This window comes from Glandiceps talaboti, assembly GCF_964340395.1.
Source record: "Glandiceps talaboti chromosome 2 unlocalized genomic scaffold, keGlaTala1.1 keGlaTala1_2_unloc_1, whole genome shotgun sequence".
In the NCBI taxonomy this organism is placed as follows: Eukaryota; Metazoa; Hemichordata; class Enteropneusta; family Spengelidae; genus Glandiceps; species Glandiceps talaboti.
In genome coordinates this window covers 15,872-151,625 of record NW_027554289.1, presented here as the reverse complement: position 1 = coordinate 151,625, position 135,754 = coordinate 15,872, and the positions used below count along the sequence as shown (strand labels likewise).

The 135,754-nt window shown below is 35.1% G+C and overlaps 7 protein-coding genes across 7 annotated transcripts in view; 4 read left to right on the top strand and 3 right to left on the bottom strand.

The window, feature by feature from the left end:
• Positions 1 to 5,419: 5,419 nt before the first annotated feature.
• Positions 5,420 to 6,562, bottom strand: LOC144453260 (putative G-protein coupled receptor 75). Its single transcript, XM_078144532.1, has one exon. It carries the CDS (start codon positions 6,560 to 6,562, stop codon positions 5,420 to 5,422), a length of 1,143 nt encoding a protein of 380 aa, XP_078000658.1.
• A 3,231-nt stretch (positions 6,563 to 9,793) lies between these two features.
• On the bottom strand, positions 9,794 to 18,373 carry LOC144453259 (acyl-coenzyme A thioesterase 1-like). Its single transcript, XM_078144531.1, has 9 exons — positions 18,353 to 18,373; positions 16,599 to 16,863; positions 15,763 to 16,020; positions 14,847 to 15,016; positions 14,122 to 14,238; positions 12,581 to 12,669; positions 11,638 to 11,725; positions 10,819 to 11,020; positions 9,794 to 9,958 (listed from the first exon to the last, which is right to left on the bottom strand). The coding sequence occupies exons 1-9, from the start codon at positions 18,371 to 18,373 to the stop codon at positions 9,840 to 9,842; spliced, it is 1,329 nt and encodes a 442-aa protein (XP_078000657.1). The 3' UTR covers positions 9,794 to 9,839.
• A 489-nt stretch (positions 18,374 to 18,862) lies between these two features.
• On the top strand, positions 18,863 to 24,089 carry LOC144453258 (U6 snRNA (guanine-N(2))-methyltransferase THUMPD2-like). The gene is made up of 8 exons (XM_078144530.1): positions 18,863 to 19,008; positions 19,288 to 19,420; positions 19,835 to 20,247; positions 20,857 to 20,934; positions 21,547 to 21,759; positions 21,936 to 22,050; positions 22,901 to 23,021; positions 23,467 to 24,089. Exons 1-8 carry the CDS (start codon positions 18,877 to 18,879, stop codon positions 23,753 to 23,755), a joined length of 1,494 nt encoding a protein of 497 aa, XP_078000656.1. The 5' UTR covers positions 18,863 to 18,876; the 3' UTR covers positions 23,756 to 24,089.
• A 33,670-nt stretch (positions 24,090 to 57,759) lies between these two features.
• On the bottom strand, positions 57,760 to 65,609 carry LOC144453253 (ribosome biogenesis protein NOP53-like). The gene is made up of 13 exons (XM_078144526.1): positions 65,482 to 65,609; positions 64,388 to 64,455; positions 64,050 to 64,134; positions 63,064 to 63,251; positions 62,470 to 62,558; positions 61,996 to 62,091; positions 61,309 to 61,413; positions 60,485 to 60,649; positions 59,915 to 60,087; positions 59,385 to 59,451; positions 59,130 to 59,206; positions 58,377 to 58,440; positions 57,760 to 57,853 (listed from the first exon to the last, which is right to left on the bottom strand). Exons 1-12 carry the CDS (start codon positions 65,607 to 65,609, stop codon positions 58,380 to 58,382), a joined length of 1,302 nt encoding a protein of 433 aa, XP_078000652.1. The 3' UTR covers positions 57,760 to 57,853; positions 58,377 to 58,379.
• A 626-nt stretch (positions 65,610 to 66,235) lies between these two features.
• LOC144453254 (putative tubulin polyglutamylase ttll-15) lies at positions 66,236 to 93,027 on the top strand. The gene is made up of 14 exons (XM_078144527.1): positions 66,236 to 66,327; positions 69,152 to 69,257; positions 73,070 to 73,370; positions 83,877 to 84,032; positions 85,468 to 85,587; positions 86,076 to 86,151; positions 87,006 to 87,244; positions 87,475 to 87,553; positions 88,386 to 88,494; positions 89,033 to 89,099; positions 89,823 to 89,950; positions 90,541 to 90,637; positions 91,304 to 91,420; positions 92,894 to 93,027. The coding sequence occupies exons 3-14, from the start codon at positions 73,122 to 73,124 to the stop codon at positions 93,011 to 93,013; spliced, it is 1,557 nt and encodes a 518-aa protein (XP_078000653.1). The 5' UTR covers positions 66,236 to 66,327; positions 69,152 to 69,257; positions 73,070 to 73,121; the 3' UTR covers positions 93,014 to 93,027.
• A 3,947-nt stretch (positions 93,028 to 96,974) lies between these two features.
• LOC144453250 (uncharacterized) lies at positions 96,975 to 118,101 on the top strand. Its single transcript, XM_078144523.1, has 18 exons — positions 96,975 to 97,370; positions 103,741 to 103,821; positions 104,253 to 104,374; positions 106,091 to 106,199; positions 107,587 to 107,712; positions 109,363 to 109,422; positions 109,950 to 110,042; positions 110,188 to 110,269; positions 111,945 to 112,039; positions 112,253 to 112,366; positions 113,157 to 113,213; positions 114,226 to 114,342; positions 114,788 to 114,961; positions 115,346 to 115,421; positions 115,725 to 115,834; positions 116,115 to 116,255; positions 116,866 to 117,054; positions 117,757 to 118,101. The coding sequence occupies exons 1-18, from the start codon at positions 97,263 to 97,265 to the stop codon at positions 117,817 to 117,819; spliced, it is 1,917 nt and encodes a 638-aa protein (XP_078000649.1). The 5' UTR covers positions 96,975 to 97,262; the 3' UTR covers positions 117,820 to 118,101.
• Positions 118,102 to 124,587: 6,486 nt separating this feature from the next.
• The window catches only part of LOC144453245 (exocyst complex component 5-like), a 25,368-nt gene continuing 14,201 nt past the window's right edge, over positions 124,588 to 135,754 (top strand). The window contains exons 1-15 of the mRNA XM_078144516.1: positions 124,588 to 124,711; positions 125,607 to 125,849; positions 126,484 to 126,681; positions 127,022 to 127,086; positions 127,754 to 127,782; positions 128,021 to 128,130; positions 128,406 to 128,450; positions 128,595 to 128,648; positions 129,418 to 129,507; positions 129,985 to 130,061; positions 130,824 to 131,030; positions 131,497 to 131,650; positions 132,529 to 132,637; positions 134,301 to 134,424; positions 134,986 to 135,072. Coding sequence (XP_078000642.1) covers positions 124,691 to 124,711; positions 125,607 to 125,849; positions 126,484 to 126,681; positions 127,022 to 127,086; positions 127,754 to 127,782; positions 128,021 to 128,130; positions 128,406 to 128,450; positions 128,595 to 128,648; positions 129,418 to 129,507; positions 129,985 to 130,061; positions 130,824 to 131,030; positions 131,497 to 131,650; positions 132,529 to 132,637; positions 134,301 to 134,424; positions 134,986 to 135,072 — 1,613 coding nt within the window. The 5' untranslated portion in view covers positions 124,588 to 124,690. The remainder of the gene's footprint in view (positions 124,712 to 125,606; positions 125,850 to 126,483; positions 126,682 to 127,021; positions 127,087 to 127,753; positions 127,783 to 128,020; positions 128,131 to 128,405; positions 128,451 to 128,594; positions 128,649 to 129,417; positions 129,508 to 129,984; positions 130,062 to 130,823; positions 131,031 to 131,496; positions 131,651 to 132,528; positions 132,638 to 134,300; positions 134,425 to 134,985; positions 135,073 to 135,754) is intronic.

Sequence of the window (135,754 nt, the reverse complement as noted above, 5' to 3'; positions counted from 1 at the left end):
GGATTTGTTGTACTTTCATCAGTACCTAGAATACTCAATAATATAATTTCAAAGCCTTACACCCAGCACGCAACACCTCACCATGCACCTAAGTAGCTGTAACACCCAGCATGCAACACTACACCTAAGTCTGAGTATCTGTTGCACCCAGCATGCAACACTGCACCTCAACTCTGAATGTATGCACACCCAGCATGCAACACTGCACTTCAATCTGAATCCGTTGCATGCACCCAGCATGCAACACTGCACCTCAGTCTGAATATCTGTTGCCAACTGCATGCAACACTACACCTCAATCTGAATATCTGTTGCACCCAGCATGCAACACAATACCTTATACCTGAATCTGTCACCCAGCATGCAACACCATACCTCATACCTGAATATCAATACATCATATCAGAGAAGGTACAACTGATTTGACCCTTCATTAACCGAGTAAAAATTGTTCTCTTCCCTACTTTCTGACATAGATGCATGCGTTTGCAATTTTACTATATTATTAGAGAGACAATGCATGGGTTCAAAACATTACAAGTGTTACTTAAGGCTGCAGATCAGGCAAAATAAGTTTTGCTTGTTGTGAACAACTTAGAATTTCACATCACAACCTATATTTTGAGATTTCTATGTTTGAAGGTATAATGAGATGTAAATATAGAATCTTGTTGTTCATTTCTTTTGTCAATGTCTGGTATATGAAATTGGCATGCTGCAACAGTAAACTAACTGAAATATGATGAATCAGGACTATGCTGATAGTGTGTAAGTATTCAAGTCACAGCTGATTTGACAGGCATTGAATGACACTGCAGTAGCATGTTATTATTAAGCAATATCGCCGAGTGTATTTTTGTATAATTTGATATTGTTATCAAGATGTGTTCACATAGAGCAATATAGTTTGAAATAGTGCAAAAGTTACGCAATCATGATGTGACAGTGTTATCATCTGTACTAGAAACAGGTGATTGTTACAGTTGAATTTGCATGCTTTAGAAACTAAGAGATGATAGACTTTGATTTAGCTGCCAAATGTGACAAAATTTGTCAACTATTCATATAATATTATAATAGTTATTGAATTTTGTAATCAGAGAATAGTATAATATTTATGGATGTTCTTGCATGCTATGGTATTCTACAATTAAAATGATGTCATGGCCCTCTGAAGTTTTCATTGTTAGAAAAAGTTGTCATCAGCTGATGTGCTGAACTCTACTATTATTGCTAAAGTTATGACGATAAATTGTATTGGTGTCACATGGTAAAGTACATGGTGAAGGGGAGCAGGGTGAGGGGAGAGGGAGCAGTGATTGAGGTATGAAATACAGGTACTAATTGAGTACAGGGGGAGCAATGACTGAGGTATGAAATACAGGCACAATGTACATGTAAGAGTGCGTAAGGCAGGTTTCTTCATTCTTCTGTTGTCTGACTCTGAATAGTTGAGAAATATGCGGAACATAGTACTATGAGTGACATTCGTATTCACTGCTACCCAAAATCTCACCCTTGCCCCTCCCTCATACTGATAGCAGACACTCAGCGTCACTTGGTCACTATGTATTTGAAAGAGCAAAATGTGAGACAAGTCAATGTGTATTTTGTATAATAATGTGTTACTCTGTATAACTGGTAGAGTTGAATGCCTATGTATGAACTGTAATGGACTAACTTTATTGGTGTTTAGTTGCATATGTATATAGTATACATAGATTAAAAATGATGATATATGAATTTATAGACATCTATTATTTTGAAATTTAGTGTGAATTTAATATTTGAATCCTTCCTGGAACTTCTAAATGTATGTATTTTGTAAGACCTTATTATGTTTAGCTGACTTTAAACCTGTAAATGTTGTGGTGATTTTTGTAAGTATTTAATGTATCTATGCAATATATTGTGGTATACAGCGAGACAACCTGTGCAATATTTACTCTAGTTTGGTTCGTTCTGACTTTCAGTGGATGATTTCAAATACACACGTACTAATTGATGCATGTCATCTATATAATGTATTTCAGGCATACAAGTCATTCCATAGTGTACTTTTTGAATGTAACAGTGCATGGTTTTTTTTTAAATGCCTGTCCATCTTTTTGTCATGGTCATTGTTATCATCATCATCATCATCATCGTCATCATCATCATCGTCATCATCACCACCACCACCACCACCACCACCATCCTCATAATCATCACTGCCACCACCATCTACAGCAGCACCACCTGTGACCACCACCATCATAATCATCATCAGCACCACCACTACCACCATCATAATCATCAGCACCACCACTACCACCATCAGCACCACCACTACCACCATCATAATCATCACCACCACCACCACCACCATCATCAGCACCACCACCACCACCATCATAATCATCATCAGCACCACCACTATCATAATCATCAGCACCACCACCATCATAATCATCAGCACCACCACCACCATCATCATTATAATCATCAGCACCACCACCACCACCACCATCATAATCATCAGCACCACCACCACCATCATCATCAGCACCACCACCACCACTACCACCATCATAATCACCACCACCACCACCATAATCATCAGCACCACCACCACTATCATCATCATCATAATCATCAGCACCACCACTATCATAATCATCAGCACCACCACCACCATCATAATCATCATCATCAGCACCACCACTATCATAATCATCAGCGCCACCACCACCACCATCATTATAATCATCAGCACCACCACCATCATAATCATCAGCACCACCACCACCATCATAATCATCAGCACCACCACCATCATCATAATCATCAGCACCACCACCACCACCATCATTATAATCATCAGCACCACCACCACCATCATAATCACCAGCACCAGCACCACCATCATCATCAGCACCACCACCACTATCATCATAATCATCAGCACCACCACTATCATCATAATCATCACCACCACCACCACCATCATCATAATCATCAGCACCACCACCATCATAATCATCAGCACCACCACCACTACCACCATCATAATCATCAGCACCACCACCACTACCACCATCATAATCATCAGCACCACCACCACCATAATCATCAGCACCACCACCATCATAATCATCAGCACCACCACCATAATCATCAGCACCACCACCATCATAATCATCAGCACCACCACCATCATAATCATCAGCACCGCCACCATCATAATCATCAGCACCACCACCACTACCACCATCATAATCATCAGCACCACCACCACTACCACCATCATAATCATCAGCATCACCACCACCATAATCATCAGCACCACCACCACCACCATAATCATCAGCACCACCACTATCATCATAATCATCAGCACCACCACCACCATCATCATCGGTGCCACCACTATCATCATAATCATCAGCACCACCACCATCATCCTCATGATCATCAGCACCACCATCATCATAATCATCACCACCACCACCACCATCAACATAATCATCAGCACCACCACTATCATCATAATCATCACCACCACCACCAACACCACCATCAACATCATCAACATCATCATCATCATCATCATCATCATCATCATCATCATCATCATCATCATCATCATCATCATAATCTACATCATCATCTTCTAAGACATTGGTCAGCCTTGTCGTATTAAAGGTCTGTCGCCCTCACACCCCAGTAGGAAAATGTAGCGATGAAATTCCAGATAATCCAGACATGTAACATTTCAATATTTTAAGGAATACACCTTATGTAGATATCCGAGATTGTCGCTATATATTCCCACTACAAACAGCCATGGTTTCCATTAATACACAAAGGTTGATGTGCAATACTACAACAAAGTGAAAATAGATTTGTAAACCTTTTTATTTAGATGTCAAACTTTTACCAGTACTGTCATTAAACTAGTCATTTACCCCATATCAGTGTATAGCAATGAAGTATATATAGTTTTAGTTTAGAATCAATCTAAAGGGACAAATGATCAAAATATCCTTTCCTGTGGTGGAAATAAATCTCAACCATTGATAGAAGCTTCCTTCATCACAGAATATCAAACATAAAAAACTTTCAGTTTGATCCTAGAGCTTGGAGTGAAGATGATCAGTTTCCAGGTCTAGATGTTAATAGGAGATGCTTTATGTATGAGATAGCATGCAGTGATGTTAAAATGTAGATGGTAATATGGAGTCCTGTCAGACAGCTAGCTAGTAGATGGTAATATGGAGTCCTGTCAGACAGCTAGCTAGTAGATGGTAGGGGCACTGATTGCCAAATCAAATTGTGTATTTGTGTGTGAGAGTTATGTACATGTATGTATGAATGTCAATAAAAACAAATCAAAATGTACATTGGCTGTCTCCCCGTTCTCTTTTACTATTAAAGTTGCACTAGCTGCAACTGGAATGGTTTTTTTTTGAAAATTGTTAAAAAAACTTACTCATAATATATGTGAACAGTATCACATCTGTTGATACAAATATTTTTATAGCTGTGTACACGGTAAATCAAATCAAATTGATTTGGGGTCCTTACCAACAAATCAGCGCCCTCAATGGTGATCATGATTTCAACCTGTGTCTGTACTGCTCATGTATGATATCAACCACTGGTTAACATGTAGAGTGTCTAGTTATTGATAATTTAACAGTTTTCAGTGAATATATTGTGGGTATGACTACACTACATACAGATAATATTGACCATTAACAGATACAATGACAATGTCTTTTTATAATAATCGACCAATTTTTAGGCAATATATATCTTTGGTTATTTCATGAAAAAAATATCTCAGTTGCAGCTAAAGCAGGTTTGAAGTATATATGACAACAAATTGTTCTAGTATGTATGTATGTATGTATGTGTGTGTGTGTGTGTGTGTATGTATGTATGTATGTATGTATGTATGTATGTACATTGTATGTATGTATGTATGTATGTATGTATGTATGTATGTATATGTATGTATGCATATATGTATGCATGTTCTAAAGTTCGACCACATTTTAAAGATGTTTGTAGCAAAAAAATCAGAAATCAGAGTTTTAAAAAACCACACATCTAAATACACTTTTGTAACATATTGCATATGCCTTTTGATGATTGATAGATATACATTCTATAATAAGCAGAAATTGATGAAACCAGTTCAAAGTAGATCAAGATTTTTAAACTCAAGACACGGTCTATTAAACATACGATGTATCATTCAATTTTAATATCAGTGCATAGTATGACGACACACACATTCAATATTTTTACACATCGTCATAATCCACCAGGCCTCTTTAGCGACTTTTACAACATTGTCCAAGCCGTACAGAAAAAAACAAACGTGTTCTGGCTTGAGCCACGGGTATGGTCGCTGGGGGCGTACTCCTGGTTCCTATGGCTGGGATCTTGGCGTTGTTTTTAGCATAACTGATTCTGAATCAGTTTCGAAATGACACGTTTTATACGCTGTCTCGCCCGAAGGATTTTCGCAAATAGCATGTACTTTTGTTCGAAATGTCCTCTTCCTTGACTTTTCACACCCAAGGAAGACACAAAATTGATATCTAAATTGTGAAAGTCGTTGTTTTATAACAGTATTTTTGTTAGCATAAAGTATGGGATTCAATGCCGAGTTGACATAGATTAAAGTCAGACTCGCTATTTTGATTTGAAGTAGAATCTCCGATTGCTGGGTTGAAAACTTTTCAACGATTTGACAAATGAAAATCGGTACCCAACAACAGAACAGGACGACAGTCAGGAGAAGACACATTTTCATTGCATTTGAGTCTCTTTCAAGAGCGACTTGAGTGACGGGAATACTTTTTATTTCGTAATCAACTTTCTCGGTGTCTGTAATCTTCTCATCAGTCGTTCGTACCTGTTTGCTTACTGTATACCCTATCCAAGTGTAGGACATGAACACGATTATAAAACAGACCACAAAGACGGGTCCGATGTATCTCAAAATTAGATCATCGCCAAACGACACGGTCCTGTTCATGATAACGGCACAGCTGTTGTAACTTTGTTTCCATAAAGATAAAACACGTACCGTGGTAACACTGGCTAAAACCAAACCAACACACCATATGAACGAAATAATTAGTATTGACGATATCTTTGTAGCTTTCCTCTTCGGCTGCCAGATTATCATTGTTAGTCTGTGCAACGCAATCACAGACACAGTTGTCATAGATACTACCCCTCCAAGCACAGCAAGGAACGTGAGAGTTGGGCAGAAATCGTGAGGACAACTTGGCTCCGAATGAATTGAATACAACGACATCGGAACGACGACTACACAAACGAAGGCGTCACTTAAAACCAATGTAAATATCAAGTAATCAAAAATTTTGCAAAATCGTTGGGAGTACACACTCGTTACAATCACTGCTACATTGACAATCCCTCCGATTACAGTTACCAGAAATTGTATGATGGAACACAACGCTAAAGTCTCGAAATATATAGATCGTAAGTCCGAGGGTTGAGTCTGGGACGACGGCTCTGGAGCTGGAGATACGTCATCCATCATTGGTACTGGTTAGTCGGTCCATGGAGATACATCTACCTCTACTATCATGGTTGATCAAAGGAATAAAATAAAAGTTTTACTCCGAAAATTCTTCCTACACCAGTTGTACACCACGCACAGCCATTTCTAGAATTTAAGCTCTTTTACTTCACATTTAGGACTATATTCTGTTATCTTCAAGTCAAGACATGTACACATCAGTGAGTTTCAATAGTATTAGGAGGTCGGAGATCACGGAAAAGAATAGGACTGCTCCCCTTTGTTACAGTTAGAACTTATCACTAAATGTCTTTTGTCAGCCTAATCATTTTGTCTCTAGGCCATATGTTCTTCAAGACTTGAGGGAAGACTTCGAGGGATTTCATTGGTACATCTATTGCGTCATATCTGTTGTTCCCATAAGGATACCCTCTCAGAATACAGTTGCCATGTTATCGAGTTCTCACAATCCCATTTGAACGCGTGAGTACCTGTACTATTAAAGCTCTCTTGGGTACGGATCAACATATCAGACATCGAAAAGTAGCTAAAAGCTAGACTAGCTGGTTCAAATTATCTTTAATTGTGACCACATATCTGCAATGCTAATGGAAATGTGTGCTTTTATCAAACGGACAAACAAGCTAATTACATGTAATTTTACTGGCATGTGTTTAAGTCCCTGAATGCTTATATGGCCGTTTTATACTCGTCTACTGCAGAAGATGTATACGGATGAAGAAAAAGATATAAAAAAATCACCCGAACCGTACCAAAACAAAATTAAGCATACTCAGATCAACAGGTGGTTGTTGAAGCAGCAGTCTGTACATAATGAGACATATATCTTGAACTTTTTGGTGGTTCTTGGCTGCCGCTGATACGTACAGTCTATAGTAGGAAAAACACAGTTAATGTCAAATCCGATTGATCAATAATCAATATGTCAATCGTCGGTGTGGGTGTCTCCGAATCAGAGTCCCCAATGCTGAACTTCATTTTTTTATAAAGTGGCCGACAGTCGTACCATGATTACGTACTATCTCTGACTAGACTGGCTGGACCATGGAACACGACATGAATGAGATTGTTTGATTTGTAGCATGACAATACTGTCTTATTTGACCGTATCGCTATCACAAACAGAATTAAGAAGAACTAATACATCGTTGTTTATATGTAGATTTGTGGGCTTACTGACAATATGCATTCAAATGAATTCCTCAAATAAAAGGAATAAAAACGTAACCATGGTGGTACCATCGTCACAATTAAAAAACCGACTGTGCGGACCGAGCGCTCATGTCGAATCACAGGCAAGGAAAGAAATCTTGTCTGTGGTCGAGTGCAGGTCATTAACAATTTAAGTAATTAGAGGGGGGGCGGGGGAATTAGTCATATTTTACGCACAGTCCAGGCCTGATTTCCCCCGCCCTCCCCCTTGTAATTACTGAAAGTTCCCTACTGCTATTTATTATCACAATAAGTCAGAAAATAGCTTCCAAGGTTTAAATTGTAAATTTTAGTTTATAACGTTTTAAATGAAAATCGACAGAGTATACTTACTGCAACTAAAGGTACTAGTCAATATTTGATACCAATTCTTATACAGCACTAGTTCAAAAATTAACTATCTATTGGGGAATGTAGAGATCTGGAGAAATCTATCTGGTAATGGCACTCAACTTGGAACTCCAATCATTAGCCTAAATCTATTGCTTTCTTTATAAGTAAAATGGTTACATGTAATTCATAGAAGCGAAATGATCAGAAGTAAACAATTGAAATAACACAACAGGAAAACATAATTCAACTGATTAATTTCCTAGAATGGGGAATGACATCATGTACGCCCGATGTCACGGGGAAGTTATCCATGTTTTAATTCCTATCTGTTTGAATAATCACCTTTCCATAGCTAGATCAGTATAACCTTGTCTAGTATAGACAACGGTGTATCATACAAACTACTAGTAATTCTAAGTCATTCTCTATGCGTGCAAATGTGACATTCTCTTCAGACATTCTTTTGTATATCTCAGACCACTATAGTGATCTGAGGGTCTAGTATATGTAGCTAAAACTGAGACCACTAAAAGAAGGCTGAAAGGGGTAACAGTTAAGAGAGTTATAACATCGGTTGTTCCACTTTGAAATTGTTTAAATTTAATTTAAAAAACGCGTATACATCATAGGGTTTTGTAAAAGATTCACAGCCTAAATAAAAGAATACAAGTAATAAATGATTCCAGTGAATTCTAACAAAGTTGTGTAGTGGTGACAGTTTCATTTCTGAATCAACAGACGGTCATTGAAATATAAACAACATTGAAAATGTTTCACATACTACTTTAAGCACCACCACCACCACCACAGTGATTTGTTTTACTTTAGAAAGCATATGTATGTGAGAATATGTGTTATCACTTATTGCCTGGCTTATTCAGCCACTAGAGGGCATCATATTAGCCCCCTCATACTCTTATGAAACAACTATTTCCTCAGCTTTCAGCCTTGGGAAATAGTTGCTGCATAATAGCCCCTGGGGTAAGAGACATCCACTAGTGTCCTCTTAGCCAGGCAATGTGTATAATATAATATATCTATGATAAAAACATGTTCTCAGAGTATAGTATTTTATATCCATAAATCAATTTAAAATGTAAGTTTTACATACATTGCAGAGGAGGTAGGCTGTAAGATACGCCATGCCATTCCGCCCTCACCAGCCTCCCCTCACTGGGATGGGGGTTTGACTGATGTGTGAGGGCGCCCCATCATGGCGTATCTTACAGACAACAGAGGAGGTTAACATAGAAAGTACACAACCATACAAATGTCATCTGTAGGTTTAATGATATCATAATTACACAACAGGATATCAAAATCAAAACTAGATAATATTGCATCATAGATGAAGTCAGATTTGAAGTGACATTTGTCATAGATGCCGGCAATTGTTTAACATACACCCCAATTTATACAAACCCTTCTGCATTGGGATAGTGAATTTATACTATCACATTAGTGTACAAATATTTGGTCAAAGTGATGTGCCTTAAACTATATATATATATATATTCCAATATTTCCCTTTGTCTAATAAATCATTAGGGAGAAGTACAGACACAATTTTTCATTTTTTTTTTTTTTTTTTTAAATCATATTACATCTTGACCTGTTTGGAGTTGAGTAAACAATTAAAATTTAACAAAACCTGTACATTTTTTTTAAATTTTGCATTTTTTTTCTTCACAATTTGTAATTCTTGCTTGCATCTCTGAGTTTCAAATTATCAGAGTTTACTGTTCTCAGTTTGTAAATGTCGATGAAACCACTGTAATATCTCTTTCCAGCATTCTTGTTGAGCATAGGCATGTGGTTTGGTTTTCCCTCCCCATGCTAAAGTCATACCTGTAATGAAGCAGGAAATACAATGATATATTGACCTTGCATGCAAAGAAAGATTTGACTGCAACTAAAATCACCTAACCTCTGACAGATATTAACCTGTAGTATCCAAGATAAGTATTAAACTGTAGTGCATACCGTAAACAGTAGTACCCTAAACAGGTGCTAAGTTGTAGTACCCCAGACAGGTACTACAGGTAAGTTGTTATACCTCTGACAGATATAACCTGTAATATCCACAACAGGTACTAAACTGTAGTGTATATCCTAGATAGTAGTACCCCAAACAGGCACTAATCGAGCTAAGGTACTCCAGACAGGTACTAAACTGTATGTACCCCACACGATGGGACAGTAGTACCCTAGACAGGTACTAAGTTGTAGTACCCCAGGCAGGTACTAATCTGTAGTACCCCAGATAGGTACTACCCAGACAGGTACTAATCTGTAGGACCCCAGGCAGGTACTAATTTGTAGTACCCCAGATAGGTACTACCCAGACAGGTATTAAGTGCTGTAGGACCCCAGGCAGGTACTAATTTGTAGTACCCCAGATAGGTACTACCCAGACAGGTACTAAGTGCTGTAGGACCCCAGGCAGGTATTAAGCTGTAGTACCCCAGATAGGTACTACCCAGACAGGTACTAAGTGTTGTAGGACCCCAGGCAGGCACTAATCTGTAGGACCCCAGGCAGGTACTAATTTGTAGTACCCCAGATAGGTACTACCCAGACAGGTACTAAGTGCTGTAGGACCCCAGGCAGGTACTAATCTGTAGTACCCCAGATAGGTACTACCCAGACAGGTACTAAGTGTTTTTAAGTTTTTAAAAATTAGAAAGTGACAATGAAACCAAACTTACCTATACTGTGATACGATGATTTACAAAACGGTGTGTATGCTGGTTCAATCAAGTGACCAACACCTGGGTAACTGAGTAACTTGTAATTAGTTTTGTTGTAAGATTTAAGTCTTTTCACAGTTTCTTGGGCATAAAATGAACTCTTCCAATTCAAGTCATCTTCACCAACCATCAGTAGCAATTGCGCTTTCATATTTTTAAACTGAAAATGATCATATGAAAGCGATAGTTTGCAGTGCAAATATTTTTTTTTCATGAGCATAGTATGTGCTTCAGAAACAAAAACCTTAAACTTTAGCTGAAAGTTACTTTGTCCAAGAAAAGTAAACTCATTCATTAAAAATCATTAAAAACAATCAAGAGCCGCTCTACAAATTTGTGAAATAGACGTCAAAATGATATCAAATTTAAGTCATTCTAGAATCCAATATGGCTGCTGAATACGCTAACTCTAAGGGGATATGTAAAAGATAGTCAGTTTGAACATTTAAATTTTCTTTTATCATTTCAAAAGGACCAGAAACAATCTTTTATATGGCAATATTTGGAGAGACTTTAATTAAGAACTATGATTTTCTTGTCCACAAGGCACATTCTACCTTAACTTCACAAACATCATTAAAAAAATATCTGACACCTCAAAAGTAACAGTTAGACAACTTTGCTGGTACAAGAACAATCCTGATTAAAACATATCACATTCATCAGTATTTTCATGAAAAAAGGGGTGAGTAACAATTTGTATGTATAGAAGCAAAGGGGTCATGAAAGTCATAAACAAAAAAAATACACAAGGCTCTTCAGTGACATTAAACTTACGTCAAAGACAGATTTCTCATTTGGTTCATCTATTGCTTCCAACAATATGTACATGTCGTCTTTAAAAATAATTTTCTCTGGTGAAAGGCTAGTGAAACAAAAATGATTTCAGACATGAAGTTACCAACAGACATCAATCACTAAGAGTGAAATAAACCATATTCCGGTTACTGAAGTTCCAACCATTTCTACGGTAAGCACCACAAGAGGATGCACCAGATTTGCCAAAGTGAGGGCTTAAATTTGTGTCATATATATCATATGGCCACTGGTTGCATGAAGCAGTGAATGAAATATGTGTGAAAGAACTCTGAAAACAGTGTCCAGAAGAGTATTATAGGCCTGGAGTGGTTAAGGCATGCTTTGATTACTGGCAGTCACTAATAAAATAGTGTTATTGGAACAACATATAGAATGAGTCTACTGTCTTTAGGCAACTATACTCTACTAATCTGGCCCTCACTTCCTGCCATCAAACAACTTGTGAACAGCACTCCTAGTGGCCAAACCGTGAAATCTTTTATCTTTCCTATAACCAGAATATGGCGTATTATCCAACACAAACTGGAATACATTGTCTATGAAATATGACAAAATGTCATGATATATAGATGTCACAAAATATAAGATGTTGTTTAAAAGATAAATAGTGCTCAGCATGTGTAGTGGTCAACTTAATTCCTGACAGTTATACATGTAATAAGTTGGTAATACCGCCACCTACAGGTCAGATGTAACTATAGAATAATTAGTTATTCAGATAATGGTCAGCGATCAAGACAGATCAGCAGCTCAACAATTAAAAAGTTTAACTGCTTGTGTATAACAACAGTAACTTTGTAATTTAGTTGCCATGTGGTTTAATATGAAAACATTTCCTAGGTTGTTGTTTTTTTGCATCATTATTAGCAAAACAAGTATGCAAACTAATAGGAGTGCTCACTTTGTACAAGGAAGTGTTTCTCCCCTGAACTTCAGTGCACCACCACCTGAATGCATATGACTGCCATTAATACTTGCCACTGCCTTCACCTAAACATTGGAAATAGGAAACATTACAAGTTTTAATGTGGATATTGGTTTTATAAGGAGATATATATAAATGTATATAAGCTATAGGTTTTTGTTAATCTATAATCACGAATTCCAGAACATTGTTATCAATTCTCTTTACAAATTTGAAAGTAGGGTTAATATTACATATGTACAAGGAGATTTACATGCACTTGTGCACGTGCATACTAGTGGTATTTTCACTGCAATACAATACCAAAAACATTACTACATACATAACATGCAAATCATATGCAAATGAGGATGTGGTCATTCGCTACACACAAAATCGCGTGACCGCGCTGTGTGATTTTTAAGGAAAGTTTCCGTTTCCAATAAACATATGTAATAATAACAGAACCCCATGCTGTATGAGTGCCAGTCTGGGGACTCAAGGGGGGCATGACATTCACAAGCCATTAACGGTCCAAGTGCAACAAACCCGCGGGCTTGCCTGACGAAAACGGGTGTCATAAAAGTTGTTTGCATCTCTAAAGCTGTTTGTAGTGTTACTTATAATAGCCTAATAAATTGATAACAACTGATATAAGACGGAGATAAGGTTTGCCTCAATTGACCCACTCCTTAGAAATGATCTTACGCTGTGAACTACACTGTTTACTTGTGTTATGTAAGAGCCCATCATCACATGTGTAAATATTGGTACTCTTTGATAACAAGTGGACTTGCTTCTTTAATGGCTTGTCCCAGTAATGGGGGGGGGGGGGGTATTTGCACTTCTGCTTGGAGTGTTTTATGCTGCACTTTCACTCACTGTGCTCATGAAAGTATGTGCTGAGAACACTGCAAGTATTCATGCAAATCCACCGAATACATCACACTTGCACTCACTTGTCATGGGGTTCTGTCATAGTATTGCACACTGCAATGAGTAAAAAGCCTATATGAGATATTGTTTTCTATTTGATGAAATAATTAGGAAAGTTTAAAGAAATGGAATAGGCAAAAAAAAGAACTGTTTCTGGTCAGCTTTTTTTTGTGTTTGTCCAGCCCATGCAGTCTGCAGATCCGAGGGGAAATAGAAAAATAACCCAAACCCACCCATCCCCCACTTCAGTGAAGACAACTGCAGAGACAAGAGACTGAACAGGAACAAGCAAATGCTATCTGTCCCACATACACACTTCCTCTAAAGAACTGAATAAAAAGAACAGTAACTGCCATAAATAGTAGATTGAGTGACTAGTTTGTTGAGAATAAAAATGTTTGTTTTTTAAAATTTTTAAAATCACGTCATTACCGGTTTAGACAAACTATCCTGACCAGAAACAATTCTTTCTTTTTTGCCATATATGCATGCCCCTTTATATATAAGGAGGTAAAAGTTAATTGTGATTGGTGTGTAAGATTAAATAGAAGTTTCAGCAAGTGAGTCTATTTTATACTGAATAATAGGACAAGTTCGATTACCTGATCTGGAAAATAAACTGCCATTGCAAGTGCCATTTCTGCTCCAAATGATATTCCTATAATACCTACACCTCCTGGCTTTATATAATCTTGTTTTTGGAACCAGTTCAGTGACTCCTTAGGTAATAGAAGAAATTGGTCAATTGATGGATATTAGGTCTGAAAAGTGGATTTATGGCAAAAAATGTTTAACTCAAAAACTACTGGGTGGTTTGGTTTGCAACATGGTGGGGATAGATATAGAAATCCCTGGAATGTTACTTGGGTAGGAAACATGATTTGGGTAAGAGAACTTAAAGGAAAGCAAAGGGGAGGCTGGCTTCATCTAAATGGCTAATCCTGTATCATGAATAGAATAGAATAGAATAGAATAGTAACTATTTAAACTAGAGTAATAATAGTTAACAAAGAAAAATAATACAATAAGGTATATACTAAAGTGTAGACTTTGGGTTAGATAAATGTAATGTATAATATCTTTTAACTGTGTATGTGAGTTCTCTAAAATAGAGTTATAATCATTGGTCTGGTTGGGTTAAAAAAAGTCATGTTGCACACTGCCCTTAGGCATGCTGGAAAACAAAACACTGTTAGGTCATATATATTCAGTTGTGTGCAAATCACTGCCCATTGACTGCATTGAAGATGGTGATTCTTGTGACCTTCATCACAATCAAGTGTTTAGATTCCATTATCAGATGGCAGGGAAATATCATTGACTTTACCTCAAAATAGTCCAGATCAAGATCATAGAAATTCTTTGGCAGATCATCATATCCAAAGAATGCTAATGCAATCACAGCATACCCATGATTTGCCAACATGGCCGCTCTCATTTCCATTAGCCCACCTCCAGAACCATATAAATCTATAATGCCTGGAAATGGACCAGTACCTGGAGACAAACAGGAATGAAAGACAAGGAACTCAGGGGGAGCTATTTTGAATGTTTATGCCAGAAGAAGCCAAAACATGACACTTGAACCACTTAAGTAACTTTTTTCTTTGCATTTGTTTGAATCCACTGTGTGTGTGTGTGTGTGTGTGTGTGTGTGTGTGTGTGTGTGTGTGTGTGTGTGTGTGTGTGTGTGTGTGAAATGAGTGTTTCATTTAATACATTTAATCAAAGTTAAGACGTTAAGAAGAGGCCTACCACTTTGTACAAATGTTGATGTACACTATATTTTTGATGTGTTAACACCCCAGTACTATGTATGATTCAATATTTTGATATTAAGTTTGAAATTAGATCCAAGCCATTGTCACTTTCTCAGTCTAAGTTCCTGACAACCATGTTCCGATTTTACACTATGTTATCTTCACACATTACTAAATTCCCTAAATAGTCAAGAAAACTGTATTAAATGAATATTAATGAGCAATGATGACAGCCTGTCAATTTGTGATGGATTACCACTGACATGCACTATTTGCACTTTGCCCAGCATGGGATCTAACCACATTTAACACCCAGAGTAACGACATTGATTAGATGTAATGTGGGAAGATAAGGTAGTGTAAAATTGGAACAAGGTCACCAGGAACTAGACTACTAGTATCACTCTCTTGACTTGGACTTCATTAAAGATGAAAGTCTACTCTCATTTTTACACACTAGTTTTCTTTGAAATATTAACTTACCTTTAGGTTTTAAGACAGTACCTCTGACTCTACCTTCTCTCACAGGTATCCTTTCCATGTGTTTATCCATGTAATGGCGTTCAATGACCGTGGTACTGATTGGTGATATGTCTTGAAACTCTGGTGTGTCAAGGTGACCAGGATAGACTGCGAATTCCACGATAGATGGTTTCGTCACATCTGCTTTTGTAAACCTCAAACCCGACCTTTGACCTGGTGACTGCAACATACTCCAGAATAAACCCATTGGCTCTATTCCTGTAATATTTGAATGACATAAATATGTCTTTGAATGCTAGTGTAATGTATATTACAAAGTTATACACCAACAAAACATTGTAACTACAAACTAGTCATATATCAGATGTACAAATCATTTTCATCATCAAATGTTTGATGTCTTGTCCTCCTCCTCCCGGCCCTCAAAACATGTGTACGAAATATCCAAGTATACTATTTTTTTTAGAAACTATTCGAACACTTTCACTCTAAACTAAGGCTCTTGACAAATATATTTACAGTTGATACACTTATCTCCCACTTTCTTGCAAATGTTGTCTCTATTTAAATGTTACTGTATCACTCAGCTTGTTTCAAAATATAGCCATAAAGTATATCGTTGTCTTACCAGTACCATTTTAGTCAAATAATTGGCTGTTCTATTTCATCTTTCTCCACCCCAGATAGGGAATATGTGTTCCTAATATAACCTCAAGTGACATAATTTCTCAACACAAAACCCAATTTCTTAACAAATGAAAATAAATAAAGTCACACACTATGTTACATGTATGATGTACAACTAGCTAAAACAGATTGACTTTGAGACGACTGACCTTGATAAGAACCACCAATACATGGTTGTGTTGTGACATCCACTTGTCCATCGATACTTGCAGTGTAGTGACCATGAGCTTCAAATTGCTCCTTTTTTTCATTCTTCACAAGTGATCGTATAGTTACTGGAGTTAATGGTGGTAGATCAGACACACAAACAGATACTCTTTGATCAGCAAGGGTAATTCTTGGATTGACTGTTATGGATGCAGTCATCTTACTTAGATTCCTACAAAATTGAAGAAGAAGGAAGAGATGTTTAAACTTTCAATAGAAAATTAAGTTTTTCACCATTCAGTTATGTTAAATATAGAGGAATACAGTAGTACACTATTCATTTTACATAATTTATGTACTAATGTACATGAAGTCCTTTTTACAGGTTTGGATCCTTTTAGCCCACTTTGTTACGTTTTTGTGTGCAATGTATGTATGTATGTATGTAACAGTATGTATGTATGTATGTGTGTGTGTGTGTGTGTGTGTGTGTGTGTGTGTGTGTGTGTGTGTGTGTGTGTGTGACTTTTTTGTACCATGTTCTGTACTTTCACTTTTTGGAGTTTCAACAGGAAACATATCCAATGGCAGATTTTCAAGTTCCATACGTTGTAAATTCACCTGGGGCTGGGGGTTGTTAAAACTTAGAACACTTAAGTTGTCTGGAGTTAGAAAGAAACCTTACCTGACAAAGTTATAAGCCTTGCCTGACAAAAAGTGTTCGCAAAAATGTGGCTATTTCAACGATCGGTCGTCTGCTGCATGTCCCGAGCGACCTTATCGTTTTGTCATGTACATGATGACCTCGCAATCATTGTGCTGTACATATAAAATGTATGCTACACGTTGACGTATTCTGAATATAAGACTATATGCTGTAGTTATTGTACACGTTAGAAACCCAAATATTCAGAGAGCTGTAATTTGAACTTTGTTGCTGTAGTCTATAGTTCACAACGCAAGGGATTCCCTATGACGTCACTGAAAGATGCGTATATCAAAAACAGGAACAGAATAAGCTTTTGCTATAAATCCGCAGTTCGAATCCCACCACTTTTTTTGTTGGAATTTGTATATAACACATTCACAATAATAGTGTTCAAGTATTAAACTCATTGTATTCGTGGCCGATCTTTTTAAATATATGTAACGTTTCTATATTTTGACTATACCACAGATAACAGCAATGATACGAATAGCTTGAATAACTATACTGTTATTTTTTTGTTTGTGATCTTTTTATCGACATAAAAACCTCAGAAACAAAATAATAACACTACAATTACTGCTACTACAGTATGAACAACAATGGTTTTTAAAACAATGACATCTTTTACAATTAGGTTATGACTGGAAAATACATGTAATAGCAGTCAAATAGATGTCCTAAGTTCACGTAAGTTCTACTGTATATATTTAGAAATCCATTCACTCACACTGGAACGCAGAGAAATTTCATCCACCCTATAAATAAATTGATAACGTGAACGTGAATGCATGCTTTATATATTTTTTTATTTAATAAGGCAACAAACTTGGAATTGAGAATTTGAAGCTTATATTTCAGACTTTGGTACATAGAAAGACAACCATGTCTAAAGGGTGGAATGTTATCATAAAACATAAAAAAAACTCCAAATATGACCATAGCCTAGAGCTATTGAAATATTACTATTCGACATAATTTCTTTGAATTTAGTCTCTACTGGTAGGATGTTAAAATTGGCTATATTATTTTTGCATTTCTAAAACTAACAATCTCTTCTGTAACTATCATATTGAGGAGGAAATGTTTTTCATCTACTACTATGAGTGATGCAACATTTACATAACTGGTAATTCACCGTATCTGCCTCTTTCGATTTCAAGTTTGTGATCATCTTAATCTAACTTTACTAATTCTCCAAGGTCAGGATTCTTCAGTTCTCGCAACTATGTCTCTGAGCTTATTTTGAATTCGATTTTTTAAAAAGTTTGTAAGTTCTAAGCTGCGCTTACTGTTGGAATTCAATTTTGTTATGATCATCATTTCGATTACCTTTCCACTTTGACATGAAGTTGGTTGTAGTTGATAATGGATGTCGTCTGTTTGTTTGTTTTTGTTTGTTTGTTTTTTTACGTTTTTTTCGTTGCATCACTAATTTGGAGTTTATTTATGTCATTGCTTACTCGTGCGGTCGAAGACTGGTTTTGATTATTTGTTAAAGATATGATGCTGAATCTATTGCTATTTCAACTGTACACTGTGACCTTTGACATGTAGGGATTCCTCAATGGTCAATGGCTATGTTGAGTACATGTGATCCATCTCAGGATATGAATCGACCAGTGACTTCGTATTTTGCCACAACTGGACGGGGGCTAGAGGAATTCCTCGCGAAAGAAATCAAAGAGAAGCTAAATGCCCAGCAAGTGAGTGTGCATTGCATTGTGTTCTCAATTTTAGATGATTATTAGGTCTGCGTAGTTCGTTTTATAACTTGAGGATCCAATCAGTCCTGCATGTACCGGTACGTACGTCTCAGACCACTATTAAAATGCTCTGAGGTACAGGTTAGTTCTACATGTTTTTGTCATTGTGGGATTTGAAGTTGTACACGGAATACTACGAGTCGGTAATCACTCAGTGTATTAGTACGTAAGTACTGCTCATGCACCGACCTGTATATCTTCCAACTCTTTTTTTGTCAGGTGAAACGTATGGATGGCAAAGTGTTTTTTTCATCTAACGCCGAAGTTCCACTACTGAAGTCACTGAAAACTGCAGAGAGGTTGATGGTGAATGTCGATTTCAGACCCAATATCAAGTTTCCCTATGCGAAAGGTAATACTTTGTATATTAATGTATAAAGAAAGTACACGACTACTGTAACACTTACATGACCCATGACTGATTCATGATAAAATTCTAACTTCAAGTTCATGGTTTATTTTATACGTGTGTACAAGTTACCAGTTAGTTGAACAAAGATTAGTTGTAATGTAAAACCATTAATAATTTCTCTCAATTAGCTATATTAAATCCATTACATTATTTGCATAACCTGGACACATTTACCAGTATTTAGTAGGCAGGTAACTTTATATGTAGTATGGTGCACAACTGTGCTATCCTGTGTGATAAGGCAGCCCTTGTTGTGAAAACACATGGTGATTCAATGTACGTGCATGTATCTAATGTGTATCAGGAAAACCCTGACATAGAAAAAAAATGTGAATTTTATTTTACTTTTTCCAGGAAAGTGCAGGAGGTTGATTAGAAACATTACTGAAGAAATAACAACATGGGAAAACAGTTTAGAAGTCTGGAAAGAGTTTCAAGAAAAGCAAGGCAATATTAAAAGTTGTGATACATCAGTGACTGAAATCCAAAGGAAGGAGAATGCATTGGAAGGGTATCAGAATGCTGAGGAAATGGACACAGTACCTGATAGTACACATACAGAGAAGAAGCTCAAATCTGATGATTCCTCAGAAAAAGAAGAAACTGACAAAATTATTGACAAGGAAGAAAATGAATCAAGTGACTGTAAAACCAATAAAGATAATCAAATAGAATCAAGAACTGAAACACATACTTATAGTAAACAAGTAGACTTCAGAATTTCTTGTAAATGTACGGGAAAAATAAAATACATTCATTCACCTCAAGTAAGTAAAATCTCTTGTATTTAAATACCATAATGTGTCTTTATGTAAAAGTAGTCTAGTTCCTGACGAGTGTGTTCTAATTTTACACATTGTACTGTGTGAAGATTAAATGTTGCGTAAAATAGGAACATGGTTGTCAGGAACTAGACTAGTATAAAAAATACACATTGTGACTTAATGTCATTATAACATATGAACCAGTGATGACTTGCATCAGTGACCATGCATACAATTGTTTTTGTTCTACAGTGCAATACCAAAAACATTGTTGCATATCTGTATTCAAAATGTTATTGTTCCATGATGATGTATATGAAATTATATGAAAGCAGAGTTACAGTTTTACAAAATTTGTTGTTTTGGATAAACATATGTAGTAATACTAATAACAGAACCCCATGCTGTGTGAGAACTAGTGTGGGAAATCTAGGGTATATTTGCACTTGTGCTTGCAGACAGTAGTGTTGTCTGATGAATGTTCGCTAATGGAAATACAACCACAGTGAACATCACAAGCACTCATACAAATACATCAAGTATGTCACACTAGCACTCACACATCATGGGGTATTATTACATCCCTTACCACCCTTCATGTATACTCTTCAGGAATTTGCTATCAATATGGGAACAGCTCTAGCAAAGAAACATGGATGGAGCATTGAACTCAGAAAACCAAAGCTTGATGTAAGTATGTGATGCATTTCAAAGACACACACTCACACACACACACACACACACACACACACACACATATGCATGCACACATATGCATGCATGCACGCACACACACATGCATGCACATGCACACACACACATACACACATACACACACACACACACACACACACACACACACACACACACACACACACACGTTTTACTTACAAAGTCTGAAATTTATGGTGAGAATTGTTCAGGTATATGTACAAGAATTAATCACTCGTCACATTCATCCAGAATGCTTAGTAGTATTTGCAATCATAATAATACAGACCTCATATTAATTTCTAATCAAAGAACATTTGCTTCCAGAATGTCATGTGATTTCAAAATTTAGTAATTAGATTTATCCCACAACTGTTGCCAATGCCTCATTTCCCAATTTACAGCCAGGCAGGATCATAAAGGATACAAAGGTAACAAAGGAATGGTTGAAATTTGAGTTCCTCAAGTCAGGATTTACCTGGCAGACTTAGACTGCAGGTTAAAACTTCCTAAGAAGAGTAGTTTCAGAATGTACACACCTATTAAAGTAACATGAATTAATACCATTTCATATTTTCATATTATTTGTAGATTTCTGTCCATGTGTGTGATGAGTACATGCTGATTGGTTTACCTGTGACCTTTGACCCCTTATCCAGAAGACAATACATCAAAAAGATTGGTATTAGATCAACCATAGCGTGGTGTATGTGTCATTTGGCTGATATTCAAAGTGGCCATGTTGTTCTTGATCCAATGTGTGGCACAGGAACGGTTCTTTTAGAGGCTGCAATGGCATGGAAGGTAGGCAAAGATATGTCTCCTGTAATAAAATTTCAGAAACGAAAAAAAGATTTGTTTTGAACAATGTCAAAGTTTGGGTTTGCCAAACCACCCATGAATATAACTCACAGAAAACTTATTACATCAGGTTATTATTACATGTAATAATTCTTTTTTTCTCTCTACCCCATCACCAGGGTATATTATGTATAGGAGGTGATAACAACATGAATCAGCTGACACTTGCCAAGTTAAATATTCAACATGCAAAGAGGGGTGGTACAGTAAACCTTGTCCATGCTGATGTGAAATGTACGTTTATTCTCTCTGAAATTTTCATGATAATTTTTCCAGTTAAAAAATGATGATTCATTATCTTGATTCATTACAACGGAAATCATAAACCCTGAAACAAAACGTTGTCTGGCTCAACAAAAATCTCATTAACATTGCTACATTCTATCGGCTGGCTAGACAAAAATCTTACCAACAGCATTTCGTCAATTGTCTGGCGTGACAAACATCTTACCGATATTGTTACACTTTCTTTGCGTGAGCTACCATTATCTTAGGAGATCAACGTCAAATTCATATGTCCCTGCCTGGTAAACCTAAGGTCTGGCGCGTTCTTTGATATTTTTGAGACAGTCACTATTGACTAAAATGTATCAATTGTAATTCAGTTCTTGTTGTGCCAGACGATAACATGTGAAAATATTAATTAGATTTTTGTTGAGCCAGACGAGAACATTTACAAAATCAAAGAGATATTTTATATCGCCAGACAAAAACTGTGGCAATGTTAGTGAGATTTTTGTCGAACCAGGCGACGTTTGGTTTCAGGGTTTGTGATTTCCATTGTATTAGTATTTTTTAGCTGTGTTCTTCACAATTCTCAAATGTCTACACAAACTGATCCACTGCATTAAAATGTCAGGACTAGAGCTTAGACAGTATTTTGTTCATTTAATAGATTTAATACAGTTTATAGAGTGAGATACTTCATGTCACTCCACCCTTACAAAGACAAAAGACTGATGTGTGAGGGCACCCTATCATGGCGTACCTTATATACAAAGATTACAGTCCAAGTGGATAATTTATACCTTACAAATATTGACAAAACTCAGTCCTACAAAATCTTTTGATGTATATCCTACAGGTTTACCAATGAAAGACAGCAGTGTTGACTGCATTGTTAGTGATATACCGTTTGGATTAAACCACAGTACTTTTGAAGATGTCAAAATATTGTATCCCATCATGCAAAGAGAGATGAACAGGTCAGTTTCTAATACACCCCTCCATTCACCCCACTGTCACATAGAGAGAAATGAACAGGCCAGTTTCTAACCCCCCCCCCCCACCCTCATCCACCCACTGTCACAGGGATTGATGAACAGTCTGTTTCTAACCCTCTCCCCCCCAGACATGGGCTCTATGCTGTCACCATGGGTTCCCATTTCAAAGATGTTGAAGTTACTTTGTAAAGCTACCCTGATCCACTGTCCTGCTGACTGTGCCTGATCTTTGACCCTGAAATCATGATACAATAACAATATATTGCTGATTTCCAAAGTTTGATCAATATTCACCATGCTGTTAGCCCAGAGACTTGCTGCTGTTAGACTATCTCAGGCCTACATTGGGCTTTATAATGAGACTATAACAAGTCTCTCGGCTACCACCCTGTTGCTTCATTCTAATGATATACGAGTTCTTTTACAGGGTTATAAAACCAGGTGGCAGGGCTGTTCTCCTGACCAGTGGAACTTTGGTGGACTTTTTGATTAAAGAAATGACAGGTCAAAAGTCTAATGTGAGGACATTTGGTGGTGATACTGAAAGCAGCCAAGCTGTGAAACCATCAGAATCCCCCAAAACACACCAAGATAGCAATACCGTATGCGATGGAACAAACTGGACAAAACTTGATGTTCACTATCTGAAAATTGCACTTGTACATGCATACATCTGTGTCTTTAAAAAGAGAGAAGGAGAAAATAAGAAGGAATAAAGATTATTGTAATGTACTGCGATAGTGCGCCATCACAAGGGCCTAATACTTTTGTTTTAGCAATCTTTGGTAAACCTTCCTGTGTACATGTATTGTCTTTTGATAGAAATCTTACATTGCTCTTTTTTACCATGGAAGATAATAGTCAGAAAACGTAACTGAAAGTGACAAAAATTGACGAAAAAATGGAGAAAAATAAAGTGTCCCGTTTCATGAAAATCACAGACAAGGAACATCTTTGTGTGAAAATAATTGTAGTACAGGTATTGGTTTTCAGGTGATGACGTCACAATACAAAGAGTAGAAACAATATAAATGAACGACATGGGAGCATGGATCTATGATCTCAATAACAGATCCATGATGGGAGCATTCAAAATTGTAACCATGTCTGTATGTACATGATTTGCAAATATCATTTGTTGAGGTCTATCAGGCCGGTTTATGGATGACATTGACGTAATGTGTCTCTGGACGTGATCAGGTAATCCAGCAATGTCGTTCTACGTGTTCATGTTACAGAATTGTTTCCTTGTCTGTAATCACACCATAGACAGTGTAGATGTAATGACATCGAATCTATGATTTGCCAGCGCTGATCTGGACTGTGGTGGCCCTTTTAACTTTCTTCAGAGTCACAGTAATGTAATACCGTGTAAACGAGGGTTACCCACTATAGTTTATAATTTACATGTAACAATTTGCGTTTAAAAGTCAATGATATTTTTATTGGATGTACCCTTTTACACTCTTGAGAAAAAACAACGACACTATTTCTGATAATAAACAGTGGCGATCCATTTTAATAGTACTTCGTTTCTACCTGTTCTTTCGTTTTTCATTTGCAGTGCTATTATTTAGTTTATTCTCGCCAGCCAGAACATATTCTTTCATAACGCGACGAAAAATAATCTTTGCGGTACATCTAGAAATGTTGTCGAGGTTTGTTGTTTTGTGGCGATGGTTTAGTTTGTGTGTCCGAATTCGAGATAAATGGACACCGCCTTAGTTAGCATGGATGTATTAGTGAGATCCTGGGTGATAGGAACCTTTGTCGGAAATTATGGTAACAAAGAAGTGATAATAATTTATGAAAACAAAATGATGAAACAAGCTATCAATTACGAAATTAATTCCTAAAACGGATAGTCAATTTACATATAGCAATTAGTCGGCATCTAATCAAAGAACAAAGAGATGCCGGTGATTAAATTGATTTTGATGTTGGTCGTCCAGCGTTTCTATAACAGAGAGATGTATACTTTCGTAATTTATGGGGGGGGGGGGGGTGTAGAACCATAGTTCTCGAAAGTGTTTGCTTGTTCCCGTCGACCCCCCAATACACGTCTTATAAGTGTATAGTAACAGTATAGTACGATTTAATCATATAAGTCGAAGCACTTGTGGTAGGATTGTATTTATAACGGTAATGCATTCATCTGTATTGTTGTTACGCTGCCATGGGGTACATGTACAAGTACAAATGTCAAACCAAAGTTGTTAGAACATAGACCTATCTTCTATGGCTAGAACCATAGACCATGGAAGTATAACTTCCATGCATATACCCTCCAGGTCTATGTTAGAACATGAATGTATTACATGTAGGATACATCCACTGTTACAACAAGCTTTTCAAGCAGTTGTTTATATCCCAGGTTCCATTCACAATCGATAATTTATCATGCCATTTCAAAACCGAAACACCTTTTTAAAAAATACGATGGCGTATCAACACGTTTCACACGAATACTGGTACATCCGTGATCCATGATTCCACTTTTGAAATATAGACACTGGAGATGCTGATCATTCTCCACTGTCGCATGGTTGAAAGAATGTGAAAACAAAGTTACATATGAACAGCGCAACTCTGGCGTGGGAAGGGAGAAAGGCAAAATCCGGCTAATATAATCTTGTTATGAGCACCAGACTAAATGCGATTGGCACCTTATAAAATCATGGTATAAAAGATTTCTACAGCAAAACATTAAGGAACGGGAAACTAGTGCAAATGTTCTCGACAAAACCTCAGGCAAGCAACAATTACGGGGACATTCTTTGATAAACCATTCATATAATATATATTGCCTGCATACCTTGCCAGTCATATAATGTCAAAGTAAGAAGAAAAAGGAAATACAATGCCCATTCACAGGTAGTTGAGGGGTAATGATTCATTTGAAATCTCACCAATTTGATGACCATGATGATGGGCTGTCATGACGTTATCGTCTGGTCGCGAATCTTCTACCTGCGAAAGCTTACCTATGTTTCTAATGACGCCAATAACGTCTGACCAGCTGGAATGCTCATCGTCACCGTCGACGTCATTCAGCTGATTATGGTGGGAAGATGCGAAACAGTTTTACACCTTTCTTTCTCCGTTTTTTCTCAATTTACAAAGGGAACGTTAATGAGTTTCATAACGAGAATGCGTCAAATGTCACATACCCTGGGCGATACTTTCATTATTATATCAATATTGTCTGACATCAACCGTTTCAAGGTTATCAATTTGTCATCATGAAGAGAAATTGATGCTATGAATGATATGTTGTATTGGTATATATCTCTTGACTTGTAACAACTGACACCCTCTTTTACTAGTGTCATTGTTTCTCAATCATATATCAATCATCTGATTGGATTGTATCCGATACAATCACTGTATCACTTATCTGAATCAGAATTCCAGTGATATGTTTATATTAGTGTAGTTTTATTAAACACAAAAGGGAGATAGCCTAATACTGTCAGATATGACTCAACTGGTTGCATGAAGGGGTTCGATATGTTTCTATCGAATAAGTCGATATGCGTACTATTATGGGACAATGATGAATATGGTCGATAATGTAAGGCACAGACCATAGTGGCCTGAGTGTATATATGGTGACCATCTAATCACGGTCATTCTTCCCCGCAGTCCAATGACAGCCAGCAACATGGGATGCTATTGTATTGGTTCGCGTAGAGTATTATTGGAATATTGCACACTCATTTTCGGTCTTACTTTCATATTTATCCATAGACTCTCCACCAAGTCTATAATTTATCATACAGTTTCGTGTAGAGTCTATGCTAAAATACTTCAAGTAGAAGTTAGCATGGAAACCATAGACTTGGGAATAGAGTTTCAACACCTTACAATGCCAAGTGAGATGTGCCACAGACGATGTATACAATCTGTACTTTTGAAAACATGATGAAGATCCAACGAACAGCGCCACTGTGGCGTGGGAAGGGAGCAAGGTATTTAGTCTGGCGTTCATAGCGAGCTTTAGCGGATTTAGGTGATTAACACCTGTAGGGATTAACTGTCGTATTCCTTCGTTTCTCTCGAGCGCTCTTCACATACCCCTCACCTCAGACCCCCAAACAACTGCGAAGACAACAGATACAAATAAAGCATAAGGATTGTTCCCGTATAGGACTATATATTAACAGTCTGAGAATACATTTGTAATGTAAGGGGCCGGTTGCAAAAATGTCTCATTTCATCCAAGGTCTTAATTTTGTTGTTTGCCGATGTATGTGATACTCCTTACGAGCGATGTAGTAATTTGTGTTCATATCACAGACAAGGACAGGTATATAACTTCCTTGACAACGTACATGTGGATACACATTAAAGCTTACGCATGATGAACCTGTCTACGAACAAAGAATGTGTTCTTTTTTGTCTTTGATCTTGTCAGAGGAGATGACCATCCACGACTGTGATGGCGGTTTCGGCCAGGATTGAAGAATGGTTGTACATGTGCATCGTCTGGGACATGTTACTAACCTCAGAGCACTGACACATATCGATGCTGGGAACAAGCCACCGGTGTTGGCGTCAGTTACATCTGGCCACCTGGAATGGTTATCGTCACTCCAGACCACTAAATCTGAGTCACCACCCAGTTTGGGAAGACGTAAAACGGTTTTACACCTTTTCTTTGTGGGATCGAGAAGTTCGAAAGTGAACGACCCACCATGAAAAGAATGTATCAAACTCTTCACAATGATATACAATGTACATGTAAACATGAATCGATCCCAATATGTACACAGATTGTTTTCCTTGTCTGCACGTGATATGTACAAGCATGGAAGTACAGTGTACAGAAATCTTGGCAGTTTTCGAAAAGTGTGTAAAAAGAGGCAAGTGCGTTTTACGAAAATATATTTACATCTCAGACCACTTTTCTATAGTGGTCTGAGTTTACACGTATCCCTTGTCCATCCTGATAGCAGTTTGCCACTAAGATGAAGCCCTCGGTCACAGTGTATCTGAACGTGGAGGTAGACTCCATGCTCTGCTGAGGCCACAGCAGAATCAAAATTGTATCTGCGCACCTCGCATTCATGAGATGAACGGAAATACCTGGGATTTAACGACATGAAAAGAGTAATATACTTATAGGTTGTAGTTGTTGATTGAACGACTGATGAGTAGATAACTAAATACACAATATAAAATCTAACAACCCATGCTTGGTTATCTGGTAAACGAAATACCATACATTTGATATACATGTTCGGAGTCCCCTTCCCCATTATTACGTGATACAGGAAATTATCTTTAGAGGTGGTGGTACCATTTTCGATTCTTGACGACTAAACTTGGTATTCGCAATCGTTGCAGATAGTTTCACCCAGAGTATTAGTGTTATGCACGTCATTTCGTTAATCTACGTTCTTTTCATGTATTTTCAAATTGGTTTTATCATGGATGTATAAGGGGATCTAATACATCCATGGTTTCATACATCTTATTTGTCGTACTGTGTTACAACTTAATATCAAACCTAAATATATGAATATGGTCTGCTTGTATTCCATTCAAGTCTAAAATATCACAATAAAAGAAACATGTACATATGTAAGCATAGGTTAACGTGGTGGTGTAACTTTAATGTGTACTAATAGTATATACAGAAGGAACTATTGGGACTAGTCTCGTTCATGTAGTGATATGTAGTCTTGCTTTCACATTTGTCATACCTATTATCATTTCGTGTTTGGGGATACCATCGAACAGCGCCACTATGGCGTGGGAAGGGAGAAAGGTATTTAGTCCGGTGTACATAACAAGATTTAACGGATTTTGGTGATTAACACCTATGACCGTGCTACCTGAGCGTGGTCTGTGTTGTTGTTTTGGGATCTAACCACGTGACGAATTCAGGGTTGACAAAATTTTATTATTATTTTGTTTTAAATGAGGGTGGATTTGTCATGTTGGTCACCACTACCACAGACAAGGAAGAAAAACATTCAGCCAAAAAACTGAACATTTATTTTTCTGCAAAAAGTTTTCTGTCAGACTCTGAAAGGTGCAACAACTTTTACCTGGCGACACAGTGTCTCTCAAGTGTTGACATCCATAGTGCTGTTGACACATATCCTCACTATACAACTTGAAGTCGGAAACTCTTTTGTTCAGAACTAATCGTTTGTAAATCAACATTACACTAATTAATTACTCTATCGTAGATACGGTATCAACATATCAAGCTGTTTTATAGAAGTGTTAATTTATGTATCCTTTTGTTTTCTGGAGGCATAAACCCCCTCGATTTTCGCTCGTCAAGTCATTCCAGAGAAGCCTTCGACTCCCGTAACATTGACAAACACGTTTCTCTGCGCACTACACTCAAACTTTGCTAACGTCAACGATGGAAGACCATATTACTACTACTTGCTTATTTGACCAGTCTGATGATTTCGATGTACAATCTATGTATGATTCTAGTGAGATGGATGAAGTAGAACAGTTCCTGTTTGGTAAGTTAATGTTTCATACAGGGGTATTCAGTCTATGCACGGAGGCATTAGGAAGGACGTCGACGTCCTTCCAGCGATAGATCCATGCATGGAGGTAGAAAGAAGTGTACATGTGGGCTCTATCTCCATAGTCTTTGATTTTACGTTTTCGTCACAATATTGAAATATTCATCTTCCGACTCACGGACTGACTTCTTCTGTTTCGTAATATGTTCCCGAGAGAACCATTATGTCGTTCTTTAGCTAATCCTGCTTGCAGACGGACTAAGTCGGAACTCAATTCTGACACTTTCCGTTCTACAGATGCAGGTGGAGACATCAGAATCGAGTCCTGACTAAATCTATCTGTAACAGTGCAAGCATGACTGGTCCAGTTGTTCTTTAGATCGATCTCGTTCCGCATGAATTTGATAAAGCGATCATGTTACTAGTAGAAAACGAGTATTCGTCATTTTATTACTCTTGAAAACCCTGGTTGTTTGAGGCACAGACCACGAGTTTGTGGTAACAACACCCATGGAAGTAAATACTTCCATGCAACAACTTTTGCACCGTTAGCAGTGGTCCAATAACATTTCTGGATTCCATGCAACCGCAAATCCATACTTGAAAACCCCCATGTATTAACACCCGCAAACAATACACATTCAATATCATATTAATGTTTCAAAGGACTTCTGTGATCGATCTTCTTTCTTCTTTTCAACGCATTTCATCAAATGTTCTGATGTTTTTCTTTCAATAGATATGCTAGAAGCCCAGCTTCCAAACGACGAAGTTGATAGCGACGCTGAGATGCTTAAACAGTTTTCCGTTCACGTGGGTTCGAGTCCGATGGATGAAGACCAGCAGGGAGAAGATGATGATGATGATGCAGGTGAAAGGGACCTCAGCGTATACAATCCAGACAGTTTTCCCATTGCCGGATCGTTCCATATTCGTTTTCCAATGCATTCGTTTCCAGACTTAGATGAAGAGGATCGACCAGACACGTCCAGGGGGAATGGCAACGAATCCATATATCCAAGTATTGAATTCAGACAGAGGATCGACGCCGGAGTGCTGGCTAACAGTAATGTAAATGTAAGTTCAATGACTTCCTATTCCTTATCGTTCCTCGTAAAGCTAAAATGGTTCTGAGATGGAGACGATACCCTGGGTTCAAGGCTTCTTCCTACACAACATTTTCTCCTTGTAGTTGGTATGCATAGTAGTTGCTTGGGATGTACGTGTCTATCATCGACTAGCTCTGGATGTATACACTGCGGGGTTTTGACACTGGGGGGGGGGGAAGACGTGTCGTAACCTACCATGGCACTAGTACGGCCAAAAAATGAAAATATGCTGTATGTTAAATGTACTACCGACTTTTCAATTGTTGCCAATGAATAATGTCTACGAGGGACAGTTTATGATAGTGTTCTTTTTACATGTTCTTTATATTAACAATTTTTTTTTGTTTTACTACAGGAATGGTTCTCAGCTGGTATCCTGGGCCGTAGACCAAACCAAGGTGTCGTTTTAGCCCGTAATCCACACATGCGTAACACTAAAATGTTTGGCGTCCGAAGGGGTTGCTGATTTCATCAAGTCCTTTCACCTGAATATTTCAGCATTCAAGCAATCGACTAACTCGAACAGTCACCAGCCACTTGTCAACATTTCAAAATTGAAAACAGAGAGAAGAAAGACAGTTTTTCGTTCAGATGAAACCGTTTCAGTAGTTTTAGAGGAAAAAAGTAGGAAGATTTTCTTAGTGTACATTGAAACTCTTGTGTTTAAAGAATCAGTAGATATTATATTTATTAGTAAGTTTATTGGCCATGGAGTGTCATGGTATGATTGGGGAGTTTCCTGTTACTGTCGTAGTGCTATCAATGTTACCTGTCGTCTACTTGCCATCTTCTTCCCTAGAGCGAGACATCATCTCTCTACATGCTTTTTGTAACATAACTGTATACTACTTTTACACATTGTATATAATTAAAATAAGGTTTTTTTTGTTAATGAGAACCGAGTTTTTCGATGCCTTTCTGTATGATTGTGTTAATTGAGAGAATACCCTGTCTTGTTTGGTGGATAATTGAGAGAAGCTCTTCATTGTCTACAGGCCATTCGATTATCAATACACGTACCTGTGCATATGAGCTTAGTCTCGCTGCCAGACTCGTGACTTTCGCCCCTTTAGTTTGTCCATGGTTTGTCCCAAGATTACTTTACCGAGTTCCCAAAGCATGCAGCTAAGATAAAACCAGTCCCGCCTCTATTCCCCATTTAATGTCAATACTTTAAACAATATGCCCAAATTTATGACTCTCCCATGTCAAAGAGGTCACCCTGCTAAATAGTTGAAATCTCAATAATTTATGGTTATGCTTAGTCTGTAAGGTACATCGTGACCTCACACATCGGCCAGGACGGTGAGGGCGGAACGTCACGACGTATCTTACAGTCTACATAATGCTGTATTTCAGAAGTACATTGTATATGTATGTTAGTCCATGGAAGTACATACTAGTATAAACCAACGGATACTTATATGTAGTGTTCGGACCACAGACACTTGTCTGTGGTTGGACATTGTATCTTGTCTGAGGACTAGCGAGGTGTGTCTCCCATTCACAATAATTCATGGCAAAATGTTAAAACAAACTTCAGTACAGATGAATCTTAGGTACTGAGGTAGGCCTGTTATTCTTCCTCCATGCTATGACGTTGCGACTGGTATGGCATGTAGACGTCAATCGTGGCGTAACTTCTATATCGTTAGAGGGCGCTATTCAGATGATGACCCAAAACCACACACAACTTGATATAAATATTCTCGAAATGACACAAGTTGAAGCAGAAGCACTGCATCAAGACTGTGATGGCGTTTTCGGCCAGGATTGAAGAATGGTTGTACATGTACATCTTCTGGGACATGTTACTAACCTCAGAGCACTGACACATATCGATGCTGGGAACAAGCTCCCGGTGTTGGCGCCAGTAACATCTGGCCACCTGGAATGGTTATCGTCACCCCAGACCACTAAATCTGAGTCACCACCCAGTTTGGGGAGACCACAGACAATTACTTGCCTGTGGGAAGACGTAAAACGGTTTTACACCTTTTCTTTATGGGATGGAGAAGGTCGAAAGTGAACGACCCACCATGAAAAGAATGTATCAAACTCTTCACAATGATATACAATGTACCTGTAAACACGAATCGATCCCAATATGTACACAGACAAGAAAACAACATTTCCTTGTCTGCACGTGATATGTGCAGTACAGTGTACAGAAATCTTGGCAGTTTTCGAAAAATATGTAAAAAGAGGCAATTACGTTTTACGAAAATATATGTACATCTCAGACCACTTTTCTATAGTGGTCTGAGTATACACGTATCCCTTGTCCATCCTGATAGCAGTTTGCCACTAAGATGAAGCCCTCGGTCCCAGTGTATCTTAACACGGAGGTAGAATGAATGAATGCCATTCTATCTCCATGCTCTGACGAGGTCACAGCAGAATCAAAATTGTATCTGCGCATTTATGAGATGAACGGAAATACCTGGGATTTAACGACATGAAAAGAGTAATATACTTGTAGGTTGTAGTCGTTAGTGGTCTGAGATTGAACGACTGATGAGTAGATATCTAAATAAACAATATAAAATCTAACAACCCATGCTTGGTTATCTGGTAAACGAAATACCATACATTTGATATAAATGTTTGGAGTCCCCTTCCCCATTATTACGTGATACAGGAAATTATCTTTAGAGGTGGACTCGGTACCATTTTCGATTCTTGACGACTAAACTTGGTATTCGCAATCGTTACAGATAGTTTCACCCACAGTATTAGTGTTATGCACGTCATTTCGTTAATCTACGTTCTTTTCATGTATTTTCAAATTGGGATCTAATACATCCATGGTTTCATACACCGTATTTGTCGTACTGTGTCATAACTTAATATCAAATCTAAATATATGAATACAGTCTGCTTGTATTCCATTCAAGTCTAAAATATCACAATAAAAGAAACATGTACATATGTAAGCATAGGTTAACGTGGGGGTGTAACTTTAATGTGTACTAATAGTATATGAAGGAATTATTGGGACTAGTCTCGTTCATGTAGTGATCTGTAGTCTTGCGTTCACATTTGTCATACATATTATCATTTCGTGTTGGGCATTCCATCGTCGAACAGCGCCACTATGGCGTGGGAAGGGAGCAAGGTATTTAGTCCGGTGTACATAACAAGATTTAACGGATTTTGGTGATTAACACCTATACCCGTGCTACCTGAGCGTGGTCTGTGTTGTTGTTTTGGGATCTAATCACGTGACGAATTCAGGGTTGACAAAATTTTAGTATTATTATGTTTTAAATGTGGTCCATACAAAGTGTCACTAAAAATAGACGTTGCATACCGTCCACAGCGTACCTTTCAGGCCAATGACGCTAATCTAGTTGCCTCCACAACCGGTAAGCTAGCTATGGTCACGAACACTCCCGATCTTGTGCAGTGGAAAATTGAAAATAATGATACTGCTTCACCTTGTCTTTGGTATATTTTGATGGTAAAACTTGAAATTGATATGTATATGTTAGGCATTCTATTTACTGATAGTGGATAAGGCGTTCGAAGGGCGGAGTAACCACTAATGCGAGAACCTGGGATTGAAAGCCGAGGCTTTATTAAAGGAACATTAGTCTATTGTTTAGTAAATGGATACAGGTGTGCAAACATATTAATCCCTTTACACTTTGCCAGTAGCTTATTATGATACCAAACAGGGCATTAATTTAATAGTGGATTTGCATAATCCCATATCTTTGGCCAATAGTGATCAAGTTCACTGTAGGTTCATGTGACTGCTTTTATCCAATGACGTGTAGAGGGCTGGAGTACAGATGAATGCCTTGCCTATTTGACTTTGAAAACAAGTCATCGAGAACGACATACTCCCGCTATAAAGATTGGGTTTTAAGGAACTGGCAGTTTATGTTGTCATTTTCTTGATATCACTACTCTGATCACGCAACAACACTTGTAAACCTAAATCAAACAGACTTAGATATGTTGTGTCTGCTCATTGGTCATGGAACATGCCTACTCATGTTGTGTCTCCTCGTTGAACATGAGACATCCCTACTATTCAAGATGACATGATGGAATAAACCATTCAACAATAAAGGATGGGTCGGGTATGGGGGGGGGGACCTCAAGCATGTCTGAGTTATGGCTTTGGACATGGAAAATTCGCAAACAAAATGGCTGCCAGGCAGCCATATTGGATCATATCACGATGAAAATGAATATGCACATGTATGTCATAGAACACTGTCCTAATACCAACTTTGAATGAGATCTGTTCAAGTACGTCAGAGTTATGGCTTTGGACATGGAAAATTCGCAAACAAAATGGCTGCTAGGCAGCCATATTGGATCATATCATTGATGTGCATATGTACGCCATAGCATGTTGCCCCTGTACCAAGTTTGAAACAAAATTGGTCCGGGCATCTCCAAGAAACGACTGCGGATGGACGGACGGACACACGGAACCCAATCCATAAGTCCCCGTCCCGGACTTCGTCCGAAGGGGACTAATGAGGGAATAGGTCAAAGTGTCATTAGAAAGCTCTCCATTGATAACAGGGATATAGAGTCTATCAACCACGTTTTCGATGTTACTTGGCAAAATGTGATTTTTCATTTTATGGCCAAATTACCTTGAAGGTCAAGGTCAGCGTCATTTGCCAGTTTGTGGACATTCATAGATAATATGGGTTTAGAAACTAATACATAATCTTTATATGTACTAAGCTTCCGATGCTACAAGGCAAAATGTTAATTTTTGTGACAAAAATGTTCGCCATTTGGATGTTTTTGGAAGAATCAAGAAATGAAGTGACGTGCATATGCACAGGATCGCTATTTTGTTGAAATTTTGTTGAAAAAGTGTGTATTATGATAGAGGTGGGCATGGACGGATGCACATACATGACCCTAGGGAGTAAGGTACTTAATTTAAACCCCGGAAACAATTTCCCATTTTACAGTATTTAGATTATTGAAATAAAGTGACATGCATTTGTCACCTACAGTGCACAAAATGTATGCCAGGACTGATAACAGATAGTTATTCCTATAGTCCTCTCCTGGCTCTATCTAGTGGGAATAAATATGAATGGAAACTGTGACAATAGTATAATAATGCTTTATTGAATTCTATAAAAATGTATCACCTTTCAAAAAATATAACAGTTGAAACATTTTCATGATATTAATAATTAACATACATGTATACTAGTATATAATGTACACATATAAACTCGGTATACGTAAAATGTCTATACTGGAATAAACAGTGCTCAATACATATGTATGTAGAGTTGTGTAAATAACGCAGTATCAAGCAACATTCACAAGAAGTTGTTTCATGCTGTTGCGATCATCACACTGATCACTGTGTGTGTGTGTTATAAAATTGGGTTGCCATGGAAACCAGGCAAAAATATTTACAAAAGGAAATACATTGTGAAATTACTAAAAGAAGTTTTATTTTACAAATAATTGTTTGTACAAAAAATGCTGTATTGTGCCACAATTTACCATTTAACACACAGCTTTTCCCTTATGAAAATAGAGTGTAAAGGCTCGCAATCAAAGTAAGGTATAACTGTTCTCAGAGCAAAGTAAATTGTAACTCTTCCCGCATCAAAATAAAGCATGACTTTTACCAATCAAAGTAAAGTATAAGTGTTCACCAATCAAAATAAAATGTAACTGTTCTCCAATCAAACTAAAGTAAAACTGGCCCCCTATCAAAGTAAAGTACAACTGTACCCCAATCAAATTACAGAGTAACTGTTCCTCAATCAAAGTAAAATGTAACTGTTCCAAAAGCAAAGTAAAGTGCAACTGTTCCCTGGTTAGTCTAGTTCCTATACAGAATCGTTACTATTTACATCTCCACTCACAGTATAGTCAAAGTTGTTACACTACAAGTCCTGAGATGCACGAGCTGCAATTTAATGTAATTTAAAATTCATACACACCCACCCAAACAGTCATTAACATCATACCTTTATTTTTAATGAATCACAAAATTCTAACCAATAACACAGCCCTCATAAAGATAGTGGTTATTGGGGCAGTTATGTAATGATATATTTGTCAGCTTTGGGTGCTACTTATATACTGTTCATCACTATATCAGCTGGGGTTCACTGATGGGATGAACAACCTATTGTGCTGATTGAGGGACTTTGACCAGATGTGGTTTCGTGTGAAACCAAGTTGGCATCCAGACTATTCCCTGTCAGAGTAGAGTGAGACTAGTCCCCTAGCAAAATAAAAGTAAAGCAACACCTCTAATCAAAATAAGGGTTAACCTTTCCTCAATCAAAGTAATGTGTAAAAGTTCCCCAATCAAAAGTGAAGTGCAACTGTTCCCCAATCAAAGTAAAGTGCAACTGTTCCCCAATCAAAGTAAAGTGCAACTATTCCCCAATCAACGTAAAGTGTAACTCTTCCTCAATCAAAGTAAAGTGTAACTGTTTACCAATCAAAGTAAAGTGTAACTGTTCCCCAATCAAAGAAAAGTGTAACTGTTCCCCAATCAAAGTAAAGTGCAACTGTTCCTCAATCAAAGTAAAGTGCAACTGTTCCTAAATCAAAGTAAAGTGTAACTGTTCCTCAATCAAAGTAAAGTGTAACTGTTTACCAATCAAAGTAAAGTGTAACTGTTCCCCAATCAAAGTAAAGTATAACTGTTCCTCAATCAAAGTAAATTGTATCTATTCCCAATGAAAGTAAAGTGTAACTGTTCCTCAATCAAAGTAAAGTGTAACTGTTCCTAAAGCAAAGTAAATTGTAAATGTTCCCCAATCAAAGTAAAGTGTAACTATTACCCAATCAAAGTAAATTGTAAATGTTCCCCAATCAAAGTAAAGTGTAACTGTTCTTCAATCAAAGAAAAGTGTAACTGTTCTTCAATCAAAGTAAAGTGTAACTGTTCTTCAATCAAAGAAAAGACAGTGTAAGTATTCCTCAACCAAAGTAAAGTGTAACTATTCCCCAAAGTGTATCTGTTCCCTAATCAAAGTAAAGTGTAACTGTTTCCCAATCAAAGTAAATTGTAACTGTTTCTCAATCAAAGTAAAGTGTAACTGTTTCCCAATCAAAGTAAAGTGTAACTGTTCCCCAATCAAAGTAAAGTGTATCTATTCCCAATCAAAGTAAAGTGTAACTGTTCCTCAATGAAAGTAAAGTATAACTGTTCCTCAATCAAAGTAAAGTGTAACTTTTCCCCAATCAAAGTAAAAGTGCAACTGTTCCTCAATCAAAGTAAAGTGTATTTATTCCAAAATAAAAGTAAATTGTAACTGCTCTTTAATTAAAATAAAGAATAACTGTTCCTCAACCAAAGTAAATTGCATATGTTCCCCAATCAAAGTAAAGTCTAACTGTTCTTCAATCAAAGTAATGTGTAACTGTTCCTAAATCAAAGTAAAGTGTACATGTTCCCCAACTAAACTAAAAGTGTAATTGTTCGCCAATCAAAGTAAAGTGTAACTGTTCCTTAATCAAAGTAAAGTGCAACTGTTCCTCAATCAAAGTAAAAGTATAACTGTTCCCCAATCAAAGTAAAGTGCAATTGTTCCCATTCAAAGTAAAGTGTAACTGTTCCTTAATCAAAGTAAAGTGTAGCTGTTCCTCAATCAAAGTAAAGTGTAACTGTCCTTCAATCAAAGTAAAGTGTAAATGTTCCTCAAAGAAAGTGTAAATGTTCCCAAACCAAAGTGTGACTGTTCCTCAATCAAAGTAAAGTATAACTGTTCCCTAATCAAAGTAAATTGTAAATGTTCCCCAATCAAAGTGTAAATGTTTCCCTATCAAAGTAAAGTGTAACTGTCCTTCAATCAAAGTAAAGTGTAAATGTTCCTCAAAGAAAGTGTAAATGTTCCCAAACCAAAGTGTGACTGTTCCTCAATCAAAGTCAAGTATAACTGTTCCCTAATCAAAGTAAATTGTAAATGTTCCCCAATCAAAGTAAAGTGTAAATGTTTCCCTACCAAAGTAAAGTGTATCTATTCCTCAATCAAAGTAAAGTGTAACTGTTCCTCAATCAAAGTAAAGTGTAACTGTTCCCCAATCAAAGTAAAGTGTAACTGTTCCCCAAAGTGTAACTTTTCCCATTCAAAGTAAATGTAACTGTTTCTCAATCAAAGTAAAGTGTAACTGTTCCTCAAAGTAAAGTGTAGCTGTTCCTCAATCAAAGTCAAGTGTAACTGTTCCCATTCAAAGTAAAGTGTAACTGTCCCTCAATCAAAGTAAATTGTATCTATTCCCAATGAAAGTAAAGTGTAACTGTTCCTCAATCAAAGTAAAGTGCATCTATTCCCAATGAAAATAAAGTGTAACTGTTCCTTAATCAAAGTAAAGTGCATCTATTCCCCAATCAAAGTAAAGTGTAACTGTTCCTTAATCAAAGTAAAGTGTAACTATTCCCCAATCAAAGTAAAGTGTAACTATTCCCCAATCAAAGTAAAGTGTAACTGTTTCCCAATCAAAGTAAAGTGTAACTGTTCCCCAATCAAAGTAAAGTATAACTGTTCCCCAAGCAAAGTAAAGTGTAACTGTTCCCCAATCAAAGTAAAGTATAACTGTTCCCCAAGCAAAGTAAAGTGTAACTGTTCCCCAATCAAAGTAAAGTATAACTGTTTCCCAATCAAAGTAAAGTGTAACTGTTCCTAAATCAAAGTAAAGTGTAACTGTTCCTCAACCAAAGTAAAGTGTAACTGTTCCTTAATCAAAGTAAAGTGCAACTGTTCTCGATCAAAGTCAAGTGTAACTGTTCCTCAACCAAAGTAAAGTGTAACTGTTCCTTAATCAAAGTAAAGGGCAACTGTTCCCCAATCAAAGTAAAGTGCAACTGTTCCTAAATCAAAGTAAAGTGCAACTGTTCCTCAATCAAAGTAAATTGTAACTGTTCTTCACAGTAAAGACAGTGTAACTGTTCCTCAACCAAAGTAAAGTGTAGCTGTTCCCCAAAGTGTCACTGTTCCCATTCAAGGCGAAAGTGTAAATGTTCCCAAACCAAAGTAAAGTGTAACTGTTCCTCAACCAAAGCAAAGTGTAACTGTTCCTCAATCAAAGTAAGGTGTAACTGTTCCCCAATCAAAGTAAAGTGTAACTCTTCCTCAAAGTAAAGTGCAACTGTTCTAAATCAAAGTCAAGTGGTGTAACTGTTCCTCAATCAAAGTAAAGTGTAACTGTTCTTCAATCAAAGAAAAGACAGTGTAAGTATTCCTCAACCAAAGTAAAGTGTAACTATTCCCCAAAGTGTATCTGTTCCCTTATCAAAGTAAAGTGTATCTGTTCCCTAATCAAAGTAAAGTGTAACTGTTCCTCAATCAAAGTAAAGTGTAACTATTCCCCAATGAAAGTAAAGTGTAACCATTCCCAATGAAAGTAAAGTGTAACTGATCCTCAATCAAAGTAAAGTGTAACTGTTCCCCATTAAAAGTAAAGTGTAACTATTCCCAATCAAAGAAAAGTGTAACTGTTCCCTAATCAAAGTAAAGTGTAACTGTTCCCTAATCAAAGTAAAGTGTAACTGTTTCCCAATCAAAGTGTAAATGTTTCCCAATCGAAGTGTAAATGTTTCCCTATCAAAGTAATGTGTACCTATTCCCCAATCAAAGTAAAAGTGCAACTGTTCCTCAATCAAAGTAAAGTGTATTTATTCCAAAATAAAATAAATTGTAACTGCTCTTTAATTAAAATAAAGAATAACTTCCTCAACCGAAGTAAATTGCATATGTTCCCCAATCAAAGCAAAGTCTAACTGTTCTTCAATCAAAGTAATGTGTAACTGTTCCTAAATCAAAGTAAAGTGTACATGTTCCCCAACTAAACTAAAAGTGTAATTGTTTGCCAATCAAAGTAAAGTGTACCTGTTCCTTAACCAAAGTAAAGTATAACTGTTCCCCAAGCAAAGTAAAGTGTAACTGTTCCCCAATCAAAGTAAAGTATAACTGTTCCCCAATCAAAGTAAAGTGTAACTGTTCCTAAAGCAAAGTAAAGTGTAACTGTTCCCCAATCAAAGTAAAGTGCAACTGTTCCCCAATCAAAGTAAGGTATAACTGTTCCCCAAGCAAAGTAAAGTGTAACTGTTCGCCAATCAAAGTAAAGTGTAACTGTTCCTCAATCAAAGTAAAGTGCAACTGTTCCAAAAGCAAAGTAAAGTGTAACTGTTCCTCAATCAAAGTCAAGTGTAACTGTTCCTCAACCAAAGTAAAGTGTAACTGTTCCTTAATCAAAGTAAAGTGTAACTGTTCCTCAACCAAAGTAAAGTGTAACTGTTCCTAAATCAAAGTAAAGTGTAACTGTTCCTCAATCAAAGAAAAGTGTAACTGTTCCTAAATCAAAGTAAAGGGCAACTGTTCCCCAAACAAAGTAAAGTGTAACTGTTCCTTAATCAAAGTAAAGTGTAACTGTTCCTCAACCAAAGTAAAGTGTAACTGTTCCCCAATCAAAGAAAAGTGCAACTGTTCCTAAATCAAAGTAAAGTGTAACTGTTCCTCAACCAAAGTAAAGTGTAACTGTTCCTTAATCAAAGTAAAGTGCAACTGTTCTCCATCAAAGTCAAGTGTAACTGTTCCTCAACCAAAGTAAAGTGTAACTGTTCCTTAATCAAAGTAAAGGGCAACTTTTCCACAATCAAAGTAAAGTGTAACTGTTCCCCAATCAAAGTAAAATGTAGTCATCGCCTTATAAAAATATACATGTAGTTGACGTATAGTTATTGACCCTCGCCTCATGAAAGTAGTACAAGTATTTCCTCAGAAAAGTGAAGTATAGTTGTTCCCCTACTCAATGTATAACTGTCCCCAATAAAAGATGTATAGAGGTGGTATAACAATTCTGGTACCCATATGGATTCTAATCTATATCAAAGCTTTCGGTACAATTAAAAATAACATGATACAAAACATATACTAGCATTAATTATATCCCAAAAATCATCATTATATTAAAAATGGAAGAACAAGTTGAGTTTTCTCTTTGCATAAGCTTAACAATCACTCAAAGATGGTTTGTGTTAGTCTTTACAGATATGATTAATATTATGGTTAATTTGCTAGTTTGGTTAATGGTGAAGGGTTAGGGTTAGGTGCCTAGACTAGAGGTGACCAAAGCATACGCAAAGAGACTAAGCAACAGAGTCTACCAAATAAATACACTGAAGATTTGTATGGGTTAGGTATTCTTCAATTGTAATGGTATGATCATAATGAATTTCAAATTCTCGATAAATATGACTTGTAATTCTAATTCAAATTTTATGTGCAAATGCTCAGCAAGTATTCTCCATAATCAAACAAGTGAGAAGACATTTTTTAGTTTTAGAACATAACATAACAAGATGGCACTAATTAAGTACACTGTAACACTGTATCACAATTGCTGGCCTGAAATTAATTTTATATGTCAGTTGATATAATAGAGTTTAAAGTTGCATGTGCTATATCATTTTTATTGTTGCTGGGGTTTACATACCTTAGAATAATAATAAACAGCGCACTTGCAATCCAGACTGAGCATGCTCAGATGCAAAGGCCTGTGGGATTATGTGTGGTTATCGTAATACCTATTCTGGAGCTACCAATAAAATAAACCTTCCATAAAGGTCAGGGTGACTATGAATTGATTATTTGTGGTTACAAACAATGTAACAGTATTGTTTACAATACAATGTACTAATTTATTTAGCATTTATTATCCCATTCCCCATGATGCAACATTCAACATGGCAGGTTTGCAAGTTCCCTATTAATCTCGCTTCTTTTGACTCCAACATCAATTAGTTAACATATTGCTAGGAGTGTGGTGGTTATGTTTCCATTGTCCCCATTTTGTAATATAGCCATTAATGTGCACTTTAAGTCTCGTTGGACACGCCAATAAATACACAAATCTCGTCAGCCATTTTAGGGTGCAAGTTTCACATTTTTCCACTAAATTTGCACTCATCCTTCACTGAACAGGTTTTCATCTTTATTATACCAAATGGATTATCAGTCTAGTAGTACCAGACATTCCAACTAAGCTGTGTCTAGGGTTAACTTTAAGTTGTTCTGTTACCTTATCATTGACATCTATGGTACAGTCACTTTGTCTTTAACAAGTTCCCCAAAGTTGACACCCTAGTAACACCTAAACAAATGCATCAACTTTAGCAGTAGGTCCAGTGATTTCAAGCTTTAAGTTATTCACAAACACAGACACATGTATGCACTGCACAACTTTATGAGTGTACGCAGGTCCCTTGTCTTCAGGTCAATTCAATGTAAAAGACAGTGGCCATAGCAGGGGATTAGGGCTTTGTTAAATAACCCCAAGAATAATCTAGAGACAGATTGTTCTTGTTTAAGGATACAGTAATCTTAAAAATTTATAAAATTTCTCAGAATTTACAATCAATAATTCCTCAACACCCATGTTTCCCATAGCATCATATACCAGGTAACCCGTCAAATCTTCTAGCTAGTATGGCTTTTAAAAGAGATCTCAAATATTCAAACCCAGGAGCTGTAATCAATTTTCATTCTTCTTTTTGTCAAATACACTCTACATGTCAATTGAAACAGTTTAACTATTCCTTTCAATGGCTGAATTGTTTACTAATTATTGTTGATATTGTATTTGGTATTTGACAAAACAATCATGAATGGGTTATGGATTTGTTGACAAATAATAAATACATGCTTCACATGACAGTTGATAATGTGAGCAATAGTCTTGTTCATTTTACAACTTCTGTTTCTCATAAAGACCACCTCTATGCTATAGGTAACTCATTTAATACATATCGTTGTTGGCGCAAATGCTGCATAGTTCTTCCAAATGACTTGGAGATGTTACAGACTATTAATTCTTACCATGACAAGCTGACCAACCCTGATAGTAACTAGACTTCTTCCTCTTCCTGTACAACATTAATAGTGTGGTGGATTGCAAAGAGTGTTCTTAGTGATGTAACTGGTCGTCTTAACTTCTTCCTCTTTCTGCACAATTTTTCATCTTGTGGTGGATTGTTACAAGTGTTCTTGATATAATGGTGCATTGTAGTCTCAACTCCTTCCTGTAAAATATTTACTCTGCTGTGGTCTGTGAAGTGTTCTTGGTGATGGATCCAAGTCTATGATTGCATTTCTGCAGCAACTGTAGCTAATATTGGGCATACATGTAGTTCACAATTGAGGTGCCTCTGGTCAGTGGGATGCTGATGCCTACAATTCAACAAACATTAACACCTATATATCAGTGAATGCAAAAATAATGTGTTCAGGACATTTCATGAGCAGAAGGGCAGTATACACCAATTTTGGCAGCTGTGTGCCGTTGAGGATGCATGACAAAAAGGTAATGGCAACCTCATGTTTGCATTTTTATTTTGATGGCTTCTTGGTCATTGACAGCTCATTTTATTTTATTTTATTTACTGTCTGACAATAATCAAAATCAACTCTGGTAAAGAGCATATAACAGATGTTTCTAATAGAAATAATGTGTTTTGATCATGAAAAACTAGACAAGATTAGCACAGGTTTTGAAACTAAGAAAGATCAGCTCTAAATACCTTTATAGTTTGCAGCATATTTGAATCCTGGCAGGTGTCTATTGCACATTCTGATTTTGTTGAGTTATCTGAGTAGAAAGAGAGAGACTTACAGGTAAGCCATGTCATGGTCATGCTAAAACAATAAATTGATTCTAATCAATACATTGATTATCTCCAGATTATCATTCTGTCTTGGACATTAGTTTATAACTGATGAACATAATAGAGATCTTGTGAATGAAAGCTGGACAGAGAGTGAAATCAACTCACCTTGCTGACAGCATTTTGCAACTCGTGAACAAAGAATGTCACAGTGATTGGTGAATAAAAAAACAATAGTCTGCAGAGCAGTATGCAAATTATGATTAATACTTTGAGATTGATCATTAACTGTGGCTGGACAAGGGGAAACAGTTAATGAAATACTTGTTTCACTTCACATGGAGCAATACATGGATGACTGCATTGCTAAATGAAACAAGGAAATCGCTACAAAATGTTGCAGATATATCCCTACTCCATCCTTTGCATTGTGACCAATACTTTTCACTTTTCGATGTAAAATCTAATTGCATTGACAAAAAATAAACATGAAATTGGCATTAAAAGATACAATGAAATAAATATGAATTTCACCAATCATGGAGCCTGCTATCTTGGGTGTGTCAGATGAAAATTCATGCCATCAACATTGAGACAGATATATATATAGGAAATATGACATTATTGTTTCAATACAGTGACAGTTGGCATTGAGGACATATTGGAAAGAGGTGGCAATGTGACAAACTCTTTCACACTGAATCGGGCACAACAGCTCATTTAACTCTTCTATAACTTCACCAGTATCGTTACCCATTCAATTTGTATGGCCTGGCCTGATTGACAACATATCTGGATATCAAAGGCATTAGATTTCGATCAGTTTGAATAAACATTTTTTTTCATTGAAGATGGTAGAAGTGAACAAAAAGACCACACATCACAGAGGCCAAAAAAGAAAATGCAATTGTACATTGTGTGTTATCGGTGAGTTTTGACCAACTCATGGTGTACATAGTCACAGCATCCTCTAATCCAATTCAATGCATCATTGATGTACAACAATATTTGTGACCTACAAAACCAACCAACAAATAAATGAACTTGACAAGCAAACCAACTAACCGACTAACCAACCAACAAACTCAAAGGACCAACCAACAAACCAACCAACTATAAACAAGATAATAAATAACTAAAACAACAGACAACCAACTAACGCAGACAACAAACCAATCAAGATAAAAAAAAATATCAACCAACCAACCACCAACCAAATAACCGACAATGCAACCAACCAAATGATGACAAACCCAACTAATAAACGAAATAAACAACTCATCAACCAACCAACAATACAAACCAGAGGGTAATGTGTTTATATAAACTATTGGTCTGCCAGAACTTATTAATAAAACAGAATGTATTACAATTTCTTACTGGACTTCATGATGCTTAGTTCTCCTGTACACTTGCATCAAAAAAGGTTTACCCAATGTGATCAATATCTGATGCATTAAATAATATATGTTGTCATTCAGGCTGTGCCATAAAAACTGAGGGTTTGACCATACTAGTGAAGTTGTGGAAGGTTTTACAAGTGCTGTGCATGATTCAGTGTGAAAGAGTTGGTCATATGTCTTCTTATTCCGATATGTCTTCTATGGCAACTATCAAAGTATTGTCCCAATAATGCCCTACATCCAATGTATATCTGTCTCTATGTTCATGTCATTAACTTTCATCTGACACACTCAAAATAATATGCTACATGACTGGTGAAATTCATATTCATTTCACTCTGCCTTTCTAGCCAATTGCATGTTCATTTATTCTCAATGAATTCGATTTTGCAAGGAAAGGTAAAAGATATCGGTCAAAATGCAAAGCACAGAGGATGGGTGAATCTACCACATGTTGTGGAAATTTCTTTGATTCTTTTATTGCATGCAGCCATCCAGGTGTTGCAACATGCAAACCGACCTGAATAATATATACATATCAACAATACCCAAATATGAAATTTAAACACTGTCTATTGGTTTTTAGTTTTCATAGATCTGTATGGACATATTTACCTGTGTTCCACTGTGTGCTTTTATAGCAAATTATTGTAAGAGAATTTGAAAAATACTGTACAACTTAAGAGCTGTCAGCTTCCATATTTAAACTTGAAAGTTACTAGTATCTGACCTGAACAGGCATAACTCCAGTTGATAAACATTATCATCAGATAATTCTAACATCTACTCTAGTGAGCTTAAATCAATTTTGTGTATGTGCAATCTGACAACAGCAAAGCCTTTAATGGTTGAGAAATCCAAATACACATGTATAACAATTACATGTAGTTGAACTTATCTTGGTTGTCTCAAATCTTCATCAGCTTACAGGTTACTGAAATTTCTTGATTGATTTTCATTCACTGACCAATGCATCCATGTCCTTTTACCTGAAAGGACAAAAAATTAAAAGATTAACATTAAAAGTGGAATATTAAGTAATCAATGACAAATTCTTATATATATAGAAATTATTGACATATACAATTATCACTGCTTGATACTCAACAACTGTTGGGGCTTTTGCATTCCTAAATCCTTTATTTCTTGATGAACAATAATATGCAGTTTGGAGTGATTTGGGTCAGACATTTCAAACTGAACGACACTCTCCTTACTTACAGCATGGTAAATTTAATCAAACACAGCCATCACCTGTTGGGTTCAAACCCAGACTGCAAAGGTAAGAGGTGTACAAGCTAACCGCTCAGCCAACGACAACCCTAAAACCCCACTGATATACATGGTTAAGGGCGCCATAAGTAAATGGGGGGTGGGATCGGGCCCAGGTTATGTAAAATATGACCCTTCCCCCCCCCCATCCCTTCTATTACTATTGACCTTCGCCTTGTTAAAATATTTCAAAAACTTAACCCCACAGCTGCCACCATGTTGACATTTTGAATGGTATTGGATATTTCCCAACTACTAGCACTGTATAGAATGTGTTAAATCTGCAGTGCATTAATCAATACCAGTGTTTGGATCTCATTGACTGAGTTTACACAACAGCAAGAACTTTAACACCCAAACACTAGATGGACACACTCCCAATATATTGTCGGGAATGAGATCAACATCTCAACAACAGCATTACAATATATCTTACCCAACTGTTCCTGTTCTACTCCTGTGAGACCCACTTTGACTTCTCTCCTCACATCACACTTGACAATTAATTCAGTACATGGTTGTCAGCAGTGACTTGATTGACATGGCCTGATATTATTGTACCTACCCTAACCTTCCTTCACACTCTCCCTATCCGATGTGGCAGCAGTAGGATGCCAAATTCCCCCAAAATACAAAATAATAAGTCAAAGTAAAATGTGACCACAAGGTATACTATTTTCTAGAATTGAATAAATTTACTAATTATTTTTTGAGAAGGGAAAATATTTTTAATTAGTAATTTACCAGTATTTGGTTTCAAAATGTAAGTAAACACAGGCAAATAATTGTAATAGGTAAACTTGGGGATAATAATGAATTTTGGGCAAGCGAATGAGCAAAAATGCTATTGAAAGCTGCATCAACTGGGAACTGAGTATTTAATTTATTCACTCTGTGCTAATTTATTCAAAGAATGTTTTGTACTGAACAAAGGAAAGCTTCTGAATTTGCTTTAAACAGTCAAAATTACAATGAATTTTGCTGTAACTGCAGAAAATACCATAAATAAAATTTCAAATTTAATTTAACAGGTGAAAGGATGAATTGGGCGAGTTGGAGTAGGTAGCAGCTCGGAGCACTATCAACAGGTAGCAAAGATCGCCATGGCCTTTTGTTCACACCACATGGGCGGGAAATTTAAAAGATGGGCAACTGCTCAATGAAGTCCCTGAATTTATTTTCAAAACCTACTAGTTTGGGCGGGGACTTTTGGTTCGAAACAAGTGGGGAGTTTATCAAAATTTAGTAAAAATTCATTGGGCTATAACACTAAATGTAATTTTTACCGCGAAATTCCGGTAGTATTCGGTGGTCTCGCAACCACGCTACCAAAGTAACAGAATTTTTCTGTAAAACACTTTGCAACAACCAGTACAAATTCAAACAGTGCACTTGAAACTAAACATATTAACTAGCCAACCCATCTTCAAAACTCGTTACAAGTCAAACAAACTTTCGCCTGTCATTGTCACGTCTATGGGAGTAGTTCGACTACTACAGAACTTCACACCGGCTCGGACGCGGACATCACTTGGTCTTCAGTTTTATGTTTTCCTTAATAACAACGAAAGTAGTCTTACCTGAAAGTAATTGCTGTTAGTATGGTTAGGTAGGTACAATCCTGATAATATCTTCGTCCAGATGTAGAAGATACGGCTACGAGCCCCAACTCGTAGGTGGTCGCAAAGTCAAGACCGTTGTATTAGCTGCTTGTTCGCTCTGACGTCGTTGTATTTTTTTTTTGTATTTCAGTCCTTGGTCATCGTTGAGGGCGTCAGTCATATGGTCCGTCACCTGCACCCGGCACAACACTGTCAGCACAGCTGAGTCATAGTAGTATGTAGTGCTATGAATACAAAGCCAGTATGTAGTAGTATGTAGTGCTATGAATACAAAGTCAGTATGAAGTAGTGTGTAGTAAATGAATGCAAAGGGGAGGCTCTGCGGCCTCTGAGCTTTGTAGGCTCTGCGCCCTCTGAGGCTTCTGACCTCTGTCTGAGAAGTCAACTCTACAGGTGGATTTGTCATGTTGGTCACAACTACCACAGTCAAGGAAGAAAAACATTCAGCCAAAACTTTAACATTTATTTATCTGCAAAAAGTTCTCTGAAAGGTGCAACAACTTCTACCTGGCGACACACTGTCTCTGAAGTGTTTACATCCGTAATGCTGTTGACACATATCCCCACTATCTCCCTAAATGATACATGTCGGAAACTCTTTCGTTCAGAACTAATAGTTTGTACACAGGGTGCTCAGGCTCATTTAGTTCTGTTTACAAATATAAACAAAACAAAATAAACATACAAGTAAACAAACAAACAAACAAACAAACAAAATAAACTGACAAATGAGTAGATACATACATGAGTAAACGACAACAAACCAACGAACAACCAAACACTGCCTTTGACATGGGATAGTCATACATTTGGGCATGTTGTTTAAGGAGTGTTGACATTAAATGCATATGGGGAATAGAGGCGAGCTCGAGACTGGTTTTATTATGACAAATCTGCATGCTCTGGGAACTTGGTAGAGTAATCTTGGGACCTAGGACAAACTAAAGGGGTGATAGTCACGAATCTGGCAGCGAGACTAAACTCACATGCACAGGTACGTGTATTGATAATCGAATGGCCTGTAGACAATGAAGAGCTTCTCTCAATTATCCACCAAACAAGACAGGGTATTCTCTCAATTAACACAATCATACAGAAAGGCATCGAAAAACTCGGTTCTGATTAACAAAAAAAACAACATTTTAATTATGTACAATGTGTAAAACTAGTATACAGTTATGTTACAAAAAAACATGTAGAGTGATGTCTCGCTCTAGGGAAGAAGATGACAAGTAGACGACAGGTATCATTGATAGCACTACGACAGTAACAAGAAACTCATGCCATGACACTCCATGGCCAATAAACTTACTAATAAATATACATTATATAGATATCTACTGATTTTTAAACACAAGAATTTCAATGTACACTAAGAAAATCTTCCTACATTTTTTCCTCTAAAACTACTGAAACGGTTTCATCTGAACGAAAAATTGTCTTTCTCTCTGATTTCATGATCAATTGGAAATGTTGACAAGCAAGTGGCTGGTGGCTGTTCCGGTTAGACGATTGCTTGAATGCTGAAATATTCAGGTGAAAGGACTTGATGAAATCAGCAACCCCTTCGGACGCCAAACATTTTAGTGTTACGCATGTGTGGATCACGGGCTAAAACGACACCTTGGTTTGGTCTACGGCCCAGGATACCAGCTGAGAACCATTCCTGTAGTAAAACAAAAAAAAAATGTTAATATAAAGAATATGTAAAAAGAACACTATCATAAACTGTCCCTCGTAGACATTATTCATTGACAACAATTGAAAAGTCGGTAGTACATTTGACATTACAGCATATTACTAGTACCATCAAAGAAATGTATTCAACATGTAACAGGCAATTGAAAGGGAAAGCTGTGTAATGACTGCAAAATTATTGTAGGTTGACAGATTTCTTTCATTTTTTGGCCGTACTAGTGCCATGATAGGTTTCGACACGCCCCCCCCCCCCGACGTGTCAAAACCCTGCAGTGTATACATCCAGAGCTAGTCGATGATAGACACGTACGTCCCAAGCAACTACTATGCATACCAACTACAAGGAGAAAATGTTGTGTAGAAAGAAGCCTTGAACCCAGGGTATCGTCTCCATCTCAGAACCATTTTAGCTTTACGAGGAACGATAAGGAATAGGAAGTCATTGAACTTACATTTACATTACTGTCAGCCAGCACTCCGGCGTCGATCCTCTGTCTGAATTCAATACTTGGATATATGGATTCGTTGCCATTCCCCCTGGACGTGTCTGGTCGATCCTCTTCATCTAAGTCTGGAAACGAATGCATTGGAAAACGAATATGGAACGATCCGGCAATGGGAAAACTGTCTGGATTGTATACGCTGAGGTCCCTTTCACCTGCATCATCATCATCTTCTCCCTGCTGGTCTTCATCCATCGGACTCGAACCCACGTGAACGGAAAACTGTTTAAGCATCTCAGCGTCGCTATCAACTTCGTCGCTTGGAAGCTGGGCTTCTAGCATATCTATTGAAAGAAAAACATCAGAACATTTGATGAAATGCGTTGAAAAGAAGAAAGAAGATCGATCACAGAAGTCCTTTCAAACATTAATATGATACTGAATGTGTATTGTTTGCGGGTGTTAATACATGGGGGTTTTCAAGTATGGATTTGCGTTTGCATGGAATCCAGAAATGTTATTGGACCACTGCTAACGGTGCAAAAGTTGTTGCATGGAAGTATTTACTTCCATGGGTGTTGTTACCACAAACTCGTGGTCTGTGCCTCAAACAACCAGGGTTTTCAAGAGTAATAAAATGACGAATACTCGTTTTCTACTAGTAACATGATCGCTTTATCAAATTCATGCGGAACGAGATCGAATTAAAGAACAACTGGACCAGTCATGCTTGCACTGTTACAGATAGATTTAGTCAGGACTCAATTCTGATGTCTCCACCTGCATCTGTAGAACGGAAAGTGTCAGAATTGAGTTCCGACTTAGTCCGTCTGCAAGCAGGATTAGCTAAAGAACGATATAATAGTTCTCTCGGGAACATATTACGAAACAGAAGAAGTCAGTCCGTGAGTCGGAAGATGGATATTTCAATATTGTGACGAAAACGTAAATCAGTCTATGGAAATAGAGCCCACATGTACACATCTTTCTACCTCCATGCATGGATCTATCGCTGGAAGGACGTCGACGTCCTTCCTAATGCCTCCGTGCAAAGACTGAATACCACTGTATGAAACATTAACTTACCAAACAGGAACTGTTCTACTTCATCCATCTCACTAGAATCATACATAGATGGTACATCGAAATCATCAGACTGGTCAAATAAGCAAGTAGTAGTAATATGGTCTTCCATCGTTGACGTTAGCAAAGTTTGAGTGTAGGGCGCAGAAAAACGTGTCTGTCAATGTTACAGGAGTCGAAGGCTTCTCTGGAATGACTTGACGAGCGAAAATCGAGGGGGTTTATGCCTCCAGAAAACAAAAGGATACATAAATTAACACTTCTATAAAACAGCTTGATATGTTGATACCGTATCTACGATATAGTAATTAATTAGTGTAATGTTGATTTACAAACGATTAGTCTTGAACAAAAGAGTTTCCGACTTCAAGTTGTATAGTGAGGATATGTGTCAACAGCACTATGGATGTCAACACTTGAGAGACACTGTGTCGCCAGGTAAAAGTTGTTGCACCTTTCAGACTCTGACAGAGAACTTTTTGCAGAGAAATAGATGTTTATTTTTTTTGGCTGAACGTTTGTCTTCCTTGTCTGTGGTAGTGGTGACCAACGTGACAAATCCACCCTCATTTAAAACAAAATAATAATAAAATTTTGTCAACCCTGATGTCGTCACGTGGTTAGATCCCAAAACAACAACACACGCTCAGGTAGCACGGTTATAGGTGTTAATCACCAAAATCCGTTAAATCTTGTTACGTACGCCGGACTAAATACCTTTCTCCCTTCCCACGCCATAGTGGCGCTGTTCGACGATGGAATGCCCAACACGAAATGATAATATGTATGACAAATGTGAAAGCAAGACTACAGATCACTACATGAACGAGACTAGTCCCAATAATTCCTTCATATACTATTAGTACACATTAAAGTTACACCACCACGTTAACCTATGCTTATATATGTACATGTTTCTTTTATTGTGATATTTTAGACTTGCATGGAATACAAGCAGACCGTATTCATATATTTAGGTTTGATATTAAGTTGTGACACAGTACGACAAATACGGTGTATGAAACCATGGATGTATTAGATCCCAATTTGAAAATACATGAAAAGAACGTAGATTAACGAAATGACGTGCACAACACTAATACTGAAACCATCTGTAACGATTGCGAATACCAAGTTTGGTCGTCAAGAATCGAAAATGGTACCGAGTCCACCTCTAAAGATAATTTCCTGTATCACGTAATCATGGGGAAGGGGACTCCAAACATTTATATCAAATGTATGGTATTTCGTTTACCAGATAACCAAGCATGGGTTGTTAGATTTTATATTGTGTATTTAGATATCTACTCATCAGTCGTTCAATCAACAACTACAACCTATAAGTATATTACTCTTTCCATGTCGTTAAATCCCAGGTATTTCCGTTCATCTCATAAATGCGCAGATACAATTTTGATTCTGTTGTGGCCTCATCAGAGCATGAAGATAGAATGGCATTCATTCATTCTACCTCCGTGTTAAGATACACTGTAACTGAGGGTTTCATCTTAGTGGCAAACTGCTATCAGGATGGACAAGGGATACGTGTAAACTCAGACCACTATAGAGAAATGGTCTGAGATGTAAATATATTTTCGTAAGGCGTAATTGCCTCTTTTTACACATTTTTCGAAAACTGCCAAGATTTCTGTACACTGTACTTCAACGCTTTTACATATCCCGTGCAGACATATTTGGGACCGATTTATGTTTACAGGTACATTGTATATCACTGTGAAGAGTTTTATGCATTCTTTTCATGATGGATCGTACACTTTTGAACTTCTCCAACCCACAATGAAAATGTGTGAAACCGTTTTACGTCTTCCCCAAAGTGGGTGGTGACTCAGATTTAGTGGTCTGGGGTGATGATAACCATCACAGTCGTGGATGGTCATCTCCTCTGACCAGATCAAAGACAAAAAAGAACACATTCTTTGTTCGTAGACGGGTTCATCATACGTAAGCTTTAATGTGTATCAACATGTACGTTGTCAAGGAAGTTACATACCTTGTCTGTGACATGTACTACATCACTCGTAAGGAGTAGCACGTACGTATACATTGGCAAACAACAAAATTAAGACCTTGGATGAAATGAGGCATTTTTGCAACCGGACCCTTACATTACAAATATACTCAGATTTTTACAATATAATCCTACGAGAACAATCCCTATACTTTATTTGTATCTATTGCCTTCGCAGTTGTTTGGGGGTCTGAGGTGAGGGGTATCACCATTGTGAAGAGAGAAGAGAAGGAATACGACAGTTAATCCCTACAGGTGTTAATCACCTAAATCCGCTAAAACTCGCTATGAATGCCAGACTAAATACCTTGCTCCCTTCCCACGCCACAGTGGCGCTGTTCGTTGGATCTCCATCATGTTTTCAAAAGTACAGATGGTATACATCGTCTGTGGCACATCTCACCTGGCATTGTAAGGTGTTGAGACTTTATTCCCAAGTGTATGGTTTCCATGCTAACTTGTACTAGAAGTACTTTAGCATAGACTCTTAACGAAACTTTATGATAAATCATAGACTTGGTGGAGGGTCTATGGATAAATATGAAAGTGAGACCGAAAAGTACTATGCAATATGCGAACCAATAGCATCCCATGTTGCTGACTGTCATTAGACTACGGAGAAGAAAGACTATGATTAGATCGTTCACCATATATACACTCAGGTCACTATGGTCTGTGCCTTACATTATCGACCATATTCATCATTGTCACATAATAGTATGCATATATTCATATATGCATATTAAATATATTCCAATTTCTTTTATATTGTACTTGACAATTATATTTTATATGTCCACTTTTTTACACCAATTCTACGATTTGTGTTGTTTCTACCTTGTATATATATATATTCACTTTTTAAATGTTTTGTGTCTTGATTATTTTACATTTTCATTTTCATTTTCATTATTTTTCATTTTAATAATTTTTTACATGTTCAAGATATATAAATCAAAGATTTATTGTTGGATTTACACGGGTGGTTTGTCCGTATCAATGAAGCACAATATGTTAATAATTCCGAATGCAACATTCTAACCGTTCAAGAAAGTACTACACAAAAATTCACTTCTATAAAACCACTTGATGTCTAGATACCGTATCAACGATAGGGTAATTAATTAGTGTAATGGTGATATACAAACGATTAGTTCTGAACAAAAGAGTTTCCGACTTGCTTCATTTGGGGGAGATAGTGGGGATATGTGTCAACAGCACTACGGATGTAAACACTTCGGAGACACTGTGTCGCCAGGTAAAAGTTGTTGCACCTTTCAGAGAACTTTTCGCAGAGAAATAAATGTTCAATTTTTGGCTGAACATTTTTCTTCCTGTGTCTGTGGTACTGGTGACCAACATGACAAATCCACCCTCATTTAAAACATAATAATAATAAGAATTTGTCAACCCTGAATTCGTCACGTGGTTAGATCCCAAAACAACAACAACACAGACCGTGCTCAGGTAGCACGGTTATAGGTGTTAATCACCAAAATCCGTTAAATCTTGTTACGTACATCGAACTAAATACCTTTCTCCCTTCCCACGCCATAGTGGCGCTGTTCGACGATGGAATGCCGAACACGAAATGATATAATGAATGACAAGTCACCTGAAAACAAAACTAGAGACATAAAAAAAAAATTATCGAAATTTATATGATTAAAGTTTATCGTACGACCGAACTACCATTATTTGTTTTGGCAAAACGTAAAGATTATGTTATTTTCTCTGCAACTGCATGGAAGTATTTCTATGGCAACTCGTAACTAAACATTGAACTTTCTAGACGTAAATGTATAAAGGATCGCATGTAACACTGTACAATGATAACCACGGAAGTATTTTTCAGTAAAAGAAAGTCAGAAAATGTAGCAATATTGCCCTGTACCATGCATGAACGCACACACACACACACACACACATTGTATTCCATGCTTGTACATATCACGTGCAGACAAGGAAAAAACTGATTTACTTGGGAAAACAGTACACGATTTACGTTTGAAACAGGTACATTGTATATCATCGTGAAGAGTTTGATCACAGTCCCTTTATTTATCAGAGAGACTGTGGTTTGATGCATTCTTTTCATGACGGATCGTACACTTTTGAACTTCTCCACCCCACAAAGAAAATGTGTGAAACCGTTTTACGTCTTCCTAAACTGGGTGGTGACTCAGATTTAGTGGTCTGGGGTGATCATAACCATTCCAGGTGGCCAGATGTTACTGGCGCCAACATCGGTAGCTTGTTCCCAGCATTTACAAAAATGTATGTGTTACGCTCTTAGGTTATAGTGTCCCAGACGATGTACAACCATTCTTCAATCCTGGCCGAAAACGCCATCACCGTCTCGGATGGCCATCTCTGTGTATCAATATTTACATAGCCTTGTCTGTGACGTGTACTACATCGCTAGTAAGGAGTAACACATGCATTGGCAAAACAAAATTTGATGAGATGATACATTTTTTGCAGCCGGTCGCTTATACTACATTACAAGTATATTCTCATAGTCCTACGAGAACAACCCCTATGCTTTATTTGTATCTGTTGTCTTCGCAGCTGTTTGGGGGTATGAGGTGAGGGGTATGTGAGGAGAGCTGTATATATATATATATATATTCACTTTTTATGAATCAATGATTTATTGTTGGATTTACACTGGTGGTTTGTCCGTATCAATGAAGCACAATATGTTCATAATTCCGAATGCAACATTCTAACCGTTCAAGAAAGTACTACACAAAAATTCACTTCTATAAAACCACTTGATGTCTAGATACCGTATCAACGATAGGGTGATTAATTAGTGTAATGTTGATATACAAACCACAGGGTGCTCAGGCTCATTTAGTTCTGTTTACAAATATAAACAAAACAAAATAAACATACAAGTAAACAAACAAACAAAAACAAATAAACAAACAAACAAACAAACAAAATAAACTGACAAATGAGTAGATACATACATGAGTAAACGACAACAAACCAACGAACAACCAAACAGTCTGTTATTTCCATGTGTGACCATTTCGGGGGGGGGGGGCAGTGTTTGGTTGTTCGTTGGTTTGTTGTCGTTTACTCATGTATGTATCTACTCATTTGTCAGTTTATTTTGTTTGTTTGTTTATTTGTTTTTGTTTGTTTGTTTACTTGTATGTTTATTTTGCTTTGTTTATATTTGTAAACAGAACTAAATGAGCCTGAGCACCATGTGGTCCGAGGACTAGCGAGGTGGGTCTCCCATTCACAATAATTTATGGCAAAATGTTAAAACAAACTTCAGTACAGATGAATCTTAGGTAGTGCGGTAGGACTGTTATTCTTCCTCCATGCTATGACATTGCGACTGATATGGCAATCGTGGCGTAACTTCTATATCGTTAGAGGGCGCTATTCAGATAATGACCAAAAAACAACTTGATACAAAAGACTACGCTGTGTAAACATTCTCCAAATGACACAAGCTGAAGCAGAAGCACTGCATTATGGGTGACGATTTCATCTGTAAGTTACGTTTTGTTGCTCTTCAATGGTATTGACCTTTGGTTGACCTATGCGTGAGGGCGCCCACACACACTGTATTTTACAGACAAGATCATGCTATAGATGTACTGCTCCTGCATCAGTTTACAGTCATCTGGAAAACGTTTACATTTATTACTACCTTGTTTCTACACATACAAGGACATATGGAATACTGTGACAGTGTCACACACAACCACAGCTCAACCTCTAGTAGTTACATGTAGTCCCAAACTCAGAGATACGATACTACAGTAAGTGAAACACCATTTTGGTTGCATACATCAACCATTTACAACTATATGCAACATCTTTGCACAGTTAGCAATAGACACTCAAATACAATGTTAGCAGAATAAATTTAAAACATTTTAAAATTTCCATTTATTGTAAATTTGTTCCTATAGCAGAGAAACATGATATACAAGTTAAATAGAATAATCTGCATAATAAATGAAATCACTGATTTGCTGTGTGTGTCTTCCGTCCATTCGGTATACCTAAAAAATAAAGATACAAGTCAATATTATAAGAGTGTCAGAAATCAAACGAGTATGTGTAAGTATGCAATGAGGACGTACTTCCATCTAAGGAGGAGGTCAACCTATCTTGTTTGATAACAATGACTTCAAATAGATTTGAGTAGATTTTAGAATAGACTGCTTGAACTTACGTCTTTTACACTCAAAATAAGATCATTATAAGAACTTTTATCTTCTTTTTTTTAGATAGAAATAAAAGGGTATGAAACTCAGATAAACTTCTTGAAAATACCTAGTGAGGTATCAAACTAGTCAAATGATTCAACTGTTTTTGTACTCATTTACAACTAATAACTCAGATGAAGTTAAAACTTGGAGTACGTAACAAGAATCATTTTGCACTTTTTCAGGATTCAATCCTAGATTCTATCGGTTGAACTCTTTTGATTCTTGTCAACTTCTTATATATAAGAGATACACCTTTGAAAAGAAGTCAAATAATATTGAAATACTGGTCAGTGTATACATCACTACACCTCACCTCTTATTTAAATTCTCTATGACTTCTCTTTTCAGTCACTTTGAGTTTGTATTTCCTCTTGTGTCTGCAAAGTAAAAATGAAATGTCAAAATGTTACATTTGAAATGGTACTGTACCGACAGTCAGAAGGCAAAATAATGCTACGAGTCAGCCATGTTTTGAGAGGGACTATAGAATGGCATTTTCAGGGGAAAAAATAATGCTCTGATTTCTGAGAACTAGTCAGCCATGTTCTATAGTTCTGGATGAACAGTCAACAGAAAAATGATGTACAAACTTGTGAGAATGAAGCAGCCATGTTTGACAAGAACAATACAGTGCAAATACACAATGTTTAGAATACATGTTAGCAATATAAAAATATGACATGTAAATGGCAATCTTGTTCGTTTGCAATGGAGACATTTTCATTCTTTTCAAGTTTCATGAATTTTAATTGTAGTCAAAACAACAAAGAACTACCTTAAGTTTGTAAAAATCTGTTTCACTATTCTTATGCATTTCTGAACTGTATATTTCTAGAAATGTTAACCATTTTGTGCAGTATTTTAGACTTTTCCTCGTGATACTAGTAGACAATGAAAAAGTAACTTTACAAATTACAGGGGTCATCCACATTATTTGTTTGAGTCTGTCACAGATACCTAATTTTCATGGCTGTTACCTAAACTACATCAAATTACATACAAACAGTGGAAAACACAAGTCTTTCGAAATTACAGCATGAAAATAAAAACTCGGTGATAAACTTACTTGACAGCAATCCGTGGTTCAATTATATTCCTTTTCTGTAGACTTTTATATCTGTCAACTAAAAGACTACCTTCAGCCTAGAATAGAAACCAAATATCTGGATTAGACAAATGACAACTGAAATATGGTCACTTAAACCATGATGTACACAGACACACGAAGTCAAACTTGGAGTCAAAATCTTTCAAAAGCAATGTTTCACTCGTGGACCGGTGGTACTATACCAAGTCATACCAATACATGAACTGTACTCACCTTTAAAGTTCTCAGATTACCAGTAAGTTCATCAGAAAGTTTTAAATCGATACTAGCATCCTCATATCTGTTATATTGAAGTCAAGGTACAAACTATGATAGACACACAGTCAGCAAAGTCATTTAACATGACATTGTGACTAATAATAATGATTACAGCTGACTCTTTAATAGTATTTACTGTGTCTGAAAAAGGAGTACATGTTGTCTGTGTTAAAAACAAGAGAAACAAAGTGCCTTTATTTCATAGTATATGGAAACTTTGTAATGCAATGTACATGTACATACATAATATTGTGAAATTCCATCAACTTGGAAATTCATGTGTATCAATGTCTCCATTCAGCTATATTATGGGATATGCACAGCCAGAAACAGATAGACACAGACACACAGACACACAGACACATACATACATACATACATACATACATACATACATACAGACACCCACACGCATGCACACATCACACACACACACACACACACACACACACACACACACATACACACACTGTAGACAAGGATACTTATGTGGTCCCAATGTCTTGACTCTGTTGGGATCATTCCTTTTTTCCCATCTTTGTCGTGTTTTCTTATCAATCTCTTGTTGTTTCTGACTGATTTCTGATTTCAGAGTTTTCAGTCTATATACTTCTTTAATTCTTTTCTTCTCAACCTTTTCTTTTACTGACTTCTTGTCCTGCGATTCGAAAAGAAAGTGTTAATATTATGGTGTAGAAATATGCACAGAACATACAAAATCTACAGCATATACAGGTATTTAAAATGTATGGCCAAATTTGCTAGTTGATTATATTTGAATGTTTGCACTACTTCTGAGGGAAAGCAGCCATTATGACCAATGTTTGTACACATACACACACAACTGTTTTGTATATTCACTTGTAATGTTTAGAGGTATGCAGAGTGAGAATAGACAAACTGTCATTGGTAGCACTCTGTAACTGAAAATTTCAAGTAGGCAGTGAGGTAAGATAACCAATGGTCAGTGTATTTGCTAAAGTTTGGTAACCCCGATAACAGAATTAGCCCTACTGGCACAATGATTGTCATACACTGATAAAATCACAACTTACTTCCATTTTTCTCATTTTTTCTTTCCTTCTTTGCTTCAATGTTTTCTTTCCATCACGTCTAACTGGTGGATTTGGAGGTCGTAGTTCATCTTGGGTTTCTTCAGGTTTGTGTTCATTGTCATCATGGTCAAAGAGACCAGCTGACATTTCTTCTAACCAGGTTTCCTAGGTTACCATAGAAATACAAGTGACTCAATCAAGACTATTCAAAAATGGATCATTTTTAATGGCTAACTTGGTAATGAAACATTGATATTATACACCAGAAATTTTGTCACAAATTGATGTGTGTTTAATAGCGGCATGTCAAATTGGCATGGCAGGCACAATGAGTATGACCACAGCCACCAATAGCATTATGTATTATTAGACAGTGAGTCAAGCAGAGATTCAAGGACAGTGTCTGATTAGGATTAAAATTGAGTGTGAAGAATCGTTGTCTTGCACGTTCTAACAGCTTTACATGGTACAACACTGTTGGTCTTTAACTCATGAATGATCATATCTAATCACTGATGCTCCACTAATAAGATAATAGTAATCCAAGACCATGGGATTCAAACATTGGGGTTTAAGCCTCTTTCTCCCTGTACCATAGGAACGTCATACAACTTGGAGATACAGCGCCACCATAACTGTATCCAGGATTCTAAACTTCAAATACTGAGCATCAATTTCTAAGAGTATTCAGGTCAATTTATATCATCTTTGAGAAGAGTTTTGTGGTGGACCTCACCTAGGATTTCTCTTCTTGAGATAGACTGGTTACTTGCCAGAGGAGAGATATCTCTTACTTGTTGACTTGAACACTACAATGGTCTTACCTTCATTTCTGTTTCTGATACTTTGGGCACCTTAGTCTGTTTGTTGAGTTCTCTTTCCCTGTCCAATTTGCTGACTTCAACTTTGTTGGCTTTTCGGAGTAAATCCTGTAAGTTATAAACGTTTTTGATTGTGAATCAACTTCCCACAAAAAAGTTAAATATTTGATGATAGATGTGAATCTGTGTTTTATCAGGGATAGAAAAATGTACCAAATATGTAACACTTGGTTTTGTGACATTGTGGTGAAAGTGAGACATATACCATGAATACTTAGTGTGTATGCAACTGGTTTTAAAAACTCACAAGTCTACCTAACATGTTTCAATGTCAGATTTCAGTATTTTGGTTTGCAAAATGACATCACTGTAATACTAAATGACAACTAATCTGTAGAGTATGCCATGTCAGAGCGCCCTCATGCATCAGTGAGTGTTAGCTGATAGGCACATGTCTTGGAGACTAAATGCCAACCTGCACAGATAAAACAACTATATGATTATAGCTGATACAATTGGAAACCATATGATCTAAATAGTAGAAATGCACAGAAAGATACTGGTAGGTAAATACCAACCATTTTTCACAACTAATTTTCGACTTGCTGAGTGACACTGTTCTTTACATTGTTATACATACAAGACTTCAGGAAACACAGTGTGTGTTATAAGTATAGATCATTTAGTTACCTGGTGGTCATCGTAGGTTGGATTATAGGAAACACCTGGTAGTGGGGGTTCAACTGCTGGTCTTGCAGATGGTTTCACACCATAACCAGTTGGAAGCTGAAGAGTTGAAACAATGACAATTGAGTCAGAACATGTGCATGGATGGCAACACATTCATTTTTTTCAGTGATTTATCATGTCACGGATGGATCAACAAAAGAGTAAATAAAGGATTCTGGTACAGTTATTTGGTGAAGAGTGTAGTAACTCAAACACTGGATCTAGAGATATGGTAACATAGAATGTCCAGTGTCCTGAATTTCTTTTGGACATAAACCTCCTTCCCACTATAGTAGTACGAGATAGGTATAAGGTATGTTGTAATGAGACAAAATATGAAATGAGTCAGTGACCACAGCCAATCATACATTGGATCTGGTTTTTTCTTATCTGAAAGGTATTAAGAGATGCACCATTGAACTATCCTACACTTACCTTTTTCCTGACTTTCTTGGTGACTTTGAGATAATGTTCATTAGCTTCTACATTGGTTTCCTTATTGACTTCTTTAGCAACCAATAAATCTGTCAACAAAAACACATGACAGTGTTTCCTATGGTTCCTATTTTTTCTCTCACCCAAAATTATATAATTTTTCCAAAGTTTATGTAAAAGTGACTAATAAATATGTTGGTCTACAGCCATGGCAATGAAATTACATGGTACAAAGTACAGTTAAAATGGGAAAAAAACCCTGGTTTTTGCCAGATTTCTATGCTTCTCAGTAGTACACACACAGATCATAAGATTGACATTCTGAGTTTGTTTATGGACCAATTAATGACTGAATTTAGTTAGCATATTTATTTTATTTGCTGGTGGAAAGTGTAGCATGTAGTTGCAAAGTTTTCATCCTTTGAGTTGGATATTCAAACACATTCTAATGTTCATCATTCTCATTGCCTATATACACTTATATTGCATGGAATCCACTTCACCATTCCATTGTTACTACAGAATTACGTGATATAACTTATAGCAAGTATGTCAGAAAATCACTGACTAAAATAAACCACACTCTATACGTACCATCCTTTGCCCATATGTCATACATTTTATTCTCATTTAAGAATTGTTTCTCGTCCTCCTTTTTCTTCTTGAGAGCAGCAGCATGATCTAGTTTCCTTCTTTTGGATCTAGTGTAAATACCATCTTTTTCCTTTTCAAGAATTTCCAAAACTCTCTTTGATTTCTTACGTGGTTTCTTTGGTGGAGGTCTACAGAGAGCAACAGAAGTCATAAGTTTAGATTCAACTGCTTTCATTCAATTTTGGGATTTTCAATAACTAACTAAGCAAATAGTATTCTATATAATTACATATTTACCAGAGATAACTTCCACCAGTGTGTGCCCATACTAGTGGTATTTGCACAGCAGTGTACTACTGAAAATATTATTGCATACCTACATGCAAATGATATGAAGCATGTGATTGCATAGTGGAAATTTGTTGTTTCGGATAAACCACAGAGAGTTAGTTGAGGGTCTATGGATAAACATATGTAATATTAACAGAACCCCATGCCTCGTGAGTTCCAGAGTGAGTACTCAGGAGTACTTACACTCATGCTTGCAGTGTTTTCTGCTGCACTTTCACTCACTATGCTTGTGAAAGTACAGGCACAGAGAACACTGCAAGCACGTGTGGAAATATCCCAAGTACACCACACCGACACTTGCGCATCACAGGGTTCTCTAGTGTCATATTCTTTCAACTGAGGAGTAATTTTTGACAATTTGACTTGAGTCATGAAGTACGATAAATAAAGACTGTTATCATTTTTTGTCAGTATACAAAGAATACTAGGAACTCGATACCAAAGTTGCCAAGGAAGATGCTGATCTAGTATTCAGATGTAATGACTATTATCAGCTACATGTTCAAGGACAAGTGCAGGGGTATCTAATGTGCATCTACAAAAAAAGTTGCCAGAAACCAGAACTACTAAACGCTATAAATATTATTGAACACCATGGGTTTCCGAGACATGACATCCAGATGTTTAAAACTTACTTTGGTGCTGGTTTGATATTGGGATCTAATTCAAGATGTTTGAAATACGTCCCAGTTCTTATCCTCTTTTTTCTTCTCGGTTCAACTGCTGTAAATAAAGTTGATACTTGGTGTAATTACCACGGAAAACAACACACCCAACAAAAACACGATTCTCAATTAATCAAATTTCAGCAGTAAATGGAAAATTTTTGTCACAAATAAAAGACACAAAAGTATAACTCTGAAATTATCTACATGTTTATAATCATGTCTCAATCATACAACCAGAAACTACAAACAAAGTACTAGTCACAGTATACTATTTAATATTTCATAAACTCATCCAAGTTTCATACCTGATTTTTCTTCAATGTCTTTTTCCACGAAGAAAAGTTGTTCGTCTGTTTTCTCGGCAACAACTCCACTGTCAAATGAAACGAACAGATATCATGACTGATTTCAAATAACAATCAAAGCAGCATTTCACTCATCACCTGAAATTTTAGTGTAAAGTCAGTTACAAAAGTTTTGACACCAATACTATACAATACATTATCTTTTATGTGGCATGTACATGTAGTGTCAGCTAGGTGGATGTCTTGATGCCATGTTTGCAAATATTGAACTTCGGAAGATGTCTGGGGTGTCATCTCCATTTTACGTGAAGGGTGCTAACAAATTACATGGGGGGACTTGGTACCATTGTTGAGGGAGAACACTTCTGTAGTCAAGTGCAACCAAGTTTGTAGTAGCTAGGGTCCCTGTTGTGTTCAAATTTTACGATGTCCCATTGACCCTGTTTATTCCAATATATGGCACAAATATAAGACCACGTGTTCTCCGAATGACTAACAATTTTTCAGTAAATCATACACGATGGATGAGTTTCATTGGACCGATCATTGCCTGCGGTACTGTAACGCAATAAGCAAGTGTTCGGACTTCTTTGTGGATAAACAATCCATCTATTTGCTGGCGATAAAGATCATGTCTAGTAAATTGTAACTCATAATGAAACGTTGGGTATTTTTTAATAAGAATGATAACAAACTGTCACTGTATAGTGTGTTGTAAATGTGATAATACATGTACTAGTAGTAGCTGTATTTCGTCGGAGATTAACATTATTAAGGTCAGGATGTAAATTTGTCACAAGCGATGGTGCAATCATACTGCCGACACAGACAAGTGCCCCCCCCCCCCCCCCCCCCGTGTGGGCTAGGGTTATTGACGCTGCAACCTAATCGACTCTGTGAGCAACTATCATATAATACAATCCTAACAATTTCAAATTATTAACGTGGCAATTAAACACTTTCTTACTTTTATCAGCACAGTAAATTTTGTATATAAAATGTGCTTCTGAGTTTTGTATGGCGATGCTGGACACGTGTCTAAATTAGCGACTGAATATTTTTGTTTCATTGATTGTCATGGTTTCTTTTCTTACCCCGTTCGTAACTGTAGTCTTTCATCTTCCAAGTGTTCTTCTACGTCTTTGATATCAGTCTTTCTCCAGCCTTTCTTCTTGTTTTTACTGCCATGTGTTCGCCTCTTTAAATTAGTAGTCTCCGCCATTTTGTGATATACTGCCCTCAGCGGTAGTATGCACAATTTACTCCGTTTTAGTTTGTGGTATTTAGTAAGAGTGTCCTCAGTGGGTAATATTGTCAAATATTAAAGTATGTAAATGCCATCGACGTTTAATACAAACACTTGAAGTAGAAGTAATACCATTGACGTTATAGAAATGTCTGTACTGAGTATTCTGTTTGTTTTTTAGATATAATTTCTACACCCAATTGTTTGCTCAATATATCTTCAACTTATACCAGATGTATATTGAATGCCTTACGTACGTTCCTAAACGCCTTGTCGAAAAGAATTCTGTGCTACCAGATATGATATTGTATAATACCATTAGCTACTAGTAATATGACCGGTCTGATTAAAATCTGATGTGGTGAAAGCAGCTAAATGCTTTATTTACCTCTATTTCCATCGTTTTGTGTCGATTGTTTTTGTGGGAAGGCGGCGATCACTCGGAAAAAAAACAAATTACACAAAACGATGGAAATAGAGGTAAATAAAACATTTTAATAACCGCTTTCACCACATCTGAATTTAATCAGATGCCAAAGCCAGATCAAAATAAACCATATACATATCGATGGGGGCGCTGTTGATAATAAATGCAAGAACCACAAGAGACGACATGCATGGGTGAGCGATTTTAGCGCAACTTATTTCGTGAAGTCGTTGCAATTTGGGAGTAATTCTATGTATCCTTCAAACGGTAAGTAAGGTGTCGATGTTACTGTACTGTAGTGTTGTTTGAGTAAAAAATTCAGTGACGTATTCGTTTTGCCGGGTAAATAGCTGACTGTTCAATATTTCTCGAAGTTTGTCCCTGTGCCCTGGTCGGACGGTCCTAAATATAGGCTATCACTGCAACAGCCGTGTTGCCGTGGCCGGTTGAAAGATTACGGCTTTTACCTTCAGAACGCATGCCTGCACATTATCATGATGATAATATTGATATAGCAGTCTTATTCCGGAGACAACAATTCAAAAAATGTTCACAATTTTATAACATATCCCATGGAGGTAGTCCTTCCTATCTGGTAGGAGCAGAGCAGAAGATTTGTGGCCCGAACGACGTAAACGTACACCATTCAAACCTAACAGATCATAGACCCATGGCTACCGACAAACACGTCTGTGGGATGCCGCATCGTCTGGAAACCGACGATCATGCACGTGTACTGACTCCGGAGTTGGGTTCGGAGGTTGTAAACTTGTATGGGTGTAGATAAAATGTATTAAAGTCTGTCATGTCATGGATGTACGTGTACGTATTACGTACTCAACTGGGCAATTCGCAATGGCAATGTTGTAAATTGAATGCGAGATTACAGTCCATCAATCAAGGTGTGAGTGGGAAAAAGGAAGTAAATTTAGGGTCAACACATGGCCATACTGGTGTAGACATAGTGGTGGAAATTCGTTTCTTACCTGTGAGAACTTGACACTGACAGATAAGAACAATTGGAAATATAGACATTGCAAATTGCATTTAAACTTTAAAGGAAGTTAAAAGAGAAAAATACAATAACACCCTGCAGCTAAAAAAACACCTCTATCAAACACATAATATTTTCATAAATTAAGAAACAATATCTATCTATATATATCTATAAATAATGATATTAATATTGATGTATATGTATATGTAATACAATTTTCAGAGAGAGATTGTTGGATAATTAATTCATAAGCCCCAGGAATCAATGAAGAACAAGTTATTTGTACACTAACATTAAAAAATAAATATTATTCTTTCTTTTTTTATATTAATGATTTTTAGAGATAAAATGTCATTGTATTTTAGAATAATCATTAAGAATATATAATATTCTTTTAATTGTTTTATTTGAATTATTCAATAGTAAAAAAGTCATGTCCTGTGTTAGGCGTAGAAAAAAAATTGTTTGGTTCCGGTTACTCGACCCCACCTAGTTTTTCACACTGACCCTAAACTTTTTTTTTACATATTCAAGAAAAAATAGATAAAATTGCAAAAATTGTGAAGTCTTGCAAGAAATAGTGGATGCGAAAACTGACATCAACTTAAAAAGACAATATAAAACAGTTCTTCCAATCTGTAATGGCTGTACATCTGATGAGAAGAAACCAATAACACAGAGACCATATGGAAAACAATGGAAAACATAACAACCTGAACTAGACACTTGACATATGAAAAAAAGATATATAATAAAAATAAGCTAAAAAATCTACTTACCCCACCTATTCTAAAATAGAGCGTAATCGGAACCACACGATTTGTTTTGTTAGGCCTTAATGAATAATGGTAAACCATTGTATCAACTTGTCAAACACAAAATTGAAAATTGTTCTCTAAAATTCTTGAGTACACACTTCAGTCTTTGTCAGCACTTAATTGTTCATTTACAAGTATAATATTTAGTAATGAAATTTATAATATTTATAGCTGGATAAATATATATTTTATAGATTAACATAACAATTAATAAACTTCATCGCTTTGTAATTTTTTTTTTCACTACTTTTAGTAACTAGTTTTTGTTACAAAAGTTTTGTTGTGTATTTCGTTTTCCTTTTTTCGTGATATAAATAAAATTAAAAAAATTGAAAAAAAAATAAAAAATAAAAAATAAACTTCATCATTGTGGCAATATTAACCGTTACCCATTACAGTTATCTGTTATTATATCATGTAAGGTCTCTTTATCCTTAGAGAAAAGGAACTGGGTACAGCAATTTCAACAGAACATCCTGCAGAGTAAGTGTTGTTGTGTTCCCAACTCCTGTGTACAACTTAAATCCTGTTTATAGTCTCTCCTTATCTACGTAGATCTGACTAAATTCTAGTAGTCAGTGGATGCCAACATGGTTTCTCACCAAACCACTGGCAACGATACTGTATAGGAACTAGACTAACTGAATTCAGACACAGAATTAATATAATAGTATATATTAGTAACTCGTAACTTGTGTGTCTGGGTTAATTAGGGGCAGACAATAGGTTGTATTGAAAAGAACAACAGGTTTGTTCTTTGTCTCTACTAGTTTGTATTGGTGTCAATGATTTAGGCAAAAGTACTGTTATACAAGTTAAATTGAGCCATAGGTGCTTGAGTGAACTATAGACCCTCCACAAGAGTCTATGAGTGAACTAAGTGTTAGTCATGTGTCCTTGACTTATTGTGGGTGGAATTTAATACATAGTATATGACCTACATACAGAGAATGTACATTGAGGTCACCTGACTAGTAAAGTAACTTGGCAAAGTACCTTTGTTGAATTCCCTTTCACTGACTGCCAATTGTTTATCAAGGTGAGTTGGCAGAATTGTGACCTTTGGCCAATACACTTATTCTTATCAAAGTCACTTTTATGTACTCTTTTTTGAGACTTCTAAAAATTGTATTACTCAGTTACCCTGGACAGTATGTGTGTGCTTTCATGTGAAACTTGATATAAATGGCTTTTGTGTTGGATTGAGGACCGGAACAAGATATATAACAAGACTAATTCAGTTTTACAAGGTTATTTTCTTGTTATATCTCACCAGGTCTTGAAAATGAGTGTTGACAAGCAGAAACATGCAGCATGAATTGAATAGGATATCCAGCACACCTTGTATAAAAGTGACAGTTTCGACCACAGACAAGGAAAAGGTAAGACGTAACCTGAGGCTATACTCATTCCGTGATACTTTTGGGTTTGCCAGGGGCATCTGAACACTAATACAGTTTAGAGTCTTTAATTCAACACACCTGGCTTTACTTTTGTGAACGTTTATCACATACACATTGTGTGATTATTTTTTTAATATTTCCACTCACCTTGAGTCTTCTGCGACATGTGATATTAGCCCTTTGAAGTATTGGTGTCAGTGACAATGCTCAGCATTAACAAAAGTTTAGGATTCATTTAAAAAAAAAATTTTTTTTGACTTGTGAGTAGAAATTTTCATTAACTATGAACCCAGACTCCATTAGCATTCATTCTCTCAATTACAGTATTACTTTGACTGCTAAATTTGGTTTGGTTTAGTGTAGTTTGGTCATCCAAACCACAGCTCATCTATGTTGTCAAAAGTACTTTATCAGAAGGGCCATGTTTCATCAAGGTTTGTTCCCAGTATGATAGACCTTGAAAATCAAGAAGAACAGGATATGTTTGTTTTGTAGTGATTTGTAGTTTTAAAAAACTCAGACATGTATTATGGATATTAATATATACATGACGTCATCGTCTTATAGGTCCTACAGAATAAAGTACTACTCAGGGGTAAGATTATGACTGAAAAAAAAATAGCCTAGTTTCTGACAGCATAGGTTGTCTGTATGCAAATAAAATAAAAGTCTGCCATAACGCTGTTTTATCTTTTTTGTAATTTTTTATTGTCCGTTCAGACATTTATTTATTCTAAATTTGAATTAACGACTAACTACACAGTAAGTGATTAGCAAGTCAAAGCCAAGATGCAATTAAACAGATCAATGGATTATTATCAAAAGTTTGTCTGTTTACATGTTGTAATTTGATGTACAATATTTGTATATATGGTTGTAGTATTATTATTTGAAGTATTATGCCAGTATTATGAAGTATTATATTTTGCACTTGATCCATCACCTCTGGCTACTTTTGTTCAACTTCAAGCCTTGTACTCTGGTGACTGAACCAAACTTTTCAAAGTCTTTTATTTATGTAAACCATTCATACAACAGTATGATAAAATGACATTATATTAGCAATTCTCTACATGAAAGTTGGTATTTTGATATTTCAGTCTATTACTTATATTTTCAGCTGCTATTGCTAGGGTTTCAGAATCTTGTGAAAATATTTATTTTAGCAGGCCAAATAAAGCTTGGTCCTGGCTACCCAGAGTCCTCCAGAGTAGGTGGCAACATGAACACCTTGTATGCATGTAGGGGTTGAAGAAGTCAAGTTTATTAAACTCATAAGGAGACTTTTCTCACAAATAATCACTTACGTTTACATTTTCCTTTCAATGTTATATTGGAGTAGTTTAATATATAAATTCTCCAGATACTGTCAGCGTTTTGTATGTTTTAAAGTGAGCCATGTTGCCATAACAATAGGTGAGATATTTATGAAATACAGATATATATACAGAACACAACTAGAGATATAGAAATGGAAATATGAATTCAAGAATAGCAATCATCATTGATGTATAGTTAATACCATTATTACATATATGTACCAGAGATTACTTGCACTGCTGTACATGCATAGTAGTGGTATTTTCACTGCCGAAACATTACTACATACCTGCATGCAAATGATATGCAAATGGAGATGTGGCTGTTCGCTAAATATGCATGACACAGGAAATCACATGTTTTTTAAAATGTTTTTTTTAATGGAAATTTGCCATTTCAGATAAACATATTTAATGATAACAGAACCCCATGCCATGTGAGTTCCAGTGTGGGTACTCAGGAGTATTTGCACTCATGCTTGCAGTGTTTCCAGCTGCACTTTCACTTGCTACTCTCATGAAAGTACGACCACAGAGAACACTGCAAGCACTCATGCAAATACCCTCAAGTACACCACACTTGCACTATCGTGTCATGGGGTTCTGTCATAGCATCTTATCTCTAGAGATGATTTATGTGATAGCAATTAATTCTGTATATAACATCACCATCATCTGTTTTATTAACAGAAATGTATCCCTTGGGAAATTTACAAATAGATGTTGGGTCTTGGAACATAAAACTAAAGTAATTGATTGTATAGTTCTTTTTATGAGCTGTTTCACAATGTGATCAAATATTAAAATATATTTTCAATAATTTCAATAATAAGTCCAGTACACAGCCACTCTGAATGTAATCGATCTGTAAACAAATCTATATTTCTAGTATACCAGTAGCACTAATCTAAATTATGCAAACATTTGCCCCGTGTAATAATTATACTAAAGGAAGTATGAATTCGATATGTTGAAACTGAACCCATTTTTACATGTAACGGTTTGAATTCATTATTGCATACCTTGTGTAATTTGATATCAGGAAAGTGCATTACAAACACTAACAGGTTTTAGTTCACAATGTGAACTGTTAGCTCTGTGTCGAAACCCAGCAGCGTATATACAAATGTATATACATCCAGCGCTAGTGTTCTGTATGACAAATACTGATGGTCTTTCCATACTTTAATGACATTGCAGTGTTATAGTTTGTATGATTTCATGTTCAAAATACATTCACCATGACATTATTATTACTGCAGGCAATCTCACCACCTATCTCTTTCTCAATCATGAATAATGGCCAAAATGTGTGTGATTTCTTGTTCAGTACTTGGTACATCCCATAACACCAAAGCCTTTCTGTCTGTACCACAATCGTTTATAGCATCCATATCAAGTGTAAAAATATACTCTTTCATTTGCTTATTGATCACGTTAGAAAGGCCACATGACGGGCTTGTCAATAAACCAATTGAAACAGTATGCTTTTACACTTGATATGAATGCTATAAATGAGTGTAGCACATAGAGAAAGTGCTTTTACTTCAATGTTACTCCTTGTATTGTGTTTCTGTATATCATTACAGGGTAAATTGCCAGTAGAAGGAAATCCCAAACATATCGCCATTAAGTACCGTCATATATCATTTAAAAGAATCAAGAAAATATACCAAGAGATGCATAGTTTACTAACATAGTGTGTGAAATATAAATTAGATTTGGTAAATTCTGTTAAGTGAGTGACAATAAGTACTATGTCTTCACAATGGTTAAATTCAGGTGTGATAATAAAAATGTATAATGTAGTTTGCTATTTGTGGATGTAGGAAGCCAGGATATAATGTTTTTGTATTGTAAGCCATATTCTCAACAGGGGCACAAATAGATTGTGGTATTAAAAGTGGCTGCTTTGGTTTGATCAATACATCACTTGATTGTGTTTTAGAAATCATGATATCCTGAATGGCCTTTTATTCGCAGTGTATTCCATCATAATTTCCCCCTCACTTGTATTGTCGTTTTATGCGTACCTAGGGGATCTGTCATTTTATATGTACCTAGGGGAGCCTTTTGTACAAATGCTGGTTTTCAGTAGTTTGTTTGTGTGGTGACTACTTAAATGTACATGTAATGATGTATGCACAACTCAGCCACTGAGGTGTTAATAACTTAATCCATTGGTAAGAAACACATTACTGACTAAATCAAGGTAAAATTTATGTTGGGTTGAAATACAACTCCTTTTTTTTATAATAAGAATTTCTGTAGTGTTGAAAAATTGGTATTAATTTTTTGTATCGTAAATGGCTCACCTAAAACTCAAATTTGATAGTACAAGGTTTAAATATGAATTTTCTTCATGTAACTTGCATAGCATATTGTCTTCTGTGATTTTATTGATCTGGTGTTAATTTATTCATTTTCTTTTTATATGTAAATTTGAGATGCATTTCTATTTCTCTTTTGCAGAGTTAATTAATGCTGCTTTGTAGAGATATTGTGTGACTGCGACCAGAAGAAAATGTATTCTATGATGGAGAAATCTATGCATAGAGGCCAAAAAGGACCTCGACTGTATGCCAATCGACTCTTTATGATAACAGTAATAGTACTGGTGGTTGGATTGTCATTAACAGCATTAAATGTATATGAATTGCGGCGTATGCAAGACACACACATGGCAGCATATCACGGATACTTGCCCAACGCAGAAGCACAGAGTGCAAGATTGGCTACAACCAGACCAGTGTTGTGGCTCCATGCAAAAAGAGTAAGTACTGACTGAGTTTTTATTTTTTTGTTGATTTTTGTTGTGAACATTGTAGCAAGGAAAATAAATATCTAAAAATGTCAAAGTGGTGCGAAATCATGATTTTTAATCTTTTGAATTATATGTATTTTTTGATAATTGAAGAATGGAAGATGTAGTATGATAGTAGTGTTTTCAATTAGTAAAGACGGCCATTGATTAATAATGACAGAGGAAATGAAATAATTTTGTTTCACAAAGCAGATATGAATTATGTCTCTTTGAAGTTAGCCTCGATGCTACCTGTTTCTGTAGCTTTGATCTCTCTATATCACATCGAGTCAAGTGGATCAATTCAAGTGAAAATCTAGCCTAACCACATGCTGCCAGAAGTCATGTCAGTAATAAACCATCATACACATTGACAGGCACTTGTACGTACTTTATTCAAGAAAAACACATCCTGATATGCAAATATTATGTTTACACTGTAATGCCACCTTCAAGTTTGAATGTATTACAGTCACATGTGGATGTGATGATGTCATCAGCCACCAACTGAATTAAATACAGTGATTGGCAGTAATTAAAAATGTAGCATGAAATGTCGTTCTACATATATATCTATTTGACTAGACGTGAGTGAGAGAGAGAGAGAGAGAGAGACTGAAGTCATGGATAGCATCTAGACTACTTTGATGTATATTGTACTTTTAACACTTAGTACCTCCCCTATGGAAACTTTACTGAATTTGTGATCGTCAAAAATGACTTAAATTTTTTTAAAAAGTGTCTGGAGATAAAATTATATGTATGTGTCTAGTATTATAAAAATATGTATACAAGTGTCTTTTCAAATATATTTTGATAAAAGTGGAAATTATTTGATAAAACTTAGCATAATAGCAAGATACATATTAACATTTTGACATCGATGATTATTTATCTCTCAAACTTAACAAAAATGATAGTTTCAAAAATAAATTCCGTAGTTTTTCCTATTTGCAATAATAGTTGTCATGACCATTGGCATAGAACAACCAGGGTATGAATCCCATATTTTTTTGTTTGAACATGTTCATCTTGGCTTGCATTTCATGGTATGCAAATGTAGTGGTAGTTATATTTTTTCACATGATGCATGAAAATTGTAACTGTAGTTGATTATAAAGCCTACCATTGTGTACATGAAATGGTGCATAGCAATACCTTCCTGACACTTTAACCAGGATATGGAATTGTAGAGTCATTGGAAATTTGATTAACAAAGACTGAATAGTTGACAGGGTCCTTGACTTGTGGTAACGCAGGGTTGAGTCTATCACCATGGGAGCTAGAGAACATACTAGCATTTGGGTTTTCATTTTCCTATTTTTTCACACGCTCAAATGTACTTTTAGATCTTTCAATTTTTACAAATAGATTTAGTCTTTCAATTTTTTATTTTTTCCTCAAATTGTCTAGATCCAATTTGAAAGTAAGTCAGCAACTATAACAAATGCTTTAATTTTTGTATTTGGTATTTTGTATTTTGTGTTTTTGGTCACTTGTCTAGATCTACTTTTGGAGTATAATATAACCTCTCAATACTGTTCAATATTTTCATTTGTGTATTGTGCTGGCAGTTTTGTGACAATTCAAGAGTACGTATTCTGAAAAATCAATTCTCTAATGGACTAAGGTCATGAAAGAGTTGATCTCATTGATATTTATTAAGTCTATGTACATCTGTCAACTAACATGTTAAGAGTATAAATTATGAAAAGGGTTGTTCGAGTTTGTGTGAAAGGCATAATTTTTTTGAACAAATAGCTATGTAACAGCATATTTTATGTTTCCCATGTATTGTGGTAGACATAAGCTATTTTACTTCCTGGTGGTGTTTCCAGATAAATCTTGAGGTTGTTGAAGTCATTAGAGAGATTATGCCATAACATAATCAAATTCGTCATTCTACATCAGTAGATGTTCAATGACTAGTCTACTCAATGAATTTTTTTCAAGCACGACTAGTAAGATACGCCATGTTGTTCAGCCTTATCAGGCTAAAACCACAATGAGTACTGGCTGATAGCGTGGCACGAATGTCTACATCTTACAGACTAGACTACAAAGTGATATTCAATCTTATTTGGAAAGTGAAGAATTGAATAGAGACTTGAGTTACATAGATAGTCAAAATGAAAAATTCTGCTCTCTTGTTGAGAAAATTTCAGAATTCACAGAAGATTCACTAAAGGTACTTTTTTGATTTTTAAAAAAAAATTTTTAGGTCAGATATGAATTAATACATGGGGATTTATTATACTTCAGGGAGTACACATGTCTATGGCTCCCATATTTCATATTTTATTATAGCCTTTTCACTTTTATGAGGTACAAATAACAAAACTAGAACAACTCGGTCCAATGTCCTGGACTGTCCAGGACATATATGTTCCAGCAGCATCATCATCATACTAGATTTGTAATGTAGTATTTCGCCCTTTTACATTTCCGTATCTGATGGGGTTTTGTTATGCAAGGAAGCAATCGATGTATTAAAAAGAAATCTCTTCCTGTGTAAATCATCATCCTAGTATAATACTATATCTGCTGATAATTGGCACCATTAAATGATTCAGTTCAGTATATACCATAAGCTGCTACCATGTAGAATGTGACATTTCTATCCAGGTCTGTTGTAGCTACAGATAATTGCCACGATTATAGTTCTGTACATGTCACAGACAGCACTTCATCTCATTCATGAATCTAAAGTTTCAGTGATTTCAACCTAAATCTGGTTTACTATGTACTTACAATTGATGTACCCATATAAAATATCAAAGCTTCCTACCCATTAGTCTAGTCTGCTGTAACTGCATCTACAAGTTGAGACCACAGAATATGACAAGCTTAATCACACTCAAGGATGTAGCTCAGGTTACCCAGTCCTAAAGATTTTTTCCCCATCAAACCTAAACTTTTTATTTACTATAATTTAGCTTTGCAAACATGTCATGCAAAAGTTTTGGAAAAACATTTCTTGAAATTGATAATAAAAATCAGATATTAAAAAAAAAGAGTAATAAGAAAATTAAAGTTTGTTTTCCCCACCCCCAATCCCTCCCCCATGCTAATCTTACTATTTTTGAAAGTTATGACCATATCTTCAAAGAACAACATTTGTGTTATTAGAATATTTGATTTTACATTACCAAAGTTTCTGAAATTTCTACCCATGTACATGTATGTTGTGTCTACACTTTAGTCCTCACAATTAGTATATCAGACATTATTATGGTACCTACATGTATGTGCTCAGAGAATTTCTACCCAGACATGGCCTCCAGTAAAAAATTAATACATTACTAGATTCCATCTCAAATACATATCAAATAGCAATTGGTAACAAAGTGATTGATGGTACATGTGTACTTCCTATATTTTCATATTAATTTGTAACCTTTCTGTTGGAGATCAACACTCAGTATTTGAATTGATTGGAGTTGCTATCTCTGGTGTCTTTGAAGACCTAAAAAGATATACTTTGATTTAGCACAGAAATGGTATGTAAATTGTAACTAATAATGAACGAGACACCATTACTGTACATAGTCTAGACAGGTTTACAACATGACACCCAGCTTTCTGTTGGGAGATCAATTTCAAAATTCATGCCACAGATCACAGGGAGCCCAGGAACCATGTTACAAACAAACAAACTAGCAAACAACAAACAAATAAAACAACAAATAACAAACAAACAAATGATAAATAAATAATCAAATAAATAAACAAACAAACAGATATTCATGGGGGTATACTAGATATGTTTTTATACTCATCACAGTGTATGTTTGTATGCAAGACAGTGTGTAGTCTCTTCACAGACCAGAACAGATAGTTTGATTATTAAATACAGACATACTACTTGTATAATTAATGAATAAGATGCTATATTGTTGTACATAGCATCCAGATAAGCTTATATAAAATGCCACCCAGCTTTCTGTTGGGAAATCAATTTCAAAATTCATGCCACAGATGCAAGACGCTGTCTGTGATCTTTTACAGATTTAAAAAAGATCCTTTGATTAATATAGGGGTATTACTATCAACTATTAATGAGTCCGACAATGAATATGCTCAGACACAATTGCTATACAGGCTTTAACATTGCCATCCAGCTCTCTGTTTGGAGATACATTTCAAAATTTAAAATGATGCGAGAGGCTGTCTGTGGTCTCTTAATTCATAGACCAAAAAGATAGGTTTATCAATACAGGTACATTATTTTGTTGAATTAGATACAATTGCTGTACGATGCTTTAACATGCCATCCAGCCATTCTGTTGGTAGATATATTTCAAATTTAACATGATGTGAGATGCTATCTGTGGTCTCTTCACAGACCAGAAAGGTAGTTAGATTAATACAGGACTGGTACACTACTGACAATAATTAATGAATCCGACATCATTCCTGTCAGAATTAAAATGTCACTTTTCTGTTTTGAGATCTTGTAAAATTCATGTGATATACAACCTGTGATCCCTGTGTAGACATTTGATCATTTAACTCTAGTTACTTCTACAAAGATGATTTGATTGACAGTTGGATTCTACTCCTGCTGGTTTCAGGACTGAATTACAATGTACTATTGAAAACATTGAACCTGAAACAGTGTGTCATCTGGTGCCACAAAAAAAGCCTACTGTTGTCTTAAATTTGATGGTCTGGCACAACAATATCATTCACAACACTGCTAATGTTTTCTTTACATGAGCTGCCATTATCTCAGCAGACCATCACCAAATTATTTACAGCATAACAACATGAATTTTCCTAATGAAAATGAAATAATTTGTAATGCAACTACGTGCTGAGGTATAGACAAGCAAAGAAAATGTAACATGTTATTAAAATTTTCTGTTGTGCCTGCTGATGTAGTGTATCAATGTTAATATTAGTATTACCCTGGTAGTTGAGCCTTCGGTTTTCTTAGACAAACAAAAACTAAAACCGTTGTTGCAAGAGTGTCGAGACAGCAGTAATGAGCTATTGAATGGACGTTTGTTTAATTATAGTCTCAGTAGGAAGGTGGAGTTTCATAAACTTGCAGTGTTGTTTTGGGACTTCCAATGCTTACACTGTCTTGATTAGAATCGCACAACAGAGGAACCGCTACCACCCACTTGTGTAATCTACCACATTGAAGAACAATAGATTTATTTTGCATCTATCTTAGTAAACCGAATGGATTACCAGTGTTGTATAATAAAATATTTGCTGAGACAGATAATGAAATGTAGCAATGTCTATAGTCAAGCTTTTGTCAACCAGATGATGAAATGTAGCAATGTTGAAATTGTTTTTGCATGAGACTGGGACAACAAATTTTGTCAATGAAAGCCAGAGGATGGTCTGTGTAAGGTTTCACAGTTTTCAGTTGTAATCATGTACAGAATGTCTAGACATGATTGTGATCAGAAGACAACCTGTGAAAAGATTCCTCATTCACCATCGTGGCTCATCAAGCCATCTTGTTTTTCTCACCAAAGTTGGCACTTGTCAATATCAGATGAGAGTAATTCTGTATACAGATTATCAATATTTATTAGTACATATTTGAACATAAATTATCTCTTGTTACACATACTTCATATCTAGTAGATTACAATAATGTGCAAATGGTCAAAGATACTACATAATGTGTACCAGTTTGATGTCTGTACATAGTGTCTGTCAGTTCAAACTAATTCCATGGCATTTCTCATTTTATCAATTTAAAAGTAGTCTCTGTGTAACTGTTAGTATAAGCTTATAGTGAATTATTATTGTTTGTTTTTATATAGCGCTGGCCTATTTTGTGCTCAAAGCGCTTTACAATTATTACCCCTGGCATGGATCTATAGTAGCACAACGGCCCTTTACTTCCTCAGCTCCCTGGGGAGCATACAATCCATTGCAGCCTTTACAAGCGCATAGGATTAAAGCATTCACAATACAACCTCTATCCTACCGGGTCCCCAATTATACAGCTGGGTTGACTGAAGCACAATAATCGTGGTTCAAATCTTGCACAAGAACTTTAGCCATCAGAAAAAAATGGCAGTAACAGTGCTTGAACCTGCAACCTGCAGATTCAAAGCCAGCCACTCTAACCGTTCGCCCATCATGACTCCTTCTTGGAATTCTTGGTACAGTTTAATACATCATGCTAGAGAATGAAAATGAAACAAGAAGATCAACTTATTCTCATGTACCTATAGTAATGTCAGACTTTGTACATTGTAGCTCTCGTTCTGGCTCTGAGCTGACAAATAGCTTTGATCATCTCTATACATTGATAGCATACTTTAGTAGTGAGAACACACCTGATGTCTGTTCAGTTTCATTGTCCATTGAAATTTTGAAGCAGAAGTCAAGGTATTGATCAAGGAATTGAGTGACTGATATATTTACAATTCGTCTAAGTGATGAAATTCTATATCAGGTAACTAGAATTGTTTTTTGTTTTAATTTATAGTTACATGTACCAATATTTCCTTGTCTTTTATGGCAGTGAATACTGAAAGAACTAAATTTGGCCGCCTTTATTCAACACCAAAACATGATGATTTTTACCTTTTCATCCCATTTAGGTAAAATTTGAAATCATTAAATTTCACCAATGATTGCACACCAAAGAAGTATACTGTTTGATGTCAAGCATTTTATAGAAATGATAAGTTAAAATCCTGTGTCAACATCATTTTACTTGCTGTCTTTTTATTTGAAAATGTAATTAATCTTAGTTTATACAGAATATTTTCCGTAAGCCCAGAGATTTCATTCCTCTTCAGATCTGTAGACAAATGCTCTGTGGAGCTTAGATGGTGCTAGTCTTCTTTTCATAGTTGTCTAATATAGCTCTCATTTTGGCCCTGAGCTGAGAGATTGATTGATTCATCTCAATACATTGATGGCATACTTAGTGAGAGTGCACCTGATGTCTCTTCAGTTTGATTGTTGAATCCAAGGTATTCCTTGAAATGTAATAATTTCACCATGGTAACGCTGTCATGGCAACAGTATGTATTATACAGTATGTCGTCTGTTGGTTGTCACAGTGTTTGCAGCTGTTGAGGAAGACGTAACTCAACTTCTGGTAATTCAAATGCAATTATATTGACTGGGTAACATTATACCATCTGATGTGTAGTCAAGGCTGCTTATATAATGATGAGAACTCTACACACAGAATGAAATTATTCAATTTGACAAACATATGTGCTGGCAATGCTTTATTGGAAACTGACATTGTAAAGATGACACTTACATCATCTTTATTTAAATAAAAACAATTTGTGGATACATTGAAATAAACTAATGTGCATATCAACATGTCATGTTGTCATAAGCAGTGATGGAAAAATTATTTTATCCAGAAAAGAAATAATTTAAGATCATTCTCTCTATGTACAATTTTAAATTATATGAGAATGATGGACAGTTGACTTCATGTAATACTGAACAGTGGACATTGCTTGAATTTTTGTGTCAAGTAAAATTTAGAAGGTTCGAAAATGAGAAATGTGAGGTGTTATTTTGAAGAAAGGAATTAATCTAAAAAACCAGCTTTGTCAAATGAGGAGATAGAAGTGACATTACTATGAGTGGTGCTCATCAAATGAATCATGAATAGGTAAAGAGCTGTAAGTAGATTTTTGTGTGGTTGATGTATTTTAAATGAGCTCAGAATCTTTTCAGTGGTGATTGTTTGGAGGTGTAGTACTAGTAAAATAGTGTTAGAAAACATTTGCAGTGGCAGGTATTAAATTAATGACAATAAATAATTAGTATATCATAAAATTACAAAAATAGAATGAATAGTTGATTCATGGTGAATTTAGGATCATGACACCCAAGATGAATGTTAAATTTTAACTACTACATGACATGCATGTAGGAAGGCTATAGGCATTGATATATATATTGTCATGTCAGTGCAGTAAGGTCGTATTTGCTTTACAATATAGTAGCAGATATGATCTTATTATCGGAGTTTTGTTTCAATTTTGTTGTTGAGAAGTTGCTTCGACCCAAAGACAAGATACTTCTTAGTCACAATATGTCTGTTATAGTTTTGATGGGGTGTATTAAAATAATAAATGAAAACAGTTACAAGTTGTACATGAACACAATATATATACACTGCATTGTATAAATTCAACTTTTACTTACATTTTTGAAAGATTTGATTCTCTGGAATGGGATTTCAAAAAAAGAATTGACCAAAGAAACCTTGGCAAGGAAATTTACATGGAAATAGAAGTCAATTCTCCCCATTTTACCTTGAATGTAAAAAAAATGTTTAGATTGGCGGCTTAAACTAGGGTTGGTAGGGTTACTGGAAACACACCCCTTTTTCATTTGGCCAAGAAATATCTAAACTTTTGCGAACTTTATTCATTTCAGCAAAACTGTAACTGATATTATTACTTTTTGCTATCTATTTAATTGGTCAGTTGTAGCACATTGAATTGAAACCAATACTAAACTAGTATGGTTATCAAAAATAAAAAAGGTGAAATCTACACCACCATGTTATGTTTTTTTTTTTTCAAGTTACATACAGTCCATTAATCAGATAAGGGTATTGTTAGACCAAATTAGATTGATGATGTTACACTATGCTATGTAAGTTGAAACTGAAATCATAGAAATACCTGATTTACTTTCAATTTCGCAAAGTAATATGGTAAACTGATCTATCATAATCGTATGAAATGCTAGGCATACAGTGTAATTTGATCAAGTCAGTTATGGAGCCTCTAGGATTACTCATTGTAGTCATACCCACATAATACTAGATACCGGTACATGTAACAAGGATTGAAGAAATTGCTGTCACGATATACATGCGATGTTGGGGTGCCTGCTGTATTCAAACAGAAATTACAAACTTTTTTGAGGGGTTTTGAGCCAGTTCTCATCCTACAAAAACTTACTTTTTAATGGATCTGTTTTGTACCCCAAAATACAAGTAATTCTAAAAAAATGTCATCAAATTGAGAAATGGAAGAATTTTCACTATAGTAAATGCATATAAAAGTGTCAACAAAAGAACTATTTTTCTCACTACACACTGGTTTTGTATTCATAGCACTACATACTACTACATACTGATTTGAAATTGATTGTGCGGTCTGAAACAATTTTCAATTTTTTGGCAAATTTAGTTAGAAGGGGGGGGGGGGGGGTCCAAGGCCTAACTAAAAGAATTTAGTTTTTTTATCTTAAATTGAACCATTGATCTTGTCCCTTAGTATTCATGGCCAGGATGTAGCTCAGTGATACATAAAAGTTGACAAATAACTGGATATATAGCTGGATTAAAGTGGACAAATTACCAGTTACTGGGTATGTAACTGAGTGATAGTGATGTACAAGATTGTATGAAATATAACATGTTTCCCTTGAAGTAATGATGCATGAATCTTAAAGAGTATACTTGTCTATGTGTGATAAACTTCTCACTAATAACTCCATTGACATTTCAAGTCTGTCAGTGTTTTAACTAGCTAAATACACACAATGTATAGCTATACATGTTATGCCATTATTCATTATGTACATGTATTAATGAAGATCACTCACTCAACAACTCTGTTTACCAGCTCAGTATTACATTGATCACTCACTCACTCAACTCTGTTTACCAGCTCAGTATTACAATGAAAGTTTCACAAATGTCAATAAACCAGAGCAGAATGTTTAAAATTGAGTTTAACCACAGTTTTTGGATTAACTGATGTCATTTCATCTTCTTAGAATTAGTATTTGCAATTGGTATTATCTGAATGATGCATGCTACTTGGTTTCTTACTGCCTATGTACTGTTAGCATATTTCTTTGCAGTATCACAGATGGTTAATTGCCATGCCACAAGTAGGTATTGACAGGATAAGGAAAACCTTGTGCAAAAATAGAAATACACCATGGTCATTGTATTGTGTGTGAACATTGTATGTTACAGCCCCAATATTGGCTCTTGTACCCTCAGGGTAAGATAATAAATGGTAATCAACCCATGCGTTGAAGTCATATAACACAAAAATAACTGCCATCATATTTTATCAGTAATAATGTATACATGCTGAATTTGACTTTTACAGTTTTATGATGGGAATGTGTTTTGGAGTTCCCCATGTATGACTTGGAAAGTATATATCTTGTAACTTTGATTAAGTATTATACACTGTCTCGTATATTGCCCATGGGAAATATCGGTATACATGTACATGTACGCATCACTTGCTAAGAAAGGATCCTGGATGTTAATTATCTGAAACGATGTCAAGATAGCATAGTGAGATATGTTATAAAGGGTCATTCAATGATTGTGAAATCAAGTGGATGGTACAAGAGATGGACAAATGATATTATAATTGCAGTATACATGAAAAGAACTAACATATTAAAAAGCAGTTTATATACCTCATCATATACAAGTTATAGGCATTGTATTGTTATATCTTTATTATTTATTTATTTCAGATAGAGAGTGGTTACCTTAATCATGTCATAGCAGTATTTGATCGTCTTGGATTCCTACGTGGTGGGCCTGAATCTGATTGGGACATGCTATGGGCACATGACTATCCGTTTAATGAATTGTCCAGTCAAATTATGGATATGAAGCCTCATCAAAGGGTAAATACTTGCATGCTTAAGTTAGTTTGATGTAGACATATCAACTTTGACTTGAATTGAATTAAGTCTTTATTCACCCATATCGAAAATTTTCTGAAGGGCAAGAGGCTTGAAAATAGTTACACATAAATTAATCTAGTCTAGCCATGGAATTGGACAACATAATTTAATAACATGATGAAAATATTATGTGACTGCTACAAGATATCATTGGAATAAACATCCAACATGATGAAAAAAACCAAACATAAAACAAGACTTTATAATATGTTTGAATAGAAAACATTACAAAATCAAATATTGATATTTATATTATACTTTGTCTGACTAGAGTGCCACTAATTTTGTCCGGAATATTGTTCCATAATTATGAACTGCTGTGTGTACTATTTAATATTATGAGAAGGATAACATGCATTTGTGTATTAAAATAAAACATGGCAGATGTATGTGTTGACTGCTACATTGTAGCAACAAGAAAATGCAACATTTGACAATATAACAGAGTCTTATGATGAGTGGCATACTCCGGTGTTTGCTTGAGGGCTTGCAATGATGATGTTCTCTGAGGGCTGTACCTGTACTAGTGAAGTGAGTCAAAGTACAGAAGAAAACATAACAAGCACAAGACTTAGTACAAATACCCTGAGTATCCATGGTAACACTTCGTGGGGTTTTGTTCTTACTGCATATGTTTATTCAACAGAGCAAATTTTGTAAAGATGTAACAGTGTTTTCAAACAAAAAAAAACGGTTTCACATGATTTTGTGCGCATGGAATGATTGTTTGTTCATTTGCATACAGGTATGCAATAATATTTTCAATGTTCTGCTGTTCAAATACAAATTATATGTGCACACACTGATGCAAATTATCACCAGTTCAAATATAATAATAATTCTTGATCTAAAATACTTTTTAATTAACACTTAGCTTACAAAACGCAGAAATTTAGACCTACAGGGTACTTTATTTTTCACATATACTAATGCACATGTATTCTTATGTTGTACTTTAAGTGAAATCCATATAGACCATACTTCTAAAAAAAATATGGATGACTTGTTTGTCGAAAACTGAATATGTGAATGACCTTAGGTGTGTGCATAGATATAGTCAACCTGAAAAGTGCAGAGGAAATTGATGGCTTTTAATATAGTTGATGTGTGATATTGATCAAACTCAATTACATATTGCCAATTTATATGCACAGACCGAGTCAGCTTATTGTATGGACTGGTATCCATGGAAACAAGTCAGTGATGGAAGTCTGGAAGTCTAAGGGCCAAGAGACTAGAAAAACAAACTCCTACTCATTTCATTTAATATCAATATTTCCTGGCTTAAACTAAAGTTGTAGGTTTTCTCTGTGCTGTTTTTTTTGAAAAGATTCCTGTAGTTATGCAAGACTTTTGTGTATTTGTGTGTTTTCAGTTGAATCACTTCCCAGGAATTGGTTTTATTACAAATAAAGTATATCTGGCTACATCTAAACTGAAGTATATACCTTTAGCTTTTGAAATGCCGAGACAGAAAGAGGACTTTCTCAAAATAGTAAGTGACTTGCTTTTTAAAAATGAAATGAAAATGTGATATATACATGAAATTTGTAAATCACTTGGAGTATGTATAAAGAGAGACATGTATGGGAACTTGAAATTTACAGAAGCTATCATTGGTCAGAATAGAACCATGTGACCTTCCATAAAAACCTACAATTATGAATGAACAGTGCTGATATTTATAATATTATTCATAAACCTATCAAATCATTTGTATTGAACTAAATGTGTATTGAGTATCGGCTAGATATTGTCAAACTTACATCCATTGTTTTACAGAGAACACACATACCAAATCATATGAGTGAAAGTTTTGACCCGGTAGAGACTATTTACAGTGCCAAATAGACTGATTTGCCATGTATGATGTCAGGAAATATTATATCACAAAATCTGAGAGATGTCATAGTTTTTATAGTTCATTATTTGTGTTCTACATGAAATGTTAGTTAATGCTTTGTATTGAATTGTCATATACAGGCAAATGAAAATCCTGACAAGTTGTGGGTGCAGAAAAGTAGTAACCATCGAGGCATCAAGGTCAAAGATCTGAAAGGTATGATATGATAGTACCAGGGTAGTAGCTATATGTGTGTTCATTTCAATGCCTTAATTTGCTGTCAATGAATAAATAGACTCAAAATGAAGGAAGAATAGAAATCAGAGATGTAAAGGAAAATGGTTTAGATTTTAGAAAATCATAAACACAGCAGGGTCACATAATTATAATTTCCAAGGCTAGGCATGTAATTAGATACATTTCTGTCTAATCTTGTGATTGTTTTTTTTTGGAAATTTCAATTTTATCCTAATGGTGTCTTTGATAAGTTGTATTGAATCCAGTTACAGAAAGAAGGAAATATGATATTACTAAAATTGGCATAATTTCCTATATATCATACCATAATTTTGGGTGTGGTGAACCCTGGTAAAATGACTGCAGAACTCGGGCAGATAGTACTGACTTCTCACCATTAACAAAAACACTAACTATACATTCATGAAAAAACTTTACATTTCTCAAGAAGGTGTCATTAGCTCCTGTTTGGGAGCTGATGTCATGGCAATGTCTGTCTGTCTGTCTGTCTGCCTGCCTGCCTGCCTGCCTGTTTGTGAGTCTGTGTGTCTGTCTGTGCAGAAATTTTGTTCCACAGATATCCACAAATGTTCTGCACTTTACTAAGTGGCATTGTCAGGCTGTAACATAGTGCTGATTAGTTTTTGGTGGGAGTGCCTTGCATAATCAATGTTAATTTACATGATTAATGATTTTATAAATAGGGCTATACATGCAGAACGGCTGCACCAAATTCAATAAAACTTGCTACATCTACAGATCATACAAAGATATATGGGAGCATTTTCAGTTCATCTCTGGTTTCAGTTTTGACTTTTGTCTTCACTCCACAGACCTTGATTTTGAGGCAGATAAAACGTTCATTCAAGAGTACGTACAGAAGCCCTATCTTATAGATGGTAGAAAGTTTGACATTGGTGTATACACTGTGATAGCATCTATTGATCCACTCCGTCTCTATGTCTATGAAGAGGAAGTACTCATCAGATACTGCAGTAAAGATTACTATCCAGTTGATTTTACTGATGTAAACAAATATGTAGTTGGAGATGATTACACACCAACATGGAAGGTATGTATAACAGTATATACTGCAGTAAAAGATCACTATCCAGTTATGTGATGGTCCAACTGTGATTTCACCAATCAGAAACATGTAACAGAAATTTAGTTTGATCTCTTAATTTAAACTCTAGTTAGAAAACATAACATTGCAATATTCTATTGATCAAGACAAGTAATTTACTTCTTTGTTTAAAAAAGGAATTGAAATTTTGTTTTGTCGATGATTTTATCTTTCAGATACCGTCATTACAAAAAATTTATGAAGATCAGAGTCATACTCACAAACGAACTTTAAACATCCATCTTGAACTAGAAGGTAAGAGACTTCTCAAAGAGAGAGCTTGTTTTTTTTAATCATTTTTATAGGCTCAGTTCAGATTAGTATGAAAGTTCAGATGTGAAAAACAGTTTTCTGGCAGAGCTTATAGAAACATTTGGTTCTGAACAAAATAATGATCCTATCTATATGACTCTATTCAGGAGATAACACTAATGCAAGAATGTGTGTGTGTGTGGGGGGGGGGGGGGGGGGGGTTGAACTCCTGACCTTTGAGATAGTTAGTAATGTTCAAATGTTCCATTTATTCATTGTGTACCCAAACTTGTTTTCTATGCTTCAATAAACAGTAATACTACTATTATTGTCAAGAGACTAGTGGATTAGTTCAGATATAGTCTAATCTGACCTCAATCCAAATAAAGGTCAATTGAGATTATCTTTGTATTGTCCATAACAAAATTACATCTACTTGAAAGCTTTCCACTGCAATAGCTGTTATTCATATGTTATTAAACACCGCAGTGATGTCTGTTATTCATGTTTTTTTTTCCTTTAGCATAACTATTTCCCCATATCCCTGTATGGAATTCCCATCATGATTCAGTTAGGATTGGTAATCTTACTTTAACTAAATCATTAGTAAATATAAAAAAATGTTCCTTATTATTGAGCTTAAGAAGTAGAGAAATGAAAAAATTATATTTTAAATTACAACGTAGATATCTATGTGATGCTTCCTTCTATGAAAATCAACTGAAAATGAACAAACCAAGATTTTCATCAAATTACTATTTACCAAGGGTTGTACCCATTATTTGTTGTGAATATAAAACTAGTTATAAAAGTTACTTTAATTTCTCTGTCTTAGGAAGTAACCCACAGCATATTTGGGATCAGATGTATGACTCTATACACCAAACTGTTACCTATTTTGAGCCCAAACTGGTCAGTGCAGCCCATAAATTCAAGTCAATCAGGTAAGTACTGCAGCCTACAACATATTTGGGAACAGATTATGACTTTATACACCAAACTGTTACCTATTTTGAGCCCAAACTGGTCAGTGCAGCCCATAAATTCAAGTCAATCAGGTAAGTACTGCAACCCACAACATATTTGGGAACAGTTTACGACTCTATACATCAAACTGTTGTAAGTACAAGACAGTATTCTTTGGATCCAGTGCATTTGTCTTCACTCATACATATTTATGGTTACATAATAGTATTTTGTATAAATGTATTTTCAGGTACATTTCATTTGTAAAAGATTTCATTTCTTTCCTCACATCAATTTACATTCACACACAAGTAAACACATACTCAGCCAAATGACAGCACATTAATATTCATTTGAAGATTGGAACACCATCAAAGTCAAAGTGCAAAAACTGTCAACAACTGAATTAACATGTTGGTGACAATATTCCTATCAGAAGGTACCTGTAAGTTTTTACATTTTAGAAAAGTTATGTATTTTTTACGATATTGACAATTCTTTTTTATTCTGTTACAGACATTTTGTTGAATTAGTTCGGTTTGATTTCGTATTAGATGAAAATCTTAACGTGTATTTAATGGAGGTAAGTTTTCCATAAAGCTTGAAAGGGTATTAGATCTTGAATGATGAATAAGCAATGGTTGAGATGGAGGAATTTATTTAGAACTTCAGTGATGTCTCACATATCACTGAGAAAGCTCACTTTTCAGAACCAGAACCCCCCAACCCCCCCAACCCCCCATTCGTCCACAATACATCATTGTGTTTGAAAAACTATAATACATAGAGCCGCCATTGAAGTGGCTACCCCATATTATCGGGGGGCAAGCTTTCTGTTAAGACATTGACATTTGACCCTTGACTTTGACCTTCAGGATCAATTATCAACATCCAGCCATTTCTTGCATATCACAGACACTTTGTAGTAGTTAGGTGTGACCAATCTTTAGGAAAATCTTGGGTACATTAAATTAAGAACAAGGGCAATACATGCATGCGTTTATTTCATTTGTTAGTCACACTGTGACAGGAGTAAAGTGTTTGAGGGGCTGTGTTCTATCATAGACCCTACGTTTCGTGTAGGGTCTATGGTTCTATGAAGACTTGTTTGACCATACTTGAGAGAAACAAAACAAAACTATTGTCAGTGTCACCTGATCACTTCAAGGTCATTGAACTGTTTTCTGATTTGTATATGAGTGAGGTCAAAGGTTAAACTGACCGTTATAGAACACGTCCTTTGCAAGTTGAAATGCTAAGCAGTATATTTGGTGTAAATATTTTTGACATGCTCAATCTATTGCAGGTAAACATGTCACCAAATCTTTCTTCTAAACATTTTGGACCTAATAAACTCATGTATGAACAAGTTATCTACAACTATCTCAACTTAGTAGGAGTCGCTAGACCAATACCTACAAGTTCTCAGCATAGGTAAGTTGTTAGTTCTGTTTTTAGCAACAAATTGATCAACAAGAAGTATCAATTTTAGCAAAGTAAGTACCTATAAGTATCAATTTTAGCAAAAGTTCTGGTATTGTCCTGTTTAGGCATTGGGTAAAATTGATTTAACAAAAACCTATAAAAGTGTTGAATACAAGAGATAAAAAAACAAGATATTATACACTGGGAATGAGATAGGTACCAGGAACTTCATAATTTTAATCCCTTTTTTAATAAACTGTCCATAAAACTGCTTAGTCAGTGGCTTCATTTTACATTCATGCATAATTCTAATGCAGTATTTGTAGTTTTATTACTTGATAATAAAATTTTATGTGTGAAAGTATGAATATTGACACCAAATAATTATACAAAGTGTAAAAAGCTGATGGCAATTTTTGGTAGGTTATGTTATGTTGAAACCCTGAAAAACACCTGATAGTTGTGATCAAAGCATTGGCACCAGTAAAGAATAATAACAGCAGACAACCATACTTGTGTTTGTTTATATCAAACCTGCTTTCTCAAGATGGTAGTGTGAGGGCACTATTTCAACTGTTGTGTTGTATCTTGGGTTACAGTTCAACTGATGAGAAAAATATGTTGGTTAGTGACAAAGACATCTCAGTGTTTGGAGCAAAGTGCGCCAGTGATGCTTGCAGAACATGTTTCCCCCAGGTAAGGGTTGTATCATGAACGACTGCTTACATGGAAACTAATTCCAACTCAGTGTTGCAGTACTTTATTGTGATATCTCTGTCATGCTGAAAGGCACAATTCACCTCTTTGTGACCACGGTTTACATTCCTTGAGATATGAGTAAAAAACCACTATTCAATCCAAGATTCAAAGACGGCGCCAGACATACCATACTAGTGTCATACAGTGTCATACATGAAAGTCTGGTAGTACCATTATTCCAGTGCTACTTTTCAGTTATTCTTTTCAAAGAAACTTCACAGCGTAGCCTTTATTTGTTACAAACACAAACACCTCCAAGTGTCTGATTACATAGAAGAGAGATAACATACATACAATCATTGCATCTGCTATTAAATTAAAGTTTGACATGGTGATTATGTCATGAACTGATTACTTTATTGCATTATATTTAAACACTACACAGTGGATTACACACCTCAGCTTACTGTGATATTTCAAATAAGAGTTATCAGACAACTCAAGTGAAACCTCTCTGAATCAGTCTATATTACACTTGCCATAGAAAATTTATGTAATATTTCAAATACTCTGATTTGTCAAATTTGTCATGAGAAACTGAATTTATATATCACAGCTCTGTTTTTAATGATTACAAATTTTCATCATTTTTCTTCCATACAGGAATGTAAGCTATGCAATAAATGCCTTTCACCTGATGAAAAAGATTTCCTTAAGCAAGGATTTCTAGAGCATGACAATAGACGTAATATGAAAAGGTTATACCCAGTACCCTTCAAGGTAAGTTTCTTAGTAGTATTTTTTAATCTGAATTCAGTTTCATTTCGGCATTTTATGTATCCTAGCAACTGTACAAGTGTGTTATTTGATGAAGTACAGCGTGAATGCACAGACGTGAGTCGCTACTGGCACAACAAGTACGTAGACAATATGCTGTTCTGCAAACTCCTACCCAGCGGTGATATACACGGCTGCCTTCAATGGCGGCCACTTTTGCCATATCAGAGATTTATGTCACATGTTCGCTACTTTTTTAAATGCATATTTAACATAACACATCCATGGTGTTAATAATAATTAGTTTATTGATAAAATAGACTGGCTCAATTCTGAAATATATTCCGTTAAATTATGATTATGTGCAATTCCACCAAAAGCTAGTGCAGCGTATATAAATGAAGTCAGTTCTTGTATGTCAACCAGTGTTCCTTTACATGTCTTCCCAAAAATTGTTCTAGTGATATAGAAATTTCATCGAACAGAAATAGTAATTCATATTTGTATTGTTTATGAGTAAATCTGCCTTTAAATATGATGCTTATCATTAGTATTTGAATGCTATGGTTTTATGACAAAATCTAATATGGCGGCCCCCCCCCACTGAATGCAGCACTACTTTGGAAAGTTGGACCGGAAGTTTTGAAGGTCGACTTTTTTATGGTAGCGCTGTGTATGAGCTTAGCTGTTCTGATAATATTCACAAAGGAATATTGGTCGTAGGTTAAAGTGGGATGATCACGGAATACGCAGATACTTAACATATCTGTCTTAAAAAAAATTTGAAGTACTTGCAGAACCATTTTTATCATTGTCAAATTGACATACTTGTCAAAGAGACATTATACCAAGTTGAATGTAATCAAACAAAATAAATGTGGGATTTATACCCCAGGTCACTCTATATCATGAAATAACATGTCTACGTCATTGGTTCTGTACTACTAAAAATATTACTTGCTTTTCCCCAAAAATGTTTTCTTCATTCAGTCACAAAATGCTCTTACCTAAGGGCGTTCAGTTCATAAGTGAAAGGCCCTTAGGTCACTTACATTTTCCCTGGCTGCTTAAAGAAAAACATTGGGGAATAATATCTAATTATAGTAATGAATACACTTGTATTGCATCTATTAAAGTCCATCATAGTTTGTCATTAAAGTATTTCTATCATATGGAACTCGATACCCTTCTTTAAAATAGGGCAGTTAGATCTATATTTAGACTGTGAGATACGTCATATTATGGCTGTCTTGCCCTATGACCCACCACTTCACTGAAAGGGGCAGACCTGATTGAGAATACCCTAACATGGTATATTGTACTGACTTAATCAAAATAGAGTATTTTAAATTTTCTTTGTGTATGTTGATTTTATCCAACATCGCAAATCACGTCCTGTTTTAGAAATAACAGCTCTGGTTTTACGAGTATGATTTTATCATATTTTATACTTTTGTCTTTTCTTTTATATTGCAGACTCAGGAGAATGCTATCACTCAGGACATTGCTAAATATAAAAATTTAACTGAAAGTAACAGACTAATGCACATATGGTATCAAGGCAAATGTATCTATGACTTCAGATGGTGTACATAGTCATCACCAACAACATGCTGCACCATTGTGCGTAGCTAGCTATTTTGTCTTCTTTCAGACTTTTTATGTCTTCTATTGTATAATAGTATTTGTGTTGTGTTGATTCTCAAGCTGTATTAGTGTTCTTTTCTGTCATGCAGCTTCTGTTATCTTAGTCTTCATGAAAAGTGTTGATTTCATCTTACAATCTCTTTGTCAAGATATTTTGAGAAAAGTTCAGTTCAGGTCACTTCCCATACAGATATGAAATTCATACATTGTGCAAAGGTCACAAAGATAATTGCAAAGCTTTAATGTAAAAATAAGTATCATGTATCAAAATACACAGTGCATGGAACAACTGTATATGGGTTTCTTCTTTTTTCTTCAGTCACAAACATATTATTACACACAGGATGTTGTATTCTTGGCTGTGAACTTTGCCATGATGCTTTGATCCTAACCAAATTAAAAACTCAGATAGATGTACACAACACTGTACCGTCAAACCAACCAATTTACAACTCCATGACATGAGAGCGTGCCTTGAGTGTTTTTTTACATAGATTATGAAAACAAGCAATACAGTAAAATAGTTTAGATACAGTCTACAACCAATAGCAATATCCATCACAACTCATGCCAGATGCATTTTGTGTTCTTAGTTTGTTACTGATATTGGTACATATTTTGTATTGTATGTTATTGTTCTGTTGGTTTACTTTTAAAAATGAAATGTAACCGTGTGTATATGTACTTTATTTTTGTAATTTTAATCAAGTACAAGAAATTTATATTTATGATATTATGTTGGCCAATAATCAATAAAAATTAATTATTAATTAATTAAATAAATAAATACTTTCGAATAGAAATCTGTATTTTAGTGTATAAATGTATGTTTTGTATTGAATACAGTGTTCCCACAAATTTTTACATATTTCTTTCTAATTTATACTTTACACATTTTAATTGTTTCCATATATTTTCACAGTGATGCATTTTGCTGTTTTTAAATTTATATCAATATAAAAAAAAATCTTTTAAAGTCAAACATTTGAAGCTCACAATCTTGGTATCCTATCTGTGATGCCATAAGGATTAGACAGGACATTCTTTTTGTGCAGGACAACGTTTTTTGTTTAGCTCTTCCAGAGTACTGCTGTTTTTTTCAGTCGCTTAAATTTGAATCCTTATATGACATGGGCCTGTAACAATTTAGACTGACAGATCAGCCCTTGTGGTAGACTGTAAGCTAGTCGTGACATTCCGCCCTCATCGGCTGTTGGCCGATGTGTGAGGGCGCCCTGTCATGGCGTACCTTACAGACTACCATTGTGGGTGCGATCTAATCTCCCTCTCCCCAAGTTATTGTTGCCCATTTAATAGGGGAGGCTGATATAAGCCCAGACCAATGACATCATTACAGTCTGATAAACAAGTATGTTGTACATGTAAAAAAAGTCATTCATATTTCAGTGGTATTCACAGATTTTGGTAAAAGGAAAAGTGAAAGATATGTTCAATTCTCCTCACTGATTTTGTAATAACGTCCCAGGGGGCCCATCTCAGGAAGGGGGGGAGGGGGGTTACTTGGCAGGGTAATGGGTACAGGTTTGATTGAAATTATAAGCACAAGGGCTACAGAAATTCAGAAACCAAGGGTGAAAAGTCTTATGTTTCAGCCAGAAACTAATGGTCAAATGTCTAGATTCTGCCAGTAGCTTTGCTCATGATTTCCTGTAGTGCTATTGATGTATGACAACTCCACAGGTATTGAGTGCAATACATGTAGGTAGTTCAAGGAAAACCTTGTGTTTGACGTGGATGAATATATCAAATCATTTCACTTCTACCTGTTAACTTTCAATTTGTAACTAGGCATAGGTTTAGACTTTGCCTTGTGTTTGTATAATATTGCTATTTACACCGTCTTTCAAATGGTCTTTATATTTTATGAGTGACTACTGTTCATTAAAAGTAATCATTTTTTCAAGAACATTGCACCTGTGTCAGTTTTTGTTTTCTTGTCACATAAAGAGCTGCTCACTGAGTGTTGAAATTGAGTTATTTTGTATGCTACAAAATTCAAATGTTATCCACCAATATTCAGTGCAAGCCAAGTAGAACGACAGCCATATGGTGATGTGCGCCACCTATCAGATATTGCAGATTACTTTCGTTTTTTCCCAAATTGTGTACACCCGTGTTTTCATAGTGAAGAAAATGGTCACAGAGAGACAGGAAAAGTAACAAAAGGTCGGAAGTTGATGCATCGAGGAGAATTAACCAAATAATAAAGTAATTAACACTGACTGGTATTTTACTTGGATAAATCATGATCGCCGCTAAGGGCATTGATTTTTGATTGCGACCCCAAAAATCGATTTTATTTTATTTTATTTTATTTTATTTTATTTTATTTTATTTTATTTTATTTTATTTTATTTTATTTTATTTTATTTTATTTTATTTTATTTTATTTTATTTTATTTTATTTTATTTTATTTTATTTTATTTTATTTTATTTTATTTATCATTTTGATTTATTATGTGTACAGCTACAAAAAATACGTTCACCCACAGGTGATTCAATACTCTCCAGGGTTTACGATATTATGAGTAAGTTGTTACATCCACTAACAATTTTTTTTAAAAGTAGTAGGTAGTGCCGCTTTACGTTTATTTGCAAGGAAGCCACAGGAACAGAGAGCTTAACAATATTCAATTTCTAAAAAGAAAAATATGACAACTCAACACGATAATATATAGTTGTGTAGAAATATACACTGGTTTTTCAAAATAGTGTTCATTTTTTTTCCAATTGAGTGAGAACGTGACTTTCAAAAACATGAATACACACACGTGTAGTTCAGAAGTCTCATGGAAATCAAACCAACAAAATAAATACCATTCAAATGTACATACCCATCTCACTGCACTTCTCTGTTAGGGTCGAGATCAGTAGTTCAATGTATGAACAAAAAACCCCAACATTTTTGTCACGAGTTTGGGTGTGGGGTTTGGACCATATTAGTTCTTATCATACAAAAACGATTCTATTTTTTTTTAACGGAACCTGTTTTTTACCCCTTAAAATACAAAATAATATTTCTTTTTTAAAAAATATATCGTCAAATTGAGAAATGAAAGAATTTTTTCTAATTGCATGACACTGAAATACATTAAAGTGTCAATAAAAGAGGATTTTTGTGAGAGATTAAACGGAATGTACGTAAACAGGCTAACTACACACTGATTTGAAATTTAATGTGGTCTCAGAAATAATCTTCAATTTTGGCCTATTAAGTTAGAATGGGGGTTGGGGTGGAGGTGGGGGTGAGGGTATGGGGTTTGAGGCCTACAAATTAGTTTTCATCCCACACTATATTGCTCTCGCCCCTTATTATGGTCATGCTAGCTAGCTATGAAATTTGAAATACCGTATCTTTGATTTTTCGCTCCTAGCAATAAGTGACGTTAGAAAATGATGATATTCAAGTTACACCCCCCCCCCCGATAATTTTTGGTCTTACATGTAAGTGAAATGAAGAGCTGTCACGTTTTATCAAAACAAACAAATAAACAAATGGTACAAGATATTGCTATAATTAAAGAAAGTCAGGCACGTCGTTGAAGTTTGTTTTTCTGCTAATTTGCATATCACTGAAATATAATGCGTTGTTAGCAGCACAGGTTCGAGAAGATTGCAAAATGATTTCATATTTAATTAAGTACGGTATCAGGTGAGCACTTCAACTAAAATCAAATAATAATATTATCAGAATATCAGTGAATTGACATATATTCATGCAGACTTAGAACATATAATTTAAAAGCGTACCCTGCAGCTACTAATAGTACGCTATGATCCGTGTCAATGGCTTGAAGCCCAATGTTTGCAAGCACTTGGCGTAACCATAGTTGCTTGTAAACCTACCTATTCATGAAACTGCCCAATAGCGCCCTGCCGTTCTGATCGTAGCCCATCGATCGAAGTGTGAAAACAGATTAGTGGTTGACAAACTAGTAAAGCCGATGAAAGAAGCCGAAATTACCCCAATCTTCCACTATTTCGTCGTCGTTTCAGTTTTATTAACGAGCTCGAGGGAGCGTTGATCGATCGAACTGACCGACCGCGACCGGAGGCTTCGCTCCTTGGGGATAGACGAAATATTATCCCGCATGCTTTTCAACTAGGATACCCGTACACTGAAAGATCGCTGTCTGCTTTCTTGCCAGTCTGAGTCAGCGAACAATTCCACTACTTATGAGTTCAACACTGAAGATGCCTCGTCCTCCCAACACCTTTCCAACTGGGAACAAACTCTTACAGAAAAAATGGGACCAGAGAGCGTACAGATTGCACGTTCAGAAGGTGGGGAAAGAGCACGACATGCTTGTTGTTGATTCATTTCTTTATAACAGTTTGTCTTCTGTATGTTGAATAGGTAAACTTAAGGACAGCATAGATCGATCTTCCTTTGTGGCATTCAACAGGAAGCACATACTAGTGCTCATCGTTGTAGTAAACGTTCGCAAGTTTTAATCTGTTTGCACGTTTGCTCGTTATCTTGAGTTCACTACATTGACAATTTTAGAACCTCGAACAGACTCAAAGTAGAGTAAATTTGTCAAGTTTCGCAGTCTTTTCACACGTACTTCCCCGGTCTCATAGTCCGGGCAATGAAAATATTGTCGAGTCCCAGAGGTAAAAGGGCACTGTAGACGCAAGTACATAGTCTGTGACCTCACTGCTGTCAGTCAGTTTATTTATCCTGCAGAATAAACTGAAGACATATTGTCCCAATTTCTTGGTTACATTGCCACTCCAGTCGCTAGGATTTCAATGTCAGTTGTGGATTTTTGAGGTTATAGGGACAAGTTTGAACTTAATGAATTGGCGAAGATGATAACACATAGACGAGCTATGTCATTGTGGTTTGCTTTAATGTATAATACAGCTAGCTATATTTTCCAAAGACATTTATATGTACTCACTTTACACACTTGTAGGGCTTCCTTGTGAGCCGTGATAAACACAATAAGCCTCTCTGTAAATTTGTATTCTGGCTAAACTCTGATCAACTGATCATGACCATTATCACCAAGTTTAATAGCACTCAAAATCGAAGTGTCATTATGTAAATCCCTAGATTGTGTTTATGTGGGTTTTTAAAGTTTATTGTTTTGGCCAGGTCTGTGCAATTATTTGTGAGAGGTGAAAAATAACGAGATGCTGGCTGCCTGATAAACATGATGAACCCATGTCTAGTGGTGAGAACAATGGTTGATTTTCATTACCGATCAAATTAAATAACCGATATTGTCAATTTCAGTATGTTAATTTGCAAATTCAATTTAGTATTAAACGGACACATAAACATCACATAACAGTCATGCATGAAATGAATTCGAACTTAATTAATTTCTTGTATTATTACCTGGAAACTAATCATGTTGCTCTAAATATTTAATCCAGAAAACCTTTCCTGCTGTCAATTTTTTCCATTTGGATGAGCGTTATTAAATTCCAACTGGCAACAGATGATGTTAATTGTATCACATATTGTATCATTACATGTCAAAAAAGACACTTTGTAACCATTCAACAAGTCTAACAATATTTCAATACTCATGGCTAATGGTCATAACATGGTGTAGGCCCTCGTTAAAATGGCTACTGATGTTTGAAACACTGTAGAATGCCCAATTTGATGTTGAAATTTATTAGGTGAAATTCCCTCCAGGCTATGCTACATTCCTATAGGTGACTGTACCATATTTGTCTGATATGGTATGGCAGGGTCAAAATTCCAACTAAATTTGTGTTTACATTTCTCTTCTAAGTTTATGTGTAGATTTCATACTGTTGTGCATTTGTCTGATACTTATATGGTATGGTGGTCAAAGTTCTCACATACTATAACTCCACAGTTGTGCTCACATTCCTATGCCAAGTTTATTTGAAGATTATCATACCTTTAGCTGGTGTATATGGCATGGCCAAAATTCTTCAATATCAATGTATGTTCACATTTTGATACTAAGTTTATTAGAAAATTATATATGATATTTGGTATGATATTAAAAGGCAAAATTTGTGTTCACATTTCATTACAAACTTTTATTTGTAGATTACAGTACCCAAATTTCTTGAATATTAATATATGTTCACATTTCAATACAAAGTCTATTTCAAAAGACTGAATCTGTTAATTCACATGATATATATATGAAGTCTAAATACAGCTGCATTTTGTGCATGACTGGTACTGATAACATAGTAATAGTTCTAAGTAATAACTGTTGTTTATGGTATGAGAAATAAATATCACCTGTGTGTTTGTTCACCACAGATTAAGTGCATTGATGCAAATATCATAGACAGGCTAGGCAGGTTAGTCATAACAATAAGCCAATCTGGTAACCATAGCAACTGTTTGCATGCCATTTGCTCACCTGTCAATTAAGAAGACACACTCCATTTTTCTGCATTCAGGTTGTAAGTTTTCATTAAATCTAATAAGAATTAATGTTTCTCTTTTCAAATAACCATCATATTTTGGAGTCTAAGGATCATATCTATTTCAAGATGCCGAGGTCTTTCTTGATTACAAGAAATATTGGCCCATTAAACCACCATTATTATTTTCTCACCAGTCATTTTAACAAAGGTGTTTAAAAATTAGTTTGTATTTACAATCAAAATTATAGTATATCCTTTGCTTGTACTCAAGCAGATAGTCATACAATACATAGACTTACAATACATTATATAAATTATTTTTATTTGGAAAAAGAAGTTAAAATGAGCAGATTCAATAGTTAAGTAAATTTGTCTATGGGTTTAAAGGATCACATATGACATGAAAAATGTGCAGAAAAATTACTTTTATTGTACATAATATCTGGTCTTTGTTGTTTGGCAGTGTGTATATATTGTCCTAGATTTGCATGCAATTTGAAGAAAAAAAAATTTAATGGATAATAACGGTCACAGCGATTGTCAAGTTTTAAAGAAATTTCAATGTCTTCAATCCTTTCTGCTACCATTCCCCATTCTCTCAAAGTGTAATATTTCCACTTACACAGAGCAGGTATCAAATATTGCACCCCCTCCCCCAAACCTGGTGATTTTAGTATCATTCCAAATTTCAAAACTGAGAGTAGCACAGATTGTAAAGTATACTCAAAGCTGTGTATCTATGGCAACAACACAATTCTATGACAAATGAAATACATGCCATCACTGGATAGGTACAATATATCACTATGTCAATGACTCTTGACTTGCAATTTAAAGTCAGGTCAAAGGTCACAATGACATAATTAATCAGGATGAGAGACACTTTATCAAGATTATTATTATGAATGACATAATTTATTATACACCTTTAATCACAACCACAAACAAAATATTGATAATGTTCCCACAGAGGTTTTTGTTATCAAATACCAATTCTCTGTTTGTGATATTATTTCACAATGTTGTCTTGTGATCTTATAGACAGCTGTAATCAGTGACTTACAAAATGAAGTATTTCTTACACTTGATATTTCAGTGTCTACATAGCAACACGTGATAAGGTAACCTCCACAACAAACATAGCTTAAAGGTAATGCAGTAGTTATGTGGAGGTCTTATATCATGTTTGGCAGTAGCTGTCTGAACAGTCTGTGTTTTTAATATTGACAAATTTGAAACCTAAATGGTTTTTATATTAGTAGCTAATACTGGACATAGCTATTGAGTTTTCAGAAGGGATTTCAACTCTTAAATTCTATCACATTTTGTTGGTCTGAAAAGTTGCTAGGTGTGACGTACATTAAAAAAATCTCTACCACATATTAAAGCGTATGCAATTCTGCTGTACATGCAAGTTTGTGATTTCATAGCAGTATTATCACTTGAATTATGGACATATCACAATTTTGTGTATGGAAATAATTTTAATAACTTTATGTTTGTTTATAAATTTGATATTATATGAACAGCTTTTGAAGAAAAGTGTAACAGGCCTATTTTTGGCCCAGAGACTTGGCTAGCTGGCTTGAGAATGTTGTTTTACCAGAACACAAAGTCACCTATCCAAGCAGTGTGCCCTCTAATGATAGCCACATTTTGTTGTTGTGAGTCAAAATGAGAAAAAAACTGGGATTTCTTGTGAGTCACCACATAGTAAGACATAAGGGAACACCAAATTTTGATACGTCACTAGAAATTGTGTATGTCAATGACACGTACACCAAATTGGCTTAGAGGGCCACACTGTATCCAACTATCAGACAAATTGTTTTAAAATCCATTGTATTTGAAGCACATGCATTATTTGCTCTGTTTGGACAACTTTGCACCTTGTTCCAGACATGATTTCATCTAACCTGTATGAAGAGTGTGTTCTTTCCCCCTTTAGTAAATGACATTATGTATCCATGAACAAACACTGCCTGTTTACATCGCTACTTGTATTACTATGGTAAACTAGCGATGTAGAAGCAACTATGTCCTCTGTTGTATTAGTAGGTCCAGTTATTCTGGACATATTTTGTACTTTTATTAATGACTTCAGTGTTGCTGTCTGTAATACACACAACAAACATATGTCAGGTGATGGAAATAAGCTTCTTCTATTGAATAGGAGCATTCAAGTGTAGAATACCGCAAATATTTACCTGTAAAGATGGGCAAATACTTCAACTATCTTACATGTACTCATTGGAAGTAATATCATCTAATCAAAGCTGCTGCCAAATATGTCTGACTATTGAATAGTCACACTAACCTAAAAATGTCGAATTTTTAGACATTGGGGAAAAATGTTGACTAGAATACAGTAACCATGGTGATATGTGTAAGAAGTGTAATCAAAATAACAGAGTAGCGACGTTTTAATGTGAACCTCTAGATTTGAAGTCTTTGAGTGATTTTGCTGGTTTTGTAAGTGTTTACGCGGAGTATAAATACATTGGTCTGTCATACCTGTTATGCTATACACCGTGTGCTTGGAGTAGACTTTTTTATGTCCATGTTATGGTATGTGGACAGAACATGTATGTAAAGGAATGAGATTATTGTTCCTTTTCTATTCAGCACTATTGTGGTATGGTCGTGGATAATTCAATTGTATTCCTTTATGCACATATCTTGTACAGGTCATAGAGGGTTGGGGGAGATATTGGCTACAGCTATAATTACCATCAACATTAGTCAATAACACAGAATTGCCAAAGGAATAAGTCAAAGGTAGCATTTATTGCCAATGAAAGTGACATTTCTTACACCTATCTACGATGTAGGTTTCCTTATTGCTGTATACATTTCATTAGCTAGGGAATTACTGTAACTTAGTGCTTGCTACCAGGTTACTCATATCAACTAAATCCTATCTCACTCAATCTTCAGATTTTGAATGTTTTGCAATGTTTATTTGGTGTGTTTTTTTCAAGTAAAACATTACATCCTTAGGTCACATTTGAATTTTGGATGTTTTAAAAAAATGTCAGTAACTTTTAACTTTTTAAATGACATATTTGCAGACTTCAAAACCCTGGTTGTTAGATTTCCAACCACTAAATTATGTAACTTCTTGATAAATTAAAATATATTATTTTTTACCAGTAGTTCACAAATGAGTTGTAAGATCAGGGACCTTGTTTCCAATATGTATTGCTGCAGTTTCTTAATCACCAACACAGCTGAAATAAATGACTTCTTTAAAATGTCAAATCGTCCTTAGCAACGCTGTAAACAAATGAGTACAAAGTGATGAGCATCATGAAACATGTGTGAAAGGGACATCAAGTGGACTGTAGATTGCAAAGTGGTTCAATAAAGTTACCATTACAGTATCATAAAAACCTAAAAGTAGTATTAAAATTTGAGCAAATAATGGGATGCATGGTGACAGAAAATGAATAGGAAACATAGAATCAAGTAAACAAGTAATGTGGAATAATCAACTGTGTACATTTCTAGACAGTTGCTCTAGTGTGTTCATTTCTTTTGTCACAGAAATTTGTCCACCTAGTTGTGACAACATTACATTTACACTAATAAAAAACAGAAAGTTTTATTTACACTATGTAATGATATATACCCGGTGTTTAAGAAACAAAATCCAGACTTTGAGAGCATTACACTTGTAAGCAAGGTAGAACAAATAGGAGACCACTCAATGTTATTGTGTATTGAATGAGGTGATTTAGCTAAGACCAGGCTTGGGGTAAGATTATCCCATCACAAAAGCAGTAGGGACTCATTTACTGGGTCATTTCTCTTGGGTTAAAGTGACCCTTCAGAGTGTAACATTATCAGTCGGATTTAATTACAATATACACACGGTATCATAGCAGCTTTAGAAATTAACCTTATATGGCCACCAAACATGAGAAAAACTTTTAGAGATTTAAAAAAAGCAATGATTGCGATCTATGCCCCCAGGAAGTAAATTTAGACTTAGTTGCTTTCCAATGGAGTTTAAAACACTTGTATATATTATTGTGCACTTTTGTATTTATTTTTTTGTTTCTCATGTGGCTATTGGCATATAAAATAAACTTTGTATTAGAAATGAAAAATTGCAGTTTTTAGAAATGATTAATTTATAAACAGCATGATCAGAAAATTGCAGCTGGTTTATGTAATAGTATTGTTTAAAGTTTTGCAATACACTCTAATACATTTTGCCCTGTGTTGAGATGATTGCATATTACTAAATGTTTGTTATATTCTATGTTTGTTTCAGATGCGATCTATGAAGGCAGGGTTGGACAACAGAGAACCACACAGTTATGTACATCTACAACTCAGACTCAAGAAAATACAAGTAAGAAAGACTACTCAAATTATTTATCGCGTTCATTTCAACTAAAAAATTAATTGTCGAGATGTTGTCATCAAATCATTTAGTATGTTCATTTCAACTTGAAATTGATTGCCATGATGATGTCTTTATCCCCATTTTATAAATGGGACGGGTGTTTGACATATAAAATCTATTTCAAGTATATCACTGTCTCATATACAGTGAACAAGATCAAGTAATGTACAGTATACTTTTAGTGGAGATTTTTATGAAAAATATGCACTTTTTTGTAGAACGCAAATTTCTGTTAAAATACATTCTTTAATAGCAGTGGAAGAAATAATTTTTATATCACTGTTCTGAATGTGGAAGACTTGTTGACAAGCTATGCATGGTTGCTTTGTTTGCCCTGAAGCAGTTTCTAATTTTGTTTCTTAATTCTCATTGTACAGGCTGAAGAAGAAAGGCAAGCAACAATAGAACATGAAAATAGAATTCTGTTAGCCAAATTAACTCAGATACTTAGATCTCATGGTGTCACAGACAACTGGAATATAGAACATGAACCTAGAAGGTAAAGTACACTCTTGCAATCATCATAATTTTCTCTTCTGTTACTACCAAACCAGAGTGACAGTAGAGTTTTGACATTTTTTTACCTATCACATAAAGTTTTGTGTTACAAATTACATAAAAGAAAATGCAGACGCCGATTACGCATAAGCACGTAAAGTAATACATTTTATTTCACTGTGAACACAAATCAACATTAATTGGATGAAACAAGGAAGATTCAAATACAGATGTTTATTTTGTTCACAGTGAGATAAAATGTAACACTTCATGTGTGTGCATGCTAACAGTGTATGTGTTTTGTTTATGTGTGATATGTACATAACAAAAACAAAAAGCAAGAGATGTAAAAAACATTGTCATGCCTACTTGAAATGCTATAGTCTCTCTAGTTTGGTAGTATTTAGACTATAACATCAAGTGTTAGTCAGTATACTTTGGACTTCAAAATTTGAATGACTTTAAACTTAGATTCAGTCTAAAATAGTACTGGTAATTATTCACTTTAAATGTTTCTCTACTTGCCGTTACTATATGCCAAGTGGTTGCTGGGGTAACTGCAGACAATACAGATTTATTTAAAGTAAGAGAAAAGGTAACTTAAGAAAGTTTAGAATTGATTATAAGCACTCTAAGAACACATTCAAAATATCACAAATCATGCTTTTCATGTTTAAAACATGACAGAGACAAATCGGATTCTAGACATTTGTTTCAAGAAAACAAGCAAGTAAATAAGTTTCTACTTCACATCGTAAATCATTATTTAGTACTCTACACTAACCTTGAGCTGATTTGCCAACCTTAATTGATTCATTCATTCCATTAAATACTGTACATGTACAATCTGAAGCCTATCCTTGGGCCAAGTATCAGTGGGAAAGTTTGTATTGTGTATGGGGGGTTACCATGGTGACATTAATATCCATGTCTATATCTATGGGCATGTAATCAGTTTTCAGTACTCTGAATAGTGAACATGGTTTCATTTAGTCTTTATAGCATGAGCGTACATCAGTTCTATGGTATATGTATGCACAGTTATATACATAGTATATATATATATATATATATATATATATATATATATATATATATATATATATATATATATATATATATATATATATATATACCCCCGATATGTTAGGTATATATATATCCAGAGTTATATACAAGGCATCTAGGCATTTTATTTTCCTCTGTACATTTGCTAAAGAACTGAAAACTAATAAAGCAATGAATAAATAAATCCAAGATAAATGTACTTATAGTCAGCTACAGTATTTCCCAAGGCTAAAAATGTCTAATGATGACATATTGAGGGTGATCAGTCATGTATATATACAAACTGAAAGATTTGCCGTTGTTTGCATTTATGTAACCACTTGCTAAATTCATGGGTTTAGGGGTGATTACAGTCGTGAAAACAACGACTTTCAGTCAACGATATATGTTATTTTTTTTTTTAATGAAATTTAAAAACAGTTGTTGTTATCTTTTAGCAAATTTTAACAAGTTATATTGATTGTAGCTAAAATGATGAGTAGCTAAAGAAAATAAAAAAAATAAAAGTTTACAATTATTGTGCCACAGATTCTGTATATAACAACATTATAAGTGGCATGTCAAAGTACGTAAGTAACTAACTGGTCCAGAAGTAGACTGAATGTCTGATAATTATTTGTGACTTTTTTTTGTATTTTGACATTTTCAGTTTAAACCGTCCTCATATGGAAAGACAGTTACAAAAGATAGAACAAGAAAATCAAGATTTGATGAGAAGGATAGGCAAAGTCTCATCAACATATAAAACAAATAAATGGGTAAGTACACTCTTGGCTCACCAAGTTATCAAATATTTTGTTTCGAAAGAATACAATTTAACTGTCCGCTTTGTTTATATCCAGTCTCCCAAATTCCATAAAAATGATCATTTTTATCCCATTTGCACTTTTCTCAGTGTGCTTCAAATTCCACACAAGGCAGACGACAATATTTGTTCTGGTCTCATCTAGTATTGGTTGTCAAAGCAAGACAAGAATAATTTTTCTGGTCGCCTCTAGTTTTAGTTGCCATAGCAACCCATCACGAAATGTTCAACTCATGACACTTTGTATCCATCACCTACAAAGGAAACCTAAAATCTGACACTTTATTGGTCCTACTTCCTAGTATGTAAATAACACAGCTGAATTGCTGTCTATGCAATCCATAATGGTTTACCTTGTCAGGGATAATCTAATCTGGATACATTTCCCAACTAAATGATCTCAAATGACTTGCCAATTGACGAAGAAATCAAAGTTTCCTGCACTTCAGTAAAAAAATAGAGTACTTACTTAGGGAGAGTTTACCACTGTTCTTTATTGAAAGCTTTCAATGTGTTTCAGTAACACACTGTATTTCCCTAATGTAATTTTTTATGACGTACTCTTTCTGTCTATAAAATGTATAAAGAGAATGGCGAAATCGATTCAAGAAATTTTAAACACTTACAGATTTCAAAAGAGTTCTTTTCTCTATGAACTTTTCTATGTAGAGAGAATAGTCAATTTTTTTTCAGAGGATTTGAATACTTAGAATTTTATAGTCTTTTATTGACACTTTGCTTAAGAAAACTAAACCCAATTCTCAGTTAAAATCAAGAAAAAAGGGTCACCATACATCTAGTCATTTTAAAATTGAGGTTAAAATAGTATTAAAATTAAAGTCATTATAGAATCCAAAATGGCTGCTGAACTCTCTATGGGAAAATGAAACGTTGTCGGCTTCCCATGGAAACAAGAAAGTGAACCCCAAATTTCTTTTAACATTTCAAAAAGACACTTACTTACTTTCATATGGTAATGTCTGGAGAGATTTGGAGAACTGTGATTCTCAAGAAAATTGCTCCCAAGACACATTCCATCGTAAAAATAGCCTAGAGGTGTTCAATACCTACTGTTCTACTTTCTTTGATGGTGTCTGTTTCTTTGGTGGTGTCTATTTCTTTGGTCGTGTCTATTTCTTTGGTCGTGTCTATTTCTTTGGTGGTGTCTATTTCTGTCATGGTGTCTATTTCTGTCATGGTGTCTATTTCTTTTGATGGTGTCTATTTCTTTTGATGGTGTCTATTTCTTTGGTGGTGTCTATTTCTTTGATGGTGTCTATTTCTTTGATTGTGTCTACTTCTTTGATGGTGTCTATTTCATTTGGTTTTGTCTATTTCAGGAGGACGACTATATATTACATCAGTACTATATGCAAATGAGAGCCAATGATACAAAGGACTATGAACTTTATGCAACAAGAGAAGACATTTACGAATCAGAAGCAGAGGATGACGATGGAAAAGAGGTAGGACCTAGAAAAAACAACAACTATGGGTATATACAAAATATATGAATTTGAAAAGATATAGAGAAACTACTAATATATGCTTTGAAGAATCCTAGAGGTAGCACATAATGTAAAACAAAAATTATTCAAACTGTGAGATGAATGAAATTCAAGGTAACTGATTGTTGAATACTATTTTATGGGTTAATAGAACATGTTCATGTAGTAGCATTAATGCTGTCAAATCTCATTATTTTGGGCAATTCATGAAATTTCTAATTTGTAGATCAAATATTAATTATCAGAATTATTGTTATTCAAAAAATGATGTGTTTGTCAGTTATTATGATACATATATTTACATTGTGTTTTAATGAAACTAAACAAGCAAGTTGGAGTTTACTTTTATAAAGAAATACTGCCACTGTTTATTCATTGAGTATATTCTGTAGACGTATTTAACAGGTGTCAGTTATTCAAACCAATCAAATTAACCCCCTCCTACAGTAGTTGTTTCATACTGTTATCCTATAGCCATATCATTATAGTCTACTCAAGTGGTAAATTGTAAGGTATGAAATTTGAAACCGACATGCATTGATTGATTTATACATTGTGTTCATTTACTTGTCTTGTAAATTTCATCAGCTGTTTGAAATTAATGTTAGGTCATGTGTGTAGAAACCTCATCTGCAGTAGCTGAGGATCGATGAAAACAGCTTGAATTTCTGCCTAAAGTTTCAAGCCACGTTTTCTTGAGGTTGTTAAATTTTAATTGTGTTATAGACCTTGTGAATTTGTAATCATATGCAAGCTAGCTGCTAGCCTAGCATTAGTCTAAGACTTATGGAAGATACATACGTTGACAGTTGCTATGAAACCATGTTTACGTTAGCAATGAGAAAGTCTGTCAAGAACACTTAATGCATGCAGTTACCATGACAACTCCAGTCATGTGATATGAGCTGAGTATAATCTGTAGCTGTTGTCTTGACGATGCAATTAATAAAGGAAATGAACAGCAGGTGACTTGTTAGCCTTGTAACTGAATTTTCTCTATGTTTGTGTACTGACAGGAAAGGGATATTGAATTTTTTACTCTGCTGGGCTTAACACTTAAAGTTCACAATACATTGAACAAAATATACAAAATTAATGAACTCAGAATTATATATATGTATGACTTGTTGGGTTGTGCAGTTGATCAATTTTGTACTGTTCTTATTGCAAATCGATTATGAGAATAAAGCTGAAAGGGGATATTAACATTTCAGGAAGGCTTTGTTCAAGTTTCAGAAATCACTGAATGGAAATGTTGTCTACTCATGATCTTGTATGGAAATTTTAAACCGTTTGCTGAGTTAAAATTGTTTAATCGTTATTGGAATTTTTGATTATTCTGTTTCACATAAGGGAGATGTGGATAAATACTTCCATATCAAATATCTGTATAGATCTTGAGATTTTTTCTTAAAAAAAATAGAAATAAATATCAAACACATAATTAAAGAATAATTAAATCCCTTACAGTTTATTGTTTATCAAACAAATGTTAGTATTTATACTTCATTTGAGACAGCTTTGAGTAAGTTCTGAAATATTTTGACCTGTTTTTTTTTTAACCTGATACTTAAAGATGTTGACATCTTTATTGTCATTACTCTGTAGAGTGGAGGTGAAGATTCACAGAATGAAGATGAAACTAAAACTGAGGCTGGGTCTGAGCAGGTCAGAATATACACTGTATCTTAGTAATTAACAGTACATGCTCTGAGCCTCTGTTTTAATACTGCAGTCAATTTCACCAGACATCACCGAGACTGTCTTTCGCAACACATACTTTTCACCTTTGATACTGCAATATGGACATCTCTGCTTCAGACGTACCATCTCATTCCAATTGAAAACAAAAATAAAAGCATTAAAAACACACTTACTTGAGATGTTGAAATCTGGTACAGATAAATGTATAAAATATTCAATTCATACAACGAACTAACAACTATCTTCTTAACGAATCATTACATGAATCATCATGCCAAATGACTGCAGTGGTAACAATTAATGTCTTATATAATTCGTACTTATATTTTCTTTTCACCACGAAAGAAGAGACTGGAATTAGTCAGCATGTCTGAATTAATGCCCTACCTATATTTTAGAAACAGATTTAAGGCATACATTTTAGTTTGAACATTCTATACTTTCTTCTCTAGAGATATCTCTTACATTGTTTGTATTTTTTCTCCTTCAAGAAGAAGACCAAATCGAAGCCTCCACTCAAGAAGCAGCAAAGCAGATTTCCTTTACTTGGAACTCAAAGGGTAAAAGAAGAGCAAAGAAAGAAGGTACTAAAATTAAATGTTTATATGTCTACCTAGAACATAAATAACTACTCACCTTTGACAGTCACTGCCTTGTCCTGTGACATTCATTTTGTACATTTTTTCTACCTGACTGACTCCATTTTTGCGTTGATTTTTTGACTTGTAGAGAGAGGAGTCACTGACAAAAGGGCAGAAATACGATGAGAAGGGAGATGCAGCAATGCTATTCAAAGCTACAAAAGGAATGGGTGAGGCATAGCTAATGACTTATTACCATTGTGTGCTATTTTCTGTAGATTTGTAGGTGTCCTATGTCGAGCTTTGGTCAGGTGAATCACAGCTTGGTATGACCTTGATGACCCGAATATCAGTGAACTTATACTAGGTTCTCAATTTTCGTAGCAGTTTAAAAAGTTTCATAATATTATATATATACATCTACCAAAGCTATTTTAGGAGCAAGATTGTAGTTGCATGTGTTTTTTCTTTAAAAGGCTATGGAAGTTTGTGTTGCATTATGCCAGAATGGGAGATGCTTATGCTGTAAATATTCAAAATATACAGAAATAATTATGAGAAATATCAAAGATGAAAAAAGATTTTAAGTCACAGGGTTAGGATACTTCTACTTTATTATCTAGGAAGTCATTACAAACTGGGAAGTCAAGCTATTTTTTTGAAATGTGTATTCCTTAGCAAACCGAGAATTTAGAGTTTGGTGAATATACGTATTTTGGAATTACTCAGACCTTAACTGTCAAATCTTACTCAGACCTTAACTATCAAATCTATCAGTGCACTAACTTGATAGTGGATTGGAACTATTTGGAATATGTTTAAGTGCTAATTACAAGTAATTACTAATTAATCCAAATTTCAGAATAGCTGCAGTGATATTTTCAGTATTCATAAAATTTAAAAACTTGCTATGCTGCATAAAATAACTAAATAATTCATAATTCTGATATGCTAACTTTACTTTTATGTTGCTTCTTTGCTACTAACTTTATTCTATTCTTTTTGTTGTATTTTTTTTTTTGGTTTTGCGTGTTTGGGATGTCTGCTTTGTACTTTCTTTGCTCCATTTTCTGATCTTTTAGACTTTGGTATATTTCCAAGTATAAACAAACAAGGTAAATTACTAGCTATCAAAATGCTAACCTTACAGTCGGCATCAATTGACTCAGGCTCTGAGTTCTTTCATTTTTGTAAATAAGTGTATCTTGTGTCTTGTCATTGCTGTGTATAAATCTGGTGTAACCTTCCAAATCACCCTGAGAAAATATTACAAATATAACATTTATTGAAGACGTTAACTTTTCATTCAATCAGAAACTCAATAAGTAGATAATTCTTGGGTCCAAGAATAACTTGATTATAACTAAACTTTCTTTGGTGAAAAATTTGAGCATTAATCCATATAGATTAAATAGACTGTAAAAATAAACTACCCTACAAAACTTTACTGTCATCCATTATGAAGTAATATCTAATTATATTAGATTTAAAAACTTATTTCATTATCAGTGAAGATGAAAAAGAGACCATGTAATTACTTCATCTTCAAGGATTAAAATAATCACATTTTCATGTCAAAATAATCAGTAAAGGAATTTTGATGAAATCAGTAAAAAAGGATAGATAGTTTGATAGGCATCTAGTATAGGTTAAGTCATCATATAGGGACAGAAAACCCTAGCCATACACTGTAATTATATCATCTTCGATCATTGTTCTTACAGTTACATTTTTGTCAGCATCCATCATCCTTTCATTGTTATTGTAAGTTGTAAAACCATAGAACTCTTTACAGCACTATCTGAGACACAACTCCAATTGTTTATTTTCCATTGTGTCAATGGAAAGCTATGCTAGAATGTTAAATTTGTAATGGTTTGTATGGATATATTTGCCCTTTTTCAGGAAATGCACCGAGTGCAGTTACAAGAGCACTAGCCAGGAGGAAATACAAACAGAGACAGGGTACAAAGTCACGATTTGAACTCCAGTATGAATTGGTATGTTAAACATATTCACTGTAACACTTTTATATTTCTGACATAAAAGTACAGCTAGTGTCACCTTGAAGTGCAATTATTTCAAAATTTAATTTTACCAATTTGTTGCCTGGATATCTAAAAAAAAGACTCATCACATAAATTGAACAAGTCAAAGTCAATAGCATTAATATTTGATAACTTGACAAATTTTCCTTTTCTTTGTTTTTGAAGGATTTGATGGAAGAATTGAAGGGTAAGCTAGGAGATGCCTGGGATGATATGCTTCAGGCATTACTGATGGAAAGAGAGGAATATGATGCAATGTGTATAAATCATGCATTGTTGGTAGGTGTGGTCAATTATTCTTTGTACATGCTTTCAGAGATGTCTGCTGTACCTATAAAACGTGACTATATACCAAATCAAAGATGTCAAATCATGGTTATTGTTCAACTATGGTGTTTTCAGTTTAGTGAATACTATTGACTATACAAGTGACCATCGATAACGTAAACACTCCTATTGTTCACTTCTTGAGTTCTTGGCAGCTATGGTACTACCATAACAGTTAGTAGGGTGCTTCTTTTATATATAGTGTGCTTCAAGTTTGTTTGTTTTGGTCCGTTGAAGTACAATGCCTTGTTGTAGAACTAATCTTTCAATTTTAGTCTGATAACCAAAACGTTTTCTTCCAAATGGGTTATGCAGTGTTTACATGATACACTTTATTCCACCTTTCATTGTATGTAATTTTAGTTTCTCTTGGAATGAAATGAAAACATTCAAAGCTAACGTAAAGTGTAATAGCTTAAATCACAGAAAATTTTATTCAAAAACAAAATCAGTAATGCTGAGTTCAGCAAAAACATTACTATCATTAAATTGTTAAAATTAAATGACCCTTTAGGTTGTTTTATCGGTTAGTACATGGTCTAAATGTGGCCAACAAAACAAACAATGGAGAAGGCTGCCTATAGCAACGTACCAGATCTTTGTCTGTGAGACAGCAACAGACCATGGCTATTGTCCACAAGGCACCTATGTTATGTAAAACCTTAACTGTTCTCATGTAACAGTTAAAAGTTTTGTGAGGAGACAAAATAAAAGCTGGTCATTGTTATTTTTGTTGTTGTAGGGTATTGGTACAATTGAAGCTACTCTTATTGAAATTCTATGTACAAGAAACAATGCAGTAAGTTGTCATTCACTTTTTACTCTCGACTTTAAATCCCTTTATTCTCAGTTCAATTTGTGTTTGCGGTTCAAGTGCCAGGAATGGATTTTTATTACTCAACCAATGCTATTGTAGGGTAATGCATGACACCACAGTGTCAGCAGACTGCATGTTGTGGAATGAAGTTTTAATTTCAAATATACAATTAGGAATAAAGGGAATTATTCTATTGTTTAAGGCAAGTTAATTGAACACTTAAGTAGCTGTACAAACCAGGTTTTTCTCATTCCTCAAAATAACCCCCTGTCTAACTTCCCCTTTTTTTTTTCTTTTTTTTTGCAAAATTACATATATTATACATAAAAAGTTTGTATTGTGCAACTAAGTTGATAAAAGTGATTATTTTTTTTCTGAAAATCTGAACAGAAAATAAAATATTTTGCCGTACTTGATAGTTATATAATTGACCACATTAGAATTCCATCAATTGTTTGAAGTACTTATTTACATCTTTGTTACAAAAATCGATACATAGTTGATACAAATTGTTCCATAGTTTGAATTAGTTGATTGCCTTGTAATTGAGACATAATTAGTTGTATTATTTTTAGTAGACCATTACAATTGTTGATAATAATGAATGCTGTGTCATGTGAGAGGGAGAAAACAGCCTTGGCTACCACGAAATGACACTGATGTACAGTAAAAACATCTAGTAATTTGTATATTTTCGTAAATACTTGATGAAATGAGAAAACCAATGTTCAAAATGAGAGCAAAAACAAAAATACATAATCAAAAAAGCTGTAATAAATTAATAGTATATGTACTGAATTTAATAGTACTGATAAAAAAACACATTCATCATTTAAAGCAGAATTTTTGCCACTTTTTTACATTATTTATAAAGTTGTAGTAAATGTTTGCCCTTTTGCCATGATTTTATTCACTAAAGAAACTGCATGGTTTTGATCAGGTTTAACATAACTTTATTAATTTTTTTTTAATCTTTAAACTTTTTCATTTGCAGGCTCTCAGTGCTATCAAGACAGCTTACTCAGAAAGATATGAGAAAGAACTTACTGATGACATCAAGAGTAATATTACAGATACTGCCTTCCAAGGTCTTCTTTTAACACTAGTTAAGGTATGTATATAGTAGGAGGGATATAGTATAGTACTCCCTCCATAAATGGCCCATGGTCCCGTCCCACGGTGTTGGGGCTCTATCAGAGTTAGCCTGACAATATTATTAAGGTTGAGAGGAGATAGCCATGACATTCCTTGAGATGTTTGTATCCATCCATATCTACAACATTGTATGAAAAGACAATGAAAAGAAATGGGAATATTTCTGCAGATTCTCATCTTATCCAGTTACTTGGAGCTATAATGTCGTACTTGTTTTGATTGAAGCTGGGGAGTGTCTATTAAATAGTGGCAGATTTTACAGTCTGGTTGTTTTCCATGTCAACTGAACTGAAAAATGAAAATTCTTTCATTCAGTGATTTGATGATATATCAGTGGTTGCAATTTTTTTTCCTCCACGCACCTTAAACCAAATTATAACTGAAATGTTGTCTGTGTGTAGGGTATACGTGATGAAGGTGGAGCTGTGGATCAGAACCAGGCTGAAGAAGATGCTAAAGAATTACTTGAGACAGAGGAACAGGACAGGTGGAACACACAAAGTGGAAAGTTTAGTGAAATACTGACAGATTGCAGTTTTGCCCAGCTTAGGGCTGTCATAGATGAATATGCCAAGGTGAGTTGTATCACATATATGATACTGTATTAATTGAAGTATATTTAAAAAAAAACTTGGATCAAAATATCACAGATGGAATTTTTTCTGAATTCAACCATGCTATAACTATTACTCTATGACACTGCTTGACCTGATTGTGTAAAATAACTTTTAAAACTCAATATGTGATTTATCAGAAGTGGGGAATATTTTGATCACCATGTGATAGTCAAAATGTTACTCTTCAATAATCTCAAATTTGAAAAACAACCAGTTTACAGAATATTTTAAATGTTTGCAGTGTTGACTGTAGGTCAATAATTTTGACTTTAAGTCAATAATTTTGATTGTAGGTCAATAATTTTGACTGTAGGTCAGTAATTTTTTTTCTCATTTTTTCAGATGACTGGTAAAACTGTAACGGATGTTTTAATGGATGATTTTGATGGGCAGTTACAAGACGCTATGTTAGCTCTAAGTAAGTCAAAATCAATTTTCTTGAGAAGTATAAAATCATGCCAACTACCTAAACAAAGTATTTGTTGTAAAAACTAAATCAAAAGATGAATTTTTTTCAAGAAGTATAAAAAAATCATCCATTTTGTTAAAAAAATGAATAAAATTTATATCAACAATATATATGACAACAGAAAATTTTCCAAGAGAAAGTCTGAAAGTTTTTAGTTGTGGAAATGTTGCTGAATGTATTGTATCTGTGTCGTCAAAAAGATGGAAAGACATTACAAAAAAAATGAAATTTTTTTTCCCCCTTCTTTTTCAGTAAAATGTATTGCAAATTGTCCAGGTTTTCTTACATCAAGGGTACGAGAAAGTTTAACTGGTGCTGGTGATGGAACAACTCTTGTTAGAATCATTATGACCAGATCAGAGGTAAGAATTTCATTTCTTCGTTATCAAAATCAGTCACAGCACAATCCCATGTCAAGTGATTATCAAATATTTGTTAAAGCACCTCTATCATTGCGTAATTTTTCTCTCCATTCATCCATCGTAACTCTTGTTGATCTCAAATTGTGAGTTTGAATAATTTGATAAAACATTTTTGCTGTAACCTTGAGAAGAATGACTACCAAAAATGCAAAAATTTTCATTCAGCCATCTGTACTCTTGTAATTTATCAGAAATTACAAATTTGATATTGTTTCTTTAGGTTGATCTTCCGCAAATCAAGAAAATTTACAAGAAAAGATACAGTCATACGTTAGAAGACGACTTAGAGAGTAAATGTAAAGAAAAATACAAGAAATCTTTGATTGAAGCTGTAAAAGTGTCTGGTTTTACTCCTAAAAAGGTGAGTAATTATAAACACAAGTTGTAGGATTTCAACAAAAAAATCAGATGATTATGGGATGTTTCACCTCGTAATAATGCATTAAAATGTTCAAATCAAACAGATTTCATGAATGTAATAAAGTTGTAGAATCCACCAATTCATTTCTTCACTTTGCGAATATGTCCTGTAGTTCACAACATGGCTGTTAGGCCAAATAAAAAAAATAGTGTGTTTCTGATAACCCAACTGACCCTATTAAGCCACCGACCCTCAACATTTTAAAAACATTTAAAACAAAAAGATAAGAAATTCTTTATCTTCTTGACCTGTATGCACGTCTGTTTTTTCCGCCCCAGTCATGTCTGTACATATTTCATCAAACTATCACAGAAGGGCTATTCTGACCAACATGTCATTTATTTTGGGGTTGAAGCAATAATTTTCAAAAATAAAAACAATTCAAAAATAAAATAAAATGAAATACAATAAAATTAAATCCTGACCTACCTATCCTATTTCCTGGGTTTATATGTTAGTTGAAACACACACTTTTTTTCGCCATCTTATTAATTTTTGTTGAAACTCAATCTTAATTTCTGAATTAATTAAACTCAATCTGTTTGTATAGACTGAGCAAAATCCTGGAATAAAGAAGCAGGGGACAGTAAAAATGAAACCTCCCATAAAATGGAGACCACTGAAGAGACCTCCTGTGAAGAATCCCAAGGCAACGGTAGCTGCCGATAATCCAATCATGAAAACTTTGAAAGATAAACAGGGAGCTAAACCCAAAAGTGCACAGAAACGTGTCACAAAGGTTGGTTATTTTGTTCATTTTCATTGAGTGTGATATCATTGAGTGTGATCGACAACAGACACGGTGTTGGTGATGTCTCAGAGATGATATGTTACATTCATCCAATGTTTAGCCAAACTATGCATAACCATGACTGTGAAAGTATAAGTTCATGCATCAATTGATATGTTTGACTTTGCCATCCATGCATCTCACATAACTTGCATTATTTGCGTAATCTGCAAATTTGATTTCATTGTGAACACAGCATTCATAAAAATAATTTTATGTCAAATAAACTGGTTTTACAAGGTACCTGAAGTATTTCTATTAGATTCGCCTTGACCTTTAAATGTCATGGGTGATAATATTAAAAATCGTAAAAATTCAAACTCCAAGAAACCATAAATGATATATCCATGCCTGGACTTTACCAAGTTCCCTGTCAGTTTTGTTAGCCTTACTGTCTAGCGCCCTCTAGTGTCTGCATATCACAATATCACACATTTCTGTAATGACTACACAAAATCAACAATTTATTGTGGAAAAGATTCACTATGATATTCAACTATAAATGTAACCAAAAAAGTCACACATCAGTCTGTATCGTTACATTGTGTTTATTTTCTTGAAGACAAATATCTTTATTCTTTATTATGTAAAATTCTTTTTACTTTTCCAAAGTGAAGTTTTAACCTTGAGCGTTCAATTGTTCTCTTGCAGGAGCAGACACCGGATACTAGAGAAACCTCTGAAACAGGAAGTTACAGTTACAAAGAGGACTAAAAATACTAGTAACAACTTTGATGATGTGCAATTTTCATTCATCTCAGACTGTGCTTGAAACCTGGATAAAGTCACAACTGATCAATAAACAATTTTTATCGTCCAGTTTTATCAACTATGTACATTCAGTGCTTCCTTTGATGACAAAAAAAAAATCAAGATTTTTATGATATAAATAACTTTGTATATAGTATCAATCCCACGACTTAAAAATGTTGGGGTTCTTTTTTTTCTTTATATACGTGGGTATGTTAATGATTGTCAGAGATATCTCTCTAAAAAGTTGGATTTATAATTTCATAATGAGTCAATATCATACAATGATCATGAAATAAATATTCAATTGAATATGCATCCTGTACATTTTTTAAAATTTGATATAAAAGATTACTCATTTTTCAATTTTAATATTGTATGTTAAAGCGTATTTCACATTTGTAGAAATATTGTACAAAGCATGTGTTTTAAATTTGAAATATCTTTCAACTTTGTCAATTTGTTAGTCGTACACTTTTTTTTCTTTCAGACATTTGAGAGAAATTATTGACTTCGTCTTTTTTAAAGATACTTGTAAAGAGATTTTAAGTTATTATTTGGAAGTTAGAGTGCAAAGATGGTTGATATTGAGTCTGATTCAAAATGGTACAAAATGACTTAGATTACGACAGTGGCAATACGGCGTATTCCGGTTATCGAACTTCCGGTTGTTTCGCAGGAAAGTATCGCGAGAGGGCGCACCATATCTGACAAAGTGAGGGCCAGAATTTTCGTCATGGCATCTAATAGTATGGCGATGTATGAAGCTGTCAACAAAATGGGCGTAAAAGAACTCCGTGCATTCATAAAAGAGTGGAAAATTACTACTTCTAAATCTACTAGATATCGCCAGAAATGCTGTCAACCTTGGTCTTGAAACACTAGAAAATGATAATTTTCTGAGAGAACGGAAGAGGAGACGAATAGTGGATGTCAAGCATCAAAAGATAGAACTAATCGACAGCGGAAACATTGAAAGTTGGACGGAGGACCTTCGAAATATACCCGATGTAGACATGATAAACATATTTCTTTACCTTACTGGTGTCTGTTGCTTGACAAAAGAACGATTAGAAAATTACAAATCTGACAACAGCTTCCAATCTGATTAAAATCCGATGTAGATGTTGGCTGATCGTTCATTGCTATTTTACCTTCGTTATTTTGCCTGAATTGACCTTCTTGGTACATGTTTACATTTTTTAGCTTGCCTGATCGCCTCCTCTACGATCAGGCTAAACAATGTAAACATGTACCAAGAAAAATAATATCAGGCAAAATAACGAAGGTAAAATTGCAATGAACGATTAGCCGACATCTACATCGGGTTTTAATCAGATTGAACAGCTTCCAGCTACAGTCATTGCAATATTGAGAGTTCAGTCGACAATTACCAAGCCACATGTTTATATTGTAACTGATGTCGACGCATACTTAGGCCTTTCTTGTTTATTAGAACAGTGGTGTAGCACCACGGGTGAAATCATAAAACTTTGTCCGGAAAAAAACATTTCATGTACTGGTTATAAGTTGGCATAAACATATTTGTATTGATATACTCATCTTTACTATCACACTTTGGTTAGCTTGCTATTCTTCATTCAGGACCATCAGTGTATAAAAAAACCCATTGAAGTCGGCAACGAATCATAAATATTGTTATTGTGATTGATGTACCACACCGCCCACCCCTTCAATGAATCGGCCTTCCATGTAACGTTTACGTGGTTCACTCATCATACCATGTCTTATACCGATCTGATTAAAATCCGATGTAGATGTCGGCTAATCGTTCATTGCTATTTTACCTTCGTTATTTTGCCTGAATTGACCTTCGTGGTACATGTTTACGTTTTTGTCCTGATCGGTAGAGGAGGCGATCAAACATGTACCACGGAGGTCAATTCAGGCACAATAACGAAAGTAAAATAGCAATGAACGATTAGCCGACATCTACATCGGATTTTAATCAGATTGGTTTTATACAAGCTGCGATAACTGTAGCGTATATTGTGATTTTGAGGGTTCTTTCCTCTGTTTTTGTACCTTTTTCCGTTCCGATGTTTGACTGGAAGCAATCGCTACAATTTCTCCAACGGTAACGCAAATGGACGAGGTCACACTGAAAACGTGAGTGAGATGTCAGTGTACTACCCGTTTCAAAATGTTGCTACTTTTGGGTTTTCCTCACCGTCGAATTTGCAGAGCCAAACTTACGCGAAATATTAGGAGAACAAGAGGTTAATTTGCTATTTCGTTATTTGATGGGCGATAATGCAATATTATAGCGTAAAGTTACGGGGAATGACAGAAAATCTTTAGTCAGTGGTTACGATGCCTATAGACTCTATGCTTTGCAACAATGCGCTACAATTCTGGCCCTCACTTCCGGTTCTAAAACAGCGCCCCTAGTGGCCAAACAATCATATCTTTTATCTTTTCGGGGCTTCTTCGATAACCGGAATACGGCGTATTGGGGTTTCGGCTTTATATTAAGATAGACTCAGTCTAAAACTATTGTTGAGACTTTTAGTTTATGTCAACCTAATAAGTCAGCCGAAACCTCACCTGCTGCTGTAGTATCTAAAATATTGTTATATCGGAACTGAGAACTTATTTCCTAAAAAGATGACGATTCCTGTCCTTTAGGATTCAACTTCGCCCCACCGTCCCGTTCTTTTACATTCAGTTCCTGAAAATCGGCAGAAAGTTGGCAAACGGAATTACTTCCCTAAGTAAGCACTTTAACTTCATTTTAAAACATTTTTGTCATTTTTATACTCACAATACTGTTACTTTCAAACTTTGAATTTATGTTTATCAGATACTATGCAACTTTATATGTAGCTTTTATATCAATATGAATCAGCAATATGTTAATCTTCTCAATTTCAAGTCACTTTTTACTGCCAGAAACTTACATATAACTTTACAGGTATTCTTCCAGAAAGCAAATAATTATCAATTGTAATTAATCATGACTAAAAATGTTACCAAGGTATAAACCCTTGTTTATATTACATAGATTAATTTTTAACTGAGCCGCATTGCTGTCATTAGATAGTCAGCAAAAAAGACAAAATAGTATTCTTTTATGTGACTGATTTTATGCACATTGTGTGTTGTACTGTCATCTTTCATATTAATTTGTTCTGTGATATTCTGGTAGTTTATATTCATATCTTGTACATGCACAACTGACATGATTTTAAAGTTGATCACTTTAAAGATTATACTGGCATTTATGGGTGAAAAGTTACATTTCACTTTTATTTGTCTATGTTGGAACAGTCTGGACAAAAATTATAAAGCTGTAAACAAAATTTAAACTTTCAACTCATTTTTGTGTAAAATTACATAACTTTACTGAGTGCATAATTTGCAACTCTAGGATCAACTCAAAACAAGTTAAAATTGATATGCTTATTCATTTGAGATTTTATCATCAACATTATCATGGACTTCTTCTCAATTATGTTTCATTTTGACCAGCTGTTATAGCTCTAGTATAAACTTTTACTTAAAACTTATGATTTTATTTCCGTCCACAGTACAATGACTGTAGAGCATAAAATAACAGCTAAGATATTGTATTACGCTACTTGTACATGTAGTCTGCTATCTGTTTTCTAAAATTATTCTGATAGGAAAATGTTCAGCTTATAATATTTGCTCAAATTTTTATTTATTCTTTCATCAATGACAGCTTTTCCCCTACCAGTATAGAAACCGTAGTCTTTCCTATCTCAAGTCAGCCATATTGTTTTATGAATGTAACAGTAAAGTCTTTCTACATAAAACAAAGTAAAAAAATAAAAAGTTCTAAATAAAATGACCCAAGTAGTTTCCCTCAGTTTAGTGCAATTGATATATTTAGCTGTTAATAGAAAATATGTAATATTTCCGTCTAATTAACGAATATTTAAAATTTGTATCATATTCCTGCCTTAAAGCTGCAACTAGCTGCAACTGGAATGTATTTGGAAAATGTTTTGTTAAATACAATGACTTGATTGTAATAACGTACACCTTAAATGGTATTGAATCAACACTGAGTTGGTAAACGTAGTTGTGTAGCTGTAACACATAATCAATAATCCAACCAAATTGATTTTTAAGTCCGCACCCAAAAATGACCACCCGACCATGATAACACTGTTAATCTGTTACGGTCCTACTTTTGAACAAAATTGATCTCTGATTAACATGTAAACTGTCTAAGTATTGGTATTTTAACAATTTTCAGTGAATATATCATATCATATCATGTCGGGTTGGAAAAATGAATCTCCAGTTACAGCTAGTACAGGTTTTAAAAAAAAAAATAGAAAACAATTCTTTCTTGCCAGTATTTGTTATTAAGAGCAATAAAATTTTCAGGACCTCATATCAAACCAGATATCATACAGTTTGTTTATAGATGCAAACCAATATATAAACATTACTACACACCACACAGATATCAGTCTAACATATTCATTTCAAAATATTATCCACTATTTATAAAATCATCTAAGTGATTTTTTGCTTTTCAATTTCATGTACTTATTTTCTACTCTCCAAAGAATTATATATGTAATACTATCAAGAAATAAACATGTTAATATTCTTCTACACTGTTTGTAATGGTTTTTTTTTTCACTTTCTCCGCACATCACTGTTATAGTCAGGTATTTTATTCTAATGCATTCTTGTTTGAGCCTAGCAGATGTAGTCTTAGAATCCAGACATTTTGGATGTTGTTCTTTCCCTACTGCATTCATTTAGTTTGCAGCCATTGCATTATGATTCCACGCAGTGATGATTGAATATATGGTAGTAATCATGTTTACATCATAGTGAAATCCTCTGAGTTCTTTCTAATCATATGGTGATGCTGTTGACATCATATCTCACCCCATAAGAATTTGCATCTAATGTTGACTGGCTGAAGCTTAAAAATTATCAACCTTTGCATGTACACTTTAAAGTAAATGGCCACTAGCGAAATGCCAGGCGTGGTAGGGGAATAGCAAGATCTCAAGCAACATCCCTACAAGACTGGATTCTATGCTAAATCAGACTGAGCACCTTTGCTAATATTTGAATTGGCAGATAACCAACATGATTGTCTGAGATTTGACTAAAAAATTGCATGATTTGTTTGACAAGTAGACAATTTTTGATCTCAGTACTTTGCATGTGCTCAATTTATTTGCATACTTGCATACTTAATCAGGGATGTGATGATATGGGTGATGTATCCTCCTGAATGTGTCTGATGGGTAACAATGACTCGAGTTTTGGGGGTCTCAAAACACTATTGCACGTGACAAATATTCAAAACGGTGATTATTTTGTGTTTATATCAACAAATGATATTCCATTCCCACAGTTAACTCATAGAATTACAATTTGTCATATATTACCCTGGACGCCTCGATCTGGATGATTTATTAAGTGATTTCCATAAAAACAGATGTCTGTTTGTTTCCATGGAACTAAATATGACATTTGTTTCCATACTTTCTTCTAGCTTATACCCTGGAAGCATTTTTTTTCTGTCGAGCTTGTCAGCAATTTTTTTCCCATCAGATTTGGCCTGTGACAATTTTTTCTCTCAAAAATACCCCAGTCCCCACTCCCTCAAAAATCCTCCAGCCCCCCCCCCCCATATCAAATGGGTGTACATCTTTACACTATATATACATGTAGTATAATGTTGTATGCTCAAAATTTTACAATTTTTTCTTCGCAGTAGAAATTTCTCTTTCATATTATATTTCTATTGCTGCATAGAAATCAACTACTAATACCATTACAATCTGAAACTTTATACTAGTAGTTACAACAGTCTGAAAGACACTCAACTCAAACACAACAATATAGAAAACATGCAATAAGACACAAAAGAATTCAGGTAAGAAATCTAGTGTATTCCTACATCAGATTGAGTTCAACAGCGCCCTCTATCAACAGTTTTTCATGATTTCTTTGATAGAGTGAAGTTTAGTATGTTGCTCATTAGAGTCTAGCAAACTAAACAATTTATGATTTAAACAAATATGTTTATTAGATTAGCAGTATCAACTTTATAGGACTGTTTACTGTTGTTGTTGCTGCTGCTGCTGTTAACAAAAGTTATGTATTACTATTACTTGCACTAAATTTTTTAAAAAGTGAATTTGTTTTCAGATGTTCCCTCCGACGGTTGTGATACGGTTTTGTAACAACTGCATACATCACTATCTACAAAGAAGCAGCAGAAATATACACATTATAATTAATATCAGAAGAAATGCACACATTTTAATTAATATTAAATAGTTTATTCACATAAAATATGCCTAGAAAACATATTATATAAAATTAGGTTTATTTGAAACAAATCAGTGGGCTCACTAGGACATTCATGTGACCATGGATATATACATCCATGGTGTGACAACCATCGGCCAAGTCAGAACTTTTTAGAAGATATACCTGGCATAAAATAGTTTATAATTACTCGGTGGTCCCATGGCAATCAATACAAAGTTTTGATAAAACGTAATAAAGACAAATTTTGCACCTATAGTTATCGCAATAGTTTGTATAAAAAAAGAATAACATATTAAACAGCGTTAAAAATGCACAAAAGTATAAATGTATCTGCGCTGCGCGGCTGCGACTTTAGACAAATGAACATCGTACCGACGCTGTGCATTCTGGGAATACGGAAGTGTCAAGCATACATTACTACTTCCGGTGTCAATGAAATGAAAGGTCTGATTAGGAGCTGAACATATTATCGATGAGTTGAGATAATAATTTTCGTTTTTTCCGTCATTTGAACAGCGTAGTCGGGATATGCATCATGTCTGCGAAGGACTTTGAGGTAATTTGTAATTTTTCAGCACGAAAATGTACCGTCCACACTACATTCATTTGTAAACGATAATGATTCACATCACATTTCAGGATTTTCTTCATCCTCACGTCCCCTCGCACGTATGACCAGGAACTGAGTCGACAGCACGGGTTATCCAGGAATTTGTAATGGAACCAATCGATTTACACTATTCATGAAACTTTCTACTGGAATCGATACATTGAATGTTATTCCCCATTTGTCCGACCATAGGCCCTAACCGAAATGTTCTCACTAAATACGTCCATGCATGGACTGACTAAAGAAACATACACACCTACATAATCTTTAAAGCTTCCGTGCATTCCAAGGATAAGCTGGTCAGATATAATAGCAAAACTTTCATCAAAATATGTTAACACTAATATTATGAATGGCAGAGTTGCATCAAGTGACTGCGAAATTGTATAACCACAGCCCAAAACAGACTGTTCACCTGCCTTCCTTCAAAAGTTATCAATATTATTGTTATTGTTATAGTATCGTTATATGTACCAGAGATTACTTGCTTGCACCAGTGCACATAGTCCTACTTGCATACGGAGTAAGTCATCCCTTCCTTCTCTGTCCCGCAAAGAGACAGCCATGAAAACTGGGCTTACCAGAAATATGCTGGTAACTAAAGAATTAAACGCAACCTGTGGTCAATCTCAATATTAGCAATAAATTGACTATTTAGTAATTTTACGTCACCATGGCTACAAAAGTCCCAATATTGAGTGACCTTTGTTTTAGCAAATTTTGGTCTCCTTTCTAAATTTGCTAAAAAAAATGCACTCAATATTGAAAAATATTGAAAATTTTTGTTATCATCATTTCTTTCGCCCATCAGTTCATTATTGGCATACACTATTTATTACAGGAACCCTTTGGTGCTGAGGACTATGTTGAGAGACTGGCATGGAACGTACAAGGTGGAACCACAGAAAGGGGACCAGAAACATTTGATCCTAAGAAACTATTGGTTTCATTTGAAAACACGATAGAAGAATTAAAACTGTTGGGAGAGAAAATAGGCAAGCGAATAGAAAAACTTGAACAAACAGTACAAACAGAATACAATAGACATGCTGAGACACTTGCTGATTTGCAGAAAAACCAACAGGTAGGTCAAAGGGTAATTGTTGTCATGGGACATCTTGAGAGGAATAATTTAGTGTGAGAAAATGTGATATTGCAATGGGTTATAGTCTGCAAGATATGACATGAAGTACCACCATATCAGGCAAGACTCAGACTGCTAGCTGATAGGACAGAGTGACATGTCATTGGTTACAGTGTGATGAGTATAGATGTGATGTTGATTAGTATGGAAGGTATGAATGAGTGTCATTCCTGTGGCAAAGTTGTCTTTACCTCAAGACTAGTATTTATAGATTTACATGTGGATGTCATTGGTCTGAATCCCTCTATAGTCAAGAAACTTTCTGTGACCAGCCAAAGCTCAAGATGACTTCTACATACTTCTTACTTCAATATATGCATTTTAAGTACTCAGGTGTGTCTTACTCATAAGAGAGGATGAGGGAACACCCCTTGAGCAACTGATGAGAAAAAGTGTGGCTATGGAGCAGAGCTCTGGGTGATATACATTATCAGGTCTTAGTGTCCACTGTATACCTTGTTGACTGACTAGTAAGGACAGCCTTGACAGTTCCACACACACACACATTACCTGCACTGTGCGTGAGCTACCTTTTTTTAATCTTGTCAAACATTCATATTTGTTTGGTCCGTAGGGAGCATTTACTTTATTCCAGAAGTTAGATGACCGTATCAATAATGTAGCTACAAAGGTGGTACATTTAGGTGACCAGTTAGAAGGGGTAAACATTCCTCGTCAAAGAGCCGTAGAAGCTCAGAAGTTGATGCAGTATTTTTCAGAATTCTTATCTGAAAATGAACCCCATTCAGATATCTTTACAGATCCATTTCAGGTGAGTTATAGTTTGAGTATATAAGCCTTTGAGTGAGTGAATGACAAACCAAGTTGAAACCCACTGCTAGATCAGACTGTAGCAAGAAGTAGTACCTGAGATAGAGGATTAGATACAAGATAGATAGAGGGCAGTATTATCTCTATCATCAAGTGCTAGAGTTGAGTTATTGGCCAACCTAAGGCAGATCACATGCATATTATGTACAATTCAAATTAATTATTTTCTTTGCTTTTATTTCTCTAACATGTTGTATGACATACACTTATTGTTTGGCACTTGTTTGTTTTGTATGACTTGAATCAAATTGTAATTTCTAGAGCGGTTTGTTTGGTTTCAGCTCCAAGAAGCAGCAGATATCATTCAAAAATTACAGTTGATAGCACAAGAGCTCCCTCAAGAGAGGTAAGTTATATTATGTAGTACCAGAGATAGTCTGTGATAGTTACTATGTAGTACCACAGACAGTCTGTGATAGTTACTATGTAGTACCACAGACAGTCTGTGATAGTTACTATGTAGTACCACAGACAGTCTGTGATAGTTACTATGTAGTACCACAGACAGTCTGTGATAGTTACTATGTAGTACCAGAGGCAGTCTGTGATAGTTACTATGTAGTACCACAGACAGTCTGTGATAGTTACTATGTAGTACCAGAGACAGTCTGTGATAGTTACTATGTAGTACCACAGACAGTCTGTGATAGTTACTATGTAGTACCAGAGACAGTCTGTGATAGTTACTATGTAGTACCAGAGACAGTCTGTGATAGTTACTATGTAGTACCACAGACAGTCTGTGATAGTTACTATGTAGTACCACAGACAGTCTGTGATAGTTACTATGTAGTACCACAGACAGTCTGTGATAGTTACTAAGTTACCAAAAAAAAGGATCAGACTATTTGTAATTGATTCATCAAACTTGATTTTTGATTGGATTTTTTAGACACTTTTGAAAACAGTTGAGAAGTTTAATCATCTATCTTTAGATATGAAGTACTGTCAGCTGTCAGCTTGTGCAATATTTCTGATGATATCTTGATGTTTTGTCTTTGACTTCATTATAGGTTTGGAGAGGCCAAATTTAGGATAGATGGTAAGTATCTACTTTTTTACTTTCAGAAAATGTTGATGCACCATCTTTGCAAAAGAAGTAAAAATATGATTGATTATTTAATCATGATAATTTGGAAGACTTTAGGACGTGCCTTAAATCATATGGGAAATGAATTTACAAGTCTGACCATTCAATCTGTTGGATTTTTTCCCGAACAAAAAAACACAAAAATGGGAGTTTTTTTGTTAACCTATGAATATGCCATTTCTGTTGACAGTGAAATGCATGAAGATAGAAAATGAGTTGATATCTGAGTTTAAGATAGCGCACCAGTCAGGTGAAACTCTTAGGATGAAGGAATTAGCTACAACCTTACTACATTTCAAGGTAAATATCAATTATTTTTGTAGAATTATTATTTGGTTTTTGATTGAAGTCACAAGGATTCTACTTTGGTCGTAATAAATATTGTCAATATAAAAGTGAAATACAAATAGTTTGTTTCATAAAAAAGTCAGTCATAAGCACAAAATTTGGCAAACCAGGCTTCAATCATTAGTCTTATCAGGGTATCAGGTGTAAGTCTTTGTGATACATTAATGGTTCCACTTTGCCTTCATTGCATTAGATAATCAAAAGATTTATTGTTTCATTGTTTACAGGGTTATACAGATTGTGTTATTGCCTTCATTGAAGAGAGTCAAAAGGTGAGTTTCTGTTCTTACTCAGGATATGATTGCTGTTATTTAATGACTTGTTTCCATCCATACAAGGAATAGAACAGTTTAGATATATTGTACATTTATCACATGTGTAAATTCATAAACTGAAATATTTATTTTGTTTTGCAGGAAATCCAGTTTTCAAGAGACCTTTTTGGTGACCTTTCACTGCTTGCCCAAAAAGTAAGTTACTTTCAGAGGCTTATATTCGATCTTTACCTATATTAATTACGTTTATCATGAAGTGTGGAATGCATCCCAAATGGCTAAAGATATGGCACTGTGTGTATTTTAATAGTATTGGGACGTGGGATGGGGACAGTTGGTATTGGTATGTGGGATGGGAATAGTTAGTATTGGTATGTGGGACAATGGTAGTGAATGAGTAGGAACGAAATGATTCCATTGTTAGAAGCTACGGTGAGAATATATGTACCAAGAAGGTAGATTGCTTCAGAGATTACTAAATATGTACAAGCAATCTTCATTTGAACTACAAGTGATAATTACCAATTACACCCATACACTTTTTTGGGCTATGGGTGTAACTTCATAATGTAATATTGAATCATTGACTATTTAAGAAGAATTCAAAAACTTTCAATACACAACACTTTTGAGTTCAGTATTAAAGCAGAATGGATGATGCTGAAATACTTTGTAAGTAGTATGGACTCTCCTGTCAAGCTTGTATTGCATTTCTTGTATTATAGATAGAATGATTGGTGATAACATATCAGTGTGTCTCATTTTATATGTCAGTATTCAAGTTGTTGAATTTGAGTGTAGTGATACAGCATGGACAGCATGTGATAGGGTGCTGGTGTTGGGTATTGCCTGTAATACATGGTAGATGTCATGATCAGATTTTATACTACCATAAAGGGTTTGGAAGATGTGTGTAACCTCTTTTATGGTTCAACTTATTTTAATACTGGTGTTCATTTTACAGGTTAACAAACTCATACAAGAAGTCTTCATCAGTGCACCTGAAACAGTTATGGGAAAGTTTGTAGTTAGTGTTTACCAGGGAAAACTACGGGTAAGTTTGATATTATGTACGAATGTACTGCCAAAATACCTGTCTCTGTATATTATGGAAAACAATGACAGGGTGATTGAGAGCTAACAACCAGAACAGAAGCTCAGTCACTGGTTCTTTTGAGTTCACCTGTTTGTGCATCATAATCTTTGTACTTCAGTGACAGGGTGATAGTGATGATGATGTGAATATTATGACAAGATGACCTAATATGATAATGAATATAAACTAATTGTATCTATGCTTTACACTGGATGTATTTTTTCCTTTCAAGGTGATATATGTAGAGAAATCTACAATAAACTTTGTGAAGTTGTGATATTGTGTCATAAAAAAAAATCGTAAAAAATTTGCGTGCAATGTTGCTACTTATCTGCAGCTTGTCATAACTTACATGATAACTTTTGTATATTCTACATACTTTATATATATTCAGCATAATTTTAATGATGTCTTATAATTTGTGCAACCTTTCAGGACCATATAAGGCATAAATTGGCAGATGGATCTGATCTTGAGCTTTACCTGAAAAATCTGTATGAACTCTATGGAAAGTGAGTCATTTCATTTCAATATTTCAACGTATAACTTTTACTAGAGTAATTTTTATGTTGTTTTCTGTAATTATAAATGATGACTTTTTGATTTTTTTTGTGGGGGGAGGATGGGACGAGGAGTACTGATCTGTTCATTCTGTGGCTAGATACATTTTTGATTGTTGCGAACATGCATGCATGTAGAAGAGTGCATGAATGCATATATTTGTATAATAAGTACATTTGCATCACTGACTACATGCTTGCATATTTATTTTGGTATGTTTCTTCTATGTTATCATTTGATCATGTCGAAAGTTATGTATTTGCATGCTTTGCTATGAGGAATTTTATGCCAAAGGTTTGATCAACTGATTTTGTAAAAGCCGAATGGATCCAATATTCTCCAATGGCATGCAGCATTATTTCTCAGCATGAAATAGTTTTGGTTGCTATATACCTCTGTACTGTAATCATTCAAGTAAGAATCCTATCGCCATCTCTTTAAATACTTTGAATCATTTTGCATGGTAGCAGGCAAGGCGATGGGGTTCTTACAAGAATGAATGCAATACTACTCTATGAACTAAAATGATTTCTTGATACTTACCATAATTCTACTCAGGCTGGAGAAACTTGGAGAAGTTTGGACTAGGATGTTTACAATACAGTATGTATTTCTTGTACTAGAATGTATCCATCTCATTCAATCATAAAGATTTAATGTATTTGTACACACATGCATGTAGCTAAAACTGTAAGTGGAATTTTCTCTTTCAGCACATCTAAATTATCCGCCGACTTGTCGGAGTATAAGTTGGGTTCGGATGCCAGTTTCTTAACCCGACTCACCAAGGACTGTTTTAAAGACCACTTAGATGGCTATATTGATCTTGAACTCAAGTACCTAAAGGATAAGATGGCGTCCATGCTGGAAGTATATTATGGATCTTTGAATCACCAAAAAAAGCAAATCCAAACTGGCGGGTGAGTGAGTGCAGTGGAGTTCTGTATATTCTTTATTTACAAAGTGAAGTCATATAAGTCCAGTATTTTTTACTCAAGTTGACTTTGAATTGCAAAATGAATGAACTTGTTTGCCTAGACTGGAAAATGCTCCCACATTTGTTTTGGTGAGTAGATAAAATTAAAATGTACCCGAGTTCACAAAGATTTTTAACCTGAGCTCCCACACCAAAACTGTGGTACAAAGTATAGCAAGGTATGCCAATTTTACGATGATTTCCACCCTCTGTTACCTCTCAGAGTTCCCCAACTTTTGTGTAAACACTGTTCCATAATACATCTTAACAACAAAAAATTTGTATGAAGTAAATTTTACTCAGATATTGTGACGGAACTTTCAATTGATGATAGTACAAATGAATGTGATTTCAGTACTATTTACAGTGCATGATTTGTTAACAGTCAGCTTCTTTGCCATTGTCAACAGATTACATGATCTTCAAGCTCGCATTAGAAACAAGACCAACATAACCATAGGTCCTACAACAATAGTAGACTACGGTGGAGAAATTTTCCTAGCTCAGACAGTAGCTATGAGTTTATTGAATGAATCTAAACAAGCATTGACAAGATGTCAGCTGGTAAGTGTACACTACTGATATGTAATTACACTGTGTGAGAAGAAATGTTCATTGACGCTGAGTTCATAGTTATGAATAACAGGAGTCTCTACGAGTCAAAAAGTGTTTGAATTTCCAACATATGTTTGAAAACAAGTCGATAGTTTTTACTTCATTTTAGCAGCCGGTAGGGATTGGTGTGACTATTGAGGACTAAAGTGACTATAACGTAAAAGCTTCGATTGCCATGAAATTTGTGAATATCCAATGTGATCATATCACAACCTTCTGTTTCCTCATATTTTAAAGTACAAACAAAAGATTTGCAATATTTGTCTCTAGGTGGCACCCTAACATTCAAGTTTAAAAATTGGAACTTCTACATTGGCAATGAGCCAACAGTTCAATTTCATCTGCACCTTGGTCACTGCATCTCTACTACATCTGATTTATTTGTTTTCTCCAAGAGCAGAAATAGGGTTATTCTTTTAAAAAATTTGGTTTATATACTTGTTGCTGAAAGACAAAAATTGCATAGTAGGGTAAAACAGATGTGCAAGGAAGTTTATGGATTCAGTAATTGATATGAAATTTACACAGTGACATAATGCATTGCTTTGTTGGTATTTGATACTATCAGTAAATTCACTTTTCGACTATTTTAGGTGATGATTTGTCTTTTGTGACACATAGTATCTACTTAATGATTCAGTTTGTCAGTGTACACATATTTTATCGTATCTATCTTATCTTGGAAAAGTATAATGGACATCAGTTTGATTATTGCACAACATGTCAGAATCAGAAACAATCTATTCATCCCACTTAGGGAAATTCAAAGTAATAGTTGAAAAGTTATTGTGATTAATAACAGTGATTTTTTTTATCTGTTTCTGTAGTTATCAACTCAAACTGCTGTTCCAAATAATGCTGCCAGTATCTTTGATGTCCTGGTGGAAAACTTATGTTATGAGCATATAGACTATGCTTTGGACATTGGACTACAAGGTGAGATTGGGATAATGAGAGTAGTGTAGCTTATTACAGAATTGGCCAAGTTACGATGTTGTAGTAACCGTGAACATTTTCAATTATGCATTTTGATAGTTTTATAGGAAGGTGAAAATATTACGCATTTTCATTTACATGTATGTATAGTCACAATCTGATTAAAATCTGATGTAGTGTACACATCGCAATTTCTTTCTGGCTGTTACATTTACTGTCTTTTGTTCTTTTGTGAGAGCTCGTTTAATATATCTGACACAATACCATAGGTTTTCCTGAACCCAATCTCGTACTTATGAGTAGCCAACCAGAATCCGTCTTACTATATAACACACAACATTCGAAAATGAAAGAAAGAGAATGACCAAACAATAATGACAACATCCTTGTCTGCACACTGTGCTCATGGACTTTTCGAACAGAGTGCTCTGAAGTTCTGTACATATATGTTTGGCGTATTACACATTTTCACCGGTTGAGTGAATTCACTCGGCTTTCTTGTGTGGCTCAGGAAAACCTATGGTATTGTGTCCGATATATGTAATGAACTCTCACAAAAGAACAAATGACAGTAAATGTAACAGCCAAAAAGAAATCATGATATGTACACTACATCCGATTTTAATCAGATTGGTATAGTCATGAACTTTGTGAAATGAATATGATGATTTTGTAAAGTCAGTTGCACCCATATAGGTAGTATGATTTAGTTACAAAGAATATATTCAGTCAATGGAAAGTAACATTTGAAAAGACTTGTTTATAAAATACATACATGACATATTTGTAAATTATACACTTACTTAGTGTCTTTCCATTCTTGAGGCAAACACATTTGTACAGAAAGTATCAACAAAACGTCAATGTGACTGTAAACAGACTAGCATCACTTCCACTTTGCTATTCGATACAACTTACACAACAGATCATTATTACTTAAATTTGACAGCAATAGCAAAGTCTAGTGACACAATTGCACGTTTCAAGGATTTGATAAATGGATTGGCCTGGCAATCACAATTTATCTAGTCTGCCTACAGCTATGATAATGTACAGAAACCAGTATATAATAATATCTATGTCTATTTTACATCAAGCAGTACCCTGATCACCATAATTATATGATTTCACAATAGAGTGAATACATTTCAGTGAAATATTGGAAGTGCTATCCTTGAGGCATTTTAAGTATATCGTTCCAATTAGCATAGTTAATTTGAGTTGGTTAAAATCACTATCCATAGCTTGCCAATTATTGGGAAAAAAATTCAATCTGTTGGAAGTACAGTAGTACGAATAAAATTGAGTTCCTACAATTATAGATAGAATGGCTATTGATAAAGATACATGGAATGAAATTAACCAGTGTCTTCATCTACTTGATTGTGACATGATAACTACATTTGGTGAGCTTCAAGTTGCCTACTTCTCCATCATGATTAACAGACATAATCTTTGTTAAACCAATTGAAAACTATCAATGAGTAAAAATTGCCTTGCCATTCTGTATGTTTTCTTTGCATGAGTTCAGATTGATCAATTTGAATATTTAGTGACATCTATGGTTTCCAAAATGAAAAGTGCACCTTCTTCTTGGAAAATACTGATTTCAGAAAGATGTATGTGGTTCTTAAACTGTTACTGATGTTTTTATCTCTAATAGGTATTCCACCACAAGATTGCAAGAGTCCACCTAAGGTGTATTTCTTTGATGTTGTTGGCGAGGCCAATGCTATATTTCATTTATTGGAGAGACAGTTTAGTGATACCTTAGTACCTTTAATAAGGTAAGCTGTTATTTCTGTAGTCTATGGTTTGATGGATTATTATGTGATAGAATGGCTGTATCAATTGTTCAGTGCTGAATACAGAAATTTGGTATTATCACCAAAGTGGATGAAATTTTAGTTTCATAGTTTTAAACAGATACAGTTTTGCCAAAAAACAACAACAACAGCTCACACTTTCTGCAAGACAAGATACCTGATGACACTTGGTGTCACATTGTTCTGCAATGTTATATATTGGGCAGAGTAGTTGGAGAGAGATGAGAATATTATGTAAATTCCCACGCTACTGGATTGATATCACATTACTAATCTACATAAAAGTAACTGAAATAATTATGGATACCTGAATAATAGTGACAGGAAGTCAGTGGAAACACAACAATCTCTGCCAGGAATGAAACAGAGCTTTTTATGCATCCACGCACTGTCCAGTCCTGTGGAAGTTCCTTCGCTATCGGTAATGCCAAATTAACTATGACAACTGACGTCATTCTAATGCATGTATTTGAAACATCACTGCATGTGTTTTTATTTTTCTGTATTTCTCTCTTTCTATAGTACTTCTCCCAAACATGGAGAGTGTGTTCAGAAGAAGAGAGAAATAATGGAACAAATGGAGGCCAAGATAGATACCGGCTTAGATAGGTAAGCATATGGACGTCAATTACATTTAGATCATCATTTAGTTTACCAACAGATAAACTCATTGTCAACTATAGACAGCCAGAGGCCGTCACTTAATTATCCATACAGTAATATGATTCACCCAATTGAATACAATACTGTATGTACATTTACGCATGTCTCTGTACCTTGAAGGTATGTGTTTTAGTGATTGAATTAACATAATGTAATTACTCAATGTTGTCATAAAAAAATACACTTATTGCAGTAGAATACAAAATCAGTTCTGTTCTTTCAAGAGACTTTGGTTCAAGTGTTCTTATTGATATCATGAGAAGTAAACATTCTAAACTTATCTGAGGTCATGTTTTCAAATTGATACACTTCAATGCATGTTGTCAAACTGTTTAAGCGCTATCTTGTAAAACTCTATTTACACGTACTTAGGGGACAGCTGATTTATACACAGAACTACTAGTATCTTGTAAAACTATTCAATGAGGGAATGGCACTCAGTTTGCAATTATACATCATTTCATTTTGAAATTCATCTATTTGTTTTTTGGGGAATCTCGATTTATTTATATAGAAATTAAAGTTAACACCCATAAACAAATCATGTCGTACCTTGTTGTAGACTTTGTTCAACAGTTTGATGTTTCGTCAATTTCTGTTGTAAGTTTTCATGACTGTGTATGAACAG

Bases quoted from the DNA above. Each gene is read 5' to 3' on its own strand.
- LOC144453260 (XM_078144532.1), bottom strand. From the start codon at position 6,562: ATGGATGACGTATCTCCAGCTCCAGAGCCGTCGTCCCAGACTCAACCC.
- LOC144453259 (XM_078144531.1), bottom strand. From the start codon at position 18,373: ATGATAGTTACAGAAGAGATT. The intron at 11,726-12,580 runs GTGAGCACTCCT...TTGTTTCACTAG, and splicing joins GAAACACTTCCTTGTACAAA to CCTTTCACCAGAGAAAATTA. The intron at 11,021-11,637 runs GTAAGTTTAATG...GATCATTTTCAG, and splicing joins ATGAGAAATCTGTCTTTGAC to TTTAAAAATATGAAAGCGCA.
- LOC144453258 (XM_078144530.1), top strand. From the start codon at position 18,877: ATGGCTATGTTGAGTACATGTGATCCATCTCAGGATATGAATCGACCA. The intron at 20,248-20,856 runs GTAAGTAAAATC...TATACTCTTCAG, and splicing joins AATACATTCATTCACCTCAA to GAATTTGCTATCAATATGGG. The intron at 21,760-21,935 runs GTAGGCAAAGAT...CCCCATCACCAG, and splicing joins AGGCTGCAATGGCATGGAAG to GGTATATTATGTATAGGAGG.
- LOC144453253 (XM_078144526.1), bottom strand. From the start codon at position 65,609: ATGGCGGAGACTACTAATTTAAAGAGGCGAACACATGGCAGTAAAAAC. The intron at 61,414-61,995 runs GTAACTAAATGA...TATAACTTACAG, and splicing joins CAACCTACGATGACCACCAG to GATTTACTCCGAAAAGCCAA. The intron at 59,207-59,384 runs GTGAGTACAGTT...TTTCTATTCTAG, and splicing joins GTAATCTGAGAACTTTAAAG to GCTGAAGGTAGTCTTTTAGT.
- LOC144453254 (XM_078144527.1), top strand. From the start codon at position 73,122: ATGTATTCTATGATGGAGAAATCTATGCATAGAGGCCAAAAAGGACCT. The intron at 89,100-89,822 runs GTAAGTTTTCCA...AATCTATTGCAG, and splicing joins TTAACGTGTATTTAATGGAG to GTAAACATGTCACCAAATCT. The intron at 90,638-91,303 runs GTAAGGGTTGTA...TCTTCCATACAG, and splicing joins GCAGAACATGTTTCCCCCAG to GAATGTAAGCTATGCAATAA.
- LOC144453250 (XM_078144523.1), top strand. From the start codon at position 97,263: ATGAGTTCAACACTGAAGATGCCTCGTCCTCCCAACACCTTTCCAACT. The intron at 107,713-109,362 runs GTAGGACCTAGA...ATTACTCTGTAG, and splicing joins AGGATGACGATGGAAAAGAG to AGTGGAGGTGAAGATTCACA. The intron at 112,367-113,156 runs GTAGGTGTGGTC...TTGTTGTTGTAG, and splicing joins GTATAAATCATGCATTGTTG to GGTATTGGTACAATTGAAGC.